Source organism: Camellia sinensis, unplaced genomic scaffold (assembly GCF_055761805.1).
Source record: "Camellia sinensis isolate YWXY unplaced genomic scaffold, ASM5576180v1 Unanchor13, whole genome shotgun sequence".
NCBI classification, from domain to species: Eukaryota; Viridiplantae; Streptophyta; class Magnoliopsida; order Ericales; family Theaceae; genus Camellia; species Camellia sinensis.
The window spans coordinates 1,315,265-1,459,443 of record NW_028129009.1 but is presented as its reverse complement, the minus strand read 5'-3'; the positions used below and the strand labels follow the sequence as shown (position 1 = coordinate 1,459,443).

Genomic DNA, 144,179 nt, shown 5'->3' with positions numbered 1-144,179 from the left:
TATGGAGAGGTTTGGTTAAGAGTGTATAGGCAAAGGTTGAAGATTTGTAAGCAAAAGTGTAGGAATTTGCTAGAGAGAGAGAATTGTAGAGAGAGGAAAAATTTTGCTCTAAAAATTTTCTAACCTTAAAACATGAGAGGGAGGCCTCCTAGATATAGAAAACATGAATTCTCCTCAAGAACATCCAGCCCTGCACGTGGGGGTAGATGTATGCATCTGTACAAACAGTTGGCACAGCTGTCACAAAATATTTGCAAAAGAAACTAGTGGCCGGCCGACCATCATTGGTGGCTGGCAACTAAAAAGTGATGGCCGGTAGCCCAAAAACGTGGCTGGTAGGCCACCAGAAGCTGCAGGCTTGAAGAACCAAGGCTTGGTCCAAGAATGAGGCAACAGGGGTATAGGGTTTGAAAGGCTCAAAGTTGTGGCATTCCGCTGAAGACTTTGAGCACTTAACGAGCATATAAACTTATCATTGGGTGTGCATGCGATAACGTCTAAGTCGTGAGGGCCGTCAAAAATGGGGTGTCTACAGTTGCCCCTCTTTGACAGAACTCGGAGTCATAAAATGATGTGAGTGAATGTCAAAGACCGAAGACGACCCATTTTGACAAGGTTGTAAGACTTGGACAAACAATCAAGACGGTAACAAATGGTTGCGCCCGTAGGCTGCCTACATATCCCTTCGTAAGAAATCAAACAAGCGTAGTTCTAGGGCAAAATGCAAAATGATATGCACAAAAAAAAACTTGTAAAGCTGGACTTACACACTACGCGAAGCTAGCTATTTTGGACACTTATGATCATACGAGATGATGCAATAAGCAAGATAACGAGATAATAGCATATAAATGAGCAGTATCAAGCTAAACCAACACAGGTTCCATGCGAAAAGATAAAACCATATTCTAACCACGCCAAAACAAGAGACGAGGAAAGAAAACACCGCCCATGATTGCGTTTCATGCATCCTGAGAAACTGAGAAAATCGCTCGGGGTCGTGTTTCACACATCCTAAGAAACTGAAGAACGAAAATCGCTCAGAATCGAGTTTCACGTGACCTAAGAAAAAAAGAAATAAAAACGCTCGGGGTCGTATTTCACACATCCAAAGAAACAAGAAAAATCGCTCAGGCTCACGTTTCATGGGTCCCAAGATGAAACACACCCAGGGTCGTGCGTCACGTGTCCTAAAATACTAAAAAACTGCTCGGGGTTGCGCTTCACGTGTCCCGAGATACAATACGCTCAGGGTCACACTTTACGCGTCTTGAGATACAAGAGAAGCTCGCACTTCACGCATCCCGAGATACAATACGCCCAGGGCCACGTTTCACTCGTTTTGAGATACAAGAGAACCGCTCGGGCTCACACTTCACGTGTCTCGAGATACAACACGCCCAGGGCCGCGCTTCACGCGTTCTGAGATACAAAGGAACCGATTGGGTTCACGTTTTATGCATCCCGAGATATAACACGTCCAGGGCCGTGCTTCACGCATTCTGAGATATAAGAGAACCGCTTGGGCTCGGGCTTCACATGTTCCGAGATACAACACACCCAGGGCCATGGTTTACGCGTCCTAAGATACAAGAGAACTGCTCGGGCTCGTGCTTCATGTGTCCCGAGATACAACACACTTAGGGCCGCGCTTCACGCGTCCTGAGATACAAGAGAACTATTTGGGCTCACACTTCACGCGTCCCGATATGAAACAGAGGGGTGTGCGACAGATGCACAAAGTGAAAGAGTGCGATAGTTGCACAAAGAGAACTAGTGCGAAAGATGCACAAAATGAACGAGTGCGATAGATGCACAAAGTATATTCCATGTCAGATAGACAACCGACATAACATGTTAATTGAAAGCATGTTCTATACAAGAAATATGAGCATATTCTATACGCGAATCATAACTGATGCAAGATGCGCATGCAACATACGTATATGTGAGATGCATATTCTATGCAACAATATTTGTGCAATGCATATTCTGTGCAACAAGAGAGGACGAAAAAAGAACGAAGGCATAAAACGAATAAAAGCGACATTCGATAGCACCTTCTGATTTACCTCACAGAGGAATTGCAATATGTTTAAAAATGATACGCCTCATCCATGTTGACAAGTGATGAACATCGCCTGTCAAAACACAGTTTTGAGCTCCCTTAGAAACAATTTGAGCACAACAATGAACCTTCCTCACACTTCTTGGGAAATAAGGACACAAAACATCATTAGGACACAGAGAGAGGCCACTGGCCACCTGCCGGCCATCGATGGCAGTTCGAGGCCAAGACTTCTCATTTCCTCACTTCTCTAGGTCTGAAATTCTTTTTTCTCTCTTTCTAGACACTTTTCCTCTCTAGATCCGAGCTATTGATGTGTTTTCCAACGCCCCACGCACGTTTTCTTCACTAAACCCTCTTGATTTTCTTTCTTTTGAACCGATCAAAATTTGATTTCGACACTTTTTCTTGGATTTCCACCACTTTAGGCTTGTTTCCCTCGAGTTTCTCTCGAGTTCCGTGAATTTTTCCCTGCTTTGACTTTTTCTCACATTTTCTCTCTCCTAGGGTTGACTTTTTCAAAGTTTACCTTCTTTTCTCCATTTTTCTGCACTTTTCACATACTTTTCATCCATTTTTCCAAATGGCAAATGATATACCCATGACAGGGCTCCTCTAGAGATTTCCTTGTATTTCCACTTGTTGCCGAAGCAGAGGAGCCGGCCGTCGCTGAGGCTAGCGAGATGGCTCAGGGCATTAAGGCCGACCTCGAGGCAGAGTTTGAGCCTAAGCTTTATCCGGAGCTGCTATCATTGAGGGTACAACCTTTCGATCCAGTGAGGTATCATCCCTGTACACATATCTTGCCAACCAGTGGCATTAGGCGCTTTAGTGACTTCTATCGCAGTATTTCGGAGGACCTCCTGCTGAAGGAGCTGGCTTCCCACCTTTCATCTAGCGCCACTGAGGTACGGACTCTGTTTTCATGCATTCCTGCCTTTTTTTAAACTGCATTTCTTGCACTGTCTTTCATCTGACTGTACTTTTATCACTGCCTTATTTGATTAATCTATTCTTGACTATAGGGAGAGTCTCGTGCCTACAGGGGGTACGGAGCTATAACGGCAAAAGACCGGTATGACGAGCCCCCTGCAGGAGTTCGTGACATTGTTGATGAGACTGTCTTTGGTCTTTTCTGCTCTGGCCTAACATGGATCATTACGAGTTGTCCTCTTCTAGGAGTGCTCGTGAAGAGATGGTGTGACACCACTAACTCCTTTCACTTCTCCACTGCCGGGGAGATGACGATGACTCCTTACGACTTTGCCATGATCACCAGCTTAGGAGTAGGGGGTAATCTGATCCCTTTCGATACCGACATAGGAGAGTGAGAGGCCACCAGGATCGAGCTGTTGGGAGCGCATCAGATATTAGAGGAGATGGAGCAGTACGCCAGGGGTTTTCTGATGTTTGTCCTTGGTACCACCTTGTTTTCAAACAGGTGGAACACCATGGGGTTATATCTATTGAGTGCCCTGGTGACCCGTCCCCGGGTACTCTTCTATGACTGGGGCAAAGCCGGCTTCGCCACCCTATACGGATATATGAGCTCCACCTCCTGCCTCAGGGGAGAGCTGATCGGGAGCTACTAACGAGCTTGGAAGGTATGCATTTCAGTTCCCTCTTTGTACTTTACATTTTCTGCTTTACATTTTTTGCTTTATATCTGTTCAACACCTGTGTTTTTTGCTTCGCACTTTCTGCATCTGTTCATACATTGTTGATCACATAACCCTGTATTTTCCTTGCAGCTGTGGGTTTATGCTTATTTTCTAGCTCTTTTGCCCCAGAGCCCATGGAGGAGCTCTCCCCAATGATCCCTTACTCGAGGCGGTATGATGGCAAGTGTCAGCGCATGAACTGCGGGTCCTGCGCCTTCTTCCGTCATTATTTTGACACAGTGGCTGCCCACGAGGTAACCCAAAACCAATGTTTTCAAAACTGGACCGGTGAGCGAACTGGAAAAGGGACCGGGTGAACGGGTCACCGGTTCAACCGTCGGGTCAAAGCGGTCGAACCGTAATGTCATAATTAATATTATATAATTAAAAAATATAATTATAAATTATAAATAAATGAATATATATATAAATAATCAAATAAAAATAAAAATTGTTGCATAGTATTTATTTATAATATTTAATAAAGTCATAATTGATAAAAAAAAAGTCACTTATTTTAAAGAAATTAAATTTTTTAAACATTTCCTCCAAAAAATTGATTGAATGCTAGATTTAATTTTGGAGGGAAATGAAATTTTCAACTCTCCCTCCGATCAATATGTTTCAAATAATTTGATTGAATCCCACATAGAATTTTGTAGGTTCTCTTTGAAAAATCTTTTCCTATAAATAGGAATAGACTTTCATAATCTTCTCAAGCTTTTAATGAGACTTTTCCTTATGAGAGGAGACTCTTAAAATAATAATTTTTAGTCAAAATTTTGAAATATATTTGTATATATATATATATAAATATATAGGAAAGAAAGAAAAGAAAGAAAGAAAATAAAAAAAAAAGGAAAATCGAAAAAAAGGATTAAAAAAAAACCGGTCTGACCCTCCCGACCCCGTCTGGGTCATCGGTTTTGCCGGTTCGACCACTGGGTCACCGGGTTTTCCCGGTTTTGTCCCCACTCCGGGTTTAGGGGCTTGACCGGACCGAAACAAGGCCCGATTCCTGGTCCAACCGATTCCATCGGCCGGTCCGGTCCGAGTTTGAAAACAATGCCCAAAACACAGTCATTTTTACTTTACAACAGTTTTGATTCACACATTAGCAACTGACAACAACTAACAATCTGTACACTTTCTATTTGCAGATCGTGTGGCAGCCCTGGGCCATGATGCTGGCTGGGTGTGAGCCCAGTACGCAGGGGCCTCGGCCTGTCACAACCCAAACCCGCCCCTATGGGTTTAGCACCGTAACCAGCCAGTAATCCGAGATTACCAAAGGTCTGCTTAACAGTAAGACAGTAATACAGAGTACAGGGGCTGGCGGAAGCCAAAACAGTAATTAAAAGATGTCCAATGAGCTGTGACAGTCTATATGCAAAAAGACTTTTTAAACATATATACATTCAAACCATAACAGTATATACATACGTCATATACAATCATTCAGGTTAGGGACCAAGTCCCTACCATAACAGTACAGTAACGGTCTATACAGTCTATACAAAACAGATAAAGAAAGGGGGAAATCTAAAACACCCTGAAGCAGCCTTAGCTTGGCCGCACTTGGAACCTTAAGGTGAGGCACGATGGTTGGCTTGACAAAACAAGAGCTAATCCGACGCTCCAAACTCCGGTCCAATGCCTGAACACCTATATATATATATATAAACAGTAAGCTAAAGCCCAGTAAATAACATATGCGTAAAGAGGTTAAGAATGAATGTCCTTTCAGTATTGAAAACAGTCGTTTATCAGTATATCAGTCAATCGGTTTGTGGCTCATAATTCATGCCATAACAGTCATTCAGAAACTATAATAGTCATATGTGGTACATCCAATAGCAAAACAGTACAGTAGGTCTTAACAGACCGAGCAGTCAATAATGGCCATCATATCAGTAAACAATAGTGGTTCCAAGCATGGAAACCAACAGAGATCTCTATAACAGTAGCAGTAACAGTTCAGTAACAGTAAATTGCTATGGATGCCACGAATACAGTTCACAAATAGGACAAACATTCATTTAGTAAACAATGTCATTTCATAAAGCAGTACAGTCATTTGTTCAGGAAATAATCTCAATTGAACATATCTTTACAACATTGTTACTCACAGAGTTCTGGGTTACAAATAAACTAGTACGCGTCCGCGGATGCCAACCCTACACAGTTACAGAACGATCACACACTAAGCTACACAATTGGAAAATAATAACTTAATCCCTAATTTGCCTTGGTGTGGTTCTACATCAATATCCTCATTAAGATACCTTAAACTAGACCTAGGAGTGCCTAGGATGGAACGAGGATGCAAAGATGCACTTTAAAACACTTTTCAGAATTTTCAGAAAACAAGGGTCTCACTCGAGCGTGGCTTTCTACGCTCGAGCGGACATACAGACAAAAGAGCTCCGCTCAAGCGTGACTTCCGTCGCTCGAGCGGACTGTAAGCTATAGTAAAAATACTGGATGCACAGAAATCACGCTTGACGAGCGCTCGATCCACGCTCGAGCGTGAGACACAAGTCTTCGCTCGAGCGGACTGTAAACACATGAAAAGTACTGGATACACGCATTTCACGCTCGAGCGCCACTTTCCTCGCTCGAGCAGACTGCATGAACACAAGGCGTACGCTCGAGCGTGGAGTTCCTCGCTCGAGCGTGAGTCCAAAATCTGGAATTTCCAGATTTGAACCTCAAGCTCAAAACTCAACTTTAATGCATCAAAACTCAACCTCTTAGGCTAACTTTCTGGAAAACTCTTGTAAACTCATAGTATAACATGTTTTGAAGATCAATTTAAGAAATCAAAGCCCAAAGGTAGTTTCAATTAAACACAATTTCATCAAAACTTCAAGAATATGATGAACATGTAACATGCATGAATTTAATCAACCTCAAAGCTCCCAATGCATGATCAAATGAGTCAATTCACTCCACAACATGATGAATTCATAGATTATAACATTAATATGGACATGCATACAAGAATTTCTATGAAAACAACCTCAAACTTCATGATATGCACATGCATGCATGATTTAAGCTTCAATTCAACTCATTAAGCCAATTCTAGACTCAACTCACTAAACTTCCATGAACCATGTAATATATGACTTAATTTAACAATTAAGAGGATAAATTCCATACCTAGGTTCCTCAATTACAAGAATGAGAGCTCAATTATGCAATCAACCTTCAATTTCTTCAACTCTCCAAGTTAAGTTTGATGAATACAAGCCTATCCTCCTACTTTCTCTCTCTCAATCGGTTTGGACTCAAAAAATGGGCTGATGAAGTGTTGTAATGCTAGCATATAGAGATCAAATAAAAGGCTCATGAAAGTCCACTAAGTGGCATTTTGGTGAATAAGTCCAACTCTTGTAAATTAGCATTATTTAATCCAATTTAATCATACCAAATCATATTTCAATTAAATATACCATAAAATCACATAAATTCGAATTAGCATAAAACATTAATCAATTTTAGATTCGGTCGTCGATAAGGCCTTCAATTTGCAGTTTAAAACATAACATATGAACAGATCATTTAACAGTCAAACAGATAGACATGCATTTAAACTAATACACTTAATCAATTCGCTCAGAATTTCAATCAATTCAATTACTTATCATGATTAGTTTCAGTTTAGCAGTAATCAGTGGTGTTATCAGTAAACAGTAGTGAGAGTTGTCACAAGGCCACTTCTCGTTTCCGGATCCTAATTAAGGGTCCAGTCTTTCTGGCCTTATTCTTGAGTGAGCGGTTCGTTCGACAGACCGTGGGGTTGCCGGACCTGATTGTTTTGATGCCACCACCAGAGTCTATGAGATCAGTAGACAACCTATCCATTGATGTAGTTATTCAGTTCATGGTGGGCTTAGATGTTGATTACTTCAGGGCAGATGACGACTATGCAACCTTTATTCAAACCCACCTCATGCCACCTCTGACAAGCGCTCGAGGAGGCGAGGGGGCGAGGGCTCCTGCGGCGAGAGAGGTGACTAGGGCAACCAGGGCCCGTGCTAGAGGGGCTCCCCCTGCGAAGCAGAGGACTCGTTGGCTAGAGTTTTCCACCACGCTTATATGTTGGAGGCATACTAGGGTTGCTTAACAAATCCCTTTCGAGCCGACCGAGGCTGGACACGAGTTTGTCGAGGCCTGGGCATCGTCTCAGCTATGGACCATACTTTACCATTTGCACCCCACACTTCATTTCAGATATGTTTATTGTAAACACTGATCATCTAAATGCATTTGTAGGCATCCATAAAGTACATGGGGAGCCCTCTCGAGTTAATAGTCTCATTGATGGGCATGATACAAATGAGGAAAACGTTGCTCAGTCTCCACGGCATCCCGGTAATTTATTTAGTTTGCGCTTCATGTTCTCAAATTTCTACTGATACACTGGCATTTTCAACTATAGTCTTTTCCAAATTACACTAATACACTGCATTGGCACACTGCATTCTCACACTATACTTACACACTATATCTGACTTCTGCATACACTCATTCCGCATAATACGCTTACATCTGATACACATACTATAGCTGATATTTTGACAACTGTCTTTTCAGATCCCAACTATGCCGATTGCACCGGCGACAGCAACAATACCAGCACCGACAGTACCTCATCCAATAGTAAGGGGGAGAGGTAGAGATAAGGGTACCCGGGGCCAGAGCAGTCCACTAGAGCCCATCTTGAGCGATGATAATGTTGAGACCAGTGACTCTGAGAATGCAGTGAGTTAGTATTCTGAGTCGTTCGAGAGTGGAGACGGTGGTGCTAGCTCGGGATCCGAGAGCGGAGGTGACGATGCTGCGGACTCTAAGGCAGAGAGTAGAGACGATACTGGCTCTGGTTCTGGCTCAGAGACTGATTCAAACAACGGCGCTGATGGAGATAGCGCCCCAGAGTCCTTTCCTCCAAGGAAGAGGACGAAGAGGGCCTCTCGGGCCTGAGGCGACTGATGCTGATTTTTTATATTTTTGCTTAGTTTCTTTTTGTTTGGTAGCATTAGCAGATGTATAGCTTCAGATATGTTTTATTTTTCTTTGAAACTTGTACTTCTCTTTTGTAAAAACCATGATCGGAATAAAAACTCGCAGTTTTTATAAAAAGTGTTGTTATTTTTGCATCATGAGCATCATATTTGCATGAGAATGGACATGGAATCGAATTTGGCCAAAAGCACTTGATTGAAACAATGTTCTTAATCGGGTAATAAACTGACTAACAAACAAAATACAAAATACAACATACAACTCGATAAACAAAGCAAAAACAACTCAAGTACAAATAAACAAACTTGCAAAAACTAAAAAGACTCAAAATAAGACCTTGAAACACTCAAAGAACAAAACAAAACACATGTTTCCAGCACTGCTCAGTACACAGGTGGACGGCAGGCCTGAAAAAAAGGCTGCTGACCAGAGATAGAGCTTGTTGCCCATAGAGAGTGGCCTGCCGGCCACCAATGTAGTTTACCGGCCACTTTCCGGCCATCAAATATGAGAATGGCCAGATTGTTGACAGCTGGCTTCCATTCACAGCCTTATCTTCTATAAAAGGTCCAGCTTCTTGAATTCTTTCCCAAAACTTCATTTCAACTGCAATTTCTTCCACAAATAGAGCCATTTTTCGCTAAAAAGCTCTCAGATTAGATATCGACTTTAGATTGCTCGGAAAAGGTAAATTTTTAGGGTTTCAGCATAAATGCACTTTTTTCGTTGACCCGAACTCCACTTTGTTTTCCATTCCTTCATGACATGGCACGATGTTGGGACCCGATTACACATGTCTTTAGCTTCAGAGGACAAGAGATATACTCGACAATTGAAAAACTTTAGGCATTATTGGAATCCTGGTGCGATGAGAAAATCATACCTCAGCCCCGTTTTGGCCACGCCCAAGCTTTGGGACGAATGTGTGGGCTTACTCTACACGAAGTTTGATCTTTGGCCCACAACGGAGAGCTAGACATTCTCGGCTTGATTCATCGATTTTTTGACATTGGTGACCTTTTCTGGTGAGGTTTTCGACAACATGCCCTCTACTTGTGTATGCTTGCTCATTTCCTTCTTGCCCCTAGTTTCGACGGGTCCAGCATTCGATTAGTCGAAGTGGCCCAAGGCTTGAAAGAAGGCAAGGGTTATATTGGCTTGGTGTTGGCTGAGACTTTGATGGGCTTAGACGTCTTTCATCAGCGAAAGACTACCAGATTCGCGAGGAGTCCACTACTTCTTCAGGTATTTGTAGACACCCCATTTTTGACCGTCCTTAAGACTTGGGCGTTACTGATGGTTTACTTGGTGGTAAAAGGTGTGCAGGGCAAAGGTTCAAATTCGTCAGCAATGAGAGAGTCAAATCCCAACTTCACACCCCTTTTGGACCAAAACAATCTTGATCAAAAGATTTTAGATCTTAAAATCCTCTCTTTCAAAATGTTTTGAAAATAAAATTCCTACGATGTTCCGACGCTCACATTTCGGTAAATGTTGCGCTTTTCGGTAAACCGAGCAAGGACAAGTTGGAGATGAATGAAAGAGAGATGAAATCTTTGAAAAATCTTTCAAAACATTTTGTTTAGGGGTTTGGAGTTGAAGAAAAGAGGAAATGAGAGGAGAAAACTAGTTTGGGAGAAGTTCAGCATGAATCCGGGGAAGAGAGAGTTGAGCAGCCCTCGCCGAATCGGGCTTATTCATTTGAATACTTGGATTTTAGCTATGAGGCCACCACCGTTGGAAAGCTTACTTCTGGGGCTTCATTTTTCACTCAAGAATCTCCTAGAGCCAAGTCCGGGTGCAGGAGATATGATTGGTTGAAGTTGGGTATCATCCCGGTTGGATCGAATCTGCGCGGCTTCACCAAAATAGGCATAACTTTTTCCACAGGAGGAATTTTAATGCAAGGTTTGCGCCATTGGAAAGATAACTTCTGGGGCTTCAATCTGGACACCAACCGGCCACTTTTTGACCTTGGAAGCCACCTATCGGCCATCAATTTATCCGACCGGCCAGAACAAATAGCAGGCCGGCCATTTTTTGTACTGACCGACCATTTATTTGGCCGATGACCTCCTTTCATGGCCGATATGACCCTTTTGCATCCCTCAAGCATGGTGCATGCCATCTGTGCCAGCTGGGATGCACAAACTTGTCCCCCCATACACATAGGTGGTTGTTTTGAGCCTTTGACCCCTTTTTTTTTGCACCCTTTGCTCAAGGCTTCTTGAGGAAGCCTTGACCCCTTATCTTGGCTTCCTCAAGAAGCTTACCAGCTGTCCTAGCTTCCTCAAGAAGCCTTGACTCCTTTGCCCCTTTCACTTAGCTTCCTTGAGAAGCTTAGAGCCATTTCCATTGCCTATTTAAGGGCCTCTCCTCCTCCATTGTTAAAGGTTGATGAGTTGAACAAAAAAACCAGACCTATACATATATATCTGATATATATCCCCCTCTCTCTCTATATCTCCCTCTCTCTCCTCATTTGGGTGTGTTAGAGGGCTCTAAAGTGTGAGGTTCTTGGCCCTTTACACTACACCTCCAAGCCTACTACCTCCACCATCCATTCAAACACTTTGAGGCTGATTTTCAAAGGCTAGGAGCTCATTTTCTGGACTAAAGAGCTGCTGTCACCTTTTGGCTACAAGGGTAACACACTTTTCCCTCTTTGTTCCCCATTTTTGCACACACTTTTAGCCTGTCTTGCTTTCTGTTTTGAGCTTAGTGTATAACTGAAAAAAGTCTTGTTTTCAGCTCCTTTTCAAGTTTGTTTAAGAATACTTTTGTGTTTGGGGTTGTCTACCCCCTCTTAGGCCTTGTTTGGCCTCATTTTTATGCATTTTTTGTGAGCTCCGGGACCACCTTGTTTAGGCCTCCTCACCACTGAAATTTTAAGGGATTTCAGTGGTGAGGAGGGTGTCTTAAGGTCCTAAGAAGGAGAGGTCCATCCCCTCTCCTTATTGTCTTCATTACTTGCATTTTTGGCCTTACAAAGGGGCCTATGTTTGAACACATCTTGAGCTCGGTTCAGGCATTTTTCAGTGGGTTTTAGGACCCTCAGAACTCATTTTCAGAGTTGGTTTGGTCTTGCTAAATGTCTATCTTACATGTTCTTAATAACTCCTTGCATGGCCCTCTAAAGTAACTCATCATTTTTGCATGCCATGGTTGCATATCAGTGGTTATTTGGGCCTATTTTCACATGTTTTATTCACTGATTTTTGATGGTTTGGTGAGATTCCATGTGCATCATATACTTGCCATACAACCCATGTTTGCTAGTCAAAGTTGCATGCTATTTTAGTCCATTTTGCTAGCATCTTTTGGCCATGCTTTAAACTGAAAATATGCATGTTTTGGGACTGCCTTGACTCTGTCTTCATGCTTCATGATCAATATAATGCACGCTTTGTATAGCTGTAAGCCATCACATGTGTCTAGTTTTGAGTTTCGGGGCTCATCTCATGCATCGGGTGCCATATTTCTATGATTCGGGACTATTTTGTATCATATTTCAGTGCTGAAATTTGCATGTTTACATACCATATTTCATGCCTTGCCATGCTTTGGTAGAGTGGCATTTGATGCCTTAGGTTCGGACCTCGATTTGCGTGCATGCGTGCACGCATTTCGAGTGTCTGATTTTCATCTAATGGCCACTGATTTTGGCATGCTTGCGAGCTATCCATGTTAGTTTAAGTCCATCATCGCATGTTGTTGCATGCCATGTTTGCTTACATGTTTAGGTTACGCGCCTAGTATACATTGCTCATTTGCATGTTCATGTTGCATACTTAGCCTCCATGCCTAGGTTGCATTTCATTGAGCATGCATCCCTTGCCTCTTGATCAATCATGATAGGGGTTGGGGCCCTTTGATGTGTTTTGTGCTTGCATTTCATTTGATATCGAAGTTGCAAAACTTGGCCTTTTAGGCCATCATGCATAATTTATGGCCCGAGGGTCGAGGGTCATGCTCCCTTGAGTCCCTTGCATGATAGGGAGTGTGCCCGCGCATACATTTGCTTGAAATTTCATGCCATACACTGTCTATCCTTGTTGCTGTCAAAAACCAGTTTCTGCAGGGAGTTTTTGCCGACCGGCACTGTAGAGTGCCGACCGGCCATGGATTGGTGGCCGATAATATGAAACCCCAGCCGATGGATAAGTCCCATGGCCGGTGGGTACTCCCTTCAGCTGATGGTGTCCTACAGGGTTCAGGGAACCTGTCCTAAGATTTTGGCAGTTTTCAGAGAAGCAGGGCAGTGTAAACAAAGGTAACAGTGGTATGGTACGGGCTTTCGGGGGAAGATAAATCCGAGCATGCATCATTCACGCATCCCGAGGCGGGGGCTGCGGCTATCTTCTCTTTGCATTTAATTTGTTAATTAGATTAGAAATTTTGTAATAAGTAATTTAGTATTATTTATTCGGACTGTAATATTTATTCGGACCCTCCGAGCGAGGGCAATTGTGTAATAAGTGTGCGTGAGTGTGTGCATGTCTTCCAACCCCACGTCTTTCTTCCCTTTTATTTACCTGCTTATGATGGTAGACTAGGACATATTTAAATTAGCATACCTTATGCTATGCATGCGTGCATCCACACATTTGTCTTACATGCATCGGGCTCGGCGCATCACTCTAACTACTTTTGTATTTCAATACGTGATTAGTTGTAGCATTTCACATGTCATTATAGATTAGCCGAGCCTATCTTAATCGCATTTTGCGTGTGTTGCATTAGCCATCTTAACATGAACTAGGATCATGCATATAATTACTAACTAGTTTTTGTTTTGGCTCGGAGTACTAGGTAAGCATTTATGCTTTAGCATACCACATGCGTGTGAGTGTTGCCATAACAACATGATTACCATGAGGCTAGCTGCTTATGTGATATAACTACTTGAATGCCTGTGGATGGAGGTTGAATTATCTAAATTGGAATAATGCATTAAAACTGTGAGTTTTAAGCCCACTAGATAGTGGCAAAACCATCTTTTCTAAAAGCCCACTTAAGGGTGGCAAAACCTGCATTTTAGCCTATTTGCGAGTAGCAAACCATTTTCAAAACAAACATGAAATGTTTTGTTCCAATTCAGGCGATTTGGTCTATACTTGTTTTCTGTGCACATAACATAGTAATTCTAGGCTAATAACTGGAATAAGAACACATAATGCTTTCAAAACAAGATATCACGGTTAGTAGAGGCCGATCTTTGATCGGGCGAGAGGGGGTGCTCATAGCTGACCTTCCCCAATCGTACCCAAGTTCCCGAGCCGAGACAATTTTGGTGATGACGGACACGTGGCCTTTGGCACCGAGTCAGGGTTTCCTAAATTCCCCAAAATAAAATATTTAGGTGGCGACTCTGTATCTGGCAAAACAGTCCATGTTTGGCACTTCTTTTTCTAAAAATCTGTTTTCTCAAAACGATTTGCCAGATTTGGACTCTTTGGTTCAGATTAAGAACCGTTACAATTTGAGTCCGAACTGTAGTAGACCCGCAAAACGAACAGAACTGGACCTCACCTTCCCGAGGCGTTCGGGGACGTCTACAGTATTGTTTCCCACCCTTTCTCATATGTGTTTCTCACATCGCTCGACACTCATGCTCTATTTTTCTCTCAAAGCCCTTTTTTCACTCTTCTCTCAACATACATCTCTATATTCTTTAATCTCTTTTTTCTTTCATCCCTCTCCAGGTGTGGCTTATGGATAAGTTGAAGGCAGTGGACTCTTGCCCTGAGTACTCAGCTCGGGGCAATTTCTTCTGCCATCGACTAGTGGATTTCCTGAATGAGGAATGGTGGTGCAACTGGATGTGCAACAGGTCTACTGCTGACATAGCTTGGCATTGCCCCGAGCTTAATCTGACCGAGAGTTATAGCATGAGTCGGCAGCCTGGTATTCAGTCGATCGCCCTCACATAATGTGTGTTCTACTTCCCTTTCCAGTTCAAACGTCAGTTTGGGCAAGATTAGACTCGCCTAGAGGAAGGGGTAGAGTACTCAGTTTCATTCCCCATCTGTGGTTCACATTTGGCTAGGTACCTCACTGCTTGGAGAACGAGAGAGCTTTTGGCCCCTGCCCCTAGTTTCAGTTGCGCCCTTTCTGGAGAATGCTTGGCTTGGCTCGAGAATGATGCACAAACCGGGCCCACTTTGGCTTCAAAAGCTTCCACAAGCACAAGCAGGGGACGCAGGAGTACTTAACCCACCTATGGCCCTAATTTATTGCTTTGACCTTTTTTTTCAAGTTTTTTCAATGTAATAAAAACAACTTTGATTTGTATCAGAGATTTGGATAACTTTCATGTTGAAATCAATGAGATTAAAGTTGTGAGCACTGAAAATTTTCCTTTCGGACAAAAAATGGTCTAAGTTGTAAAAGGCAAAATTTGAACAAAATCAACTTTTATTAAAATTTTCCAAAACCATTTTCGAAAAGGATCACCACTTGATACGCACAGAATCAATCCTCGAGATGTACAACCCTGAATCCAAATATCACAAATTGCCTCTTGATTGAACATTGATGCTCAGCATTGTAACCAGCTCTTCTTTCAGAGTAAAGATCACAACTGAACCCTCAGGTAAAGAACAGACAAAGATGACCTTATCAGACACATGGACATGAAGTTGATTTAGAGGTAATTACGACCGAACTTCAGGATGAAGTTACCTACATATCCCGAAGATGGGAATCAGGCCTTACATAGTTCGATTCAGGTTCACTCGAGTATTAACTTTCTCCTTTTGCACTCTAACTTTTGCCAAAGTCGCCCATTAGGGTTTTCAACCTTACGAGCTCAGTTTTTCTTTATTTCAAAATTTTCATGCTTTAACTTTTGCCTAGGTCACCCTTTTGGGTTTTCGACCTAGCGAGCCTCTCAGGGATGATATTTCTTCAACTTGTCCATGTAGCTCCACCCGACCAGATAGTTTTGATGATGTAAGGACCAGTCTAATTGGGTCTGAACTTGCCTCTAGGGTCATGAATGAGAGCTCGGTTGTCTTTCAGCACCAGATCTCCCTCTTTGAGATTTCGGGACTTAACCTTCTTGTTAAAAACCCTAGCAATTCTACGTTGATAGCCCTAAATATGATACAATGCTTTCAGCCTTCTCTCGTCAAACAACATCAGCTCTTCAAATCTGCTCTGTTGACAGTCCGCCTTCGCTATCTGACACTCAATTATAACTCACAGTGACGCGACTTCTATCTCAATCGGTAGAACAGCTTCCATCCCGTAGACAATAAAATAAGGAGTTGCTCCTGTAGACGTCCGAATTGAAGTTCTATAGCCCCAAAGTGCGAATGGTAATTTATCTGGCCAGTCCCTGGAGGTTTCAACCATTTTCTGCATGATATTCTTGATGTTCTTGTTGGCAGCTTCGACAACTCTGTTAGTTTGCGGCCGGTATGTAGATGACTTATGAAAGCCACATTATATTTCTTCAACAGGTCTATCACCTCTTTCTTGAAGTGGGAGCCATTATCTGATATGATCTCGTTTAGGACTTCGTATCAGCAAATGATGTTGTTTCTGATGAACTCGGCCACATGCGATGCTTTCAACACTACATGGGACTGAGCTTTCACCCACTTTGTAAAGTAATCAATTGTTACCAAAATGTATTCATGCCCATTTGACCCGTTTGGTGACAGCCCCGATAACATCGATTCTCCAGACTGAAAAAGGCCATGGCGAAGTCATGTTGTACAGTTTTGACAGAGAGATATTCATGCGATTAGCATAAATTTGGCATTTGTGACATCGCCGAACCAATACAATCCTTCTCCATAGTGGACTAGTAGTAACCTTGCCTGAGAATCTTCCGAGCTAGCATCACTCCGTTCATGTACGCTCTGCACTCTCCCCTATGGATGTCCTCCATCATGTGCTTTGATTCCTCTTTTTCGACACACAACTTCTGCATTTTCAGATGACCTCTTTTGTACAGTTTACCTCCGCAGATGATAAATTGGACGACTATTCGCCGTATTTCCGTTTTGTCCTTGGCATTTGCCCTTGGTGGATAAATCTCATTTTCCAAGAAGTTCCAAATATCATAGTGCCAAGGTTTTTGTCTTGCGCTTTATCTATTGCGACGATAGTTTCATAGGCCAGCGTGTATCTCTGCTCAATGATAATCGGACGCATCCAGACTCCAAGTGGGATGTCTACCATGTATGATAGAGTTGCTAAAGCGTCAGCGAACCCGTTGTTCTCTCTCAGTAGATGCGTGAAAGTCAACGTTTCAAACTTAGGAATCAGAATGTCCAGGGTCTGGTGATAAACTTTCATCTTTTCTTCTTTGACTTTCCAGTCTCCATTCGCTTGAGAAACAACCAAGTTCGAGTCCTTGACGACGTCCAACCTTTTTGCCCCTAGTTCTAGGACAGCTTCCAAACCAGCGATACACGCCTCATATTCTACTTCGTTATTGGACACCTTAAAGCGGAGTTTAAAGGCTAAAGGTATATGGGAGTCATCGGGTGTTATCAACAACACACCTATCCCATAATCGTATTGATTGAGCGCTCCGTCAAAGTGCATTGCCCAAGTCTCTTCCTCAACTTGCAGAATGACTTCGTCAAGGAACAGATATTCTATCGCTTCATCCTTCTCTACTGGGTGATCTGCCAAAACTCCGCTACAGCTCTTCTCTTGACCGACTTGTGAGTAACATACTTGAGATCAAATTCGGAAAAGAGAAGCAACCAACGGGCTAGCCTACCTGTAAGCACTAGTTTCTCAAAAAGATATTTGATGGGATCTAATCTCGAAACCAAAATTACGGAGTGAGCTAACAAGTAGTGCCTCAACTTCCTAGTAGCCCATACCAAGGCTAGGTAAGCTTTCTCCAACGGAGTATAGCGGGTTTCATAATCCAGCATTTTCTTACTTAAATAGTAGATGGCTTTCTCCACCTATCTTCAGATTCCTAAGCAAGCATGCATCCCATAGTCGTGTCTGTCACTGACAGGTACAGAATCAAAGGTTTCCCCGGCTCTAGTGGTGATAACACAGGTAGATTCTAGAGGTACTGCTTAATCTGCTCAAAGGCGAATTGACATCGATCATCCCATCGAAATTTCTTCCCTTTCTTCAAGAGACCAAAAAGTTGTTCACAAGTCAAGGTTAATTTAGAAATAAACCGTCTTATGAATTGCACTTTACCCAGAAAGCCTTGCACCTCTTTTTTAGTCTTTGGTGGTGGTATTTCTAGGACGGCCTTGATTTTGGAAGGATCTACTTTGATGCCCCTCTGTGTGATTAAAAAGCCCAGGATTTTCCCTGCTGTCATACCGAAAGTACATTTCTGCAGATTCAGCCTCAGTTTGTATTTTCTGATCCGTTGAAAGAATTTCTTCAAGGCGGTGTAGTGGCCCTCTCTTTCTTTGGACTTGACAATCATGTCGTCCACGTACACTTCAGCCTCTTTATGGATCATATCATGCAGCCCTTTGATAGGTAGCCCCTACATTTTTCAGCCCAAACGGCATAACCCGATAGCAGTAGGTACCCCACGGCGTAGTAAATGCAGTTTTCTCTCTATCATTGGGTCAGAATCTGGTTATACCCGGAAAACCCATCCATGAAGGATAGCAATGCATGACCCGTAATGAAATCCACTAATTCATCAATGTGCGATAGAGGGAAGTTGTCCTTTGGACTGGCTCTATTCAAATCCCAGAAGTCCACACACACTCAGATTCTACCATCCTTTTTCAGCACTGGGACGATATTGGCTAACCAAGTCGGATATTTAGATACTAACAAAAAACTTACCTCGATTTACTTGGTCACCTCTTCCTTGATCTTCAACGCCCAAATCTGGACGGATTCTTCGCAGCTTCTGCTTGACGGGTTGGATCTCGGGGTCAAAGAGGGATCCAATGCTGTACAATTTCAGGATTGATTCCAGGCATGTCTTCATAAGACCACGCGAAAACATCTTTGAAATCTTTTAATAAAGAGACTAAGCGCTCGCGCTCCTCCGAAGACAACGTAAACCCGATCTGGACCAAACGCGGATCCTTCTCAATACCTACATTAATAGCAATGATTTCATCAGCACAGGGTTTTGCAAACCTTTTCTCCTCTTGATTAATCAAGTTTTCAAAACAAGAGGAATTCCTTCCTCTTCATTTTCATTAAAATTTTGAAAATCTTGGTCAATGCAATAAACAAGCAGCATAGAGAAATACTCAGAATCAGCGGCGTTCTCATTCAAAAGGTCCAGCTCTTCCGTTACAACTGACTCAAAAGAAAAAGAAAAAGAGGACCTGGACAAAATATTGGCACTCGGGTTATCACCCCTAGGAATACTGGACTTGGACTCAAAAGAATCAGAATCTGATTCCGACTCCACAGACTATGTGGAATCAGATTCTAGCTCATTACTCGACTCAGAACTAGACATGTAGGCCTCCTCCAGCTGCTAGATAAGAGATGGTGCTTTAGATGCATCCAAAATGTTGTTGGATGGGTTCACACCCGGTTGATCCCCGATCATGGAGATGGTAAGGTTATCCCCCAAGTTCTCCTGAGTCAGCCGGAGAATCTGAAAGGAGACACGCCAGTGCTGCCCCTACTCCAATCTCGCTATTGTCCGAGTTACTTTCTATGCTCCGTTCAGCTTCAGAACTTGGCTCAGCCATTTTCTTGGTATCATTATCTTACAACTACAAGTCGAAGAAGATTTCGAACCCAGAAACACACTGCTTCACAGAATTCATCCAGGGATCTGGAAAGCCACAAAAGGGGAAGTCTTTTATCTCCTGAACAAAGTGGTCATTCAACGTTCCCCGGATTGGCCTATGGATAAGCTCATAGTGTTTCTTGGCTTGGTTCACTCTGGCTCTGCTTGCCATCTCTTCTTTTTTCCTGACCCAATCCTCTTTGGTGGATACATATCCTAGACCAAAGACATGCGGATTATGTGGCACATCGGCCAATGCTATGACAAATTTTCGACCACTTTTTCCAAGCCCCATTCCTGGCACATGTTGTGGTTTGTTCATGACATAGATTGATTGGGCGCTGACATACATGCCCTCATTTGCTGCCAAGATGGTCTACACTATTCGGGCCTCAGCCAGAGTGAACCCTGAGTGGAATACATCCTCCTCGCTATGAACGATCTCCAACACCAGTGTAGTTACCTCTGGCAGCAGGTGAATGAATGAATTTTTGAAAAGAATTGCCACTCCTTTCCTGTGAGGGTATTTCAGCATTTGGTAGAGGGTAGAGGAGACTGCTTTCAGCAAATGCAACCAGGGTCTCCTAAGCAATAAGTTGAAGGTAACCGAGACATCCAGGACATATAACTCGATATCCTACTGAGTTGGGCCTACTTGGACTCTAATTTGTACCGTGCCCATAACCTCTCTGCTCGTATTATCATATGCCCAAATTACTTGGGCTGCAGGCACGAAGTCTGTCGGTCTAAGGCCGATAGCATAAGTTGTGTAAAAAGGACAGACGTTGATAGCTGAATCGGTGTCTTTCAACACCACCAGTACCCATTTTTCCTTACACTCAACTAATATGTACAGGGGTTTGTTGTGAGCTGAGCCTTCTGACGGCAGTTCGTTGTCGGAAAAGGTTAGGGTTGGCTTGGCACTACCTGGGAAGACCAGTCCCACAAGCTGTTCAGAGGTAGTGTCAATGGATAATTTAGCTTTGTCTATCACTGACAATACAACTTGTCGATGCACCCGGGAGGCCATGAGAAGACCCCAAATTGAGATGTCAGCTTGGATTTTCTTCAGCTGCTTCAACACTGCCTCTTCTTCTAACTACTTCTCTTTCTGTTTTTCAACCTCTCTATCTTTCCCAGAGGCCTTAGCTTGGTCTAAGTGTGGTGGCTTGAAATACCATCCACTTCTTGTCATGTGATCTATCTCTTCAGCGTACCATGTGTTGTCTGGAAGGCACTTATCCTAGTCTTTATCGGTGTGAGCCAGATGCAGATCGTCATCCTTCTACCATATACCTCCGGCAGCCGACAAATAGTTGTCCAACTCTATTTGGATCATTTTCACCTTACAAGTATCTTTTACTTAGTATTGGGCCATTACAGCTTCCTGGTTGTCTTCAACCCTTTCTTATTCAAATTGCTTCAACACAACTTCCTGTTCTGTGTCCATAATGCTCACATTGCCCAGTTCTTGAGCTGAATTGTTCACACCGGTGTTCTCCGGCAGCTTCCCTTTTCCATCGGCCATTCCGGCCACTACAGCAGTTCCTACTTCATTTTCTTCCAGTTTCATTTTAATTCCTTCCTCTCTGTCCAGTTCATCACTCAACCACCAAGAGTTGTCTGCTGATCCATTCAAATCGAACCAGTCAATCTGCACATCCCCTTAATCTTGTTCGTTGAAGAACTGCAGGTTGTCTAAGTCCTCCTCTAGCTCCGCTAGATCATCCAAACCTTGGCTCGGGCTATCCTCCTTAACCACATTGACCTCCACTACAGTTGGCAATACCACTTTTGGCTTGGCTTGATCAATAGGCACATTGTAGCAACTTGGATCATATACCCCCTCAGAGCACTCAAGCAACAAACTCGTATTTTTCTCTAAGGCTAACCTCCCTTGTACCACCACAGGTTTAGGTTGAAGTGTGGATGTGTCCATCATGTACAAATTTATGCTTTCAGGAATGAACATCGTCGGTCTAGGTAGGTGGGAAAGGGTAATATATACGCTGGCGTCATAGGGGATGACCAGTGTATGGATTAGGTTTAGATTGTGAGGTGGGGGAACTTGATTGTGGGCCAGGAGAGGGTTTGTGGTCACATTTGCTTTTTGGGGTGGTGCAATTATCTTATTGTCAATGAAGTCTTGAATCTCATGACGTAGTTTGAAGTATTGGTTGGTGTCGTGACCATGCTGCTAGTGGAAAGCATAGTACTTGGCTGGGTTGTGTTTAGGTGAGAGAGGATCAGGTAGTAGGCGAGGCTCTAAGGGCTTGGGGTGTCTCTTTTTGATTAACACCTTCATGACTTGAGATAAAGGCACATAGAGTTGGGTAAAGGTCTTCTGGGATCGAGCCGAATTGTTTGAAGTTTATGGAGCTGTATTAGCAAAGGGATTGGCAGTCTTGGTTGTGGTGGTGACAATGCTCACATCCGACGGCCGCGCAACTGTGCTACCACTGGTGGTTGCATGGGAACTATGCACAAAAGGCCTCTTGGCCTATTCTTTCTCATTAGTAATCAGCCCTTGTTTCATGGCGTTTTTAATCTGAACCCCCATCTCATGGAGCTCGGTGAATGTGAACAGAGGTAGAACGATCATTTTCTGCAACAATTTCCCGTGCAGATTGCAGACTACCATCCTTATCTGATCTTTCTCAGAAGGTCGTGTGGTCATCATTGAAGCTTTGGTCCTCCACCTTGTCATGAATTCTGAGAAGCCCTTTTTTGGCTCCTGGCGCATTGCCTCAAGATCACGAGTTGTGACCTTAATTTGTGTATTATGCGAGTGCTGTGTAACAAAGGCCTCAGCCATTTCCTCCCAACTTTGCTTCACAGAATCCTCTAGCTTCGCATACCATATAGCTGTTATTCCCGACATGGTCCGGCCAAAAAGAGAGAGCTTCTACAATCTGGTCAGGCCCATCGGCCGTAGAATGTCTGAAAACAGTCGAAGATGAACCATGAGATCTACAGAACCATCGAATCGATCGATGTGTGGCATTTTGAACCAATCTGGCAATGTCACTGTAGAGTCGGTATACCCTTCTTTTATGTTGGGAATAGAGTTAACACCCTGCGCTCTCTTGAAGAGCTTCTCCAGTTTATTGACCTTAAGCATAGTCAGGTTAAACTCAAATTCAAATGGAGCCTCAGTTTGATACATAGGTGCTTTGGAGGCTTGTGGTGGGATCAACTCTACCGGGATTACCCTGATTCTCATCATGGGCAGTGGCTCCGGGTGTTGGGATACCTGTAGCAGGTGAATGAGATGCAGAAGCTGCTATCGGCTGTGGTTATTGTTGTTGCAGCCTATTTATTACCTCAGCCTAACGTGCTGTGACCTTGGACTGACGAGCAGCATCTTGCTGTATGGTTTTAACTATTTGCTAAAGATGGTGAATCAAGTCCTCCATACTAACGTAGGGATACTGTGCCATCAGAATGGGCAAATGATCTCGTACTGAACTAGATGCAGAAGACTGAGCCTAACTAGATGCAGGTGAAATGATGGGTGATTGCTGTAGAAACTGGACTGGTGAACTCTGCCTGACTCTTCTCCGTCTAGTAACCAGTGGGAGCGAAGTAAACACAGGCTGTCCCTTAACACCCTTCTGCACGGACAACACCCTTCTGTGTGTGTGGCTTTGGCCCGTGTGTTATGAAGATTTCAAGATCTTCGAGAAATCCGGGTCGTGTGGACTACCAATACCATCGTGCAGTGGTGAGCATTCAACAGTTGTGCATTTATATGTTTTCGAACTACACCAATACATGTGTTTATTCAGCTCTGTCGTTTTTGGATTGGCTGGTGTAACGACCATGGCCAAACATCCGTGCATGACACTCACAACTCAGTGTTAGACATGGTCTTCCAGTTGAAGGCTGACATCCCCAACCTGTAGCACGCTTTGCGTCTCCTGCAATTTGTGACGTTCATCTTGTCTGTTGTTGTTGTTGTTGCGTAGTCGATGTGCTTTGGTTGTTAGGTTGTATGTACTATCCACCTGCATATTTGTTTTTCATTTCCGTACAATGTCTCCAATGCGCATTTCAAATGGTTAAGCAATATGCTATTTTCAGTTATTTGTTATATTCTTGTCCATTATGTTGCCATGTTATGAATGCCCATTTTACATTTGTGAAATACTTGTTTTTCCACGTATACCACAATTATTGCTGCAATGTAGTAGCCAATTGGAGCACTCTCAAACGCAGTTGACACCTTCCAAAAATTTGCGTAAGCGGGGTAGTAAACAGACTCAACCGTAGTCCGCATATGTGCACAAAGTAGCTTGGGACTCCGGCACAGTGCAAATTTTCTTATAACTTGTTATCAAAGAGTTGGACTCTGGTTTCAAAGGCAGCTTCCGTACCATGACAACGCACGGATATAGGGCTGTCTACAAGACCTTCTAGGAGTGTACAAATAAGGTCCATAATGCGAAGCAACTGCAAAACAAGTACACGTTGCTAAAAAAGGATTGGCAGTCGTGGTCGCGCCTTATGGACAGCAGGCATGGGCCAACCAGCATAAGTTATAACGAGGCGACTGGTTTGATACAAGCATCTGACAAATGGTGGCCGAATTATGAAAATGTAACAATTCCATGTTTTTTACTTACGTAAAAGGTGATACTCATGCATATATTACAATCTTTATTTGCTTAGATCACAAAAAAAAAAAAAAAAACAAATCAGTTTGTAAATAGCCAAAATAAATTAATTGAAAGCACCCTAATTCTACATGGTGCCTGTTTTTGTATATTTGTTAAAAATTCTTGTGGGTAAACTAATAATGTTCTCGGGTTGTCCTTTTCCTCAATGACAAGTATGAAATCTTTGTTTTGTATTGCCTTGCCTCAAACAATTGAGAACTTGATGTTTACAAATTAGTTGCCCAACTGATTATAAATCAGATAGTGACATCAGAATCTCAATGATGCTTTTTCTTTGGGAATCTCTATGATGGACAAATGGTGTAACACTTGGACAATGATTTTTGCATTATCTATGTTAGGTGTCCATTTTTTTGTAGTCAAATTTGTTTTTGCCCATTTTTTAACCAATCTTGTATGATTATCAGCTTATTTGTTAACTACAAAATGAATTTGATTGTTATGGTGCCAATAACTTATGTAATTTATAGATTCTGTCACATGTTAAGAAGCTTAAAAAGACCCTTACATTATTTAAGTGTGCTTTTGGTCATATGTTACCCAGGTTGTTTATTTTATGGAGATGATTTAAACCTGAATTGCCTCTCCTTCCTGTTTCTACCTTTTGGTTTTTCTATTGTATTTTCTGGTTTTGTTGTGTTTATTATTTATATATATTGGTTTTGCCTTTTTAACCAAAAAACAATCATGGAGTAGGAGAGGGTTTTTTTATTTGCATTTGTTTACCATAGATACACTACATTGTCAATCTTATTTTTGCGTTGGTCACATAAACATACCATCTTCATCACTGCAACAGTAACCTCTTCCTCACTGCAACAATAACCTCTTCCTTTGTTGGCTTATGCTATTGTCAAAACCTTTTAAACATTGTTGAACTATTCATGAAATTGGAAGGGACTTATTTCAATTATGAGTCTGTCAAACTATTTCCTTGCACCGATAAGGTCTTTTCGTCTTGTCGTACACGTCTGATTTGATATTGTTGTTTATGGCTGTGGTGTTTGCTGTTTTCCTTGTTTTTTATTATTTATTTTTATGTTTTTTTTCCAGATTCACAAGAATGCAATAAAGTTCAAAATGAAATCGTTGTAAAGTGTACATTTTATTCATGTATATTATTCCATACAATGAATAACATTTCAAAATTGCTAACACACAAAAAAATTGTAATTGTTGAGAGTAATTTTGTTATACAATTTGTTGAGTGCAGTGACGAAAGTGCAATGTAACTTTTTTTCCCTCAAATAGTTGCCTTTACTAATGGCCACATATATTACTTGCATGTACCGAACATATTTGTGTCAAAATTTCATCATCATTATATTGGAAGTAACAACAGTGAATATGTCAAAATTTCGATCCATAGATTTGTGTTATTGGTAGCGTTTGATAATGTTTACATTTTTTTTTATGTTTAAAAAAATTGTATAAACTGATTTTTGTTTATTTTTTCCTAAACATAAACTACAAACGCGTTTGGTTTGAACAAACTATTCTACAAAATTTTAAAAACATAAACTCCAGGGATATGTTTGTTCAAGTCTAAAATATTATTTGTTTTAAATTATTTTTGATAATGGGATCATAGACATTATCATTGAAAAAATAAAATTAACTAAAAAATAATAATAATTGACAAAAAAATTAATTGGAAAAAAGTTTATTTGGAAAAAAAAATGTAATTGAAAAGAAAATTATTTGACAAAAAAATTAATTGAAAAATAAGATAATTGAGTAACAAAATAATTGAAAAAATAAATTATTTGGAAAAAAAACTAATTGCGAAATCATTATTTGAAAATCAAAATTAATTGAAAAAAAAATTATTTGAAACAAAAAATTAACTGAAAAAACAAAATTTGTTGGTCAAAATTTTAAATTTCTGTTTAAAAACTAACGTAAACTCATTTTTTGAGTTTACGTTTTTTCTTCAAATTTACAAACTGACAATCATTTATAAATCAAAAAAAAAAAAAAAATTCCAAACAAGTTTTTATGCCAGTTTTTAATTTTTTTGTAAATATAAACTGCAAACTGAAAATGAAATGGTTACCAAATAAGCCACAGTAAAATATTTTTGTATTTATTGCAGGAAAATACTATTTGGTGGATAGCGGCTATAACAACAAGATAGGGTACCTGGCCCTCTACAAGGGGGTATAGATATCACCAAAATGTCCATTGGAATCGAACACAACAGAATGAGTTCGAACGGTTCAACAAGGCACATTTGTCATTGCGTAGTTGTATCAAGCGGACATTCGGTGCCTGGGAGTCGAGGTGGGGGGCATTGCGGAATATGCATAAGTTGAGTTTTTTCTAATCAGGTGACCTTTGTATGTGCGTCAATGGCATTACATAACTTCATACACTGGCACAGTGAAATTGATGAGGTCACGTTGGCTATCCCAGATAGCGATGATTACATGGTCCCGAAAATGCTCGACCACAATGAATACACACGGGTTGCCGATGTAATGGAGAAAGGGGACTCAGACCCGGCAATGGCCGTTGTAAAAGCGAACATTACGTACCAACTCGGACGACAAGCACACCGGTAGGGGCAAATATTTTAAACAATATTGTTGGTTAATTTTTGAATATGTGTAACTGAGATTTAGATTTATATTATCATACATTTCTAAACACGTGAGTTTTTTTAATATTTTGATGTCTTTCGTAAAATAGAATTTGAATTTTTTTTATTTTTTAAGGAAGTATGTCCAATAATTAACATATAAAATACCTGAAGGAAGTATGCCCAATAATTTTTTAATTTTAAGCAATTTTTTTTTAGATGCACCTTCTACAAACAAAAATATGTGTCAAAAATATTTTAAAAAATTAATAACACAAAAATAATGCAAAATATATTCAATATATATTTTTTGTTTGGTATTTTTGATAATTAGTGAATTTTTAGCAAATTTTCTTCACGAACTTTATACTTTTTTTTATATCTTTTTATGTTAGTTATGTCTACAAATGAAAAAATATTGTTCAAAAAAATAAAAAATAAAAATTATGAATTTTTTTTTTTTGTTTAACGAGCACGCAGTTTTTTTTTTTTTTTTTTTTTTTTTGCATGTTTATTGGCTTCTAATTTTTAAAATATATATATCTTATCAATAATTGTGCCGTCGTTCAATAACAGCACCAGCTAAGGAAAAAAAAAAAAAAAAATTCTAACAAAACACAACACTGTTCATCACTGTTTCACTCCATTTTCTATTGTCCAATTACGCGGAACAATGGGAGTCACGAAAACCCATGCATGGTAACCAACATGCACGGTTTTGTCTCTTCCTGCTGCTGTGTCAGTTTGGAGGGGTAAAAGGGTAATTTCAGTAGTTCGTATAGTATTGTATTACATATTTTTTTATAAAAAAGTCAAAAAGTTATTTCAAATACACATTTTTTTGTCTACTTTTTTCACCAAAAATTTAAAAAATTTACTTATTTAGAACACTCCAAACCACCCCTTAAGGGTGGATTTGATTTGTGTTTTGAGATAAATTTAAAAAAAAAAATTAGAGAGAGAATTTAGAATTTTTTTTGATTTGTTTAGTTGTATATTTTAAAAATAGTTTTGGAGTTTGGGAGTATTAGATTATTTGATATTTTGTTCTAGTTGAGTAGATATGTGTAAAAGAAAAAGTCATTGAGAATGAGAGAGAAGAGAAAAAAAGTGATTGATTGATGTGTAGTAAAGAGATAAGTAATTTTGAATTTTTTTTTAGAAAATTTATAACTAAATATATTTTTGAAAATTTTCTTCTAAAAACATGTTTCAAAACACAAACCAAACAAACTTTAAGATTTTAGTTAAAAAGTCAAAAATTTATTATAAGTTATCATATCACTTTTTTATTTTTTTTACATATTCTTTTATAAAAAATTAAAAAATCAATTAAAATAACTGATTGCCATTATTGAAGTTGATTGATTTTGCGGTGTTTGGAACTAAGTTTTTGGGATTTTTTTTTTTTTCATTACAAGACAAATGTTTTACAAAATTAAAAAAAAATCAATCCAAACAAAATATTGCATAAAACCCCATAATCATATTATTTTTTCTCTCAAAAATATCATATCCAACCACAAAAAACTCAACTATCTTTCAAAACATAAATTTTTTTTTCTCCAATAATATCCTATAACTAAAAAAATCTATAAAAAAATTCATTTCCCAAACACTCACCCTGTAGCTGTCTATTCTTGGATTCGTTGTTGGCAACTTTTTAAATTATGAAATTTTCAAATAGTCAAATATTCATGTAATAGAAATACAACTCTTGTTGATGTCGGTTTATTTTGACAAATAGATTGAAACCAATTCATTTCTTTTGGGAAACTTTTTTGATAAATTCATTTTCTAAGAGTTTTATTCCATTCAACTCATATTCTTTTTTACTATTTCATTAGGTTCAATTTGAGATAAGAAGACCAAAATACCCTTTTCATCTACTTATGTTCTATTTAGTTCACATTATTTTCTTATGTTTCAATGGGTGATATAATTACCAAAATACCCTTAATGTGAATGTTCACATCGTCAATATAAATGTTTATATCGTTAATGTGTAGGGGCCCGGCTCATGTCGATCCTCGTGGGTGCCCGGAAAAATTCGAGTCGGGCCGGGCCGGCCCACAAGCCAAAAAAATAGGCCAGACTCGGCTCGTTGATAATATGAATATTTACATTTACAAGTTAACATTCACATTGATAAGAGTGTAAAATTAGCCTGCGGCTCGTGGGCGGCCCGAAACCAGCCCGTCGCCCGGGGCGGGCCCGTTCACAATATGAATATTCACATTGACATATTAACATTAACATTAACATTGACAAGAGTATAAAATTAGCCCATGACTCGTGGGCAGCTCGAAGCCCGGGCCCGGGTCGGGGCGGGCCCGGCTCGGCCCGTTGACAATGTGAATATTCACATTGACATGTTAACATTCACATTGATAGGAGTGTAAAATTAGCCCGCGGCCTGTGGCCGGCCCGAAACCCGCCTGCGGCTCGTGGGCTGCCCTGGGCGGGCCCGGCCCGTCCTGTTGATAATGCAAATATTCACATTGACATGTTAACATTCACATTGATAAGAGTATAAAATTAGCCTGCGCCTCATGGCTGCCCGAAACTAGCCCACGACCTGTCGGCGGCCCAGGGCGGGCCCGACCCGGCTTGTTGACAATGTGAATATTTACATTGACATATTAACATTCACATTTATAAGAGTGTAAAATTGACTCACGTCCCACGGGCGGCCCGGGGCGAGCCCGGTCCGGCCCGTTGACAATGTGAATATTCACATTGACATATTAACATTCACATTGATAAGAGTGTAAAATTGGCCCGTGGCCCGTGGGCGGCCCGAATCCCGTCCGCTGCCCAGGGCGGGCCCGGCCCGGCTCGTTGACAATGTGAATATTTACATTGACATATTAACATTAACATTGATAAGAGTGTAAAATTAGCCTGTGACCCGTGGGCAGCCCGAAGCCCGGCCTCGGGCCGACGCGAGCCCGGCCCGTTGACAACGTGAATATTCACATTAACATGTTAACATTTACATTGATAAGAGTGTAACATTAGCCTGTGCCCCGTGGCTGCTCGAAACACGCCCACGGCGGGCCCGGCCCGGCCTATTGACAATGTGAATATTCACATTGACATGTTAACATTCACATTGATAAGAGAGTAAAATTAACTCGCGTCCCATGGGCGGCCCGGGGTGGCCCAGGTTTGGGTCCGGGCCTACCCCGGGCCGCAGGCGAGCTTCGGGCAGCGGACAAGTTTACACTCCTATCAATGTTAATGTTAACATCTCAATGTGAATATTCACATTGTCACGGGTCAGGCCAAGCCCGCCTCGGGCTGCGATCGGGCTTCGGGCCGCCCACGGGCTGCGGGCCAATTTTACACTCCTATCAATGTGAATGTTAACATGTTAATGTGAATATTCACATTGCCAACGGGCTGGGCCAGCCCTGGCCCGAGGTTGGGCTTCGGGCTGTCCACGAGTCACGGGCCAATTGTACACTCTTATCAATGTGAATGTTAACATGTCAATGTGAATATTCACATTGTCAACAGGCCGGGTCGCCCACAGGCCGTGGACGGGTTTCGGGCAGCCACAGGGCGCGGGCTAATTTTACACTTCTATCAATGTGCATGTTAACATGTCAATGTGAATATTCACATTGTCAACAGGCCGGGCCGCCCACAGGCCGTGGACGGGTTTCGGGCAGCCACAGGGCGCGGGCTAATTTTACACTTCTATCAATGTGCATGTTAACATGTCAATGTGAATATTCACATTGTCACGGGTCAGGCCAAGCCCGCCTCTGGCTGCGGTCGGGCTTCGGGCCTCCCACGGGCTACGGGCCAATTTTACACTCTTATCAATGTGAATGTTAACATGTCAATGTGAATATTCACATTGTCAACGGGCCAGGTCGGGCCTGCCCCGGGCCGTGGGCGGGCTTTTGGCCATCCATAGGCCGCGGGCCAATTTTATACTATTATCAATGTGAATGTTAACATGTCAATGTAAATATTCACATTGTCAACGGGCCGGACCAGGCCCGCCCCGGGCCGCCCATGGGCCGCGGGCGGGTTTCGCGCCGCCACGGGACGGGGGCCAATTTTACATTTCTATTAATGTGAATGTTAACATGTCAATGTGAATATTCACATTGTCAACGGGCGGGGCCGAGCTGAGTCGGGTTCGCCCTAGGCTGCTATCTAGTTTTATACTCTTATCAATGTGAATGTTAACATGTCAATGTGAACATTCACATTGTCAACAGGTCGGGCCGGGCCCGCCCACGGACCGTGGGCGGGTTTCGGGCAGCTATGAGGCGCGGGTTAATTTTACACTCCTATCAATGTGAATGTTAATATGTCAATGCGAATATTCACATTGTCAACGGGCCGGGCCGGGCCGGCCTCGGGCTACGGGCGGGCTTTTGGCTGCCCATGGGCCGCGACTCAATTTTATACTCTTATCAATGTGAATGTTAACATGTCAATATGAATATTCACATTGTCAACGGGCCGGACCGGGCCCGCCCCGGGCCGCGCCATGGACCGCGGGCGGGTTTCGCGCCGCCACGGGACGGAGGCTAATTTTACACTCCTATTAATGTGAATTTTAACATGTCAATGTGAATATTCGCATTGTCAACGGGCCGGGCCCGCCCTGGCTCGCGGGCGGGTTTCGGGCCGCCCACGGGCCAATTTACATTCCTACAAATGTGAATTTTAAAATATGAATGTTCACATCATTAAATTGCTAATCGTTGAAAAAGTATTTATAAGGGTATCAAAATTAAATATAAGGGCATAAGTGTCCAAGAAAATAGTGTAAATCAAGAAAATGGACTTTATGGAATAAAACTATACATACATGGGACTAAATGGGTTAAAAAATTCCTTCATGGACTTCTTGGGTTAAAACACTTCTAAATTGGACTTATCAATAAAAATCTTAAGTTATTTTGGGCTGCATTACTTTTTTTTTTTTATATATATATTTTAAAAATAAAATAAAATAAAATCAAAAATTAATTTTTAATTTATTTCTCAAAATAAGCCATTATGATTAACTTCCTCTTAAATAATATAATCCAATACTTAAAATATATGACGATAATTAAGCAAATTATTTACAGTCTAAAATAAAAAAAATCTCCTAAAAATATATCAGTAAGTTAAGCAAATGAAACTTACCACATCACTACTGTCGTGGTAGCCACCACCCATACTCCACCACATCATCACTACACTACCACTATCTCTGTGTAGGTAAAAGAAAAATAAAAAAATATTAATTTTTCCTTACATATTAAAAAACTTGATTAAATTAAACTTAAATTTCAATAAATATCAAACAAAATGGATAAACTTAAATTTCAATAAATATCAAACAAAATGGATTGGAAAATTTATCTAATAATTTTCAAGGTTATCCAACAAAATCTAATATGTAATTATTATAAAACTTGGGAAAATTATAGAATTATTTGACACTAATGGAACTTGGCTTCAATTTCATATTATATAGGGGAGGATCATAGTAGTAGCTAGAGTTATAAGTGGGTTGAGTCGAGACGAAATTTAGTATATTTAGACTTATTTATTAAGATTTTAACGAGTTTAAACTTGAATTCAAAAAAAATTTAATGAATCGAACTTAAACCGAGTTAGTTTATGCTTGACTCCAATTCAAGCCTGTTCACGAGTCTTAACGAACTAAAAAAATTATAAATTTATATTTGCTTATGAAACTAGAGTTACAATTAAAATTTTAATTATATAATTATATATACAATATATGAACATACTAAAAAAAGTTAATATTTTTCCAAAATAATAATATTTACCACTACTATTATATAAATGTACTATTTATAGTTAACTATTATTTATATTTATATTTTTAAAATATATAAATAACATATTTATCTTGTTTTTTATACATATTTTTATATTATTTAATATATAAATAATGAATATTAAACACGTTGAGATTACGAGCTGAGTTTTAGTATGTTTGGACTTATTTATTAAAAATTTAACAAGTTCGAGTTTGAGTTCGAGTTCAAGTTCGAACGCAAAAAAAATTTAACGAACCGAATTCAAATGAGTTCTTATCGAGTTGAGCCCGAACTTATTCATAAACGGCTCTATTCATTTTCAGCCTTATCGTAATTTTTATTAAATTATTTGTAGGGAAATGCTTTTATTTATTTATTTGGGTAAATTATACTGACACCTTTGAGATTTGGTCCAATTACATTCCTCCTCTTGATGTTCTAAAAATTACATTCTAATTCCTATAATTAATAGTCTCATTTCACAAAATCTTTTACTTATATAAAAAGCAAAAACTCCTAGTAAAAAAAACAGATAAAATTACATTAAAAAAAATAAAGCAAAGGAAAGGAAAAAAAAAAAAAAAGTAAAGTAAAGCAAGAAAAATTGAGAGTACATGAATTTAATATTTTTATTCTGTTTAAATAATTACAATGATAAGCAGTTAGTGTATTCCAAATGTTAAGGGTGATATGTGGGTCATTCTATTTACACACCACTTTTCCTCGTAAACCATTAATTAGTTTTTTTTTTATTACAATTTTAACTTTAAGTGAAATGACTATAAATGACAAGTTATGATACATCCCATTTGTTTATTTTCTATAAAGGACAATAATCAATATAATATAAATCATCAATTTCAAACTTGTCCCTCACGTATCTTCTCTGTCAAGAATCCAAAAATCCTAAAACCAAAATAAAAAACCCTTCAACAAATAATCAAAAATATAGTATTATTGAAGATTTTGATTGGATTCAATAAAGAATGCATATGACAATTCTCATTCGGAACAATAGAGCAATGAAAATGTTATTTTTTTTTTGTTGTTTTCGTATTCGTTTTCGTTTATGAGTGGTAAATCGTTGTTCGATTTAACCAGAGGTGAATGATATATCATTGTTCGACAAATTACATATGTTCAACAGACTATAATTGAACAACTTATATCTGTTCAACAGACTACAATCGAACAAATTACATCTGTTTAACAGAGTACAATCGAACAACTTATATATGTCCAACAGACTACAATCGAACAAGTGGAATTTGTTCGGATTACTACGGTCAAACTTTTTCATTTAATTCAACTTTGTACTGCCGAACAATTATAAATTTTATTTATTTATTTATTATTTTTCAGAACTGTGTTAAGCAATACCACCGACGACGTTTTGATGAGTATTTTCAGCAATGGTGTTCACCGGTGTGAATAGAGAATGGAGGGAGAGATGAATATCGTGGGCGCGGGGTGTGTGAGGATAAAGATGAAACTTTGTGCGTATATTATTGTGGGTGGATGTGTGAGTAAGAATAAATATATAAATTTGTAGTGTCTGATGAAAAAAATATTTAATTTTATAAATTATTTTTGATGTGACTACAGAAATAGTTTGTCTTCAGAGAGAAAGTGCTGTGTAAATGGAGCCTCCCGTGATATGTGTGCAAGCACCAAGGATCCTCTAGAGTGAAATTTTCCTAAAGTTTCCTAGAGTGCTATATTGTGTGGTTGAGATTTACTGACAAGTCACATCAGAAAAATTGATGTGACTTGCCAGTAAATCTCAACCACACAATGTAACACTCTAGGAAACTTTAGAAAAAAATTACTCTGGAGGATCCTTGCTCGTGTGCAAGTGTAATTTACCCTATTTATTCTATTTCTTTCCTCTTGTTAAAAAAGAAAAAGAAAGAAGAAGAAAAGAAAGAAAAAGGAAAGAATATTCTTGTTCTTGGGTCTTCTCGTATTCATTCTCCCTCTGTTTCTACCATCAGAATTCAGAAACATCGTATCGGCTTTGATGCGAATTTGAAATGCAAAAATCATAATTAGGGTAGATATAGATATAGATATAGTGATATTCATTCATTCATTCGTATTCATTCATTTTAGAATTTGAGGCGATTCGATGTTCGTGTTTACACTGGTTGTGGGGTTCATAATTGGGGCTCTGACGATTATAGCCGTTGAAGCATTGGTAGTGGTTGTTGTGTTGGGCCGATTAAATAAACGAGTCAAGAATGAAGAATCAAAGGCCGTATCACACTCTCCTCAAGGACTCTCTGAACCCCACTCTTCTTATTACAAAAAGCAGGTTCACTTTTCTTCTTCTTGTGATCTGCTATTTGAATTTATTACAATTTCTGAGTCGGTTAAGATTTATTTATTCATTTTTTGAAGATGGGTGAGGGGTTAGCGAGAGTGCAGTCAGAAATTCAGAAAACAGTTTTGGAATTTGGGTATTGCTTGCTTACAAGTTAGTTCTATGGAAATGAAATGGACACATGTTGTCTTTTTATAGATTATAGAATTTTTGGCACTACAACATACATACATCAGCAAGGATGAGAACATTTTCAGTTTGTCACAATTAATATTACTGTGATGAACTGAAACACTAACATAATGAAATTTCACCAATAATGGTATATGCATACTGATGTAACTTATCTTAGTTTGGCTATATTCTATGCCAAGTGTCACAGAATGGCTTTGTTTCGGGCTTGTCAATTTCAGTGTTATATTTCAACTTATTTCTTTTTTTGGTGAGAATCATCAAATTCAATTTGTGAATAATCTTATGTGATATATAGGCTGTGGCAGAGTTCAAATTTTGCTCAATTGGTAATAGGTGAGGTGGCAGAGACAAACCTACCCTTCCCCTCTTCTCATGTGGGTTTCTCATATCCTTTGGCCTTTGATTTAATATCAAAACCTAAAATTTGGCTCCTGTCTAGACTTGTAGAACTTAAGTTTTCAGAAAATTCTGCTAGCTGAAAGTTCGAAACCCAAGCCTGTTTTGCCTCCACAACTGTCCAACATCACTAGTTGTTCTTGTTGAATTATTGAGTCTTCTGACTCTTCTCAAAGGAAATAATAGCCAGCATGAAATAGAAATTAACTTGGGTTAATTTTTTTGAATATTGATTCAGTTTTTGGTTAGTAAATTAAACTTACCTAATCTTATAAAGCATAATACTCATTGTACTTATTAATTTTTCAAAATATATATATATATATATATATATATATTCGTTGTATGTATTAGTAATGGTTGATATGTTATGATGCACATAGTAGCAGTGTTATTAAAGGCGCGCCTAGGCGTGCACCTAGGCTCAAGGTCCATCCAGGCCCAAGGTTCGCACCTTGTAGTGTTCCAGGCTAGGCGATTTCGATAAGGCTCACCTCGGCGTGTGCCTAGGCCCAAGTCCCGTCCAGACTCAAGGTTTGCGCCTTGTTGTGTTCCAGGCTAGGCTACTGTGATAAGGCATTTGACTGGCCCAAGGCTTGCGTCTTGAGGGCTTTTTTTTATTGTTGCTTTGGTTTTGTTTAAAATCTGACCATTGATTTAATATGGTGCAGCTACAGAAGATTCTTACTTTTATTACAGATGCCAATACGTTGGGCATTCAACCCCAAATCAATGATGGAAGAAAAATTAACCCTAATTCCTAATCTCCAAAAAACACTAAATATTTAACATTTCATTTTGTTTATGTTGAACCCTAAATTATTTAATTATATTAAATTATATATATTTTTTCCGTACAAGGTGCGTCTCACATCAGTGAAGCCTACGCCTCACCTTGCGCTTTGAGCCTAGGCCCTAGGAGGCCTTGGTGCCTTGGTGCGCTTGTCACCTTTAATAACACTGCATAGTAGTGTAAAAGAAAATTTCATGCAAGTATATGTTTTAACTAGGGTAAGCAGCCTTCTCAAGATAATTTGATCCACAATTTTTGTACGTAATCTTCAATAATATATGAATTAATTGCAAATCTAATATTGACATGTTAGTTTACCTTATAACATTAGTATACATTATGTCAATATTAGATTTCCAAATCTTCATTTTTATGTAATAATTAAAACTTTCTTCCTTATTTTTGACAAAAGTTGAAATCTTAGAATTACAATTTTTTGGTAGTATTGATTTAACTATTGGATGCTAAATTCATATATCAATTGGCATGCCAAAAGAAAAACAAATTATGATCCCCTTGAAAATCATAAAATTGGTTGCTGATACTTTCACATAATGGCATGAAGTATCCGTATCACAATTACTTTGAATACCATTTTAAGCTTAAAAAAAGAAAAAGAAAAAGATTTTTGATGTACGGACCAGTTAGAAGCTAGTCAATTTTTGTTTGCAGTTACTGCTACTTAGTGGTATTTAAATTTTCTTCATGCTTTTTCATGCTATTCATAGAACATTTTTACTTTTTTTGTTTATGTTCTTTTCTTTTTATTTTAATATTATTTTGGAAGCAGTATGCCTATGTTCATGCTTGCATGCTAGTGAAATAAAAGCTGTGATGTAAAAATTGCTCAACTTTCTTTCCTATACTTCAATTGCCAAGCTATTCTTTTCATGGACTAATTCCCTTGGTGTGTCTCAGGGTGTAGTTTGGGTTTTAGAACCAGAAAAGGTTCCAAAGTCAGGGCTTGTAGACAAAGCACCAAGAGAGAAAAAGCGGAAGAAAGAGATCTTCGAGGTTTCCCCTGTCCAAAAATATGCAAAAGTCAAGGGTCAGTCACTCATTCTAACAAATTCAGATGGTTCTCACACAGAAATTCAGCTCAAGGGTTGCACAATAGCAGCTGTTTCTGCTACAACCTTGTTTTCAAAAAAATGGTGAGGTCCCGAGCAAGTAGTCTGAAACCACTACCACAGTTATATTATTTTGGTTTCTCTTTTGAAGTTTCTTTGGGATCATGTGATGCAACTTTAACCTTAAGTTCAAATCTACTGGAACATAGGTGTTTCAGTCTTTAAACCTCAAAATCAGATTTGTTTTGCCATCCCTCTTGTACCAAAAGACCATACTATACAATCGCTAAGCCCCTTTTCCTTCAAACCTTCTTACACACTTGACTAACTCAAAACAACCTAAAATGGCAAAAGCACTATTGTTAGGTACTATTTCAGCGCCTCGAATAGTCCAAAATCCTCCCATTCTCTTTATCAAAGTAAGCCCAAACCCTTTATTCCCTGAATACACCATTATCCATAAAACCCCCATTTTTTTTTACCAATCTTTCTGCTTCATAACCCAGCTTCAATTAGACCTAAATAGAGCTTTTTGCAGCTTAAGTACATTAATTTTGGGCTCATGCAGTTGTCCTACTTCACCCTAGGTGTGATTGCCTGAGTTTTCGCCCTTCTTTATCCTATTCCACTTCATTCTCTTATTTTCTCTGTCCAACAAAATCATGCATCAAACTAAACTAGTTGAGGCTTTGATACCAACTGACTTAGCTGGAGGCAAGAATAGAAAGAAGACACCGTCTTCAATATGGGGAAATCCCTCTTTTATTTGGAAGGCTGTCTTCCATTCATTGCCAAGCCTAATCCGAATTTTGTGATATTTGCTCTACTTGCTTTGGAAACATTTTTGAACTGCTGGGCATATCAACGTGTCATCCAGCTATGAGATTGGAAACTGCACTTGATTGTTTTTGTGTCAGTGTGGTATGCTTATGGACATACATTTGCTAACATTCATTCTCCTTTGGCGTTAATAAGGTTGGAATTAGACAAGAACTCTTTCGTCAATTGATCCCTTTTGAATCAACTATTCCACCATAAGTTCTCTTTATATAATTCATAAAATGTTAAAAAAGTAATAGCCTTCTGAAATTTTCTAACCACTCCAGTAACATTTATGGGCCCAAATTTAACTCTTACAGTTTCCAAATTATTAAAAATAAGAAAGAAAACCTTAAACACTTGGGTGCCGTTTGGTAAAGTTTACAACTTACTGTTTTTTGTTTATAGAAAATATTAAACATGTTTATATTTAATTTTGACATGTTTGGTTCACAAATGTTTTGAACACATGAAAAGGGTGGTCCACAGGTGGTGGTCGTGGTGGTTGGAAGAGGTGTGAGAAAGAGGAAGAAATTAAAAAAAAAAAAAAAAAAGGTTAAACAAGTGAAACCAACTTTTTTGTGGTTAAAAAAATTGAGTAAATTTTATAAACTATTTACAATTGTTTGAAAAATAAAACAGATACCAAACTAGTTTTATTTACAATTTTCAAAAATTTTGTAAATTGAAATGGAAATCTGTAAACATAAACATTACCAAATAGGCCCTTAAAAATATAATGGAGTTACAAAAAAAAGAAAAAGAAAAGACAAACATTGTGGTCGGTCATGTGACATTTACTGCATGCAGCTCAATGCCTTGTGTTTGTAAAGAATGTGGAAGACAGTTAATTTTGTTCTACTGCTCCCAGTTACTGTCATAGGGTTAAAGGCACCTATGAAGAATTTTGCCTTTCTTCCTGCCCTGAATAATTATATTGCTGTTCTAAAAAAAAAAAGAAGAGAAGAGTTTTTGTGGTTCTAAATATTTTATTTTATTTTTTTAAATATTGCAGGGCCAAAAAATATCCAATTAAAGTGGAGAGCAAGACAGTTTTATACAGTGGAAATAAAACTGTTTACATATATCTTGAGACATCTTGGGAGAAGGAGTCATGGTGTAAAGCCCTCCGTCTTGCTTCCTCTAATGACAAAGGAAAACTTAAGTGGTTTTCAAAGTTGAATGTAGAGTTTCAGAGTTATCTGACTACCTTAAATACAGGATATCCTTCATTTATGAAACCCTCTGTGGGTATCAATGCTGAGCCTATAGACAGGCCAATTAAGGTTGATGGTTCTTCATCGAAGGTTCGCCACTTTCTGAAAAAACTTGCAAAGAAGGCGTCTAAGAGTGGTGTAGAAAATAAATCGACGTCAGGCCTTGAAGAGAGAAAGATCTGTGAGAAATCTTATTCATTCCAAGATTCAGTTTCGGGCACTGGTGTGGTAAAGACTACTCCTATAGGCAAGACAACTAACCTTTCTGTGGAGGACAAAACGATTCCATCATCATCATCAACCTTAGCTCACACAGGCTCAAGCGCCAGAAGTCATATCTCTGTGTTCTCTGATGTAGATTCCGATGACAAGATTGGTAGTGATGAAGGAACACTTTGTTGGAATTTGTTAATATCACGTTTGTTTTTTGATGCCAAAAGCAATACAGATATAAAAAACTTTATGCAAGCGAGGATTCAGGTTCGTAATGTTTCATGACTTCCTATTATAAGATTTAATTTTATGTATCTATAAGGCATGGTTGCTTGTTGTGTATTGCGATGGGTGAAACCTGCTTTGGTTTCTTACTTCTGCAATAGTTAACCCCACACATTTTTGTTGTTTTCATGCATGCATCTCTTGTTGGAAAATCCAAGTGGATAATTTTCACATTTAAGCCATAATGCTAGGATTGTCCCCATTCAGCCTGCTTAATTTGGGCTTTTAGTGTAATATTTGAAGATGTATATAAGATGTGAAGACTTGTATGCTCTAGTCCTTGTTAACAAAGAGCTTTGATATCTGAGACCAATGTATATATTTGGTTTGAGTGTTAAAGTTGTACTTTCTATATGTATAAATTAGTACTTTTGTAGGAAGAGCCTGGGTTGGCAATGTAACTAGAAGTATTGAAGTTTCATGTAATTAATTTATGCACATGCTCTAAATGGATGTATGTGGATAGAAGAGGTGGTGAAAGGCAAAGTTTCAATGTAACACCATAAGCTTCCTTTAGTTTTTGCAACCTAAACATTGATCCCTACCTACTAAATAACTCTTATTCATATTCACCTTTAGTCCTGATGTCACAACCTCAAACCACCCCAAACTTGAATCGGGGAGTGACCGGTGAGTAGTCATAGACTGCCAAAGGTCTAACTAAACAAAACTAGTAGTACTTCTATTAATGATTTTGAAGCTAATGAGTTACCGTTTTTGTTATATATTTTTGATGATGTGTCTTTGAGAGGGCTTGTGTGTGATAAAAGAGTGGTCCATTCATTCCTTAGGTGTTTTTCTTGCAAGTCTTTTTTGTAAGATTGTTGATGATCCAGATGTTTCACCTTTTCATGCTTGCAAAATGATTTGAAATGCATATGTGCCTCTCAAGGTTAAACTGTTTGTTAATGTAATATTAGTGTGCCATATCTAGCTGTCCAGCTGTCCCATTAATGATAATGTTTTTGCTTTCGGTGTTAGTTAGTTAGTATCCTATGTGTACCACCTTTTCTCTCTATAAATGAGAGTGTTGTAAATCACTGAAATATCAATCAATTGAATACATACAATTCTCTCTGTATTTCTCTCTTTATACATTGAATTTAACACTATTTGCATGGTATATGGCTCATAAAAAGCTCAAAGCTAATAATATGATTCAAAAGAGGAGACCTAGTTGTATATTGTTGCCTTAATGGTGTTATTATGGCCTTGTTTGGCAAAGGCTATTTTTTCTTGCTTTTTGGGCTAAAATTCACAAAAAAGACAAAATAGGTCACATCAAACCCATAATCATTTCACTTTTTTTTTCACAAACATCATATCAAACTACAAAAAAATCTAACTATCTTCCTAAACACAAATATTTTAGCCTACTAAAATAGCCAAAAACTAAAATAGCCTACTAAAATAGCAACTTTCCAAATACCCACTATGTGTTGAGTGGATTTGGAGAGTATGAACCGTTTGTTTATAAATTGTCCAGTGGCTTTGTTTTTGTGGCATAACTTTAATCATCTTGCTGGTGTCGATTGGGTCAGGGGTTTTTGCTCCAATTTGAAGGCCTAAGCTCTGTGAAATTGTGTGAACTGAATAATTTTTTAGGTGTTTTGGTCGGAGTGCAATGCAGGAATATTTGATGACTTGAGGGGGTTATGGGATAGAGTGTGTTATTTATCTTCTTGGGTGTTTGCATCTCCTGCTTTTAAGGAGATTCCATTGTTTTTTATTTGTACAGATTGGAGGGTACTGCATGATATGTAATTTTAGGTTGGTTCTTGTTGGTGGACCTCTGGTTCTCCCTTTATTGTAACTTTTTGGTTGGGAAAGGGGGATTGCCATCGTAAGAGAACATAAAAATGCGAGTTTCTAGTAATAGTAGGGATGAAAAAGAGGAAAAAAGAGAATACCAATGCCAATCTATATAAAAGAAGTTACGTACTGTAACAAAGAAAGGGAATAAGTGACGTAAACATGCTTGTTTTATCCTCTTTTCTCTATATTTTCTCCTTTTCTACTTTCTCGGAGTCTTTTATAAAAAAAAAGTTTTTTCACAAAAAGACCCAAATTGAACATATCCGTTTCCTAGGAAATGATGTTTTGGCTGTTTTGTTTTGGTAGAAATTTAATGAAATTTTGTTCCTGACCTTATTTGTGGGAAAGTGTGATGAATAAAAAGTTGGCCTACAGTGCCTAAATTTTGATTATACAGGATTGAAATAGTATATAGTTATTTTGTAATTTTATAAAACTATTTTTGTTGGTAGATAAACTACATAATTGGGCATACTTAATGATTTGTTGAATGTGATATATGGGCATGCTTTTGTGTTTTTGGAATGCATTTATTACCCTGACTCTGATTTTTCTTGTGTAATAGAGAACACTGTCCAATATGAGGATCCCCAGTTACATGGGTGACCTTACCTGCACTGGCATAGATCTTGGGAGTCTCCCTCCATATATCAATTGCATGAGGGTTCTTCCCTCAGACATGAATGAAGTATGGGCCTTGGAAATTGATATTCGATATTCTGGTGGTGTGGTGATAAATATTGAAACAAGGCTTGAAGTTCAGGAACTAGGTTCCGAGGAAGGCATGATGGATACAAACTTAGAATCAAGCTCTGTGGGGGAGGTCACATCAGATCTTCTAGAAGGTTTTGAGTACTTTGGAAAGCAATTGGAGCTTTCTGAAGGTACACTTGATGCAACTGAGCAAAAGGATGAACCAGATTTAAAACGAGGTATGTGCTCAAACCTTCTTTTCTGGATCTTGTCTGTGCATATAACATGCAATTTGAGCATGCTTGCAGAATGCAACTATAGATGAAATTGTTGAGATTGCTGCGTGGTAGTGCTGATTATATTTGTTAAGTACTTAATGCTATGATGCATGGACACGGACACGGACATGGACACGGGACATGACGTGGACATGCGGACACACAAATTTTCAAAAAATGGGAGACACAACACATTGGGGACACGCTTAATATATATAATTTTATTTATTTATTATATGTAAAATTAAAAAATATAAATATTATTTATTTATTTATTTTAATACCAAATATCATTCACAAATTAAAACTTTCCTATAAATAAAAATAATTTATTTAAGCAAATAATAATACCCAAAAAATCGAAAAAAGGAAAAGAGGGGGAAAAAAAAGGTTTTTGTTCAAATATATATATTAGTATATAAAATATGGGACACTCCAGAGACAGAAAAAAAAAAAAAAATAGAATAGAATAGAGATAGCGAGACAGTCAAACGCTAGGGGGGAGAGAGAGAGAGAGAGAGAGGGACAGAAGAAAGAAGAAAGAAGAAGAAAAATGAAGAAAGAAGAAGAAAAATGAAGAAAAAAAAGAAGAAAAGAAGAAGAAGATCGAAGAACAAATTTGAAGAAATGAACATATCTGATCTAGGGCTTCAATTCAATAGGTTCTTCTTCACCCTCTCTCTCTCTCTCTCTTCAACAGGTTAGGGTTTCTTTCCCTCTCTGTCCATAACGTGTCCAAGAGAGTGTCCCAAGCGTGTCCGGTTGGAAAAATTCAAAAAAAAAGAAGGGACACCTTAGGTAGAGTGTTGGACACGTGTCCACCGCATGTCCAACGCGTGTCCGTGTCTGACACCCATACGTTGCCTCCGGAGAGGTGTCCGTGCTTCATAGACTTAATGCAACCCAAGAGTTGTACCATAAAAAGAAAGTAGTACTCATACAGCTATATAGCTGAACACACATATGTATTAGCAAAGAGTGCAACTTTGTACTGCCGTATAAAATGCTTCCAATTTTGGTTTTCTAAATTCTCTGATATGTCCACATTCTTGTCACATGATTTAGAAATATTTGATCACAACTAAAAACTGCAATCATGGTGGTTGGGAGCATTAGAAGTTAGAACTTCTTCAATGATTTTGAAGGCTTGTCCCTCTTCTCTAGAAAAGGTGTTTTTATTATATTATATTATATATATATATTTAAAATCTTTTCATGTGGGGGGGGGGGGGGGGGGGGCAGCACACTTGAGGAGATGCATGTTGAATTCGTAACGGCTTTTGCTGGAAGACCACCTAAGGCTAGTAACGTGTTCATTGTTGCCATGTCAACATAATTCTAGGCCTTGTTCTCTTCATCCTGGGAGCACATGAATCTAGTTATGTTACTGTAGCCATCAGATCAGATTGTCCTCATTTGGTAAGAGGAATTTTGATGCAGAGATTGTTAGTAACAAAGTCAGAAAAGCTGGATTTTGGAATGGAGTGTGTTTAGGGCATCATATAATGAAGTTTAGAGTTAATTTGAGTCTTTTTATTTTTTAATTTTTTTTTATTGATTACGTTTTCGAGCTGTTTGTGTGACGTAATTTCTGTTTTCCTTGGTTTAGTAGTGAGGGATATTTAGGTAATTTTTAGATTTGCTGGATTGGTTGTAGTTTGAATCCACGGGTTGTAATACGGGTCTGTTGTGATATTTTATGTGGCCCTACCTTAGAGGGTGATCCCTAATGAAGTTTATGTGGAATTCTCACAATTTCTTCTATTCTAGGAGTTCTCCTTATGCAAACATTGTTCTTGGGTTACTGTTTGTAGCAATAGAAGACTCCCAGTTTCAACCCCAAACCCTTTTTAATAAGAATCAACCCTGAGCCCTTCCCCAAATCTTCTGCCTTTAATTCCACACCATAATTGATAATGCTTTGAAATAGCTACTATTTCGAAATTTTCAGCACATAATTTCTGAAGTCTAGCAAGCTGTCTAGATACCAAATATAATTCATTCCCTTTTTTGCACAAACCTTACTACTCTCTGATGCACAATATAAGAAGGTCAAGGAAAGTTAAATTCAAAGAAGCGATGATATTTGGACATTGGCATGCTGTCAAAGAGAAACTAATTAGAATCTTATATAATTATTTTTTGGAAAATTTGGCTATAAACCCCTTTTATGTTCTTTTTATTGTTAAAAGGATTAAGAAAAAAATTATACTTTTAAAACCCCCTCATAATTATAAAATTTTGTATAAAGGACAAAATTTATTATTTAAATATTTTATTAGACTATTATACCCTCAACTAAATCTTCCCTAATCACTATCTCAATCTCTCAAGACTCCATGGCTAGGGTTTCAAGATCTGGTATCAAAACCAACGCCGATGACCTCGCATGCCTCTCCGCCACCCCGTTGCCTTCGCCTTCCACCTTCCACGGCATCTACTTCGTAGTCGACGAAAACCGCCGCCGCCGCCACAGATGGCCACCTCTAACCACTCAGCGACTTGCTCTGCTCCGCTTTAGATCGGAGTTCGATCTCCTTCTTCGGTTGATTTCTTCGCTACTCAATCACCGCCGTTGCCATTTGATCAAATATCCTCACCTGAGATCCATGAGTTGGTTGATTCGCTGAGCCACCGCGATGACCTTGCAGGCCGAATTGAAGAGTAGATACCAGATTATTTTGATATCATTTTTGGAAAGAGCTATTGTGATCCCAACCACATTTTCCTTCATAAACAGTGCTATTGGTGCCATGTATAGCAGAAGGTTCATAGAATTCAAGAGATTTTCAAGATGATATTGATGATGATGAATGATTATATGAGTTGTGTGAGTTCTGATCTGTTTGAGGTGGAGGACATTGATGTGATTAGGGTTGGAGCGTAAATGCATATCAATTGGCTTTTATTATTATTATTATTTTTAGATCTAAAAGTAAAATTTGACATTCATTTATGTATTTTATTTTTTTATAACAGTAAAATTTTACTCTGATTAAAAACATGTTGATTTGCCTAACAATATAAAATTTTACTTCGAATCATTGTAAACTTTACTCTGAATTAGAGTAAAGTTTACTATGATTCAAAGTAAAATTTTACTCTGATTAAAAACATGTTGATTTGCTTAATGATATAAAATTTTACTTTGAAACACACTGTGAGGATGGCTTAATAGGAGAGCTGATAGATATGAGGGTAATATAGTAAAAGAAAAAAGTTTTAAAATATTAGGGGGTTTTGAAAGTACCTATATAATTCTTGTTCTTTTGAAAGACAAATTAGACAGTGAGGGGTCTATCACCAATTCCCTCTTATTTTTTTAGTATTATAGTAGTCTTATTTTATGATTTTTTTTTTAATGTTTTCTAGGAATTTTAGGTCAGGTATATTGGTAATTTTCATATTTGTTGACATGGGCTATAGAGGTTGCCCATAGGTTGTCTTATTGGTCAAGTTATTTAATTGATTTTTATTTATGTTTCTTATTTGGTCTTGAATTGGTTTTGGAAGTCAAAGGAGTTTTATTTGTTTCGTTTTTTTGTTCTAGTTGGTTTAGGAAGTCTCCTAGTTCTATATAAACCCAAGTAACGCTTATAATTTAATAGAGTTGGTATTTTATAGAATTTTAAGAGTTTTAAAGCCTCTTTTGGGTTTGGTGATGCAACCATAACCCTAGAATTTTCTAGATCTATTTTCTTATTTTCTTTTCTTTTCTTTTCTTTTCTTTCTTTCTTGAATGTCAGCACTTTCACAAGTACTGTTCACAGCACCCTAAAACCTCCCTTAAACAGTGTCAAATCAGCCCCCAAAGCCCATTGTTGTGGCATTCTTTAATCATCCTACATCACCTTCCTTGTAGCCTATATAATCCAGAAGCTAACAACCTTTTATTGCTGTAAACCTCCACAAGCCTGAACATAGACGGCTTAATCTTAGTTTTCCTAAGCTGTCTTGCACAAAAATAAGGACAGGTTTTGTTAAGATTGTGAGATGCTAGAAAAAACTTCACCTTCACAATTTTTATTATTAACTCAGACAATTTTTGTGAGCTGCATGGGTTGACAGTTTAGTTTGATGAATCCTGCTCAAAGCTTTTAGATATCAAACATGATTTAGGGTTTGATTCTTAGGTGAAAACACTGCATGGACTTGCCCTAGGAGGACATTGATTTTGTGAGTGTAGGCATGTGCCCATACCTAATACGTGCATTGCACATCATCTCTGTGTAAGAATATCTAAAGAGCGTGGTGCTATGTGTCAGCCTTGTGAGCCAGTAAGGACTCTCCATGTGATCCCCTCTGGGGCTGAGGTGGTCGGTAGGGGATGTGTATGTATTCTTTGCTGTGTTGTACATAAATAATTTTCTGTTCTTTGTGGAGACTTTTTGTTGAGGAAGAAGGGTGGGAGCCCACTCTGGTTGCTGGATAGGTTCCTTAGATGGGTGAGGTTCATTCAGGAACTAGATAGGTTTGCTTCCTCAAGTTTCTATTTTTTTGGGGGTTCAGATTATCGTCTAAAGGATTAGGGGTGTTCACCTGTTTGAAAGCCATGTTTTGGCTGGATTATGGCCATGCCTATGTAGGCCAAGAGTATATAACTTGGGATGTTGCAGCCTAAATTTGATACATAGTGGGTGAGGTTTTGAAAAGCTTGTATTTTAGATGGAGAAGAGGTGGAAATAACTTAATGCAAGAAATGGTGGTTTACCCGAATGAGTTTTTTCTCTTTCAAAGCCTCTGTCTATATTTTGTGACACATAAATCAAATCCTATAAATGAAGAAGAACAGCCATTTTGACAGATTAGCATTATCTAAATGGGTCTAGACCAAAGAAAACAATCCTACACTCTTCCTCTATTATGGATATGCATATTTTGTGTACCACTTTGGGTAATGAAAATCACCATCATGTTTCATATACTCCATGTATTTTTGCTGCTTCATGGTTCTAGTGCCATTTCCCCCTGGACTTAGTTATGATGAAATCACAACAAAAAATTTTTCATCTCTGAGATGAGGCCATTGGATTTGCCTGAATGTAGAAGGGTCGAGCCATGGTGGAGAGCTCAATCTGCATAGGTACGAGCACGTCTTGCCTGAGAAACTCGAAGCAAATGTGATGTGGTAGAGGATAGGGAGTTGAGGAGAGAGATAATGTAACCTCATGTCCATGGAATCAATAGGGAGAAAGTATGGAAGATTAGCCTCTCCTAGTTGTCAGAGAGGATGAACCAGAGAAATAATTGAAGAAAAAGGGAAATAGAGAGAGAGAGAGAATCTGATAGAGAGTGGTGGGGGAATATCCTCTTGGTGGATTTTGTTATGAGCAAGAAATAGGTGTATATATAGACATGGTCACATGTGGAACCCATACACATGTGAGGGGCAGCTAATAAGAAAAGGGCACGTGTCTCTATGAGAGGGGGACACATGTCGTTGACGTTTTTCCAATTCTCTCAACAGGATAATTCCCTACATAGCTAGAAGGGAATGCTCATGGGCACAGCCAGGGCCCTGCGACAAAAACCCTTAACTAGTACTCCCTTGTGACCCAACAAACCATAATCTCCACGGAGTCCCCTAGGAGATGTGTGGCGTGCGGCTACCCTCTGCAAGGTTGGCACTTAGATTTACCCTTCTAAAGTACCTGTGATATATATAATTTGTGCGTCTTCACTGGATGTTTGGAACTAGATGCCTTGTTTCGTTTTAAGTTGATTCAAGGAAAAAAAAAAAAAAACTCTTGATAAGTGTTGCTATGATTTCAATTTGTTTGCAGATGGGATGCAAAGATGTAAGAGCACAAATAGAGGATCATCTTCTACGTCCAGATGGAAATCTATTCTAAATTCTATTGCCAAACAGGTTTCACAGGTTTGTAAAGATATATCCCCTTTTATATGTGTATTCTGTTGCATATGCTGTTTGGTATTTGTTAAAAAGCTTTCATGTAATTTTAATTATGTAGTTAGAAAACATGCTTGAAGAAGAAAAATCAATATGACGCATTTACAATGCATGTGGTAAGCTAGATCAATGCACTTTAGATTTGAAGATTTATTTTTTTCCAAAAAGACCAATATTTAGATTCTTCTTTTTTCATGTGGTGATAAACACAATCTCTAGTGGAGAAATGTATTAGTCATTGTCTTGAAAAGGTACTTTAAAAGAACACGAAACTGCCTTTAAATTGAAGGCTATGTTTAACATGGCCTTTGTAAGTTTGAACTTGGAACCTAAAGGCATCATATTTAATCTCATATGATGCGAGTGCATTGGAATTTTTGTTGTTGTTGTTGCTAAAATACCAATATTTAACTTTTTCCTTGGGGAGGATTGATGTTAAAGAGGGGGGAGGACTTGAAAATGGAGTTGAGGAATGTCTCTTTTTACATGGAATTCAGTCCTGCTCACTTTCACAAGAAATTGGATTCAGTCATTCCCCAAATGTAACAGTCATGCATGGGGAATGCATTACTAATTTCTTTAATTGGACTACGTTTTAGTACTCTACACTTTGGAGACTTGACTAGCACATAATGCACACATGAAGCGATATAGCTTCTAATACTTGACTAGCATATCCCAATTGACTTGTACATTTGTGCATGTGATTGAATCCCATTTTCTGGAAAAGTAGCGTGATTGAATAGCAGTTTAAAAAAAAACACATTACTGAATTCCATTTTCAAGCCTTCCCCTTTCCTAAATATTATATTCTTTTCCCATTCGAGTCATTTTGTTGAAAAGGTTCTATAGAATTGAATGACAGTTGGAAACTCTCTTTATTTCCTTTTCCATGTGTAAGGAAGGTTAGACAGCTATTCTTTTTTCATTCGTATAAAATTTTACCGAACTATGCTTCTTTAGTTGAATTTGAAATCTGAATGCATTTTTTGGATGAACGCAGTAGTTATTTTGGTTTTATTGTATTCTAGTTAGTTATGGATGCAGCAGATGACGTCTCCTCAAAAGTAGAGCTGTCTAAAATGAAATAACAATATGGAGACTTGAAACGGACTTTTTATTCTTACTGTTTCGACATTATTTATCATTTTAATTTGATGTTATGTGTGGACATTCATTCCCTGTCAGGTTGAATTTGCATGTAAGTAAAGACAAATTCTCTTGGTACTTGCACTTTAATTGACATTAATTCTTCTTCTTCTTCTTCTTCTTCTTCTTCTTCTTTTTTTTTTTTTTAAAAAATTTTTTTTATTAAAGGTGCCTCTCTCATTGTCAATAAGGGTGGCATCCCTTAAAGGAACTTTACGGCTGCATATAAAACCTCCTCCTTCTGATCAACTATGGTTTGGGTTCTCATCAATGCCTGATATTGATTTCAACTTGGAGTCTTCTGTTGGAGATCATAAGATTAACAGTGGACATATTGCTTTGTTTCTGGTCAATCGGTTCAAGGTGAGATTATGTGTCCTTGTAGCATTCATATTTCTCCAAGCATGTTTAGTTTATTATATTTATGGGTGTTTTAAGTCATTGGTTCAGTGGTATTTACAAAGGGGGCCACAGGTTTAGTGGTTCGAGGTTGTAGGTTCGAACTTGAAGGTCTGTACCCAATTTATCCCTTCCAAATCCCAATTTAATGGGACTAAACTGGGCATACTTCATTTACAAAGTCAACCTAAACTTTAGAAATGATCTGGGTTTTATGGTGAAATTCTGAAGAAGGTTCTCTCTTGGGTATGAACATAATGAATATATAATTATACACCAAAATAGAATGTATATAATGGTGCAGTGTTTTGACACTGTGCAAAGCATAAATGTACAAATTCTGAGTACTGCTAGGGTGTGTTTGTGTAACCATGCATGCCTATGCCATGCTTGTCTGTCAGATGTGGGTTTGATGTAGAAGAATCTGTGTTACTTTCTTTTGGATATTTTAAATTAATACATTCTTTTGCTGGGAATCAAGTAAAACATTGAACAAAACATATAAAAATTGCTCAGCAGCTACGGCTGATGGTTATTAGTTTCATCTGTACAGACAGCCATTCGGGAAGCTCTAGTACTTCCAAATTGTGAAAGCATATGCATTCCATGGATGTTAGCAGAAAAGGATGATTGGGTCCCACGGAATGTTGCTCCATTCCTATGGGTAAAGCAAGAAGCTGTTGTCGATCATCCCCCTGTTGCTGTGGCTGTTGCACGTGAAATTCCCAGCTCCCAACCTGCTGAAGCAACTCCCATACCCGATGCTACTAGGGAAACCACCAGTGATATCCCAAAAGTCAAGCATGATAAAAGAGAGAATGTTGATTGTTTTCAGCCATCAGTCAGTGAATCCTCTGTTGCACGTGCCAGTCTTTCAGATCCAGCTAATCAGTCTACTTGGAGCATCAAGTCTCAGCAAGAATTGAGTGTCCCTTTGTTAAATGAACTACAATCAACTTGTGTGGGTAGTGAAGAGGAGAACCCAGGGTATCAATCACCATCTCAGTCATTGACAAGGGAGCAGATTCAAGCCATGGAAGGAGATGATGCCAGGCTAAAGAGATCGGGAACAAGAAGAGCAAAGATGCTTGGTTTGGGGAAGAAGATGGGGGAGAAGCTTGAAGAGAAGAGGCGTCACATTGAAGAAAAGGGAAGACACATTGTTGAGAGGATGAGGGGACCTTAAAGATCAGCTTTTTTTGGGAGTATTCATTCATTGATGACGTGTGTAGAATAATATGAAGCCTGAGTGCATTTGCAGGGTTTACGATGTAATTTTCGAGGGTCCTGAAAAATTCCCTCTATGTAAGGTTGTTGCACAGATCTGTCAGGAGTTGAGCCTGTAAATGATTCCAGTCAACTAATGTAGTATTCATTCATAGTACAGAGTCAACTAGAAACTTATTTTCCATCTGCCTGTTCAAAATCACTTCCAATATTGCAAGAATTAGTTCTCTGTTTCTGCAAAATATAGCTCCCTGCTACTTCTAGAACTAGAAACTTAGAGCATGTAACTGCTTTATCTTTGCATAGATATCAGATGATCGATGGTGGGAGCGATCCCCAGCTGTAAAAACATGCAAGGAGCCATTGATCTCAATCTGGCTCCGACCAGGTTCTTTCACTGATCTTCCTTCTCCTTGATCATCTTTGTCAATTAAACGTCGAACAATAGCTGCCTCCTTCCACTTTCCCACAGATGTGTAGAAATTAGATATGGCTACATAATTGCTGTTGCTTCCACTTCCATTGTTCAAATCTAACAGCTTCTTTGCTGCAAACTCTCCTATCTCAATGTTGTGATGCTTCCTACACGCACTTAGCAGCGGTGCCCAAACTTGATCCTGCACTTGCACTGGCATTTCTTGGATTGATTTCAGAGCCAAGTCTAGGTAACCAGCTCGGCCTAGAAGATCCACAATGCACCAATAATGTTCGATGCTGGGTTCTACTTTGAGATTCCGCTTCATGCTTTTGAAATACTCTAGTCCGTCTTCCACCAGTCCTGAATGACTGCAAGCCATTAATATGCTCGTGTATACAACAGCATCAGGTTCAATTCCTTCCTCGGATTGCATCTTATGAAAAAGGCTCAGAGCCTCTTCTCCCATTCCATGGATGGCATAACCATTTATCATTGAACTCCAAGCTGCCAAGTCTTTCTTGGACACCCTCTCAAACACTTGTTTTGCCTTCTCTACGTTTCCACATTTGCAGTACATCTGTATTAATGACGCTAGAACGTGTAAATTTGATGCTAAACAACCACCGGAGTGCTGCTGATGCTGCAAAATGTACTCTTCAATCTCAACTCCCATACTTGGTGACCCTAAATCAGCACAAGCTGAAAGTACAGTAGCTATGGTGATTTCATTAGGTCTGGTGCTTGTCCTCAACAATTCCTTGAAGAGATTCACTGCTTCTTCAGGATTACCAAAATGGGTATACCCGCTAATCATTGACGTCCAAAGGAACACACTTTTTTCCCGAACCCTATCAAATACATTTCGAGCAGACACAAGGTCACTACATTTTGCATACATGCTGACCAGCAAGTTGTCGATTGGATGATTGTGATCATCATGAACAATATCACAACCGCACCCACTCTTGAGCACGAGAGAGTGGACAGAGGAAGCTAACTGCAGGTCCCCTGCTTGCGCACAGCCAGAAATGATATTTACAAGAGCAATACAGTCCGGTTTTACACTTTGTCTTCGCATTTGGTTAAAAATATGGAATGCTGGAGCAACATAGCCAGCGGTTGTGTATCCGCCAAGTAGTGTCGTCCAAGAGACAATCGATCTCTCACTCTCAAATGAAGAATAAAAAATGCGTTGAGCGTCATCAAGTTGACCGAAACGGACATACATACTCATAACAGAATTAGAAATGGGTAACTCAGAATGGAGGAGTCCAAGTTTGATAATGTAACAGTGAAGTGACAAGCCTTGTCCGAGTCCAAGCCCTAGTCCACTGGAGAGAATGGTAAGGAATGTGGCCGAGGTCGGCTCCAAACCAAGAAACAGCATGTTTTTGAAGAGGGAAAAAGTGTGGTTGATGTGGGGATGGAGGGAGTAGGCGGAGATGATGGAGTTCCAGGAGACGAGGTTTCGGTGGGGCATTTCGTCGAACACTCGGCGGGAAGAAGGCAAGTCGGAGCATTTAGAGTACATATCGATGAGAGAGGTCTGGACGAAGACGTCGGAGTGAAGGCCGCCGCCGATGAGAAAGGTGAGAGAATGGAGGATGGTGCCGTCTCGGATGGAACGGAGGTTGGAACAAGCCTTCAACACCAGTGGGAAGGTGAAATTGTTGCCGAAGTAGGCATTGGAGGAGTGACGAAGCATTGAAGAGTAGATTTGCAGAGTCTCTGTGAAGAAGCCATCTTCGTTGGATTTTCGCAGCTTCAGGTTCCATAGGTAGATCATGCTTCTTTTCACCTTCATTCAATTCAATTCAATTCAATTCATGCCATTGCCATGATGCTTTTACTTTTGTTTTTCCATACCAATATGCATTTTCGATCAATTTTACTCCCTCCTCATCAGTAACGGTTTATAATTACATCAATGATACACATTATTTTACCTTTAAATATTTTAAAAATAATTTTCAATTTAAATTTGCTATCCGTTTAAATTTGATAATCATAAGGAAAAAACACAAAGAGTAGAAAATATAAGGGAGGAAAAAAATTATTTATGGATGCGGCAGGAGGCCTAATCACTCAGTCTTTGGGCAGTTTACTGGTAATGTCAATTTATTATTGTCAGCAAGTGATCATTTCTAAAAAAATTTTAAAAAAAAAATATTTAAAAATATTTACTAAAAATAAAAAAAAAATCGAAAAACTGTTTGGTTCCAGTTTTTAGAAAACAGTTTTCAGAAAATTTTATTTTTTCATTTTTCGTATTTTAATGTTTTCAATGAATTTTTTTAATAATTTAAGTAGTTTTTTTTTTTTTTTTAAATTTTAGACACTCCTAATATAAATACACTTAAATAGTATAATATTTGTGAAAAAAATCTTTAAAAAATACACTAAATATAAAAAAATATAAAAATTAAGTACATTTTTCGTATTTTGTGTATTTATTTATTTTTTAAAATATTTTTTCACAAATATTTTACTATTTAGATCCATCTAAGTAAGATGCATCAAAAAAAAGTAAAAAAATTACTTAAAATTTAAAAAATATTCACTAAAAACAAAAAAATACGAAAAACAAAACTCAATTTTCAGAAAACTGAAACTAAACACACTGAGTAGAACTCCAATATAAGTTTTAATGATGTAACAAAGTCAAAAAAAGAAGAAAAAAATACAAAAACACAAATCAAAATATCACATCACATGGTGAGACCTATCATTAAATCTCTCTCTAAAGCTCTTTTTTTAGAACTCCTAAACATTTTCCTTTATAATTAAATAAGAATTACTTACCTAGTATTAAAATTTCTTTTTATTTTTTAAATTCTCTCTAAAATATCAATTACTTACACCCTTAAATATATACTAAAATAATTTAATTTAATTTAATTTAAATATTTAATAATCATTTTCATACAAATATATAACAATAAGAATTTTATCATAATCACATTTGTGTATATATAAAAACATTCAGTGGTGTTACATGCACTAATTAGTGTACACATTAGTATATCAACTAGTGTTATATCATTATTATTGACCTGACTTATTATACAAATTATAAATATTCAAAACTTCTAAAATTATGCCACATCATCTGTTAATACATTAATTGGTACATATAGTATTATTAAAAAGCATTCTAGTTTATTGCTCATTAAAAGAATCATTAGTTGTTCATTAATCTTTTCCAAAATAGTTAATTTTTTTTAGAGTAATTCTTTTCAAATTAATCATCAACTAACCGATCACTTTCATGTTATATTTATCTCTCTCTCTCTCATCTATTTTTAATAATTAATCAATTATTTCACTTACACATCAATAGATTTAGAATGTAAATCTACCAAGTAAATTTATATATCATTTTTTTATATTATTTATACCTCATATATTTAAGCTTAATCTATTTTTTTGGTCATCATAGGTACATTGAATTCTTTTATCTTTTAAAATTGTTATTTTAACAGAATTTTTATTCAAAATTTTTTACTAGAATAATACGGTGATTCTATCTGTATAATTATATTATAATGAATAGTTGTTTTAAAATTATAAATTTTAATGTAACCACATTATTTAATATACACATTTTGATATATAATACACATTTCAAAATAAAGTGTGCATTATAAAAATAAAAAATGATATATAAGTTTATTTTTTAGACTTAGTGATGTGTAAGTGAGATAATTAGTTAATGATTAGACAATATATGAAAGAATGTTATTTTAGATATTCTAATTGATTGTCACATCATTAAATTTAAAAAGAGAATTTAATTTTTAAGCTTAAATAGTAATGTCCTATAAAAAATCCTAATTAGTTAGGCTATGTTTGGCATGTGATTTTGGGGTTATTTTAGCTATAAAAATGCAAAATAGACAAAAAAATCAATAAAACAAAATATCATATCCAAATCATAATCATTTTATTTTTTCTCTCACAAAAATTAAAAAATTATTCCAAATGAAACTTTTTAATTTCAAACTAAAATAATCAAAAAATTTAAATGAAGGCTTAATCTTCTTACTGTATATGGAGAAACAGGTTGTCATGTGGGGGATGTGCCATGATTAATTGCACATAATTCCAGAAACATCTTAAACGTACACTTAGAACGTGATAATCTCACGAGCTAGTGTATATCGAGTAGTTTTTAACAGCTCGATATCTACCCAAATTTCCAGTAGCCAAACAAGTAACAGCAAATTCAAGTGTCCACAGCGCCCCCACCCCCCCCAACACACACACACTCTCTTATATTTTTCATCCATGCATTCTAGGTGAGTCTCCAAATCCAAATTCGAGGAATCTCTTTCTTCTCTGTCTCTCACATATATATAGTCTATACTTCACACAAGAACAAAGGGCAACAACACACACACACATATATATATATCGGGTCCATGGCGAAATCCTATAGCCTAGATGTTATTGTTTCCATATTGCTATTCTATCATTCCACTACTTCATGTATGTAATGTATATTCATTCTACCTAGTACTACTACTACTACTACTACTACTTAATTAAATGTATGCTTATATATAATTTGTATGTATGAACTATGTTGCAGATTCAAAAGGCATTGGAGGAGGATATATAGATCCAGAAACAGATGGAGTTATTAGAAGGTGTTGGGCAAGCGATATTCGGATATATCAATGGCAATCTGGGTATACAGCTCTTAACATACCTCAATATACAGTCCAAATAGTGAATGAGGCATGGGGTGGTGGTGATGTGTTTGATGTTCACATTTCATGTGCTGAATTTGCATCCTTCAGTCTAGTGAATCCAATGGTGTTCCGTCGTATCGGATTCACTCATGATTGCCTTCTTTTAAATGGCGGCATACTTCTTCTTGGTGAAGTCATTACTTTCCAGTATGCCAATATTCTTCCCTACACTTTCAATGTTGTACGACTTAGATGCTAAAATTCACACACAACTTCATGAATTTGTGTGTCTTAGAAATCTTGAAGATTCGTTTGTTAGCATTATTGATCACTTTTTATATTCCAAGTGCAATAAATAGTGTGTGGATGGATCGAGTATGAACTTTCTTTGCAGTTGTTATCTGGCTCATTTATGCAATGTTTTCAGCTTGTCGATGAATACTTGATGATTTAAGAATTGAATTTTAAAAAGGAGAGAGAAGATAAAATATCCTCCTGCTATTTAATAATTCGTGTTCTGTTCTATTATTTTTCTTTTCTTTTCTTTTCTTTTCTATTCTATTTTATTATTTTTTGGGTTAAAATGTTACCTTTTCTTGAATTTAGCGTTTGATAATATGATTTCATACTTAAAATTGAATTGATTAAATGATAATCAATTAAATCTGTTTAATAACCACAATTGATACTGCTTACAAATTTTAGTGTCTTTTAAAATATAAGTTAAAATTTAGGGCAAATTATGTAAATAGTTGATGTAGTTTACACGTTGTATCATTTTGGTCCCTCTAATTTCAATTTACTCGATTTGGATCTTAAATTTTGAATTCTGTATCATTTTGGTCCAATTAAAAATAGAAGTTAAGAAATTGGACGGAAAATTTGCACATGGATAACATGTGTAGAGTTTTTAAGGGCAAAAAAGTCAATTTGCTCTCACTATCAATTAACTTAGGGAGCTTCTAGGGAGCTTCTATTTACACATACCCATTCCCCTCTTTACACATCTTTTTTAATAAATAATTAGTTCGGAAGTAGATTTATGAAAATAAGCAATTGGTTCGGAAGTAGCTTTCTGAAAATAAACAATTGGTTCGGAAGTAGACTTCTGAATTTTTATTATTTTTTCGATATTCAACTTCCGAATGTGTTTATTTGATGTCTATAATAATAATTTCACTTGAAAAAAAATTTATAATAAAAATAATTTTTATGAAGTGTGTGCAAAGAGGGGAAGGTGGATGTGTAAATAGAAGCTCCCGAGCTTCTATTTACACACACCAAATACCCTCTTTGCACACATTTAATGATATTTAATCTTATTACAATTTTATCCCTAAATGAAATTACTATTTTAGACATCTACCCAATTCAAAAGTCTCAATGCACACATCCATTACGTTGAAGCTCCAAGTTTAGCACTCATTCATTAAGCTAAAGTCAGTCATCCATCACGTTGGACTCACCTTCACAGAGCATCACTTATTCTTCATTCATCATTGTTCTTGAGGATTTGCCTTCTGAAAATCAACAAATAAGTGTTTATGAGAAACATAGCGAAGGAAATGAGAGTGTTTTTTTTTTTTTTTTCCAGCGTTGTTCGGATAACCAGAGTTGAATTGTATTATTTGGTTCAGAAATCTACTACCGAAATAATTATTTACTTTCGGAAGTTGTTGTCCGAACAAAGTTATTAATTTCGGAACTTATTGTCCGAACAAAGTATTTAAATTCGGAAGTTGTTGTCCGAACAAAGTTAACTTTTACAACATTCAACTTCCGAAATTTTAAAAAAAATTCGGACAACTACTTCCGAATGAAGTAATTTTTTTTTTTCCCATTTTATATTCCAAATTTGCAAACTGCAAACTAAATTTACAGTTTCGAATTGCAAATTTATGTTTATAATGCCATTAAAAATTTGTAATGTTATACAAAACATGTAGGAATATGTGTCAACTGAAGGAAGTTAGGTTTGCGTGGATTTTGTGTTGGATCACACTACTCAATTCACAACTGAACAGGTTCACTCTACGAAATTATAATGATTATGTTTCAAATTGCTCACCAAATGTAAATGTTTGATAATAAGAAAATATCACTTACAAAATCAACGACCATTGTTACCATTTCATTCTAAAAATAAAATGTCATTACAATGTCATTACAATACCATTGTTGCCATTCCATTGTAATAAGAAAAATGTTAACTACTGTTACCATTACAACAATATCATCTTACAAAAATCACCAAAAAAATTTTATCAACACGCAAATAACATGTCACGAATCAGCTGTATTCGTACGCCTTAGCCTACGACTGTATGTCAATGTCGAAGATGGAAAGTGACCTCCAGTATGACTAGGTCCAGCAGAACTAGGTCTAGCTTCGTCAATGTGCTGACCTTCAAGGACATGCGTCATACTCTCGATAGCTTGGTAAAGTCGATAAGGATGTCGAATCCTCTCCTCATAACCAGCGTCAATAATAGGATGTGAAATCTGCAGTGCATGTGCAATACACTGCATTTGAAAAGAATATCACATTTTAGGGAACATATCAAAAAATAAAAAGTAAGTTACATATGCATATGAGAGGATAATAGATTACATCGGCATGTTCGCTGAAATCCGGATGGTCATGGACACGTGGTTCATTAGTGTGCTCAACATATAGGTGCGTGATACTCTTATACCAATCCATGTAACCCGGCACACATTCCCAAGGTTGACGAACTGGTGTGCTCCTCCGTTGCTCAAATAACACGTGGTTATCCCAAGCATCCCAGATCCTATCCAAGTATCTATACATGACTGTATATCGTGCAGATATGTTTCCTCACGCACCACGACTGGGAGCTAGCGGTGCATCTGGGATGGTTTGAACCCTGCCAAACTGCCTTAGAACTCTATCTGGATGATAGGGTTCGACAACGTCTAAGCACTTTAAGCATCCATGGTAGAACGTAACCGGGTTACATGGATACCGGTCTCTGTAGCTGTGGTATGGATCCCAAATAACCTGTAAACGTAAAATGTTTTTGAATTAAAGTATATAAAGGGTAAGATAAATGGAAAGTATTAAAATTATCTCAGGATGAGTAAACTTACATCAGTAGGTACCAAACTGTCAAGCTCGGCTCGAAAAGATTTCAAATGCTTAATGGAGGAACCCGCCTCTCTCCTAGATGCCCAATGGTACACGTGTGGCATGTCTTCATTGTAGCCCATGTTCTGATGAGGTCGGAATGCTCAGAAGTGCTCATAAATCCACGCCTCCAAAAGAGTCATATAACTACCCATCTGCTTAACCTCAGACCGGCTAGCATACCCCAACTTTCTGTATAAAAATGCTAATGCAGCAGCACCCCAGGCGTGTGTGTAATGAGTGTGTGTGTAAGTAAAGAGAGTGTGTATAAAATTAATGAGAGTGTGTGTAAAATTATAATAAGTGTGTGTAATGAGTGTGTGTAATGACAGTGTGTGTAAAATTATAATAAGTATGTGTAAATAAAGAATGCCCATGCAAACAACAATATACATGCCCATGGTGGGGAAATTATAATAAGTGTTTAGTCAAGTGAAATTACTAATAAGTGTTTAACAAAATTATAATAAGTGTGTGTAAATTATAATAAGTGTTTTAATATACAGCAGAAGGAAAAAAAAAAAAAAAAAAAAAAACTTGTTCGGAAGTTCACAACCGAAAATACATATTCTGTTCGGAAGTTGACATCCGAAACAAAAATATAATTTCGAAAGTTGAGTGTTGTCCAAATTCAATTTTTTCGGAAGTTGACTATCGAAACAATGTAACATTTTTGGAAATCTACTGATGAAATTATTGATTACTTTCGGATTCCTACGTCCGAACACATTGTTATATTTCAGTTAACCAGTTCCGAACGACGGTTCCAAATCAAAAACTCTACATTCCAAGTGAAAAACTCTACAATGAGGATTGAAAATGAGGATTGAATAGGAATGATGATTCAAAAGTAAACTCACCTAATGAGGATTGAAAATCTGATGGAATGCTTCAATGGGATGCAGCTTCGTGGATGAAAATGCTTCAATGTATTTGCACACCTGGGTTGCTCACGGTAAGCTTCTATGTGATGGAATGCTTCAATGTATTTGCACACGGTAAGCTTCAATCCTCAAGGTTGAAGATGTAGCTTCAGTTTCAATAGGTGTGTGTATTTGCACTGTTAGGAGAGCTGGGTTTGGGGTCGGGGGTGTATGTGTGTGTATGAGGGTAGATTTGGAACTCATCGTGTGTGTAGTGAGTAAACTGATTAGAAATTAATTTTTTTGGTGTGTGTAGTGGGAAGGATGTGCAAAGAGGGGATTAGGTGTGTATATAGAAGCTCCCATTAACTTAATGATTAATCCATCTAACTCAAAGTGAGTTAACTCACTCCCATTTAACTCAATGATATATATATATATATATATAAATATATGTATATATATCTCTGTACACAGAAGAGAGAGAGAGAGAGAGAGAGAGAGAGAGAGAGAATAGGGGAATACCATTGATGGAGTCAACCTAATTCATGACCAAGCACTGAACCCAAACCAGCACACCACCAGTGCAAAACGTAACCTCACAACGCTGGGAAAACCAGTAAGGCAACCATAAATTTGAACCAAAACATAGCCCAAGCTAGAGTAGAACCAAATTAGTATTGGATTATTTTACTATCACTACTATCATTACCACCACCACTACTATGCCATCGCCACCGCCATCTCTACCACCACCACCATCATCACAATATAAAAATTAAAATGTTCAATTTGAAAATAATAAATAATAAATTTGATTTTGTTCATATCAAACAACTTATTTTTAATTCAGCACTTAAATTTTTATCAAAAAGCTTTTTAGCTTAACAAATTTCGCATTTAAATTTTTATCAAAAAGTTTTTTAGCTTAACAAATTCAGCATTCAGATACTTAATTTTCAATTTTTAACTTTTAGTTTTATCAAACACCATCTTTGTCTTTTTGTTAATCGATTTTGATTAGTCACTGCTTTAGTCATTTTTCAATTCAAAAATGTTAGATATTTCAAATGAACTAACAAATATTCTATTAAATCTTTAATATAGATCCAATATGGTGTGGTCCCACGCCACACATAAGTATTTGAAAGTAGAATATTTGATATACTTATTTGGGATTTCTAGTATTGCTAAGTTTAATTTGCTCTACTTGAATTGGCAGATAAGGTCTTATTATTAATACAATTCTTTTTCTCTTTATGAAAATAAAAACAAAAATAAATAAATATGCAATTTGAAATCTAAGCATTTATGCTGTAAGAAATCATAAATAAGAGAGAGGATAAGCATGAAAACTTAAAAATAGAATTAACAAACAACAAAATTTCATTTTTTTAAAAAATAAAAATTAATAATAAAGCAATAAAAGTAATACACCTTTAAATACAAATTAAAAGAAAAATTAGTCTAAGGTCCCTCTCCCATTTTTAGTAATGGAAGAGATCCACAATATTATTTTATAATGTCTAAAGTTCCTCAACCCTACACCTATATATCACAGAAAAATTTGACTTTTTCAAATCAAATCAAATCAAATCTCATTTTTCTCTCTCTCTCTCTCTCTCTCTCTCTCTCTGTTTCTTCCCTCAAAATCTCACTTGATCGAATCCCTAAATCTCTTCCGAAAACGAATCGGAATCCAAACCCAACTTCGAATCCAAATCCAAATTCAGAGTCGAAATTGCATTTGAGTTCATCAACATCACGTAATTTCCTCTCTGAATTTGCAAATTCATCAATCCAAATCTGGTGACGTAATTTGATTATACTGCCCTAGATTGTTAAGCTCAGGTTGGTTTCGTAGGAGAAGAAGCAACTTTTTCGACAAGTAATCGATGAATTCAACCCCACTACCTCCACCCTATTTTTGCTTCAGCTTCAGCCTCCTTCCTTCTCGTGCGCTTCAACATAGCGAGGAAGAAATTTCTAGTGATGAGATTTTGGGCCAGATAGGAAAAGTCCTTGCATATTGTATTGCAATTTCTGGTGATGAGATTTGAGTAACAAGTTATAAGCCTGTGGACCATCCCCGAGTTTTTTAAGGGCTTGAACAGCTGAACGAAGCTTAACCCAACGAATAGAAGGCTGGCAAGCAGCCTTTGCAAGTTGATCGGCTAATTTTTGTCTTTGTTATGTGATAATAGTCTTCAATGATATGAGTGTAGGCGGAGTCAATGTTTTAGTAGTGAATTCTGGGGTAACATTAATGTTCTAGACCCAGTTACAGTTAGAATCAAGAAAGGTATCTGGTTGGTTAAAATTTCTCTGGCAGGTGTTTGGTTTGTTCAAATTTCTCTGGTAGGTCTTTGGTTCAAATTTCTCTGGTATTGGATTTTCTCTACATTAGCGATTTTTTCAACAAAATCAAAATTTCTCTAGAGAGAAACAAAGAATTTCTCTAGGTTTGATTTCTATTTTTCAACTCCAAATAGATTGTTCTTATTGCATTTATGGTTCTGACTTTGAATTTTCTCTACATTAGCGATTTTTTCAACAAAATCAAAATTTCTCTCTCTAGAGCTAATGTGTGAACCATGGAACATATTTTGCTTGAGGTTTATAATCTTTAACCAGAAAAGATTGTGAGGGAGAATTTCTCTGGGTTGGAAAGAGGGATTTTCTCTGATTTGAGTGATTTTCTCTGGATTGGAAGGGGATTTTCTTTGAATTTAAGTGAATTTCTCTAGGTTGGAGGGGGATTTTCTCTAGGTTTGGGTGAATTTATCTGGAGTGGAGGGGAGATTTTCTCTGGTTTTGAAGAATTTCTTTGGATTGATGTGAATTTCTTTGGGTTTGAGTTCTGAAATTTTCTTTCATTGCAACAAGGGTTTTGCTCTCATCTTCTAAAGGATCAATTTTAAGGGATTTCCATGAAAGACGCACTCTCAAGGTATTGTGATTATCCAACTGACTCCTACTTACCCAATTCAAAAGTCCCAATGCACACATCCAGACTTCACGTTGAAGCTCCAACTTCAGCTTCTTCCATTGAGGTAGAAGTGAATGCACTCATTCATTAAGCTCCAAGTTCAGCTTTTTCCATTGAGCAGAAATGCTCATTCATTAAGCTCAAAGTTCAGCTTCTTCCATTAAGGTCCAAGTTCGTAGCTTCTCAACTTTCCTCATTTGTAGCTTTAACCTTCCTCATTCGTAGCTTCTTCCTCATTCATCATTGTTATGGAAGATTTGCCATCTGAAAATCAGCAAATAAGTGTTTATGTGAAACAGAGCGAAGGAAATGTGAGTTTTATTTTATTTATTTTTTCCCAGCGTCGTTCGGATAACCAGAGTCGAATTTTGTTATTTGGTTTGGAAATCTAGTACCGAAATAATTATTTATTTTCAGAAGTTGTTGTCCGAACAAAGTAATAAATTTCGGAAGTTGTTGTCCGAACAAGGTATTTAAATTCGAAAGTTGTTGTCCGAACAAAGTTAACTTTTACAACATTCAACTTCCGAAATTTGAAAATAAATTCGGACAACTACTTCCGAATGAAGTAATTTTTTTTTCCCCATTTTATATTCCAAATTTGCAAACTGCATACCAAATTTACAGTTTCAAATTGCAAATTAATCTTTATAATGCCATTAAAAATTTGTAATGTTATACAAAACATGCAGGAATATGTGTCAACGCGCGGATTTTGTGTTAGATTACACCACTCAATTCATAACTGAACAGGTTCACTCTACGAAATTATAACGATTATGTTTCGAATTGCTCATCAAATATAAATGTTTGATAATATTTATTTAACTTTGTAGGCATTCAAAAGTAATGATGAATTGCTCAACTGGGTACGTGAAGTTGGAAAGAGAAATGGTTTGGTCATTGTAATCAAAACATCACACTATGGTGGAGGGAAAAAAAGACCCAGGATGTATCTTGCTTGTAATAAGAAAATATCATTTACAAAATCAACGACCATTGTTAGCATTCCATTCTAATAATAAAATGTCATTACAATGTCATTACAATACCATTGTTGCCATTCCATTGTAATAAGAAAATGTTAACCACTGTTACCATTACAACAATATCATCTTACAAAAATCACCAAAAAAAAATTCATCAACTAACAAATAACATGTCACGAATCAGCTGTATGCCTATGTCTAGGCCTATGACTGTATGTCAATGTCAAATATGGAAAGCGACCTCCAGTATAAGTAGGTCCAGCAGAACTAGGTCCAGTTTCGTCAATGTGCTGACCTTCAAGGACATGCGTCATACTCTCGATAGCCTGGTAAAGTCGATAAGGATGTCGAATCCCCTCCTCATAACCAGCGTCAATAATAGGATGTGAAATCTGCAGTGCATGTCCAATACGCTGCATTTGAAAAGAATATCACATTTTAGGGAACATATCAAAAAATAAAAAGTAAGTTACATATGCATAAGAGAGGATAACAGATTACATCCGCATGTTCGCTGAAATCCTAATAGTCATGGACACGCGGTTCATTAGTGTGTTCAACATATAGGTGCGTGATATTCTTATTCCAATCCATGTAACCCGGTACACATTCCCAAGGCTGACGAACTGGTGTGCTCCTCCGTTGCTCAGATAACACGTGGTTATCCCAAGCCTCCCAGATCCTATCCAAGTATCTATACATGACTGTATATCGTGCGGATATGTTGCCTCGCGCACCACGTCTGGGAGCTAGTGGTGCATCTGGGATGGTTTGAACCCTGCCAAACTACCTCAGAACTCTATCTGGATGATAGGGTTCGACAATGTCTAAGCACTTTAAGCATCCATGGTAGAACGTAACCGGGTTACATGGATGCCGATTTTTGCAGCTGTGTTATGGATCCCAAATAACCTGTAAACGTAAAGTGTTTTTGAATTAAAGTATATAAAGGGTAAGATAAATGGAAAGTGATAAAATTATCTCAGGATAAATAAACTTACATCAGTAGCTACCAAACTGTCAAGCTTGGCTCGAAAAGATTTCAAATGATCAATAGAGGAACCCGCCTCTCTTCTAGATGCCCAATGGTACACGTGTGGCATGTCTTCATTGTAGCCCATGTTCTGGTGAGGTCGGAATGCTCGGAAGTGCTCATAAATTCACGCCTCCAAAAGAGTCATATAACCACCCATCTGCTTAACCCCAGACCAGCTAGCATACCCCAACTGTCTATATAAAAATGCTAATGCAGCAGCACCCTAGGCGTAAGTATGAATGGATCCCAAATCCATCAATAAGCCAAGGTAAACAACAGGAACCCTGCCGCCACTCTTGTCACTGAAGAGTGTACATCCCAACAGAAACAACAAATAAGCTCTAGTAGTGCACTGTATAGCCTCCTTGGGGTCTAAATCTGTGACACTAGCAAATTGACTTCGCAACCACTCAAGCCTGACTGAATTGCCACCAGCAGAAGAAACCTCTTCATGTGCTGCACGTTCAATAATCCCTAAGCCATAAACGAGTAATGTAACTCCATGATGATCTGTCACATCTGGTACGCTAACTTATTTGCCTAAAATGGGAAGGCCAAGAATAGTGCCAACATCATCCAGGGTCAAGGTCATCTCACAAACTGTCATGTGAAATGTGTTCGTCTTAGGTTGCCATATCTCAACAAAGCTGGAGATTAGAAGCTTGTTGACGAACCGATAAGTGCAACGAGCTAACTGTGACAGCCCAGATTGCTCAATAATGGCTTTGAATCTGGTGTTGTTCTCTACTGACCACCATGGCCATGCAAGGATCTTGGAAGAGTGATTATGACACTTTAGGGGCCCTCGTTCCTATAACACAAATGATATCTCATTAGAAACTACCATACAACACAAAAAAAAAAAAAAAAACTCATATACAAATGAATTTCACTTTTACTGAGGAATGTTTACCTTCCCGTACCAAATAGCTGCAGCCACATGACTATTGAAACTTCGCAATATTGATGGATCAGTTGGTCCACCTGGAAAAGCATGAGTAAGGTACTCTTCCTGGACAGTAGGAGAATCGGGTAAAGAGGCGTCCTCCACAGCAATGTCAGGCATATCATCACTTTCAACTCGTCTTTGGCTTCGGCTTCTACTTTGACTGGCACTGGGGATATCATATTCTACTGAAACTGGATCACGACCTCGACCACGACCTCGACCTCAACCTCGTCCTCGCCCACGCCCTTGTCCCCGTTCATGGTTAACATCCAATTCACGACGTCGTCTATTTGAAGCAGTAAGTGGGACACGTTGTTGATATTCAAAATCCATATTCTCTGCAAAAATTAATATACCCAAACAAAATAAAATTAAAAAAAAAATAATCGATCCTAGTGCATTACTAATGCTCTTATTCCCTAATTCTATCCCCAAACAAAGCTATACCATTTTTCAATTCCATGTTAGTACCCATTGAAGCTCAATATGAGATTACCACAAATGTAAAAATAATACACAAAAGAAAGGAGAGAGAGAGAAAAAAAAAAAAAAACCCACTGTTCGGAAGTTGAAAACCAAAAGTATATATACTATTCGGAAGTTGAAATTTGAAACAAAAAATTAATTTCGGAAGTTGATTGTTGTTTGAATTTAATGTATTCGGAAGTTGACTGCCGAAATAATCAAAAAGTTTCGGATACCTACTTCCGAACAAATTCCTTAATTTCGGAAACCCAATTCCGAACGGTTTGTTTACAATCTGTGGGCCTTCGTTCGTTTTCAAAATGAAAAAAACAAAACTCTACGTTGCAAATTAAATAGGAATGATGATTCAAAAGTAAACTCACCTAATGAGGATTGAAAATGTGATGGAATGCTTCAATGGGATGCAGCTTCGTGGATGAAATGCTTCAATGTATTTGCACACTTGGGTTGCACACGGTAAGCTTCTATGTGATGGAATGCTTCAATGTATTTGCACACGGTAAGCTTCAATGGGTGTGTATATCCTCAAGGTTGAAGATGTAGCTCAGCTTCAATGGGTGTGTGTATTTGCACCGTTGGGAGAGCTGGGTTTGGGGTCGGGAGTGTGTGTGTGTGTGTGTGTATGAGGGTAGATGTGGAATGAACCGTGTGTGTAGTGAGTAAACTAATTAGGAATTAATTTTTTTGGTGTGTGTAATGAGAAGGATGTGCAAAGAGAGTATTTGGTGTGTGTAAATAGATGCTCCCGATAACTTCCACCTTATTGCAAATTTTTTATTCTTTTTTATTCCCCACTATTTTGCATTTATTTCTTCTACTTTCAATTTTTCAATAATTCTCCCAAAAACATTATATGCTTGTTTATAATGTAAATTGTGTTTGAAATTTTGATTTTCTTTCGAGTTGTTATATATATGATTGTTTCCTGATATATATATATATATATATATATATATATATATATTTTGCAGATAGATCAAATCGGAGAGTGGAGTTCTATGATTTTCCCCAAGTAAATACCGAGTCAAATGTAAGTCAACTAAGGGAGGAGAATGCTAATAGAAGCGATGAGAATGAGGAAGCGGAAGTGGAACAGCAGCAGCACGAACCAACCATAGCCATTATTACCAAAGAGCAGCAGAGCAAAGTGGTTGTTGGCAATGGCATCCCATTCATAGATTTTTTCTCAGTTGGCAGCTCTTCTTGGCATTGGTCTTGACACTCCTCTACAAATTTTAAATGATTTTTTTCATTACACAAATATTAATCACTAATTATCTTCCAATTATATTTGCTTGTCTCCATTTTTTTTTTTTTTTTTTAAAAATTAATTGATTGTCCCCTCTATATTAATGTATATCCAAGCTTTGTTGACCAATGCATAGTCAAATATGTTTTTAATTATAATTTGATTTTACTTGAAGGGCCTTGAATACAATAGAGGTATGTACATGATGAGTAGTTCAATCCAAAGCTAAAAATTAAACACTTTAAAACTAATCAATTTTATTTATTATTTTTTTTCTTTCACATAAACAACGAAGCAAATAAGCAATTGATAGCGTTCTTTGCCTTATTTACAGTTATTGTGCCTATATAAGTTGTAAGACTATTTCAATAGTGTTCACCTTATTTACAGTAATTATACCTGTATAAGTTGTAAAACTATTTTGCTTAGGGATGCAAAACAACCAAATTACACCAGTTCAACTCATTAAAACTACAAACTACATCATAAACATCTCAGACCAACAATACTCCAATATTTCAAGTAGAATATGCAGCTAGCATAGGGTTTAACGGTTTTCAACAAGGGTTTCGTTTGATAATTATCATAGTCTTCCCTGGGTTTAGCTTTAAAACATATATATATATATATATATATATATAAAGCTTCAGTTTCAAGTGGGCAACAAGTTAATTTTTGTTTTATTTTCATTTGTTTTCAAAAGATTCGTGTACATTTTTTCTTACAAAAGAAAATAAAAATTTGTTTTCTATTTTACATAAATAGAAAACAAAAGACTGACTACATTATCAAACGACACCTTAGTTTTTCTGTTGAGGATGTCTCCCTACTAAACTCTTGCTCTCCATGCTGCTGCTGGAGATCATGCAGAGGAGTGGTTGGTTATGTAGAAAAGCTGCTGCTTAGAGCTCTGGTCATTCTCAAATCTCCCACATGACAGTACTGGCCGCTAAATTTGGATCTCATCTTGGAGTAGGATCTCATATACATCTGTCCTCAGATTTAGTTCCTTACCCTGCATTACTTCTTGAAGATCTGATAGCTCCTTTGCACTAAGGACACCGTGTAATTTGAGAAAACCATCAAGCCATAGCTTTTTCGACCTGGGACAAATTGAATATAATAATAAATAAACTTAACTTGGATGTAATTAAGCAAATATAGAAAGCATTCCTCATCAAGAGAGTACAATCATTACCATGGGCATGCATGGATAGCTCGGAAGAAAATTCTTCTAGCTGCAGAAGGGTTGCATTCCACATTAATCTCATACGCAATGTAGCAACGCCAAAGCAGTACTGAGTTGCACAACTTCTCATTTCCCAATGCCCTTTCAAACAGTCCACGTATTCTATGCTGTGAACCTCCTCTACTCATCTCATATGATAATGCAAAGAGCCAGACAATCACAGATGGATTCCTGAGAAGGTATATTATAATTTAGTAATAGTCATAAACCAAATACTCGACAGGGAAGGAAATTTAAAATAACTTCAAGATGCAAGATGTGAAAGAATCGGTAAAGCAGCATCCAATTTATAGAGAGATGACAGAGAACTTGGTCAATGATTGTAAAGCAATTATTTCATTTTCATCAAAAAAATATTGGATAGTAAATGAAATGCTTTACAATTTCTGACTTTAAAACATTAATTGTGTTGGAGACTAGATCAAGGAGTCCATCATAAGCCTGAATTCCCCAACCCAGATATGCTATTTCCACTTAAAATAAGCAAATCCCTGGAAGCATACCTCCACAACATTTACTTCTAATGTAATTGAAAATCCTATATACAGTTCAACATAAATAGTTACTCCCCAAAAATTGATCTAAACTATTGCAGTCATTCACTATTATTTTTTCATTCAGTAGTTAATTAATTTAATTCTATGATTCATTAAAGCCACTGAGACAAAAGATAAAGATCGTCCTCACGACAGTGTCATCAAAGATTTCACAAGAGTTAATTGAGTGTATTTTATGATATTGGATACCAAGGAACAAGATATCTTCTTACTTTTGACAGTAGGTATCAAACATCCACCGCAGTTTATTTGACGCAGTATGAAGGTGGCTGATTTCAACTAAAGCATCATAAAGTTCCGGACTGTAAGGGTATATTTGCAAGCCTTGTACAACAGACTCCCATACTTCTGATAGTCTCAATTCTACATGATGTCGCCGAAGCATCCTCACGTAATAGTTGAACAAAAATTCAAGTTGATAGCTTTGGCTTCTTCTTTCTGCAGTTGAATATATTGCATTATTCACAATCAAGAACCACTTTACATCTCCGTTTGTTTGAACCAAACTTTGGTAAGTTATTTTACGAATGAGTGTTCAGGATGGTACTTAGTGTTGTCGCGTGTGGAGGTCATGTGAGCTGGGTTGGGGCGGCTGAGGGATTCATATTGGGGTGTTCAATAAGTGTGGTATGGAGTGTGTTTCATATCAAATGTCAGGCTAGTACAAATTTCAGCCACAAGTTTAACTATTTTTGAAAAAATATTTACATTTCCAACCAGACACCGAAAAAAAGATAAAAAGTACAAAAAAGTCTTGTACAACGTTTGACATGGAAAATATTTTTAAAAGGTAAAATCTTTTACGGTGAACATTGAAATTACAGAAAATAAAGGGGGGAAAAGTTTTCAAAAAAAAATCTTGTAAAAAGTTTTACATGGTAAAAATATTTTATGGCGAAACAAATGGAGTCCAGTGAAATTATAGAAGATAAAAGGGAGGGGGGAATCATTGACAGAAAGTCTTGATTACCAGGAAGCACCATGGAGAAAGCCTGCTTTAGAACGTCAATACCAGCAACACATCCAGCAGTCAACTCCTCAAATAAAGCGGCTGAACAAATGAGAGCAATAGAATGATCATCTATTACGCCACGTGCCCATGTTGATCTTTGAATTCTAATCCGTTCCTTAAACCCTTGGCGAGCTCTCAGCTGTTGCAGATTTGATGGTTGACATTTAAATGCAGTGTACTTTACCCCACTCCCAAAACAACAGAGAATGTGTATTGCACGCAATAACGACTCTGAAACACTTCCGGAACTATTATCCATTTCCATTTCAGCATACCAGAAATACAAAAGAGATGTGTTTGACCGAAGATCCTGCTAAATCCAATCAAACAAATTAATTATCATTTCACTTGGCAGAAGCACTACGGGCTAGAAGACCAAGACAGTGACATTTAAGTATAAAAGATTTACTGGTATGAACTATCATTATAACAAGAATGGATGAACTAAAATTCAAAATGTTCAATCATACTCTTTGATAGTCCAAGTCCCTAGAAAAAAATTGAGGGATAGGAAACTCCTTGCAGCTCAGCAAGGAAGTTTTTCGTTTCACCGGCGGGCGGCAACCTCGCCTTGGCCGCCCGCCGGACCTCAACCTAGTCTGCTAAGATTTTTTTTTTTTTACACATACCTCGCCAGAGCAAAAACTCCAAACGCCCTACCCTTCGCCGCCCACCGCCGCCGTTGACGGCCACTCCTCCACCGGCTGTTCCTCCACCTGCACCGCTTGCTGCTCCACCTGCTCAGGTTCCGGCCCCAGCTCCGAGCAAGACATTGTCCGGGTCATTCACAGCCCTCCTTGCCTTAAAGAAACAGAGTAGACTTCTCTCTCTCTCTGTTCTAGTATCTGGACAAAGCTTAACTCTTGAGTGGCTAAACTCTTTTAAGTTTTTCAACTGCAACTTTTCAAAGGTTTTTCGAAATGGAGATCTGGACTTTGTTACATCTTTTTGTTCTTCTTCTACTAGTATCATCATCACCATCTACTTCAAATCAAGAGGGTGATGCTCTGTATGCATTGAGGAGAGCTGTGAATCAAGAAGCCAAAATCTCCGTCGCCGTCGCCGTTGGCAGTGAGTCCTCCGGCACCGCCGACGGAAGCACCAGCAGCGCCGTAGCCAAACCCATGCTCCCAATCTCCTACTCTCTCTCCTCACTTTGCATCTATACAGCTTATTGGTGCACCCTTTATTCTCCACTTTCATTATTTTATATATATATATATATATATATTTTTACACGGAAAAAAGGCCAGAGACTCTGAAACCAAAACGTAGCAGAGAACAAAAAAGTAAGCAAGAACAGAGTATGACTAGAATGAGAAGTTCGTGTTAATGCTCATATACCACCCAGTGTTTTTTTTTTCTGAAACAAAGACTGGTTATCAATCAAAGAATCCGAAAAAGTAACGGAAACAGATAACAATCATTGACTGCAAAATGGCAGGGACGATGACGATGAGGATTTTTCTTGTTAGAGTGAGTTTAATGGGGGGGTTTATGGTAAGGTGTACGTAAAGCTCTGAAATTGGAATTCCAACAGACCGACCTTTTCCAATACTCTCTCTCCTCACTTTGCATCTATACAGCTTATTGGTGCACCCTTTATTCTCCACTTTCATTATTTTATATATATATATATATATATATTTTTATTATATTATATTAAAAAAAAAAAAAAAAAAAAAAACCAACACGGCACATGCATACACATGCACACACGGCAGCCCACTCAAACACACATGCACTGGCTCTCTCTCTCTCTCTACTCAAGGACAAAACCCATTCTTCTTTTCTTTATTTCATCAAACCCACTAAGATTGTCTTCACCTTTCTTTTATTTATACATAATTATCATCTTTTCTTTATTTAATCAAACCCACTCAGATTGTCTTCACCTTTCTTTTCTTTATACATAATTATCATGTTTTTTTCTATTCCACCCCTGTGGGCTTGTCTCCCATTATTATTATTATTATTATTATTATTATTATTATTATTAAAAAAAAAAAAGAAAAAAAAAAAAAGAAAGGCAGACGACGAACTTGCACAATACACTCATTTTATTCATCTCGGGATCAACCCCGATCACCATTTTCCAACATAAAAAAAAAAAAAAAAAACAAAACAAAACAAAAAACAAAAAAAAAAACAAAAACAACCACATCCACAGTGGGATTTTTTCCTTCTCTACTCTGCAGCCGGTCTTTTCTTCTTGCCCCCGTCCTGGGCAGCCCTTGCCGGTGTTGCCTCCGTGTTTCCCACTCCACTGGGCACGATCACTCCCCCATACTCCTCCACTGCAGCATATGGCGGACCTCCAAATCGGAACATCACGGTGGCCTTCCGCTTCAGCTCCTTGTTTTCTGCCCTTAGCACGCTTATCTCTGCTCGCGCATCCTTATACATTCGTTGGAGCAGAGACAGCTGGGAGTTTAAATGCTGCACTTCATTTGTCCTACTCTGCAGCCGGTTCGACAAATTTGTGACCGCCGTCATGCTTTCCACACATGCCTTCAAAGTATACTGATTAGCCTCAATATCAGTTTGCATCGCCATTTTTTGCTCCACCGACCGCATCGGAAAGTTCAATGGAGCAAAACCAGAGGTGTTTGGTTGCGGTTCACTGGCCACCGCACCAGTTATTTCTCTTGTGGGCTCGTTCAGTTCTGGAAAGAGCGTGAGCAGGTTCTGGGTAACTGGACGGGAAGAAGAGGCCATGTTTTTGAGTTGCTAAGTGTTTCAAAGAAGGGTTGGTTTCCGGGTGTTTCAAGATTTGCAGAGACAAGCTCTCCGAGCGTTCAGAGGTTTCAGACTCGTATGCACAGCCTTCGCCTCAACCTTGTTTTAAATAGCCAGGGCCAGCCACGCGCATCGCGCGCCTCTTGCCGCCCGACAAACTGGCACGCCTTTTTCATGGCACATCTTTTGATGAATTGGGCACGCCTTTTTATGGCACGCCTTTTGACAAATTGGGCACACCTTTTGAGGGTGCAACTTTTATGGGTCCGACAAGACTCTGTAAACTGTCCCGACATTGATTCCGGTTAGCTCCTTTATGGGTCCGACAAGACTCTGTAAACTGTCCCGACATTGATTCCGGTTAGCTCCTTTATGGGTCCGACAAGACTCTGTAAACTGTCCCGACATAGATTCCGGTTAGTTTCTACAAGGGTCCGACAGGACTCTGTAAACTGTCCCGACATTGATTCCGGTTAGTTTCTACAAGGGTCCAGCAAGACTCCGTAAACTGTCACAACATTGTCTTCTACAACGGTCCGACATGACCCCATAAACTGTCTTCTACAACGGTCCGACATGACCCCATAAACTGTCTTCTACATCGGTCTGACACCACCATACAGTGTCCTCTACAACGTTATGACACCCCATACAGTGTCTTCACCAACGGTCTGACACGACCATACAGTGTCTCCTATCCTTTTTTATTTTTATGTATTTTCTTGTTTTGTTACTCTCTCCAAACTCAAGTTGGTTAGTTTCTATCCTCCTTGAGTTTACGGGGGGCTGTTAGAATTTACCATAATTCACATCCACCTACTACCTCCACTACCACCTTCACCTACTCCCAAATCATATCCTATATAAACAGCATCTCAACATTTGTAAATCACACAATAACACATGAATCAAGATATCAATCAATTCATCAATTAATAATACATATATTTTTACAGAAGGTTACCAACAAATCATGTCTACGTGAGGAACTAAGGGTAGTGCAAAAAGACAATGAACCACAATTTAAGACAAGAAACCTACATACTTGGAAAGTATCGGACACCTATCCCATAGCATTCGGGTGTCCAACATGGGTATTTGATTTATTTTGATAAGTCCATGTAATATAGACAACAATTGATATTATTAGCCAATCAGCTTATTTCTGCAATCGGATAAATTTGGAATATAACTCCATGAAGGCTTACCCACTCGGCAATTGGCAATTGGTTTTATGAGCCCATGGCCCATTTAGCTCTACAATGATCATTATGATCCAATTTAGTTGGGCTCAATCCCCTCTGAAAGCTCAAGATCTTTTATGGCTTGTTTCAGTTATTTAGCTCTAAGTGGCTCATTTCGGCTATTTAGCCCAATGGGTTCAGCAAATTAGATATCCAGATTTATTATAGCCCATAAATTGCACAAAGCCCAAGATCCTTAAAAGTGGTTCAACACCAACATTTGGCCCATTAGAGGTTATAATCTCTTAGCCCAACCCATTCCTGGGGCATTCACTCAAAAATCAACAACAAATGGCCCATGGTAATGATGCATGGGCTCAACAATCTTGAGAAATCCCAAGGCCCTCAATGGCTTGGCACATCATATTTGGTTCAAACAAGGCCCAACTGAACAGCACCAACATAAACTATTATTTTTCTGCTCAAAATTCTAGCTTGTTAGCATTTCCTAAGCCAATTTAGCGATGGGCAACCTTCCAGAGCTAGGACCTCTTTTGGACTGGCCGAGCACGCCTAAGCCTTGGGAGATCAATCTGGCAGCCATCCAGCCCAGAATGGCGTGCATTTTTTGTCTGTTTTTCAGTCCTCAACAAGGGCTCAGATCACAAGCTAATGATCTACAGAGAGTTTGACAAATGATCAGCTCACTCAATAGGTAATTCCTTGAGATAAGTGGTCTGGAAGACAAGAATGAGCAGGGACTTTGGCATGTATCCTTCAGCAGCAGAGTACAAAGGAAATGAGTTGGTTCTCATTTGAACCTTGTAAGATCATTTAGATATGTACCATATACATGTCTGGCACCCTCCATGTCATCTTCCTATTGATTGATGTCATTTCAGTCCTTTCCATCCTTTTCAGCAAGTACAAGTCACTTGAAACTAACAAAAAACGATAAGTTCTGATCTTTTCCACTTCTTTCATATCCTCCTAGGCATTAAGGTCATGTTTGATTCACAATACTAATAGTGAGGTATTAATAATCCTATTAAATTAGTGTGGTATTAACTATCCCACCCCTACCCCATTACTAATAATCCTACAAATTTGTTGGATTAATTATCTATTGGATTAATAGTCCTAAACCAAAATGTCAAAACAAACATAGGATGATTGGGCCCACGGATTAATAATCCTAATCCCATGCTTTAATCCTTCTAATCAAACATGCCGTAAATGCCCACAACACCTGTCTCAACTACAATACACCCCTTTTTCTATATATGAAAATCTTTTTTCCTCTATTAATGCAACAAGATTGAGAGATTCTAAATCTAGCTACCATTACTGGGAATCTTCTCTTCGATTTTGATAACAAAGTGCGCGTCCCTTTCATTTTCATATCTTCTTCTTTTTGCACTTCATTATTTTCCACCATTTCACCCACATACTTTCAATTTTCTTTACCTACGGAAAATTTGACAAGTGGATGCAATTTTAAGCACCAGGAGAAAAGAGTCCAAGGAGACCAAAAGAAGTCATGGCTGCATATAATGGAAAGATGAGAAGAAACAAGAATATTGGTGGATAAAAAGAGGTTTATCCATACTCTATAAACCATAGCCTTGGACACAAGCTAATAGAAGTGTGATCTCATAAATCAAGTTTCATGCAATACACTAATGAATTAATTAATTAACTATCGCAATAAGGTCCAATTCACTTTGTATCACACGCAATGCTCAACATGTTGGGAGAAGTAAGGAGATTCCTTTACTTTGATTCATAGATAATGGAGAGCAGTGTGTGACATATCTCCTTTCTCTTCTTCTTTTTCCTTTTTGGAGGACTTGTTCTCCTAATCTTATACTTTGTTTCTTTATTAATAAAATTTTGTTGATAAAAAAAAATGTTGGGAGAAGTGTGATAAAAGAAACAAAGAGATCTTACCGATGGAAGCCCTTCAATGGATGCCAAGGCCATGTCGAACACCTTTCTCGCATGATCAATATTCCCATAGGCAGCCTCTCTTCGTGCATAAACTCCGCACAACAATACATCCTATAACAACAAATTACAAAAAAAGACAAAAGAAGGAATCCAACAACGCTATGTAAGGCTGAAGTGCCAATCAAAGAATAATGGAGTTTCACTTCAATCAATCTCATGCTGTAATTTAACAAGGATGACATCATAAACAAACAAGATCCCAGATGAAACATACACATTAATGGCAAATCGTTACGCAATTAAGAGGTGGCTTTGGTTACAAGCATTAATCAAGAAGCACGGACACTTCTAAGGAAGTGGCATGTTGTGTCGGACATCAAATCGAACACTGACACAACATGACATTCATCGGACACTTCTCGACACCAATCGGACACGCGTTCAACATGTCCTATTTTTTTTAAAAAAAAATCTAGACTCGGACACATTTCAGACACTTGGGAAACACATGTCTATCATTTAGACACACATGAAACACATTACAAGTTTGAATAAAATAATGGAATCCAATGATAAAAGAAAAACAATGAAACCTATTTTCCTCCTTTAGACTTTAAAAAAGCAAAGATTGATTACATAAAAGTCAAACATCTCAATTACCAACCCACGATTCACAATCCAATAATGTCAAAACCATGTCACTGAACTATGTTGAGCTCATGGAATATAATTTAAAGTCCTAAAGTCATATCAATATGAAAGAACAATGTGCATGTTTCGCATAAGAAATAAAATCACCTGACGATTACTTTTCACGAGGCGCTTTGCTAAAGCACGACAAGGGGTGACTGAACAGCTACAAGAATTCATTTTTGTATTCCATAGCTCTTCAGCAACAAGAACTGCTTCTTCTAAAATGTAGTTACGTGGGAATGCAGTCAAACAAAGTAGGGTAGCATTGCAGAGAAATTTCATCATGTCAGTCCTCATAGAGATGTCATTTGAGCTGCCCAAAAGGAACTCAAAACTAAAATTACTTGGACTCCTTTCTGTTTTACTTATAACATCATGGACCCTTCTCAAATGATCTAATATAGAATCTGGCAGTGACTCTAAGCTTAGAGTTTTTGCGGACCAACTTGAACTGTTTGTGCAAGTCCTGTGCAAAAAACAAATAAATATAAATATATACATAACAACAAAACATTTGTACAGTTACAGTTAATTCAGTAATGTATTGCAAGAGTGTCATCATCCAATCACTCATAGACATACTACTAACCACTTAGATATCCTCCCACCATAGAAATCAATGAATTGGAACACAAGAGATAAACGAGCTTCCTCTGAACTTATAGAGAATAGGTACTCGCTGACATCTTCAAATAATATAACTCTCAAAAGTTGCTCATCGCCCTCTCTATCAGCTGTTCCATCACTGTGAGAAATCCCAGCTGTTTTGGAGTCATAATTAATTTATTATCATCAGAAATAGTTAAATTTGATTTATTAGAAAGAAAGAAAAAACAAACTAATCAAAAATGATTTATTAGGGAAAAAAGGTTGTATGTAACATTTGCTTCTTTTTTTTTGGGTAGGTAAACAATTGCTTTGAATGAACATGGAAACATACAATCCAAACATGTTTATATGCAAACCAAAGGAAACTTTGAAGCATTTTTTTTTTTTTTGGATAAGTAAGCAAATATTATTAAGAAAGCATCAAGATGATGCAACCATAGTTGTCAAATCGAGATTCGTATCGTGAATCGAAATGACTTTGTACCAAATCGCGAATTGAATCGAATCGAATCGTGAATCGTAAAGATTTGGTCACTTTCTTAAAATTACGTAAAAATATATATTTACACATTTAGATGTTAAATATATCTTATGAATATGAAATATTTAGACTTAAATCAATGAAAATGTTATTTTGAGTGATAATCATGCAGTTTAATAGGTAAGAAGTTAACAAAGATTCTTGTGTAAGATCTGTTGGCAAATAAATTTCAACTAAATTTATGACACGTATAGAGCCTATGATAAGAAGGTTGTAAGTAATCACTTCCTAAAAAAAGATCAACATGATAATAAAACGGCATTGTATCTCAACGACGTTATTCAAGATACTCAAATGACACGTGGAGCCTACGAAAGATGACACATGTAGAGCCTACATCAAGGACACCACACAGGATGAAACCCCAAAGATCAATCGGGTTAATCAGATATACGATTAATCAGATAGCGCTATTATTTAAAATTCAAATGGCGCTATCAATATTTGCTTAACAAGATCACTATCTTACTTTTTTTTCTTTTTAGATATTTCTTATCAACCATTCTTAATAAAGATAATAACCAAATAGACAAATTATCAATTTCCAAAATAACAATAATTAATAACGATATTGATATTTGGACAATAAGCATACGTACTTTTCTAAGTAACAGTGAGCAAATAATAAGAAAGAATTATTTAGAATATTTTATTTTAAAGCCTAAAACATTTTCAAAGTTATAACAGACCTCACATATGTAATATTCAATTTAATAAAATAGCAATAGATAATTCATAGTGTAACTGTAACTTTAATCTTAAACATCTTTAGAAGATATATTATGATTTTTTAAAGGGAAAAAAAATGAGAAGAAAGGTTAAAAATATGTTGGGTCTGACTGAATCTGATTGAATTCTATTAAAAATTTCATGATCACTAAAATAACAACAAATTATGTATATATGTTGGTTATTTTGGTATTAAACGCTATTAAAAGTTGTAATATGTCATTCATTCTCACTAAAAACATGAAGAAAAAAATAGTCGAAAATATGCCAGACACAATAATTTAAAAAATGACATAAATTATAAAAAGTGAATTGAATCGTAAATCGATTGTGAATCGTGCGATTCACTAGAGATTTACTTCCAAAATAGATTCACCCATAGATTCGTATCAATTTTGCAAAAAATTTGAATTGAATCATGAATCGAATCGCGAATCGTAAGATTTTGATAAAAGAGAGATTCACCTATAGATTCGTATCGATTTTACAAAAATTGTGAATCGAATCGTGAATCGAATCGCGAATCGTAAGATTCTGATAACAGATGATGCAACCAATTCAAGAAAACCACCCCAGAAAGGGGAACCAATAAAACAAGGGCTAACCAATCATCTCATCTAAAAAATCTAAAAACACAAATAAATCCAGATCTACCCTACCCTCCAACCAACTATACAAAACTAGAATAAGACGATTTTGTAACTAAGAAACACTATAAGAAACCTGTAAGAAGGTACGTCTATTCCGCTCCAACCAAAGCAACCACATCAAACAGAACAGAGCCAATAACCAAGCTCGTCGCCGCCGCCGCCGCCGGCAAGGAAGTTAAGGAGGTGGGGTCTGTGGCCTATCAGTCTAGCCCACAAGCAGGTGGCTTTTCAAGCCCAACAGGGGATGGTGATTTGGGCCTTTCTGGGCAGCCCAATAGTCTTGCAGATTCTTTTGTGGGTCGGTTTGAGAGTTGGATGGGTTGTAGGGCTTCATGTAACCTACATCCAGGTGGGTCAGATCGAGTGGCTTCGATAGGGGTAGGTGCTCACCGGTGAGGATTTGAGTTGCCGTCCGAACTGGAGTTGGTGGTCCACTGTGGCCTATCTGCTGATGAACAAGGGTCATGACTGGTAGTGGCGTCGGAGAGTGGCAGTTCACAGTCGGCGGCCTCAGAGTCGGATGAGCTGGAGATAGAGATGCCTTGCGATGCGCCATCTGCTGATGAACAAGGGTCGTGACTGGTAGTGGAGTCGGAAAGAGGTACTTCACAGTCGGCGACCTCAGAGTCGGTTAAGCGACAGTCCTAGTTGGTGATAGAGATGCCTCGCGATGCGTCTTGGGATGACCGAGGTGGGATGGGGCACGATAGTGATGGACAGTCACAGGTCTTGGAGTTGTAGCCCTTAGCAGTGCGGGATAGTGAATTGGTCACTTGTTTGAAACAAAAACAGAGGTTTGAGGATACAGGTGGATTATCGGGGGAGGAAATCCCTTCGGCTGAGGCTGTGTCCCAGTGGGTGTTGGATCGGATTAGTGAAGTTAGTCGTTGCTTGGGCCTGTCATTTGAAGGTCATGAAGAAGAGACAATGTGACTTTTTGCGGCAGTGGAGGCTTCATGGCGGTAAAGGACTCCTAGTTCAGGGGTGTCTCGGTCATTGGTGACCCCTTCTAAAGGTAATCGGGAGCTCAACAATTTGAAATGTACTGTGAATTATGATCATGGTGTGAGGAATGTAGGACGGGGTGAAAGGAGAGATCAGAGGGGCCCATTGTTGTTGAAATAAAGCTAAAAATTGTATCGTGGAATGTGCGGGGTTTGAACGATAAGGACAAGACGGTGGCGATGAAGGCAGTGTTGTGGAGTACCAAAGCGGATGTTGTATGTTTACAAGAGATGAAGATGGAGGTGGTGGGGGTGGAGTTGATTCGCGAGGTGTGGGGGGGGGGGGGAGGTTTGTGGAGTGGACCTTTTTGCCCTCTTTAGGCACGGCAGGTGGGGTTCTTCTCTGTTGGGATAAGAGGGTAGTGGTGAGGGAGGAGGAGGAGGTAGGAGGATTTTCTGTATCATGTTTGTTCCGTTGAGTGGAGGATAATTTCCGGTGGGGTTTTACTGGGGTTTATGGACCTGTGCAGAATTCAAAGTGGGGTCTGTTCTTGGAGGAGATGGAGAACATAGCCTTTCGCACATTTTTAATGAGATTACAATCAAAGGAAACTTTGAAGCATCAAACGCAGATGAGTGCTGCAATTGCTTTAGATAATAAATATGATTTAAAAAAAAAAAAAAAATCCAGGGTGCCATTTATGAAAAAGAAACAAAATAAACTTTAAAGCTAGAAACAAGTGAAAGAGAAAGACCACATTTTGCACGAGCAGGCATCCACTGATCAGAATCTCTTGATAATTCTTCTTCTGACCATCTAGTCCACGTTGCAGTGTCTTTGACCTCACTATTAGGATCAGTATCAGCATCAATGCCCAACATTTTCAGCAAAGCCTCAGTATCATCTTGCTGCTCAACAGTTCTTGTCTCAAGTTCCTCATCAAACTCCTCCAGTGCCACATCATCATCCACAATATTTTCTGGATTAGCACTTACATCTTTACTTTTAGATAATGGTTGTGACCAACCCGTCCAACCACCATCTTCATTTTCATTCGAGGACTCCTCGCTGATAACCTTTTGCCTTTCTTCCTCTTCTTTACCCAGCCATGTTGTCCAGCCAAGAGCCCCATCTTCCCCAATTCTTGCACCATTACTGTTCCAGAAGTGCTCAAACAGTCTATGTTTGCTTTGCCCAGTGAGAAGTAAAGAAGGACAGAACAAACTATATTCTAGCTCAGCCTGAAACAAAGCAGTAGCCAACTCTTGGTAGCCAGCCTGCCACTCAAATCTGCAAAGGCTAAGAAATATATCAACCAGACCAAGTTCTTGTTGGACAATAGCAGGATCCAAAGAAGGTGCATTAGCAGTTTGGTGAACCTGCATCCAACACACAAGTGAAGTCATACTCGAAATATAACGGGTTAGCTAATAAAAGAAATTGGTCAAACTCTCAAAGTCTATCAAAATAAAGTTTAAAAAAAAATAATCCAAATTAACATACAAACTCAGTTAAATCTCACACCACTCGGTTCAATTTCAAAAACAATAAACTATAATTAGTAGGGTACAAACAGTTCATCGCTCATATAATAGGTTAATTGATTCGCATCCAATATTCAGGATAACTAAGGAATCTGCAGGCACTGATTTGTAGATCAAGTCCCCTTTGCTTTGGAGATTCTTCTTTCTTTTTCTTTTTTTAAATAATTCACCAACTTGAAGCGCACTTAGTAGAATAGACAGCCAACAAATCAAAGCCAAACACTCATCAACAACATCACAACACAAGTCAATAGTAGCAGGCTAATCTAATCTATGCACAGCTTTAAGAAACTAAGATTTATTTTATTTTTTATTTTTTATTTTTTATTTTTTTTGAGATTGGAAACAAAGCAATATAATAATATTAAAATAGATTTTCAAAAGGAAGAATTACAAAAACCCCACCCAGCTGAAATGCCTCCAAATGCCATCGTGCACTACCCTATCAAACATCCTACTCAAAGCTGCCTCAACCAAAATAAATAAGAGGGGCAAGAAGAAACCCCTAGCCAGAACCCCCCCCCCAAAAAAAAAAAAAAAAAACCTACTTGGAGAACCACTAACCAACACTGCAAGCCACAACATTGAAATATATAACTTTATCCACTTCCTCCATCAATTACAAGCTTATAGGTTGCTAGGTTTCTTAATTCTTCTAGGAATATGACCTCGAACTACTTAGAATATTCTACAGACCTAATGTTTACCTAGTAAAAGGACCCAAAAGTATAACCCATAATATGACCCATAGACCCAAACTACTACCCATTTCTAGAGAATTTAGAAATCTAAGAGGCATAGACACGGACACGTGACAAGGAATTTCATAATATTGTAAGAAAACTTGCATGAACTGCAATGTTCTACTACATCTGGCAAGAGGGGAATAACAGAGTTTCAAGAGGTCGTTATTAGACCCTTGTTGAATGAGACTAAACATGATGTGAGAGAAGAAGCTACTCATTTTAGATTTGTCAAAGCCATTGACCTCAACCTCTCAATTTGTAAAAATTGGTCAAGCCCAAATTATATTTTTGAATCACCCTGTGTTTATAGGTTTATTTCTCTGTAGTCGTAGAGATTGCATGTACTTTCCTAGCTTTCGTTAATACATACCAAAAAAAGATTGGTCTATGTGACCAAAGTGACAAGGATCTTGATATTTCTGTTTCTGGAAAAGCACGAATGGATGAATATTCTAGCTGGTTAGATATGATCATTCAAATTATACAAATAATTGTAATGGGCTTCATTAATAAAATTCTTTGTTGCTGACATAAAAAATAAAAATGCTACTGGATCCAAGCCCCCTAATATATGCACAAAGGATTGCATCAATGTATAGCAGAGAAACACAGCTATGCAAAAGCATATACAAAATATTTTTAACTGAATTAAAACCTCTAACATATATACAGAGGATTGCATCAATGTATAACAAAGAACATAAAAAGAAAAGCAACTATGCAAAAGCATTTTCTACCAAGGTGATGAAGGTACAGAAACTAAAAGGTTTTTCTGCCTGGTGACATCCCCGGCATATACATATAATTTCACAGGAAGTATGGAAGTCCTCTAGTGGAAGGTAAATAAGACAAGATATTGGGTTTTCTTAGAAGAAAAACAACAAATAGTAATCCTCTGCTTGAATCATAAAAAGAATGTAGCGAAAGAAAGAACGCTTAAATATGGGATTATCTATACTTTTTTTAGATGTGCCAAAACCCAACCATTGTAACATCAATTGACCAGCCTTCTAATCAGTGCCTCACTAGTGCTCAGTGTCAGTGTCAATAAATACAAAACACAAACTTGGAATTTTATATATGAATGTGTACTAGGCAATTTACTAAGAAATGCTGACAGCAATGTACATAGAGTTGTGTGTGTGCACGTGCATGTTTATGTTCTTTTTGTTATTTCAATTGCATAAGATGATAAAAGATCAGAAAGATTATGAGTAGTTCTTACAAAACCAAACCATTCAACAACATTAACAAGAGCAAAAGAACAATTCAATTGAACTTTCCAAAACAGAAACTTCAAATGAAATTAATGGTAATGACATTCAATATATCATTTGCATCAGGAGTATGGGAAGGTAAGCACAGAACACATTAAATTAAGAACCTGCCTATACTGCCTGCTGCATGCAGCAGACAAAGCTTGGAGCGCATTTGCATAAAATTTTCTCATTTCAGAAACTTTGAACATAGAGAACTCCCCTTGAGCAACGTGCAAGAACTCTTTCCATAGCTTGTAACTCCCAGAATGCTGCATGAGAATCTTCTCCCATCTACCAATAAAGACATCAGCGCTGTCTCTTCTTTGGTAAGCATTCAAAAGACAAAGCAGCAGTTCTTCATTGTACGGATTCAGCTCAGTCGCTTTCTCTAGTATACTAATCTTCTTTTCAAGAGTCTGTAAACGAGCTCCTTTCTGTGGTTGCATGCTTGCAACCTTGTCTTGGAACTCTGCAAAAGCTATCCAAACTTTCTCATCTTGGGGATGCTCCCTTGACATCTTGTTGAACTCCCTTGTTTTGTTTAACACCTCATCTTCCCAAGACTCTTCAACAACTGAAGTTCTTGAAAGTGAGCCACCATCAACTCCCTTGCCAGAAGTTTGATCGTCCAATAAAGGAATGAAATCAGAAGGAACAGTTATTGAGGACTTTTTAGGCACGATAACTCGAATTCGCTTCAAGTTCTTATGGCGTTCAACTGCAGAGTACTTTGCAGACCAGTAGCGACCACTGGATTTAAGTTTAGTGTCCAATGCATCAATATCAGCATCTCCATCAAAGACCAAACTCCTCCGATTCCACCGATATAAAGCTTCGGAATTGAGCTTGTATGACTTTAAAGAATTTTGAAGTTTGTAGCGAGCAACATCCATTCTGCAGCACAGTCAGCCAGATTTAAATTTATATATATATATATATATATATTAAAAAGGGCATGTTTACAATGACCTCCCCTAACAATTGCCAATATTACAACTGACTGATCCCATCAAAATTAAATGTCCCAACACTGAGAATTAATATAAAATTATGCGCCAATCATCATTTGGTTACTAGATGTAAGAACCTCTTCGTTTGGTAAATTAGCAATGTAAATATTATGAAAAAAAAACTATTCAGCAGCTTTCGTTGTCACCAAATTTCATTAATTTTGGTGTGAGAAATAGAACATGAGTTATAAGAGACTACTCTGCCTCTTTCATTGCTCTCCCTTCCACACCATTTCTCACCTTCTCAAATAGTAATTCAAACAATAAATAAAAGACATCTCTCTACTACATTTCATTTCTTTTCTTCTCTCACCAAAGCCCTCAATGGGTGGTTAGAAATTTAAAATAAACACCGTTAACACTATGTTTGGTAACCTAGGGTTTTCCATTTCTTCCAGAAAAACCAAAGCACAACAAATTGATGCATAAATACATGTGTGTGTATATGTATATATAAACATCCATGTACAAAAGAAAAAAATTAGTGAACAAAGAAGGGGAAGGGGAGGGTAAAGGTTCTGAAATACGTGAAATGTATTAATCATATCATGAATTGGACAAGTAGAAATGAAGAAGTAAAGAAGAAAGTAGGTACCTGTAAAGGCATCCAAAGGCCAGATTGTCGCGATCGCCGCGGGATTCGAAGTAATAGTCTTTGGAGGTGGGTTTTGCGCCAGAAGAAGAGGAAGAAGGAACCCAAGATGAAACGTTTGGCTTCCTGGAGGTGGCATCGTAATCGCGTGAGGTTTTGGACCTGGCCGCATCACCCGAAGAAGAAGATATCTTCCTCTTTCTCTTCTTCTTCTTCTTCGTCTGTTTGTCGGTGTCCCTATTTTCATTGGAATCTAAATCAGAAGAAGAGGACTCCAGTAATTGGTATGTTGGAGGAGGCCTAGTAGTATCATTGATTTCTGTTTCTTTTTCTTTATCTTCTGATTCTGATTCTGATTCTGATTCTGAATCTGAATCTAAAAGGCGGAGGGGGTAGTGTGGAGAAGAAGCGGCGACACTGATGGCGGAGAGGTCAGCGGCGAAGCTACGGTTGCTCAGCCAATGAGCAGGAGGATGGGAGCTGTTGTTGATGTCGGCGTCGGAAGCGGGTGGGACGACGACTGGAAACAGTGAGTCTGTAGTAGTAGTAGTAGTAGTAGTAACGCCGGTGGGTTCTTCCGCTTCCTTAGCGATTTCTGTCCGTGCTGGCTCCATTGCAATCTCCCTCTGCAACACAGAAATGCGTTTTCGAAGAACAGTACTGCTCCGGTTCGTCAAAGAAAAAAATACACGCACCACCCTTAAATTGGTTTATATCAAGGGGTGTCTGTTGTTCGGTTTGTGACTATATGTGGTTTGGTTTGGACCCGTTTGTATGTATGTGATTTGAGGAAAAATTAACTCGTAATTGCCTGTAATGTGATTTGTAGTTTGCGTGGATAGGGTCTGCGATTGCGTGGGCGATTGTGGACAGTTTATGGATTGAATTTTTTTTTAAATTTTTTTTGTTAAATCCTTTTTTTCTCCATTTTTTATTAATATTTTTTTTAGACTATTTTTTTTTCATTTTTTAAAATGCTCTAACATTAATAATTAATGATTTAAAACTTATAAAATAAAAAACATAACAAAATCAATTCGTAACCTAAACAAATCATTCAAAATCTACCTTCATCATTAACTTGCATTCATCCTACATTCATCATTCCTAACCCAAATTAAAAAATCCTACATTTATCATTCCTAACCCAAATACAAAAAAAAAAAAGAGTAATTCTTCATTAACTTAACATTCATCCAAAATGCAAAAAAATAAAATAAAAATTAAATTAAAAATAAAAATTCATTAACTTACATTCATCCAAAACCAAAATGCAATTAAAAAAAAATTTGTTGCCAAACTTCATTCAATTCAAGCCTATGAAATAAAATAAAAATATTTCTAAGATATCAAATTTCATCGTGAATCATCCAATTCAACTTTCATGAACCCTACACAAAAAAATATAAACTTTAATATTCAATCTTCATAATTCTTTTGAGAAAAAAAGTGTATAAAAAAGTGTATATCATATTCATTACCCACCTTGGTAATCACTTGTAAAACCAGCCACTAGTAAGTGGATAATATACAAGGAGGAGCCACATTTAACTAGCTTCAACAAATTAACATAAATATTATGGCCTTGACAATGCAAATATTTTTCTTCGCAACTCTTCTTTTTAAATATAAAAATGACCCACTATTAAACAGCAAGAGTTTTCATCTACTTTTTTTTTTTTTTTTTGAACAAGGAGTTTTCATCTACTTCATTTACTAATTTTTGATAATTTCAAAACTATAGCTAGCAAACTAATGTCACAGACCTCAAAAAAAAGAAGAAAAAGAAAAAGGAAGAAGGAACTCCACATGTTAAACTAAGCACATGGGTGGAAAACATAACTTGATTTTGAACGGTTAGATTTAAAAAAAAAAAAAAAGTTTTATGCGGGCGGTTTGGGCGGGTGAGGGTTAAACCTGCAACCTGCCCGCAACCCAAAAATTAAATAAAATCTAAATCACACCCTACCCTAATGTGTTTGTGAAACCGCCCATACATGCGCAGTTCAGATCGGGTAGGGCGGTTTGGACGGGTCAGATGACCCTATGCCCAGCCCTAGTTTATATATGGCTTTTTTTTATTGATAAATCTGATGTAAAGGTGTTCTAACTCAATAAGTCCACCAATAAAGCTTATTAGGGGTGAGTAGCGGATATATCGATCTGTCAAAACCGACCAAATCGAATTGATCCGTTGCATTTTGGACGGATGTGTGATGACGAGCGGACGGTTGCCGATTGATTTTCTCTAATTCGCCAATTTGGCGGACGGATGGCAGATTTGAGGTTCCTTTGGCCGCAACCGAACCGCCAAACCGCGAATACTTTTAGTAATTTATAAGACTTTGTATTTTTAATTTGTTTAAATATTTTGTTTGTATTTTCAATTGAAAAAAAATTTAAATATTCTGTTGAAAAAAAGTTTTCAACTTGAATATATTTTTTAAATTGAAAAAAATAAACGTATTATTTATCTATATTTTTTGGTTTTTAAATCTAACTCTAAAAGTAATAAATAGAAAATATGATATATGCTGATTGGTTTTTATTTTCAAAAACATATATAAATGTAACAATACAGAGACATACAATCTCTACTATTACTCTGTTCATGATTTTGGTGGTTTGAATTATTTTTATATTTTAAGAACCACAGATTGTAATATTTTATGTGGATGAGGCATGCTATGATTGTAATATGTGGATGAGGCATGCTATGATTGTAATATGTGGATGAGACATGAAATGACTGTGATATTCTAAAGTTTCAAACTTTCTTTCTTTGGATAAGGCATGCGGTAATTGTAATACTTCTTTAAGTCATTGACTGTAATATATATATATATATATATTTTTTGGAGGAAGTGCACAAGTTGAACTATGTTAAAAATTTATAAAATTTCAAACCGCCAAACCGATTCGCATCCATCCGCCAAACCGCCAATCCGCTCAATCTATATTCGCCAGATTGGCAGACGGATGTGGATTGATTTTCTCCAATCCGCCAATCTGGCGGACGGATGGCGGATTGAAAATTCCGTGGCCACAACCGAACCGCGCCTACCCCTAAAGATTATAACCTAATTAGTCCTATATATTTATATTTTTATTTTATGAAATCCTTTTTTTATAATTTATATTATTTGTTGAACTATTATACCCTTTTGTCTATTGTTGATATATATTATATAGAAAAAGAAAAACACATTTCATACATATATATATATATATATTGTTGGACAATCTTCACTGTAATTAATTAATTTAGTTTGTGTACTTAACAACAAACAGAATATAAAAGAAATAAAGGAAATAAGAGAATTTGTTTGATTACAAAAATCAAACTTGAAATAAAAATAAATAAATAAAAACAGATTTTATTTTGTTACAAAAATAAAATTAAAATCTGATTTAAATAAATAACAAAACACTAAAAATAAATTAAATAACTTACTTGATTTAATTTGTTCGAATTATAATCTAATCAAGTCCAGTGTTTGACACTATGTCTTTAAGACAGATTCATCATCTCCACGGTACTTTCAGAATTTGGACGTCTATCTCCCAGGATGAAATGATCTACTACAAACAATAGCGGCACTACAAATTGTTTGCCTTACGAACACACTAAGTATTTACACTCTTTCTTTTAGAAATTAAATGCAGCAAAATGCAGAGATTTATAGCAGAGGATGGAGTACGAAAATTGGAGTAAAATCCAAATGGGAGGCTAGTCTATTTATAGATGTAAAGGTGACTGCTGGTTTTGAATTGAACAGGTATGAAATCTGTTAGTTTTGAATTCAAACAGATTGAATCTATTGGGTTCATAATTTAAACAGATACAAAAACGGGAAGGGCCCTGTTTGGATGTACGTTAAAAACCAGACTAGTTTATTTCGGGAAGGGTCCTGTTTGGATGTATAGTAAAACCAAACCAGTTTATTTTCGGTTTAATCTGAATTCTGGATTTTATTTTATACAAAATTAAATTAAATTCAAATGTTTTTTGACCCAAAAAGATTAGTATTGGGCCGAACAAGCCCAACCCAACCTCACACCATGCACCCGCGCCCAAGCCTAGCCCGCTCGACCGGACGGACGGCGGCGCACACGCGCGCGTGTGGTGATTTTTGAGTCCAATGGGTCTAGCCCATTTTGCCCATAACCTCTCACTCTAAAACACTTGGGTACCCCTTGGGGCACACCCCAAGTACCAAACCCAAGCCTTATAAACCCATTCAAAACTTCCCACCAAATCAATATGGGACAAGCCATTTTATAACCTTAAGGAATTTCCACCAAAACTCAATTTCCATGGAGCACACTTTGGTTTCAATTTCCCATTCACTCGGTAATGGTTTTGAGCAACCAAATATACCACGTGAATCACAACGCAGCATAGAACGCGTTACCACTTTGACCCATGAAAATTAACGTACAGGGCCCACCTAAAAATAGACCAAACTTAGGAAAAAAATTATGGTTTTATCCAGAATTTTATAACCATTTCCAACAATCCCCTACATGAATGGAATTTGATGACAACAGAAATACAATAATATGCAGACTTTATCGAAAGAGTATAAGTTGAAAATATCTTGCATCAGGATAGGTAGCTTTCGGCCTTGAACCTTCCCTAGTGATAACCTATCGGACTTACTGGCTAACCAATGGACGCAATGCCTTGAATTGTTCAGTCGTTTGTGCAAGCCACGACAATAGATTTCACACAAAATATCTTCTAACACATCGTGGTTCTCACTGTTATGTTCATTTTAGCTTTGAACGCGCCTGGTTTTCATAAGTGTTTCTAGAGAATTTAGCCTCTTCATTCTCATAGAACCGGCCCCAGTTCAACACTCATATAGGTGATTCTTATTGTGAGTATCTCCTTATACTCGTCTTGATTTATGCCTTAATCAAGATATAAGTAATTGTACGGGGAGCAAATATTCCAACAAGCCCGTACTCCTTTCTTCCGAGCTCCGTCGATGTCCGATCACCTGCGAGCAAATAACGGTGAGCTACCCGGCGGTGTGTGGCCGGAAAAACCCTCCGACGATCAAGTTAGCACACACCTTAGGATGGATAGAGAGAAGGGAGAGAGTGTTTGAGTGCAAGAATCCCTTACAGAGATGTTCGTGTGTCGCGTATGGGGGGCGCAGACATGCTTATATACCTTCTGAGCCCCATATCCACTCCCAGTCATCTCCTGACACGTGGCTCTGCTATCCCATCTGTCAGCGTAAACCTTGCCGATCATCACCTAATCTCAACTGCCTGACTTCACAGCTGGAGCTCGGCAGCCAAGCTGCTCTACCACGGCCATGCCATGCTTCATACCCAAGCGCCTAACCGGATAAACACATGGAGGACCGGGCTAGGCGGCATCCCGGCAGAACCTAGCCCGGGTACCTCCTTTGGTCGGCCTTCCTGCCGGTCAAACAGTCTCCTCGGTTGACCACGCCTTTCCGGGCGCCGGTCACTCAGCTTGTCTGGCTTCAGCCATTCCCTGATCAGGCAGCTTGGTCCAACCAAGCGTTATCTAGCCGAGCTCCTTCTTGGGCCGGGGCGGCTCACACTTGGCCCAAGTTCTGCCCGGCCCAAGTTCTGGCAGCCCACATCTTGGCGGATGGTCAATCATCTCGGCCCCATGCACCGTTGGGCTCTCAATCTGCTCGGCCGTTACCTCGGCCCAACTCCTGATCATAAATCACCCTCTCAATTGCCCCTTAATTCCGTCCACGAAGGCGTGACTGGGATTATTCACTTCGACCGAGATAACATTTCTCCGGTCTCCAAGAGGCCAGAAGGCAACCGGACTGGTTAACAACTGTCTGCAAACTTGACCGGTTGTCCGCCACGGCTGACGTCCTCTTCTTCAGAAGTAGCTCGGTTGGCTCTTCGACTCTTTAACTCGTCGCTTCAGTACTGACATTGCCATAAATAGGGACACGTGGCGGGCTGCCATTGGTTATCGAGCAGCCAACCCGCCGTCCGTGCCAGAATTTTGAATTTGGGCGGCCTTTCGTGCTTACATATACACGACCCTCCTAATGCCATTTCTTCCTACTGCCTCTCTTCTACCTGACGATCCAAAGCTCAAGCCATCTCTTCTCATACTCGACTGCCATTCTTCGTGCTTGGAAGGATAACTCCAGCCCTTCACAGGTAAGACCTTCAACCCATCTATAGTTACTGTTTTCTTTCATATTATACACATTAGGGCACAAAAACGTAGCTCCTAGGGCATAGGCCATAGAAAACGTCCCAAACCTCCCACTGTTCTTGGTGTTCTTCGTCTTCCTGAAGAACACTGAAGAACTGGGGCGAACCGGGCTCTTGGCCTTCTTTCGATCCAAAAAACCAATCAAACCGGGCAAACAACATGTTTGTCTCAGCCACAGCAAAAACCGAGATAACAAAAGGACTTGGTCGCTCAACCGGGCTAACATCTGGTCTGCTTGGGCGACCGAGCTCCTTAGATAGAGTAGACAGCCGAGGTGGTTTGGCACTCTTAATGACCGAGCTAAAATCCAGCTCCTTTTGCGCAACCGCGCTCACACTTAACACTTGCCATCCTTTTACTGTAGAGTCCAAGGGGACCACTGTCATTCCTGAGGCTCTCAGGACCGAGCAGCATCCAATAACCAGTGCCAAACCCCTCAGCCGGGGTCCACTAAGCCGGCCAGAAATAGGGAAATTCCGCTTTCTAGTGGATACTCCGGCCGCGCTAGCTGCTTTCAGAGAGGATTACGGCGTCCCCGCCGATGTTCATCTCGAATTGGCAGAAGAGGAGACCACACCCTGGGGCAGACTTGACCAATGCCCCTTCACCGTGCTCTCAATATTCGAAGGGGGCCTCCGTTTCCCGCTCAACCCTCTTATAACCGAGTTCCTTCGCCGCACCGGGCTGGCTCCCACACAAGTGTCCACCAACACCTATAGGATTATCAACGGTGTTCACGAGTTGAACAATCAGTTAGGCACCAACTTAGGTCTAGCCGAGATATTAAGGCAATATACAATGGGCCACACCGGCGATGGCCTTGCATATTACTTGAAGATAAGACCGGGCAAGGAAAAAATTGTAACCGGCACCCCGGATAAAGATCTGCACGACGACGATTTTTTCTAGGTGTCGGGCAATTACGAAACGGCCGAGGTGCCGGGCTGGTTTATAAACAAGGGCTTCGGTTCTTCATGTAAGCTACTCAATTTTGCTCGGTTAGCTTAACTCTTTATTTCGTAACTAACCGTTTTTCCTATTTCTGTTGCAGCAATCCAAGCCTTGCAAGCCAACTATCAATTTCCCAACATCGAAGTAATTCGGACCGTGCTTCGGTACCCTCACCGAGATTGCAACGATCTACTTGGCTACACACCGACCTACAGGTATTCTGCTCCGCGCCGGAGTAGAGTAACTGACTTCCTCCGCGCTCCTTCGCCGCCTCCAGATCCTTCCCTCCCTGACGTTCCCCTCATTCGCCTGACCGAGGAACAAGAAATGGCCAAGCGCAGCAGAATCAAAAACCTGCTCACCGCCACATCCGCCGATATGCCGAGCGTCGTAACTCGCTCGCCAGCCGCCGGTCAATCCAGTGGCGCTGTGGTCGCCCTTGCCTCGCAATCCGCCGGGCAATCCAGCCGAGAACCCTCTGCACGTCGTGCCGGTAAAAGAGCTCGGGCAGACCCGTCCGCCGAGCTAGTTGCCGAGCTTACCACCGAGCATCCAGCTGACGCCCCCGCCCCAGTGCCGGCCTGGCGTCCACATTTGAAGCACTGTGGTCAAGATATCCCGGCAACGGCTTCGATCAAGGCTGACAAAGAGCATCTGCTCGCCTTCGATCTATCCAAAGCCCTACTACTACCGAGCGATGTGGTCGGCAGCGACCACGTCCCCGACACCCGGTTGGTCAAATCTTCAGTGAAGTCTATGGCCAGGGTAAGTCGATGTTCCTTTCAAAATTTCACAAGTGTTTGCGCGGTTCCCTTTCTGCTCGGTCCCCTTTCTAATCAACTTTGCTTTTTTGCAGGCCATTCAAAAACAACATCTCATCTTGGAGCGCATCCACAGGCTTCGGCAAAAGGCTAACGATACAGCCAACCAGGTCGAGAGCCTTCAAGCCGAGCTCGGCCGGGCTAAGGCTTCCCTTGAGATGGCCAACACTGATAATAACCGGCTGCTCGGTCAGCTGAATGCAGCCGAGAAAAAACAAAGTGAGCTCCAGACCGAGATGGACACCCTGAAGAAGACGAAGAAGAAAGCTTGCCGGGCTGCCAACAATGCGGGTTTCAACGAGGCCGAGCAGAGCTACAAGAAGCAAGTCTTTGCGACACAAGACATATACTTCAAGGCTGGTTGGAAATCCGCTTGCGAACACCTCGGCCAGGGTTCTGACACCGACGTATTTGCCAACCCTCCTCCAGCTTCGCTACCGGTCTACCTCGTGCCTTATGCGAACGACGTCTTCAGCGCTTTACAGGCTGAGGCCGAGGAAGGACTTGAAGAAGGAGACGGGGAGACAGATTCTGGGGAAGAAGAGGCCGAGGTGCAAGAGCAGCCCGGCAATGAGGAGCCCAGTGCCCAAGATACCAGTCCAACCATTGACCTTGAAGCCGGCGAGGACGAATTCACCTATCTATCCCCCTTAGTTTAGTTTCCTTTTTCCTTTTTTTGTATTTTTGCCTTCAACACTTCTGATGTAACCGGGCTCTGTCCCCACCTTTGTATTGAATTTCTTATCAATGAAAAATTCAAATTTTGCCAAGTGTTTGCACGGTATTCCATCTTCAGCAAAATATCGCGGTATAAATCATTATTTTGAACAGAACACCTCGTCAACCGGAGAGCATAACTCGGTTGAAGTACTTAAGCAGAACAAAACAAATTTACAAAATGAGATAATAACAAAGTTGAACAAATCATCAACACTTCCAACCGGATTAGATTAGCCCGGTTGGTAATAACAAAGTTGGACAAAACACCAACATTTCTAACCGGGGTACATCATCACGGTTGGGAATCCGAAGTTGGACAAAACACCAACTCTTCCAATCGGAGTACATCATCTCGGTTGGGAATTCTAAGTTGGACAAAACACCAACTCTTCCAACCGGAGTACATCATCTCGGTTGGGGAATCCGAAGTTGGACAAAACACCAACTCTTCCAACCGGAGTACATCATCTCGGTTGGGAATTCTAAGTTGGAAAAAACACCAACTCTTCCAACCGGAGTACATCATCTCGGTTGGGGAATTCTAAGTTGGACAAAACACCAACTCTTCCAACCGAAGTACATCATCTCGGTTGGGGAATCCGAAGTTGGACAAAACGCCAACTCTTCCAACCGGAGTACATCATCTCGGTTGGGAATTCTAAGTTGGACAAAACACCAACTCTTCCAACCGGAGTACATCATCTCGGTTGGGGAATTCTAAGTTGGACAAAACACCAACTCTTCCAACCGGAGTACATCATCTCGGTTGGGGAATTCTAAGTTGGACAAAACACCAACTCTTCCAACCGGAGTACATCATCTCGGTCTTTAACATTAAAACAACAGTCCAAGTGCTTAAAGAAAAATTACTTCTATAAATTGATAAAAAGAATTACATGCTGTGGTGTAAGCCAAAAAATTTCTTTGCACAAGAAAAGAAAGCAAAAGCTTAAAAATAATACAGTTTCAAGTTGGCCGCATTCCATGGCCGGGGTATTGCTCTTCCCTCTAAATCCTCCAGGTGGTAAGCCCCCTTGCCCGCCAGACCAGTGATCTTGTAGGGTCCTTCCCAATTTGCCCCTAGTTTGCCTTCTCCTAGCACCAGGGTGTTGCCCATAATCTTCCTTAAAACCCAATCACCAACTTTGAACGGTCTGGGGTGCACCGTCTTGTTATACTTCTTTGAGAGTTCCTGTTGGTAGGCGGCCACATGGATGAGGGCCTTCTCTCGACGCTCTTCCACTAGGTCCAGCTCCAAGGCAATAGCCTCAGCGTTCAGCTCGGGCTCAAAACTCTCGCTTCTAAGGGTGGGCATTCCAACTTCCAAAGGTATGACCGCCTCCATGCCGTAAGCCAAAGCAAATGGAGTTTCCCCGGTAGAACGTCGCGGGGTTGTTCGGTATGCCCAAAGGACGCTGGGTAATTCCTCAGCCCATTTGCCCTTGGCCTTTTCCAGCCGTTTCTTCAACCCATCCAGTATAGTCTTGTTCGATGCTTCGGCTTGACCATTGGACTGCGGGTAAGCCGGGGTGGAGTTGTAGAATTCTATCTTCAAATCTTCACAAAATCCTCTGAATAGGCGACCGTCAAACTGGGTGCCGTTGTCAGAGATCAAAATCTTGGGGACGCCAAACCGTGTGACCATGTTTTGCCAGACAAACCGCTTCACGTCTTTCTCTTTAATGGTTGCCAAGGGCTCAGCTTCAACCCACTTTGTGAAGTAATCTGTGGCCGCGATGAAGAATTTCCGGTTGCCCGTTGCTGTTGGTAGTGGTCCCACTATATCTAGCCCCCACATGGCGAAGGGCCAAGGACTGGTGAGGGGAAGAAGTTCCCTGGCAGGCTGGTGGATCTGATGGGCGAATTTCTGGCATTTTTCACACTTGCGGACATATTTTTGTGCGTCGGCCTGCATGCACGGCCACCAGTATCCCTGCGAAATAGCACGGTAGGCCAGGGACCTGCCTCCTATGTGGCTGCCACAAATGCCTTCATGAATTTCGTACAAGAAGGTCTCCACACTATTCGGGTGCACGCACTTTAAATAAGGACCAGTGAAGGACTTCTTATATAACGCGCCAGATGAAGAGAGCCAAAACCGCGCTGACTTCACCCGGATTTTGTGTGTTTTTTCTTGTCAGTTGGAAGAGTCCGGTCTCTGAGGAACAAGATCAAGGGGTCCATCTAGGAGGGACCGAGCGCGGCGCAGAGTACATCTGTCTGCCCGGCGTGTTCAATGCTTGGCCGCGGAAGAAAGTCAATCAAAAGAGGGTTTGGAAAAGTATTATCCACCATAGAAGCGAGACCGGCCAGTTCATCAGCTCGGCTGTTTTCTTTCCGGCCAATCTGTTAGACTCTAATTGCCTCAAACTGCTTGATATGTTCCCTGACCAGAGCATGGTACTTCGCCATCCTTTCGTCATTTGCTTCATAAATCCCAGAAACTTGGTTAACCACAAGCTGGGAATCACTGTACATCAGGAGCTCGGCAGCCTTCATTTGAATTGCGCTCTTGAGCCCGGCGAGAAGTGCCTCGTACTCAGCCTCGTTGTCAGATGCCGGGAAGCCAAGCGTGATAGAATGTTCAATGGTGAGGCCATCCGGGGAGATAAGAACAATACCTAGGCCGGCACCATGGCGGTTGGACGCTCCATCAACAAAAAGCTTCCACATGTCCCCCACAAAAAGCTTCCAGCAGTCGGATGGGTCCTGAGAGTTGCGAAGGGCAATGGGATCACAACTGCTCGGCTGTGCGGTGTCAAGTTCGGTGTTGACCGGTTCAAATTCAGTGCCCCTTGGTGATTCGACACCGGACTCAGCAAGTTGTTCAGCAATGCTCAAGTCCGTGGGCGAATCATCAGGTTACGGTGTGAAGCCGGCCGCAGGTTCTGAGCTGTGTGGATCCATTCTTTCCCCCCTTGATGATTCGGCATCGGACTCAGCAAGTTGATCCGTAATGCTCAAGTCCGTAGGCGAATCATCAGGTTCTGAGCGGTGTGGTTCAATTTCTTCCCCCCTTGGTGATGCGGGACCGGACAGAGTGGATGGGTCGGTGATACACAACTCCGTCATCGCAGCACCGGGTGGTATGACCGTGCAAACTGAGGGAACTTCGATGGTGCGCGCAAACTCCGCGGCGCTACCTCCTCCAACTGGTTGTACCTCGGTTGGCATTGCGTGCATCTCATCATTTGCCGCGGTAATGTCGACCGGGCATACCGGATGAGTGCCAGGTGAGAACTCGGCGATAAAATCTGCCAAGGTCTGGGCTTTGATAGCGGTGCGCGGCTGGAACTTCACATCAAACTGTTCCAACTCGACTGCCCACTTAAGAATTCGGCCCGAAAAGTCCGCGCGTTCAAACAAAGCCTTGAGGGGAAACTCGGTCAGCACGACGATGGTATGGGCGTGGAAATAGTGCGCCAATTTTCTTGAAGCCATCATCAAGGCCAAAGCAAGCTTCTCCAACGGCAAGTATCTCGACTCTGCCGGTAACAAAGTTTTGCTGACATAAAAAATTGGGAGGTGCTTGATTCCTTCAGCCCGGACTAGCACCGCACTGACTGCGTGCTGGGAGATGGCAAGGTAAAGGTAGAGTTCCTCACCCGGCTCTGGTGTAACTAACAGCGGCGGAGAAGACAAATAGTCCTTCAGCTCGGCCAAAGCTCGGTCACACTCGTCGTCCCATGAGAACTTTGACTTCAATGCTTGAAAGAAAGGGCAGCAGCGATCTGATGACCGGCTTATAAATCGATTAAGCGCGGCGGCCATACCGGCCAGATGCTGCATGTCCTTAGCTGAGCTGGGCTGCTTCAACTCTTGCACGGCTCTGATCTGAGTAGGGTCTGCTTCGATGCCTCGGTTCGTGACTAGGAATCCCAAAAATTTTCCGGATCCCACGCCAAAGGCACACTTTGAGGCGTTCAAGCGCAGCTTGTGCTTCTTTAGAATGGCAAACATCTCGGCTAAGTCGGACAAATGGTTTGCCTCATGTCGGCTTTTTACCACCATATCATCGATATAAGCCTCCATTGTCTGGCCAAGCAAAGGAGCAAACATTTTGGTCACCATCCTCTGAAAGGTTGCCCTGGCGTTTTTCAAACCAAAAGGCATGACTCGGTAGCAGAAGAGTCCCCTTGGAGTCGTGAAAGAGGTGATCTCTCGGTCAGGCCCATGCATGGCAATCTGGTGATAGCCGCGGTACGCATCCAAGAAACTGAGCCTATTGTGTCCAGCCGTCAAATCCACTAGCTGGTCAATGCGCGGCAAAGGGAAGCTGTCTTTGGGACAAGCTCGGTTGACTGTCTTGTAGTCGACACAAACTCGCCACTTCCCATTCTTTTTAGGCACCACTACTGTGTTGGAAATCCACCGAGGATAATGCACTTCCTGAGCAACTACCTCGGCGTGATGCAACGCCGATCGCCTTGTTCGCTGGATGACTGGCTTCGCTCCAGGGAAGACATTGAGGTGATGGCAGATAAAACTTGGGTCGAGGCCAGGCATGTCGTAAGGCGACCATGCAAAGACTTCGATATTCGCCATCAAAAACTCAATCATCTCGGTCCTCTCTATGGCCGTGAGGCTTGAACCGAGCAAGAAGAACTTGTCTGGCTGCTCGGTATCAATCCGCACCTCAACCAATTCTTGGCCTTGGTGCCCACATCATCCAAGACACCCTGGTCCTCCGGTCCCTCGATCATTTGAACGAATCCTTTGGCAACCCGGCTTCCGTTGACCGCCACGAAGCACTGCTTGGACATGACTTGATCGCCCCAAATCTCCTCGATTACCCCCATGGTCGAGGGGAATCTCATCACCTGGTGATAATTCGATGCTACAGCTTGCATGGCGTGTAGCCATCCCCTTCCAAGGATGAGGTTGTACGTCTAAGGCACTTGCAGCACCCAAAACTCAACTTGTTTGACCACGGATCTCGCTTTGACCGGCAGGATAATCTTTCCCAAAGGCCACTCCGGTTGAGAGCTGAATCCAACCAGTGGCGAAGTTGCCGGAGCCAAGTCTGTCTCCCGGAGCTTAAGCTGCTTGAACGCATCATAGTACATGATCTCGACCGAGCTTCCCTGATCGATCAAGATTCACTTAACATCGAAGTCCTTGACGCGTAGTGTTACTACTAGGGCATCGTTGTGCGGCGTCTGAATACGTTCTAGATCCCTTGAGGTGAAACTAATCACGTCTTTTTCTTCTGTCTTCCCCCTTTTGATGGCAGGCTGTACCGACAAAACTTCCCGCATATGCTCTGCCTTTTTTATCATGCCCCGGAGTTCGCAGACACGCTCCGGTTCCACGATGCCGTGGATGACATTAATAACTCCTTGCGGCGGTGCGTCTCGGTCATCCTGTCCCCGGGGATCGACCGGATCCTGATTCGGCTTCACGCCGCCATCAATGTAAAGGTCTAGATGCCCGGCTGCGACCAACTCTTCTAAGTGTTGCCTCAAAGGCAAACAGTCCTCAGTCCGGTGGCCTCTCTCTCGGTGGAACGTACAACGATACCGCGGATTATAGCCGTTTTGTCCATCGCCCAACTTAGCAGGAAACCGGACATACTCCTCGTCTCGGATTTCACTAAGTATACGATAGATTGGAATCTTGAAGACCGTGGTTATGCCAGTCCTCGCCTTCATCCTTCTGTTTGCGTCCTCAACGTCATCTCGGAGGTAGTTATCCCGGTCATTCCGACGTCCTCTACCCCGGTTTTTACGATTTGAACCACAGTCTGATTCCTTTGCTCAGTCACTTGAGCGGCTGGACTCTTGCCCAACTGCGTGCACTTTGCCTGCTGTCTTCTTGTCTGTTACTACCGGACTGGCCTTCACGGTAAAAGCTGACGCGTCATCCTCAACACGGATGTGCTCATTGATGCGCTGCATGAGCTGGCCCATAGAGGTCGGCTGGTGCATGGTAAGCGAGTCCCGCAGTCTATGTCCGACCGGGAGACCGCGCTTATACTGCGTGATTGCAAGGTTGACCGGGCAATCCAAGATCTCGTTGAAGGTTTCCCAGTACCTTGAGTTGTATACCTTCAGTGTGTCGCTCGGTTCCATTTTAACACTTAGCAAATGATCAACTTCCTTTGGTGTCTTTGTGTTGGTTTTGAAGCGTGTAACAAATGCCTCGGCCAACTGATGCCACCGTTGTATGCTCCCTTCCGGCAACCTCTCGAACCACTTTAAGCCCAGCTCGCCTAAACTTGACGGGAAGATTAGGCACATAAGTCCGTCATTGCGTCTATGTCTGGCCATGACCTGTCGGAAGTGGCTCACATGCATATACGGATCGGTCTTTCCGTCGTAAATTGTGAACTTAGGCTGGTGGAAGCCTGCCGGAAGTGGTGTTGTTTCTATTTCCAGGGAAAAAGGGGTGGCACTCAGCCTAGCCAAGTCCGTATCTTCAAAAAGTGGCACTGCTTGGCGGGTCGGAGGCATTCTGACCTCCTCGCTGGCGTGAACCCCGTAGGATAGTCGCTGGAAAGCAGGTATTCTCTGAGCTTCGCGCCGGCGAGCCCACTCCTTTAAGACTGCCCGCAAATCCTCTGACTGAGCAGAGTAAGAGTACCTCGACGTCGTCGCTGGACGTGAGGGTTTGTAGGTGCTGTCTTGCGCGCTAGACTTTTCTGCATGCACGTCGGAATCACCAACCTGGTAACTTCTGGTAATAGATATGGACTGAGTATGTCGTTGACTCTGACCGCCTGAACGGCGGGATGGGGTGCGCTCACTGTGGTCTCCCACTCCAACTACACCCTTCCTTTTGACATGCCGCTTGAGATCTTCCATCTCCGCCGCCATTCGCCGGATGACAGCATCTTGATCCCTCAACTTGCTTTCCAGTCGCCTGGCGTGCGAGTCTCTCCTCCGCCGATGACCGTCTGGACTCCGTGAATGTCCATGACTTCGTCCGCGCTTGTCCCGTACATCTCCTGACTGTCCGCCTGTGGGCATTCCCAAGTCAGCCATTGGGTGGACAGCAGGAGGTCCCTCTCTCCTTCGGGTATACTCCGGGGTGGCTCCGTCGATGGCGGACAACGGAAACTCATAGTTGTTCACCATGGACGGCGATCAGATGAACCTGGAAGACAAGGTTTTGTCTGTTAAGCTTCCCACAGACGGCGCCAATTGTACGGGGAGCAAATATTCCGACAAGCCCGTACTCCTTTCTTCCGAGCTCCGTCGATGTCCGATCACCTGCGAGCAAGTAACGGTGAGCTACCCGGCGGTGTGTGGACGGAAAAACCCTCCGACGATCAAGTTAGCACACACCTTAGGATGGATAGAGAGAAGGGAGAGAGTGTTTGAGTGCAAGAATCCCTTACAGAGATGTTCGTGTGTCGCGTATGGGGGGCGCAGACATGCTTATATACCTTCTGAGCCCCATATCCACTCCCAGTCATCTCCTGACACGTGGCTCTGCTATCCCATCTGTCAGCGTAAACCTTGCCGATCATCACCTAATCTCAACTGCCTGACTTCACAGCTGGAGCTCGGCAGCCGAGCTGCTCTACCACGGCCATGCCATGCTTCATACCCAAGCGCCTAACCGGATAAACACATGGAGGACCGGGCTAGGCGGCATCCCGGCAGAACCTAGCCCGGGTACCTCCTTTGGTCGGCCTTCCTGCCGGTCAAACAGTCTCCTCGGTTGACCACGCCTTTCCGGGCGCCGGTCACTCAGCTTGTCTGGCTTCAGCCATCCCCTGATCAGGCAGCTCGGTCCAACCAAGCGCTATCTAGCCGAGCTCCTTCTTGGGCCGGGGCGGCTCACACTTGGCCCAAGTTCTGCCCGGCCCAAGTTCTGGCAGCCCACTTCTTGGCGGATGGTCAATCATCTCGGCCCTATGCACCATTGGGCTCTCAATCTGCTCGGCCGTTACCTCGGCCCAACTCCTGATCATAAATCACCCTCTCAGTAATCATTAAAAGCAAAGCTTATCCTTATGCCCCTGCATACAACATATGTTGCAGATATCACTCTCACCATAGGAGTGGGTAGGGAATTTTTTTAATCCCTTGGTGATTTCTGGCGAGCCATACATAACTTAGTTGTCCCTTTGAACTTAGTTCTTGGGATCTCCAGTCATATAAGTAGGGTTACCATTGTGACGACTCTTATGTAATAGGCTTTAATCTCATCCCCTTCGATGAACTATACACTAGCTCTTTTGTCAAACCTTTTGTTAACGGATCCACAATATTCTCTTTAGATTTTATATAATCTATAGAGATTATTCCATTTGACAACAACTATCTAACGGTATTATGTCGACGACGAATATGTCATGACTTACCGTTATACATATGATTATGTGCCCTGCCTATTGCAGATTAACTATCACAATGAATGCAAATAGCTGGCACAGGTTTTGGCCACATTGGAATGTCTTCTAAGAAGTGACGAAGCCATTCGACTTCTTCCCCTGCTTTGTCTAAAGCAATGAACTCGGATTCCATTGTGGATCGTGCGATACATGTTTGTTTCGTGGATTTCCAAGAAACAGCAGCGCCTCCCAGAATAAAGACATATCCACTTGTGGATTTTGAATCTTTAGTATCCGATATCCAATTTATATCACAATAACCTTCCAGTACTGCTGGATATCGAGTAAAGTTCAAACCATGATCACGGGTGAATCTCAGATATCTAAGAACCCGAATGATCGCTTTCTAATGGTCTTCTCCAGGATTACTAGTGTACTTACTCAATTTACTGATAGCATAAGCTATATCAGGACGAGTACAATTCATTAGGTACATTAGGCTTCCAATAATTTGGGAGTATTTTAACTGAGACACTACATCACCTTTATTTTTTGATAAATAAAGATTGACGTCTACAGGTGTTCTAGCTAAATTCATATCATCCTTGATAAATTTATCAAGAATTTTCTCAATATAATGTGATTGAGATAATGCATATCCGTCAGATGTTTTAGTAATTTTCATTCCTAATATAACATCTGCGACCCCCATATCTGTCAAATCAAATCTTTTGTTAAGCATCTGCTTAGTTGATTTGATCATGCTTTGACTGCTTCTAATGATAAGCATGTCATCCACATAAAGACAAACTATGACATATCCTTGGTCAGTGTTTTTAACATAGACGCATTTGTTACATTCGTTTATCTTAAACCCATTAGTAAGCATTGCATGATCAAATTTTTCATTCCATTGCTTAGGTGCTTGTTTTAATCCATAAAGGGATTTTACAAGTCGACAAACTTTCTTTTCTTGCCCTGATACTACAAACCCTTCGGGTTGCTCCATATAGATCTCTTCATTTAGATCACCATTTAAGAAAGCTGTCTTAACATCCATTTGATGTATTTCTAAATTAAACAACGCTGCTATAGAAATAAGCATGCGAATGGATGTTATTCTTGTCACAAGGGAATATGTGTCAAAATAGTCCAGACCTTCCTTTTGTCTGTAACCTTTAACTACAAGTCTTGCTTTATACTTGTCAATTGAACCATTTGCTTTCATTTTTCTCTTGAATATCCATTTATATCTAAGAGGTTTAGAACCTGGTGGAAGATCCACCAATTCCCAAGTATGATTTTGCATAATGGATTCAATTTCATTATTAACAGCCTCTTTCCACAAAGGTGCTTCAGGACCTGTCATTGCTGCCTTAAAGCTTTGAGGTTCATTTTCTAACAGGTATGTCAGAAAATCTGGACCAAAGGATTTTGATGTTCTCGCTCTCTTACTTCGTCAATTAAATCCTGTTGGTCGAGACTATTACTAGTCTCTTGTGTTTGATTGTCATTAGTCTCTTGACTTTGTGTACAATCATAAGTTCTTTTCTGTGAACTTAATTCCTGTCCTTTCTTGTAAGGAAAGACATGTTCAAAAAACACAGCATTCCTTGACTCTATAATAGTGTTCACATTTATATCAGGTATTTCTGATTTATAAGTCAGAAACCGATATGCACTACTATTCTGAGCATAACCAATAAACACACAGTCTACTGTTTTTGGTGCAATCTTAGTCTTTTTAGGAACAGGAACTTCAACTTTTGCCAAACACCCCCACACTTTTAAGTATTTGTAGGAAGGTGGTCGACTTTTCCACAATTCATAAGGAATGCTTTTGGTTTTCTTGTGGGGTATTCTATTAAGAACATAATTAGCAGACAATATTGTTTTCCCCCCACAAGTTCTGTGGTAAGCCTGAACTTAGTAACATGACATTCATCATTTCTTTTAGGGTTCTATTCTTCCTTTCAGCAATTCCATTTTGCCGTGGAGAATAAAGTGCTGTAGTTTGGTGAATAATGCTATGTTGTGCACAAAATTCATTTAATGGTGCATCATATTCACCACCCCTATCACTTCTAACCATTTTAATGGTTTTACCAAGTTGATTTTCAACTTCTGTTTTGTAGAGTTTAAACATTTCTAAGGCTTCATCTTTACTTCTAAGTAAATAAACGTAACAATATCTTGTGCAGTCATCGATAAAAGTTATGAAATACTTTTTGCCTCCTCTAGTTTGAATAAATTTTAAATCACATACATCAATATGAATTAATTCTAGAGGTTTGGTTTTCATTTCAACCGATTTAAATAGAGCCTTAGTTAGTTTCGCTTTTACACAAACTTCACATTTATGATTAGGATTAATTTCAAACTTTGGTATATAATCCAAACCAATTAATCTACGCAAAGCATCATAATTTACATGTCCTAATCTACCATGCCATAAATTTGACTCAAGAATATAAGCAAAAGATGTGTTATTCTTATTCATAGCAACTTTTGGTACAACTGTCATTACATTCAACTTAAAGAGACCATCACTCATGTATCCCTTACCAACATACATACCACTCTTTGTTAATACAAATTTATCAGACTCAAATACAACCCTAAAACCATTTTTACTTAACAAAGACCCAGAAACTAAATTCTTTCGGATGTTAGGTACATGCAGTACGTTGTTGAGGGTCAGTTCTTTCCTTGATGTCATCTTCGAGCCACAGTAGAAGTAGAAGAATTTCTCATGTAAAGTTGTTCACCATTTGCAGCCTCATTGTAGATAATGAACATTTTCTTGTCCACACATATGCGACGAGTTGCTCCAGTGTCAACCCACCACTCTTTGGGATTTCTAACCAAGTTAGCCTCAGACACCACAGCAGAGAGGTTGATGTCATTCACTCCGTCAGAGATATAATCTAATTCAGTTACATTGGCTTGATTGGTGCTCTTCTTGCTTGTACTTCCATGATCCTTCTTAGGGCGACGGCAATCAGAAGCTCAATGTCCAGTCTTGCCACAGTTATAGCATTTTCCTTTGAACTTCTTGCTGCTATCGCCTTGTTTAGGACCATCTCCAGTAAACTTCCTCTTTTTGTTATGTGGTTTATGAACTTGTTCAACCACATTAGCCTTGGACTCAATGAGATTTTTCCCATTCCTCTTTTCAATCTTTCGATTAGCTTCCTCAATTCTTAATCTTACAATCAATTCATCCATAGTCATCTCTTTGCGTTTATGTTTTAAATAATTTTTGAAATCTTCCCAAGCTGGTGGTAACTTTTCTACTAAAGCAGCGACTTGGAATGACTCGCTAAGAGACATACCTTCTGAATGAATATCATGCAAAATTATTTGAAAACTTTGAACTTGAGAAATTACCGTTTGGGAGTCTACCATAACAAAGTCCAGAAATTTACCGACGACAAATTTCTTCATGCTGGCATCTTCTGTCTTGTATTTCTTCTCCAAAGAATCCCATAATTCTTTTGCTGACTTCAAAGGACTGTATACATTATACAGCATGTTGTCAAGGCCATTGAGGATGTAGTTTCTGCACAGGAAATCTGAATGTTTCCAAGCATTTACAGCGACAACAACTTGCCGATCACTTTCACCCTCTTTAAGTGATGGAGCCTCTTCATGGAGAAACCGGGCCAAATTAAGAGTTGTAAGATAGAACAACATCTTCTACTGCCATCTCTTAAACTTGGCACCCTTAAATTTTTTTGATTTTTCTCCATGATTGATTGGTACATGAACATGGTTCTGGATCGGTGTTAGTGTAACAATAGGAGTACCACTACCAGATGCAGTTTCAGTTGCAGTAGCCATAATCTCTGATTACAAAAATCAGAAAAAATTAAAACACAAATTAATTTTCTAGTTACTAAAACCAGAAAATAAATTATAATACAAAATAATTTTATTTTCCTTGTTACTAAAACTAGAAAAATAAAATATCACAATAATTTTCTGTAACACAAATTAATATTCTGCAATTGTTAATGACATCAGTATATTACTACTAGTTGTCAAAGAAAAGAGACAGTATATTACTACTATCTGTCAAATAGCATAAACCACTATTTGTTTTTCCAACCAGAATATGTCTTATGAAATCACAGAAAATTAAATACAATGAAGATATCAAAAAAAAAAATTCTGTCTTAAGATTGTTGGACAATCTTCACTATAATTAATTAATTCAGTTTGTGTACTTAACAACAAACAGAATATAAAAGAAATAAAGGAAATGAGAGAATTTGTTTGATTACAAAAATCAAACTTGAAATAAAAATAAATAAATAAAAACAGATTTTATTTTGTTACAAAAATAAAATTAAAATCTGATTTAAATAAATAACAAAACATTGAAAATAAATTAAATAACTTACTTGATTTAATTTGTTCGAATTATAATCTGATCAAGTCCAGTGTTTGACACTGTGTCCTTAAGACAAATTCCTCCTCTCCACAATGCTTTCAGAATTTGGACGTCTATCTCCCAGGATGAAATGATCTACTACAAACAATAGTAGCACTACAAATTGTTTGCCTTACGAACACACTACGTGTTTACACTCTTTCTTTTAGAAATTAAATGCAGCAAAATGCAGAGATTTATAGCAGAGGATGGAGTACAAAAATTGGAGTAAAATCTAAATGGGAGGCTAGTCTATTTATAGATGTAAAGGTGACTGCTGGTTTTGAATTGAACAGGTATGAAACCTGTTGGTTTTGAATTCAAACAGATTTGAATCTGTTGGGTTCATAATTTAAACAGATACAAAAATGGGAAGGACCCTGTTTGGATATACGTTAAAAATCAGACTAGTTTATTTCGGGAAGGGCCCTGTTTGGATGTATAGTAAAACCAAACCAGTTTATTTCCGGTTTAATTTGAATTCTGGATTTTATTTTATACAAAATTAAATTAAATTCAAATATTTTTGGCCCAAAAAGATTAGTATTGGGCCGAACAAGCCCAACCCAACCTCACACCACGCACCCATGCCCAAGCCCAGCCCGCTCGACTGGACGGAGGACGACGCGCGCGCGCGCGTGTGGTGATTTTTGAGTCCAATGGGTCTAGCCCATTTTGCCCATAACCTCTTCCTCTAAAACACTTGGGTACCCCTTGGGGCATACCCTAAGTACCAAACCCAAGCCTTATAAACCCATTCAAAACTTCCTACCATATCAATGTGGGACAAGCCATTTTACAACCTTAAGGAATTTCCACCAAAACTCCATTTCTATGGAGCACACTTTGGCTTCAATTTCCCATTCACTCGGTAATGGTTTTGAGCAACCAAATATACCATGTGAATCACAACGCGGCATAGAACGCGTTACCACTTTGACCCGTGAAAATCGACGCATGGGGCCCACCTAAAAATAGACCAAACTTAGGAAAAAAAAATTATAGTTTTATCCAGAATTTTATAACCATTTCCAATATATATATATATATATATAAAATTTCACAGCATAGCACACACCAACTCTATCGTCTCAAATTGCTTCAGAGAACTTCACAACATACCAACTCCATAAATGGAGAATAACTTCGTGCCAAATTCGAGTAAATTCTCAACCAACCCATAACCTCCTCCATTTCTTTGCAAGCTCTATCTCTCGCTCGATCTCTCTACCTAAACCCTTCCACCTCTGACTCCACCATCTCTTTTCTCCTCCAAACCCTATCTCTCTTTCTCTGCAACCAGACAGTGACCCCCTTTCTCTTCGCGACACTCTCTTTTTCTCCTCTCCGACCTCGCTGTCCACAGCTGCCACCTCTCTTATGCCATCTTCCACACTATCCGCTCGTTCTCTCTCCCCTGGAACCCCACCTCAACTCGCACCCTCACCGAAATCATGATAATATATAGATAGCGTATATATTTTCACTGTGTTCATTATCACTATGCAATTGTGATGTTAAACTTCATATTAGACTGTTGTATTTCAATCATCCACAATGTTTATTTGGACACAAAAATGATGTGGTATTCACAATGTAACAAATAGATGTGAAGATTCACATTAATTCTAGTATATTTGTAGATGGATCATACACCTTATTTATGTACAATGTGAATATTTACATCTGTAATCAATTATAATAAACATAAGACATAATGTGATTGAAAATGGGCCTTAACATAATTACGATGTGAGCATTGACACCAACTTCAACATAAGAGACCAGATATGTATATCCACATTTCATATTGTTTAGAACATTGTTCGGTCAACTGCCATTGTGTATAGTCAATATTCTTTTTTGATATATTTGTAGATAAATCATACACCCTACATATGTAAAATGTGAATATTAACATCTATAGTCGATCACAGTAAACATAAGACATATTTTAAACATTCACATTAATTGAAAATGGGCATCAACATACATTACAATCTCATTCACACCAATTTCTGATATGTTTGTTCATGGGTTATACACCTAATTAATGTATAATGTGAATATTAACATCTGTAGTCAACCACAGTATGATGTGAATATTCACAATGTAATAAATAGATGCGAAGATTCACATTAATTCTAATATATTTGTGCATAGATCATACACGTAATTAATGTATAATGTGAATATTAATATCTGTAGTCAACCACAGTAAACATAGGACATGATTTGAACATTCATATTGAACATAAATTATGATGTGAACATTCACACAAATTTCAACATGAGAAAACATATACGAATGTTCACAGTTTATATTGTTTAGCACAAGCAACACATCAACACCAAATATACCATCAAAACAAATAGGTCTGTGAGAAGTATATTATTGATTTATATATATGTTGTCAAGTGTTTTCAACTACAAGTTATCAAAATTATCAAAAAAATAAAATAAAATAAAATAACACGGTATTTTGGTATAGCTAGTGTATGGTGGACAACCCCAACCATCGAACAATGGAGTTTGCCTCAAATAATCCAGCTGAGGATCCCATAACTTGGTGTTTGTTATCAATTTTACAAAGCCTGTAATGTTTGATTGATAATTTCCATGCCGCATGTCGATGTGGGTGTTGCTCTCTAGAGGCATGCTCTCTTCTTTGACATGATACTTCTCCCTCTTCCTTTTTATGCAAAATTTAGATGCAACATCTGTTACATAGGCATGCACAAATAGTAAGTGTTTATATGAATATTAAATTTGATTTCAATAGAATTGACAGGGTAGGCATACACATTGACATCAACACATCATTAGTCAGTGTGAATGTTCATATTCAACGATATTCATATAAGCAAAAACAACAAAGTACTATTTAGGTAACAAACATAATAATGTGAACATTCACATCATTAGAGATATGAATATTCACATTATTGCTAGGATCCCAATAGGAGTAGTCACACTGAATATTAGTATTTATACATCCATCTAATATTAAGTATGTAGAAGGAAATATTAAAGTTTACATCAATATTTGGCTACGACAATTCATAGTAAGACAATGATTTTATGTGCACATTTATAAGCAAATAGCACCAATGTGAATATTCATAGTGGCTATAAACAACCAAACAACATGACAACAATCCATTCATTAACCATAAACTACATATTTTTAGTGTACACATGTGATGTGAATATTAAGTGGACAAATATAAACAACATTCGTGTTCACAATGTCAAGGTTTACATCAAAATTGAACTACAACTAGAAAAAATGTTTTTATTTAGGGATTTGCTTGACTCAATGTTCACAATCATATAACAAATTTATTCAGGACATGGTCTCCATGTGAATGTTGACATCATGTGAACAACAATAACAATATCTGAAACAACGACAATTTTCTATTTTCTAGGAAAAGCAACAAATTTGGGAGTTCACATTGTTTCAACAATATCAACAACAACAAAAAGAGGGAAAATAATAGCAGCAAGATGAACAAAAAGGATCAAAAATAACAATGGCAACATGTGAGAAAGTTTACATTCGGACAAAAAAAAATATAATTTGATTACACAAAAAGGGGGAAAAAATCCATATAATATTAGGGATGTCCATGTGTATAGAAGGGAATATTAAAGTTCACATCAACATTTGGTTACAACAATTCACAGTAAAACAATGATTATATGTACACATTTATAAGCAAATAGCACCAATGTGAATATCCATAGTGGCTATAAACAACCAAACAACATGACAACATCACCCATTCATTAACCACAAACCACATATTTTCAGTGTACACATGTGATGTGAATATTAAGTAGACAAATATGAACAACATTTGTTGTTCACAATGTCAAGGTTCACATCAAAATCTAACTATAACCAGAAGAAACGTATTTATTTGGGGATTTGCTTGACTCAGTGTTCACAATCATATAACAAATTTATTCAGGACATGGTCCGCATGTGAATGTTGACATCATGTGAACAACAACAACAATAACATCTGAAACAAAGACAATTTTCTATTTTTAGAAAAAGTAACAAATTTGGGAGTTCACATCATTTCAACAATACCAATAACAACAAAAAGATGAAAAATAACAGTAGCAACATGAACAAAAAAAGACAAAAAATAACAATGGCAACATGTGAGAAAGTTTGCATTGGGACAAAAAAAAATGTAATTTGATTACACAAGAAAGAGGAAAAAATTCATATAATATTAGGTATGTCCATGTGTATAGAAGGGAATGTTAAAGTTTACATTAACATTTGATTACAACAATTCACTGTAAGACAATGATTATATATTCATATTTATAAGTAAATAGCACCAATGTGAATATTCATAGTGGCTATAAACAACTAAACAACATGTCTACATCATCCATTCATTAACCACAAACCACATATTTTCAGTGTACACATGTGATGTGAATATTAAGTGGACAAATATGAACAACATGCGTGTTCACAATGTCAAGGTTCACATCAAAATCGAACTATAACTAGAAGAAATGCTTTTATTTGGGGATTTGCTTGACACAATGTTCACAATTATTTAACAAATTTATTGAGGACATGGTCTCCATGTGAATGGTAACATCATGTGAATAATAACAACAATATCTGGAACAACGACAATTTTCTGTTTTCTAGAAAAAATAGCAAATTTGGGAGTTCACATCATTTCAACAATACCAACAACAGTAAAAAGAGAGAAAATAATAGCAACAATATAAACAACAAGGACAAAAAATAACAATGGCAACATGTGAGAAAGTTTGCATTGGGACAGAAAAAGTGTAATTTGATTACACAAAAAAAAAGGAGGGGGGAAATGTGCTTACATTTGGTCCCCATATCGAGTTGATACACTCAGATAGATGCAAATGTTCCTAAAGTAAAATATAGTTTTAAATATGGAATAACAAAAGTGATAAACACAGTAGTGAATGTTCACAAAGTGACTAATCAATTTACACATGTTATGAATGTTCACAATACAATTATATATACCAACATCATCTGACACAAGCAATTTGGACCATGATTCTTTGTTTTCATGTAAATGTTCACTACTGTTAACAACAATAATATTAAGGGCAATAACAGTAACAATATAAAATTACGCATATTATATGAATAGAAACAGAGAATATGTGTCGAAGTTCATATTGGTGCAATTTGAATAAGACATTCACATGATCAAACAATACAACAACAACAAGAACATCTGCAACAATTGGCTTGGCCCAACATATTAATTTCCCTGTGCATGTCCACTACTATTAACAACAATAATAGTAAGGGCAATAACAGTAATAATAGAAAGTTCACACATTGAATGAATAAAAACAGGAGCTATGTGGAAGTTCATATTGATGCAATTTCAATAAGACAATCGTATGATTAAAACATACAACAACAACAATATCTGAAATAATTGGCTTAGCCCAACTTATTGACTTCCCTGTGAATGTCCACCACTGTTAACAACAATAATAGTAGGGGCAATAACAGTTATAATATGAAGTTCACACATTGAATGAATAAAATCATATACTATGAAGTTCACTACTGTGGAAGTTCATATTGATGAAACGGGTATAGGAGATTCACATGATTAAAACATATAACAACAACAACAACAACAATAACAACAACATTTGAAATAATTGGCTTGGCCTAACACTTTTCATTCCTATGTGAATTGTTCACAACTTTTGATAACACAACGTAATTGCTACTACATTATTTTTGGGTGAACAAAACCATATACTTGGGGATTGGGATTGAGGTGTTCACATTCACGATTAGGGCATGAGCAATAAAAGTATGAAGTTCTACACATTGTATGAATAGAAACAAGGGATATTAAAAGTTCACAATGGTGTAATTTGAACAAGAGATTTAGGGTTTACGTACAAAATTGGTGAGATTACTTACTCGTTTTGTCCATATCGATAGTTGGGTTGTCACAAATGGTCGTCGATGGTGATTTTGACAAAGATGGAACTTTGGGATGTTCACCAATAGTGATTTCGATGTTTCTGTAGACGAATGGTGGAGGTATGACGAACGCTGCGATGATGGGACAATGAGAGGCATGTGGGTGTGAGACGATATGGACAATGAGAGGCATGTGGGTGTGAGGCATGTGGGTGGAGATACTGTGCATGATTTTTTGCAAAAAGAAAGGAGAAGAGGGACGGTTATTTGATTCAAAAAGAGAGGGGGAAGAGGGGAAGGATGTTTTGGTCTTCTAATATGAAATAGAACCTAATTGAATAGTAAAAAACACTATGGGGTTTATGGAATAGGATTCCTAGAGAGTGGATTTACTAAAAAAGCTCCCTTTTTAAAACTAATGAGAAATGTAGTAAAAAAAGAATTAGTATATTACATTGAGTTTATTTTGAAATTTTGAAAAAAATATAAGTGGTTACATAATTTTAATAAAAATATATGGAATTTTTTTAAATTTTAATTCACAATTTTATTTTATTTTTATTAATAATTTGTTAATTATATAAATTAAAAATTAATATTATTTTTATTTTTATTTATTTTTATATCTTTATAGTATTTGTATTTGTATTAGTTTTAATTTTATTTTTTTAGTGTTATTAAAAGGGAAGTTGGTATAATTATATTAAAATTGTGCGGATATATGCATTTTTTCACTCTCAATGTAATTTATTTAAAATTAAAGATTGACATACAAATAATATTAATTTGTATTATAAAGTGGGAAGTACATATTTTTATTGAGTCAGGTAAACAAGTGACATACTGAAAAAGGCAAAAAAAAAAAAAAAAAGAATTCAACATATATATATATATATTTTTATTAATTTTGTAATACTTTTCACTTATTTTATAATTTTTTTAATTTTTTTTTGTAATTATTTTTAAATAATGACTATAAAACACTTGTTAATATTTCTCTTTCATATAAATTTTTAGGAGCCAACTGCCATCAACCCTTTCAAAAATATCAAAACTGTTAGATGGGTTGGACCAGGTTTTGGGTCGGGGGTAGAGCCCTCTAGCTATGACTGTTAAATGAATCAAGTTATTTAAGTTTGACTTATATTTGATTTGTTAAAAATTTATTTAAAATTGACTTATTATGTCATTACATTAAGTTTGAACCAAATTTAAATTTAAGTTTTCAACTCATACTCAAACAATTTACTACTCGATTCGTTTGCAGTCTTATTTCTTGCCCAAATAATAAGACATGGTAATAAGATGACGTATTGATGATTATAAGGGGTGGACAAACATTCATCTGAGCTGTCAAAATGAAATGATCTCAAACTGAACAACCATAGAATGGGCAGTTTCAATGGTCCGAGTAAACATATACAAATACATTTTTTTTCAATCCACCAAAGTTTATATGGATGGCATTGTTTGGTAGAAATGTAGTGATAAATTTTTAATAAAGAAAATGAATGACAATGCATTGAAAATTATGTCTTTTTATTTATTTTAAAACATGACAATTTGTTTCTTCTTTTTTTTTTGTTACTATTTTAGAAAATGATCCTATATTTTATAATTTGTATATTAAAAAAAATACATTTTATTAACTAATAATTATACCTGTTTATGAAAGATGAAAGCTGTTCTTATTTTTATTATAAAAAAATAAGGAATAACAAATTTTGAATTCAAATAAGACCAGAAATAATATTAAAAACATTACTAAAAACTAGTTAAAAAATTACTCAACACAATATAGCTCAAATCACCGGGCCAACCCTCATCGACTTATCAATTTGCAGGATTTGTTTAATTTGTATCTACTAAATAAGTGGATAGATATTGATTGATTTTTTCAAATTTGGGGGTACTGTTGTGCCTCCAGGGCACAGTAGCATGCTTTGCCCTTTTGTAAAGGGTTATCTCGAGTCTCTTTCGATGATTTGAACCGTTCATATTGTAAGGTTCGTCAAGAAAATTATTGAAGCAAAAAATCAAGTTAATTGGATATTTGTAACCCCATGATTAGTCCTAATTGTTTTAAAAAATTATAAAAATTATGTTAACCGTTAATTTTTATAAAAATAAATGTGCGCTTGTTATAGAGCTACAAATAAATTTTCTATTCAGGCCCCCTCCAAAAAAAGAGCTGCAGCTATTCAATAAATTTAATTTTTTGTATGAATGATCTACTTGACAAATCTTACAATATAAATGGTTCAGATTATCGAAAAAAAGTTCAGGACAACCTTCTACAAGAGAGGATTCTCAAATCCAAGCTTCTACGAATGGCGACCACTTGATCCAATTCCATCCATGAGCACTTGTAATCATTGTCGTAAACCCAAGGGTACGTTTTTGCAATGAGATGGGCTTACTGTTAGGTTCGTGACTTCTATAACTCCCGTTTCGATAATCTAATCCGTTCAATATGTAGAGTCCGTTAAATACTTTATCTTTGTAAAAATTCACGTTAATTGAATATCGATAACCTCTTCATCCTTATTTTATCTTTTAATGAGTTAAATTAATCCTAACTTACTTTTCAAATGAGGCCTTAATTATACCTAATGTTATATTTAATTAGGATATTTTTTAGTTATGATTAAAAAAATTACCATTTTTTTATAGGGCAATGCACCAATAAATCCCAAAATAAGAACTTGTGAACCATTTAGTCCTGTGTTTAATCTTATGGACTGATAAGTCCCGTTGGAGATAAAATGACCTATTTGCACGTGATGTTAGCACGTGCCGTTTAGATTTTGTGGGTATTTTAGGGATTGAACAATATTAAAATTACATCTCTACCCAATAAAGCTTACTATAGGTTGTGTTTGTTTTCCCTGTGTAGCGATAATCACAGAAGAGATTGATATGGAAAAATAGTAGATTTGCAATGTTAATTCAGTGAAAATGGGATTCAATCATGTTGCTAGGTTTGGTAATGTTAAATCGTCATTCTGAGTTTTCGATTTGTTATTTGGGTCATTAAAACCCCAGAAATACGAATCGACGTTTCGTGTAATCGATTTGGTAGACTTTGATGACTAGTTTTCGGCGTGTGTAGTTCGTCGATGTGTCAAAGGCGACGTTGGATTTGTTTTACGATGGCGTCAGGTATGGGTTTCAGTTGATTTAGAAAGCAAAATATTCACAGAACTTGTATTCGTTTTGATCAAGATTCTCATATTTGAATATTTTCATGTTAATGGATTGAAACCCTATATGTGGTTGAGGGCTTTCCGAAGAGGGACTGCGCAAATTCCACATTTGTGTTTTCAGCTTGGAACCCTACTTAGAGGAATCTCATTCCAGACGGACCACCTTCACGTCGCACATCAATAACATCGGGGTAATCTGTTGGTGAGTGCTTCACGTCGTACTCTTTGGCTAGACGTTTTACAAAGACGAAGGACAATTTTCCCGGGGGTGTACATTAATAACGACAGTACTAGAGTTACATACGTAGTTGATGTCTTATGCAATGTTTTTTGTGTTGGGGGTTTGTTTTTGGTTTTGAATTTGGGGGTTTTAGGGGTTTTTTGTGTGATGTAATGTGAAATGTGAAGTTATGGTAAATTTCCCCATGTGAACATTACAGACAACGATCACACACCAAAAATTGTTTAACAGTTATGGTGTTGTGGGTTGAATGCTCAGTATGAATAAATATCAATTTTGGATTGAACACTAACTTCAGGTTAATGTGTCAAATGTACAGTGAGTAAGAACCCTTTTTGGGGATGTTAGGCCCCCTGTTCTATTGTGTTAATTTAGGTGAATGTTAATTAATTGTCGTTATCATTTTTTGGATGTAACATGGAAATTGATGTTAATGCGTCAATATAAATTGCATAAAATGGCCTGTTTGGGATAGCATATGCCATGTTTTGTTGACATAATTTTCACATCAGGGTTTTGGTGTTAAAACCAATTCTCTATGCGGGGGACGGATTATGCGTCACGGTAGTGGTTGTGTGTGATTTTAATGTCACATTTGCGGATATTGGTTAATATGTTTTGATTACACAGTACACGAATTACGTTGTGAAAAAGTGTGGTTGTGTCTTGCATAATGGTATTGCATCATGTAATTTTGTGTATTATGTTGGGGACATCGTTGTTAGCACTGCATGTTTCATAGGTAAGGATGTACTAATCGCCATTTTTCATGTTTGTCTAATTGTCACCCACAAAAATGTGATCAGTTATTTTGTTTTTACCATCGCGTTCGAAGTACAGAGAAAATAGTTTTACACATCTGCAATGTTGTTATTATGTTGTACGTTACCTGGCGTGTGGTTGATGAAAATGGCGTGGTGTTATGATTGGTGATTACCTATTTGACGTGACGTAATTGGCATTGTTTGATTGAAATGAAGGGGATAAAATGTAAAAAAAAATTGATGACCCAAAACGTCAGTGGTTTTGTTTTGTTGAGGACATGTGAACTGTTAGTTGTGGTGAAATGCACAATAACGTGTATGGAGTGCACGTGTCATTTGTGGCCAACATTTTAGCAACCACATATCTCGCAATTGCGTACATGTAAAATTCCAATGAGGATAAGGGAAATGTGATTGTGGTTTTTGTAGTTGCTGAAATGTTGGGCGTTGTTGTTAAGTTGAATATAAAACGTTAATACACGAATAAGGCATTACATGATTTTGGCTGCACGGCCGATGAAAAAACATCGGCCCATATGTGAGTTTTTGCACCATATCGTCATGAAGCATGTGTGTCGTTTGTGATGGTATGTCTTTTTTTGTGAATCCACGCATTGATCACGCGTTGAATATTACATGACCATATTTTTCAATTGATAAGTGTTGATGAACTGTTTCACTAGTGGTTTCTTTTTTAAAAAAGTAACAAGTGACATATTTGTGGTATGTGTAGGCATAATGGTTTGCACTGTTACGATTGTGGACCACAATTGGTTTTGTTACTTGATCAAACTGTCAAGCATTTCGGCGTTTGTGTTGGTGTGGCTGTTTCTTCCCGTATGTCATTCATTGATCATGCATTGTCCATTTCATTAATGTTAATGTTAATTTGCTTGTTATCATGTTTATTTGTGTTATTGCCCCACCTATTTAGTCATCACTTCTGGCCGTAATAATCTAATTCACATTGCCAAATCTTTGTTGCAGGTGATGCTCGACAGCTGACCCCTCGTAAAGTGTTTGCTGCAAGGACATGTGGCTCTAGTGTAAAGGTGTCCACGTCGACACATTTGGCTGTCAGAAAACAAGCAAAACTGTCGTTTAAGTCTAAGAAATCCACATCAACCATGAAGAAGATGCCTCATGTCGACCCAACGAGACTGATGTACCGTTCAAACATAGTCGTTACACAGCTCTAGGAATAGCAACGGGCAGGGGGGGTGGGGATCACTCTCCCTGTCCCCGATGGTAGAAATTTTCCCGTCCTTGAACCCGATCCCCGACGGGGAGCCTATCACCACCCCCACCCCCTAACGGGGATCGGGTTTTCCCGACCCCAAAAATTCCCCAGCCAAAATAAAAAAAATAACATAAACATTCAACAACAGATCTAAGCATATATATTCTATTCATCAACAACATCATTATCATCAATAAATCTGAGCAAGCATATATATTCATCAAATGTAAAAAAAAAAAAAATCTAACACATACACATTTAACACATTCAATAAAAATTTGAGCTTAGAAGCGTTGGTTAGGCGACACAACTCTAACGATGGAGGGACAATGGTGATCGACTGTGATGGAGAAGAGAAAAAGAGGAACAAGAGCCAGTGATGGAGATCAGAGGGAGGGAGGGAGATCAGAGCAAGGCAGTAATAGAGATCGACGTGAGGCAGTGAGATCGGAGGGAGGGAGATCGGCGTGAGACAGCGCAGCGATGGAGATCGGAAGGAGGGAGGAAGAAAGGGAGATCGGCATAAGGCAGTGTTGGAGATTCGAGAGAATGAGGGAGATCGGCATGAGGTAGTGATGGAGATCGGAGGGAATGAGGGAGATCAGAGCAAGATGAGGGTTTTAGAGAAAGAGAGAACGAAAGAGAAAGAGAGAGAGAGAAACTGAGTGAGAAATGAGGGCCCAAATTGACTCAAAATAATAGGGAACACACACACATATATATATATATAGGGAGGGGTAGACGGTAATTTTATATCAGGGTGAACGGGGACGGGCCGGGGCGGATCTAGGGTTGGGGAAGGTATCACCGTCCCCGGCCCGAAAATGATCGGGGATTTATTTTTGAATACCATTCCCGGCTTGTCGGGGGTATTTTTGGGGGACAAACCGTTCCATTCGGGGTCGGGGGGTCGGGTCCTCGTCGGGCCGGTTTCAAATTGCCATCCCTACACAGCTCTAATGTGAAGGTGTCCATGTCGGCGCTGGAAACCCACGACAAACCAACAGACTTCTAGGCTTTGCACAAAATCAATTACAATGTTACAAGAAAACCATACCAACAATCACGCGCAAAAAAAGGAAAATACAAAAAATGTAACCTCGTCAAAATCCACACACAATACATCAACAACAAAAAAAATCTAACCGAATCTCTCCAAGGGTAAATATCTAAACACAAACCAAACCATATCAAACGAAAATATACCTTACCAACTAAATAGGACCAAATGGAGCAATATTCTCCTATTTGGGATTTATCGGTAATTTTTCTTTTTTTACATTTTTTATTATATATATAAACGACAGCTTTTTTAGTAAATCCACTCTCTAAGAATCAAATTCCATAAACCCTATAGTGTTTTCTACAATTCTATTAGGTCCTATTTCATATTAGAAGACCAAAACACCTTTCCCCTCTTCCCCTTTTCTTTTTGAATCAAATAACCGCCCCTTTTCCCTTCTCTTTTTGTAGAAAATCACGCACAGTATCTCCACCATTCCGAAAACCCAAAATCGTATTCCATATCGTCTCACACCCACACGCCTCTCATTGTCTCATCATCGTAGCGTCTTATCATCGACTTCGTCATCCCTTCGCCGTCTGTCTATGGAAACGTGGAAATCACTATTGGTGAACATCCTGAAGTTCTATCTTCGTCAAAATCACCATCGACGACCATTTGTGACAACCCAACCATCGATACGGGCAAAAAAAGTAAGTAATCTCACCAATCTTGTATGTAAACCCTAAATCTCTTATTCAAATTACACCATTGTGAACTTCCAATATCCCCTGCTTCTATTCATACAATGTGTGGAACTTCATACTTTTATTGTTCATGTCCTAACTGTGAATGTGAAGCCCCCAAACCCAATCCACAAGTATATGGTTTTGTTCACCCAAAAATAATGCAGTGGCAATTACGTTGTGTTGTCAAAAGCTGTGAACATTCACATAGGAATGAAAAGTGTTGGGCCAAGCCAATTATTTCAGATGTTGTTTTTCTTCTTCTTGTTGTTGTATGTTTTAATCATGTGAATCTCCTATATCCATTTCATCAATATGAACTTCCACAGTAGTGAACTCCATAGTATATAATTTTATTCATTCAATGTGTGGACTTCATATTATAACTGTTATTGCCCCTACTATTATTGTTGTTAACAGTAGTGGACATTCACAGGGAAGTCAATATGTTGGGCTAAGCTAATTGTTTCAAATGTTGTTGTTGTTGTATGTTTTAATCATACGAATGTCTTATTGAAATTGCATTAATATGAACTTCCACAATAGCCCCTGTTTTTATTCATTCAATGTGTGAACTTCATATTATTACTGTTATTGCCCCTACTATTATTATTATTAACAGTAATGGAAATGCCAGGGAAGTTAATATGTTGGACCAAGCCAATTGTTGCAGATGTTCTTTTTGTTGTTGTATTGTTTGATCATGTGAATGTCCTATTCAAATTGCACCAATATGAACTTCCACACATATTCCCTGTTTCTATTAATACAATATGTGTAATTTCATATTGTTACTGTTCTTGCCCCTAATATTGTTGTTGTTAACAGTAGTGAACATTCACATAAAAACAAAGAATAATGGTCCAACTTGCTTGCGTCAAATGATGTGGGTATATATAATTATATTGTGAACATTCATAACATGTGTAAATTCATTAGTCACTTTGTGAACATTCACCACTGTGTTTATCACTTTTGTTATTCCATGTTTGAAACTATATTTCACTCTGTAAACATTCGCATCTATCTGAGTGTATCAACTCGATATGGGAACCAAATGTAAGCACATTTTTTCCCCTTTTTTTTGTGTAATCAAATTACATTTTTTTGGTCCCAATTCAAACTTTCTCACCTATTGCGATTGTTATTTTTGTTCCTTGTTGTTCATGTTGTTGCTATTTTCTCTCTTTTTGTTATTGTTGGTATTGTTGAAATGATGTGAACTCCCAAATTTGTTGCTTTTCCTAGAAAATAGAAAATTGTCGTTGTTTTGGATATTGTTGTTATTATTCACATGATGTCAACATTCACATGGAGACCATGTCCTTAATAAATTTGTTAACTGATTGTAAACATTGTGTCAAGCAAATCCCCAAATAAAAACGGTTCTTCTAGTTATAGTTCGATTTTAATGTGAACCTTGACATTGTAAACACGAATGTTGTTCATATTTGTCCACTTAATATTTACGTCACATGTGTACACTGAAAATATGTGGTTTGTGGTTAATGAATGGATGGTGTTGTCATGTTGTTTGGTTGTTTATAGCCACTATGAATATTCACATTGGTGCTATTTGCTTATAAATGTGTACATATAATCATTGTCTTACAGTGAATTGTTGTAACTAAATGTTGATGTGAACTTTAACATTCCTTTCTATACACACGGACATACCTAATATTATATGATTTTTTTTCCTTTTTTGTGTAATCAAATTATATATATATATATATATATTTTGTCCCAATGCAAACTTTCTCACATGTTGCCATTGTTATTTTTTGTGCTTTTTGTTCATGTTGCTGTTGTTATTTTCCTTTTTTTTTGTTGTTATTGGTATTGTTGAAATGATGTGAACTCCCAAATTTGTTGCTTTTCTTAGAAAACAAATAATTGTCTTTGTTTTGAATATTGTTGTTGTTGTTGTTCACATGATGTCAATATTCACATGGGGACCATGTCCTGAATAAATTTGTTATATGATTGTGAACATTGAGTCAAGCAAATTCCCAAATAAAAACGTTACTTCTAATTGTAGTTTGATTTTGATGTGAACCTTGACATTATGAATACAAATGTTGTTTATATTTGTCCACTTAATATTCACATCACATGTATACATTGATAATATGTGGTTTATGGTTAATGAATGGGTGATGTTGTCATATTGTTTGGTTGTTTATAGCCACTATGAATATTCATATTGGTGCTATTTGCTTATAAATGTGTACATATAATCATTATCTTACTGTGAATTGTTGTAACCAAATATTAATGTGAATTTTAACATTCCCTTCTATACACATTACTTAATATTATATGGATTTTTTTCCCTTTTTTATGTAATCAAATTATATTTTTTTTGGTCCCAATGCAAACTTTCTCATATGTTGCCATTATTATTTTTGGTCCTTTTTGTTCATGTTGTTGCTGTTATTTTTCCTATTTTTGTTGTTGTTGGTATTGTATTGTTGAAATGATGTGAACTCCCAAATTTGTTGCTTTTCCTAGAAAACAAAAAATTGTCTTTGTTTCAAATATTGTTGTTCTTGTTCACATGATGTCAACATTCACATGGGGACCATGTCCTGAATAAATTTGTTATATGATTGTGAATATTAAGTCAAGCAAATCACCAAATAAAAACGTTTCTTCTAGTTGTATTTCGATTTTGATGTGAACCTTGATATTGTGAAGACGAATGTTGTTCATATTTATCCACTAAATATTCACATCACATGTGTATACTGAAAATATGTGGTTTATGGTTAATGAATGGGTGATGTTGTCATGTTGTTTGATTGTTTATAGCCACTATGAATATTCAAATTGGTGTTATTTACTTATATATGTGCACATATAATTATTGTCTTACTGTGAATTGTTGTAACTAAATGTTGATGTAAACTTTAACATGTCCTTCTATACACATAGACATACCTAATATTATATAGATGTATAGATACTAATATTCGGTGTGACCACTCTTATTTGTACCCTAACAGTAATGTGAATATTCACATCTCTAATGATGTGAATGTTCACATTATTATGTTTGTCACCTAAACAGTATTTTGTTATTTTTGCTTATATGAATATCGTTGAATGTGAACATCTACACTGACTAATGATGTGTTGGTGTCAATGTGCATGCCTACCCTATCAATTCTATTGAAATCAAATTTAATGTTCATATAAACACTTACTATTTGTGCATGCCTATGTAACAGATGTTGCATCTAAATTTTTCATAAAGAGGAAGAGGAAGAAGTGTCATATCAAAGAAGATAGCATGCCTCTAGAGAACAACATCCATATCGACATATGGCATGTCAATTATCAATCAAACATTACAGGCTTTGTAAAATTGATAACAAACACCAAGTTCTAGGATCCTCAGCTGGATTATTTGAGGCAAACTCTGTTATTCGATGGTTGGAGTTGTCTACCATACACTAGCTATACCAAAATACCGTGCTATTTTTTATTTTATTTTTTTGTTGGTAATTTTGATAACTTGTAGTTGAAAACACTTGACAACATATATATAAATCAATAATATACTTCTCACAGACCTATGTGTTTTGATGGTATATTTGGTATTGATGTGTTGCGTGTGCTAAACAATATAAACTGTGAACATTCACATCTGTTTTCTTATGTTGAAATTTGTGTAAAGGTTCACATCATAATTTATATTCAATAAATGTGAATGTTCAAATCATGTCCTATGTTTACTATGGTTGACTACAGATGTTAATATTCACATTATACATTAATTACGTGTATGATCTATGCACAAATATATTAGAATTAATGTGAATCTTCATATCTATTTATTGCATTGTGAATATTCACATCATACTGTAGTTGACTACAGATGTTAATATTCACATTATACATTAATTAGATGTACGACCCATGAATAAACATATCAAAAATTGGTGTGAATGAGATCGTAATATATGTTAATGCCCATTTTCAATTAATGTGAATGCTTAAAATATGTCTTATGTTTACTGTGATTGACTATAGATGTTAATATTCACATTTTACACATGTAGGTTGTATGATTCAACCACAAATATATCAAAAAAGAATATTGACTACACATAATGACAGTTGACCAAACAATGTTCTAAACAATATGAAATGTGAACATCCATATCTGGTCTCTTATGTTGAAGTTGGTGTCAATGCTCACATCGTAATTATGTTAAGGCTCATTTTTAATCACATTATGTCTTATGTTTATTATAGTTAATTACAGATGTAAATATTTACATTGTACATAACTAAGGTGTATGATCCATCCACAAATATACTAGAATTATTGTGAATCTTCACATCTATTTGTTACATTGTGAATACCACATCATTTTTGTGTCCAAATAAACATTGTGGATGATTGAAATACAACAGTCTAATATGAAGTTTAACATCACAATTGCATAGCGATAATGAACACAGTGAAAATATATACGCTATCTATATATTATCATGATTTCGGCGAGGGTGCAAGTTGAGGTGGGGTTATAGAAGAGAGAGAACGAGCGAATAGTGTGGAAGATGGAATAAGAGAGGTGGCGGCTGTGGGCAGCGAGGTCGGAGAGGAGAAAGAGAGAGTGTGGCGAATAGAGAGGGGGTCACGGTCTGGTTAGAGAGAAAGAGAGATAAGGTTTGGAGGAGAGAAAAGATGGTGGAGTCAGAGGTGGAAGGGTTGAGGATGAGAGATCAAGCGAGAGATAGAGCTTGCAAAGAAATGAAGGCGGTTGTGGGTTGGTTGAGAATTTACTTGAATTTGGCACGAAGTTGTTGCTCCATTTATGGAGTAGGTATGCTATGAAGTTCTTTGAAGCAATTTGAGGCGATGGAGTTGGTGTGTGCTTGTAGACACCCCATTTTTGACCGTCCTCGGGACTTGGTTGTGCTTGTAGGTACACCCAACAGCTAGTTCGATTGCTCGCTGAGTACTCAACTGTCGTGGCGGAACGTCACCGGTTCGAGCTTCCCGGACCTTGTATCCTTTCTGCCCCTTTCTTGGACCTTGGCTAGGTCCTCTCTTAGTGACCTTCTTGGTGCACTGCCGGCCATGGCATGGAGTTGCCGGCTATTGCCTTGTTCCTGCCGGCCATTAGTGATGCCTTGCCGGCCATCAGTGAGCCACTGCCGGCCATTGATGATGGCCGGCACCCCCCCTGTCTCAGCTGGTTTTCCTCCAGATCTTTTGAGCCAACTGGTTTTTTGTTTGCTCCCTTCTATACACCTGTATGAAGGGATGAAGCCCTTGTAAAGCTTCTTGAAGAAACTTTGGCTTTGCATTCCTCTATATAAGCAAGAGACCTCCCTCTTTGCCAGGAGTTCTGCAACTTTGGAAGAAAAAAACTCCATTTCTCTCTATATTGTTTGTGTTTAATGCTTTGAAGTTGGATTTCCTTGTACTTTTACACTACAACACATAGATATACACCACCACCATTGAACCAAGCTTCTTGGGAGGTTTTCTTGAGGTCTGAAAGCAAGCTTCCACCCCCTGAAATTGCTGGTTTCGAAGAGGGTCTTCAAGGGTGAGCATTTCCCCAATTTTTGCACTTTCTTGCACCTTGCTTTAGCCCTCTTTGCATATTGATTTAGGCTTTGCTTATAACTGAAAAATTTCTTGTATTTAAGTGCTTTTTAAGTTTGGTTAAGGTCACTTTGCTGTTAAGGGTGTGTAACCCCCTTCCTTGCTTTGTTTGGCTTTGTTTTAAGCCATATCTTGGAGCCCCCGAGCTAGTCTTGGTTTGGCCTTCCTACCACTGAAATCTAGTGGATTTTCAGTGGTAAAGGTGTGGTTTTGAGGTCCTAAATCAGAGGGGGTAGTCCCCTATCTTTGTGTTCCTCTTTGCTTGTATTTTTGGCTTTCCAAAGGACCATCCCTCTATGCATTTTTGAGGCTTCGTTCAGGTCTATTTTTGTGACTTCTAGGACCTTCCTTGGCCCTGTCAAAGGCTGGTTTGGTCATGTCTTGCTTGCATCTAGCACGTGTAGTGTAACTCCATCCATAGCTCATCAAAGTAGCATGTGTGCTTGGCTTTTGTTGAGTCCATTTCAGTCCATTTTTGGTGATGTTTTACCATGCCATGAATCTGTTTTGGGTTGGTTTTGTTACTCCATGCTTGCATGATACACTTGTAGTGTAAATCCCCTAAACTAGCTTCATATGCTCCATGCCATGCCATGTCATTTTAGCTTGTTTGGTTTACATTTCAGTATATATTTGGTCATCATTTGGCATGTCATGACCCTATCCATAGTTGGTTTGATCATCCTTTGCATGCTCCATATAGGTGTAGAACAAATTTTGTTTACTAGCCTCTTGTGCATGATGTTTTGACTCATCATACTAGCATATTTTGGCTTTGCTCTAACATGATTTTATGCTTATTTTGGGCTGCTCTAGGACTGTTTTAGGCTGCCATGGCCATATCACTCGTGCTTTGTATAGCTATAGTGTAAATGCTTAGGCTAGTCTTGGGTTTTGAGGCCCCTACCATGCCATACATGTGATGTTTGCATGCTTTGCCCTCATTCCATATGCTATTTCAGTCCATGAAATGTTGTCATACACTTGCATTTGACATGCCTTGAATGCTTTATAGAGCTTGTGCTTTATGCCTCAAGAATGAGCTTTTGTGCATGCCATTAAGCCTAAGCCTTTGGCTCATCATTTCAGTGCATTTTGGGTCCTATTATACCATGATGTAACTCTTTTTTATGTTGCCCAAGTCATGCCATGTTTTGTTTTAATAGGTGTAGTGCATTGCCTCTTTAAAGCCTTGCATGCTCCATGTTTTTGGTTTTGTGTTCTAGCCTTTGTTGGCTAGCTTTGAGCTTAGTTTTGGTCTTGTTTGGACCTACCTTAGGACTGTTTTAGGTCCCCTCGGCCCCTTGGGGCTTGCCTTGTATGGCCGTGGCTTAAGTCCCTTTGCTTACCTTGAGCTTTGAGCATCATGACATGCTATGCTTGCATGGTTGATTTGATTTGGCATCACTTTACATGAAATTTCAGAGCTTACCTCATTGTCATACATCGGTGTTTATTGCTCCTTAAGTGTGCTTAAGAGTTGTCCTCTTTGCGCCTTAATACTTGAGCCACTTGGCATACATGTTTGCCTTGCCATTTCATGCTTTTTATGCCATCAATTCATCACTTATGGCTACTGATTTGGACCTATTTGAGAGCTGTCCATCTTTGGTGTAAGCCCATCTTACCATGTTGTCGCATGCTTGTTTCATCTTGTATGTTGTTGCATACTTGTCCACCTTTGCGTGCCTTGCATGTTTGCATATCCATGTTGCATTTTGCCATGTTGTTCAAGGTTGTCACCTCACATCATGCGTATGTGCTTGTTGCATGTCATTAGCCTTGTTAGGTTATTCACATTGCATGTTTGCCATCCTTATGCGTTACATTGTTTGGATTAAGTGTTAATCCGAACACGAGGAACGAGGGGCGTTTCATACTCCGAGTGATGGAACGTGTCTCAATTCTCGGTCACCGAAGCTCTTGATGATTCATGATAGAGTTCTAGGCTTTACTTGCTTTATTTGTGCATTCATTTTCATATTGATTTGCACAAGTTGGATCTTTGGCCATCATGCATCGGGATGCGTGATTGATGGTCGTGGATCCGACTAGGCCCCTCCCTTGATGTTTTGAGGTGATTTGGGGTGGCATAGTGCGTATATACCCTTGGGAGACCCTCTCATTCCTCTATTTTGTGCTTTGTTGCAGTTTGGTGTCACAACACACCAGTGGCCGGCAGTGCACCACTGATGGCCGGCAGTGTCACATCTTTGGCCGGCAGTGCCCTGTTGTTGGCCGGCAGCTCTCCTTTCATGGCCGGCAGGCCACTGGTGAACTCTCTAGCAGTGTTTTGGTAAGTCTCAGCAACAAACACTGGAAGACACCCTGCAAACAGAGCCTCTAAAGAGCAACCGGAAGGCGTTTCGAGGCAAGGAACCGAAGCAAGCATGCATACCCTCCTCTTATTCAAATAGAGCTGGAACAGCATCGTTTACTGCTTTCCCTATTTGTTTGTTGTCTTTCATTTGATAGTTAATTAACTTGTTAATTAATTAAGTTGTGTAATAATTAGTTGTAGCTAGTTATTCATTTGGTTTTGTAATAATTAATTAGCTCGTGAGTTAGTTAATTAGGTGGCTTGTATTATTTATTCGGACCCTCCGAGAGAGGGCCAATTGTGTAATAAGTGTGCGTGCGTGTGTGCATGTCTTCCAACCTCCATTTCTTTCTCCCTTTTACTTACCTGCTTTTGTTGGATAGTTTTAGGTCATTTTTCAATTAGCATACTTATGCTTCGCATGCGTGCATCCATTTCATTTGTCTTGCATGCACCGAGTTCGGCACATCATACTAACTGCATTGTATTTGAATTCCGAGTTAAATACTTGTTAGTTGTAGCATTTCACATACCATCCTTAGAATAGCCGAGCCTACTATAGTTGCATTTTGCATGTGTTACATTAAGCATTTCTGTATATCTAGGATCATGCATGTGATTACTAACTAGTTTCTGTTTTGGATCGGAGTACTTGGTAAGTGTTTATGCGTTAGCATCCTTACATGTGTGTGATTGATTGCCATGATAGCATGCTTACCATGAGGCTAATTGCTTATGTGATATACCTGCCTGAATGCCTGTGGGTGAAGGTTGGATCATCTGAGTTGGAATAATGCATTGACTGTGAGTTTTAAGCCCACTTGAGAGTGGCAAATCATCTTGTTTTCTAAGCCCACCCGAGGGTGGCAAATCCACGTCTTAGCCTACTTACGAGTAGCACTATCAAACCATTTTCAAATAAACAAACATGAGATGTTTTGTTCCAATTTAGGCAATCCGGTCTATATTTGTATGTTGTGCGCATCACATAGTAAATCTAGGCTAATAACCGGAATAAGAACGCATAATGTTTTCAAAACTAGATATCATGATTAGTAGAGGCTGATCTTTGATCGGGCGAGCGGGGGTGCTCATGAAGTGACCTTCCCCAATCGTACCTAAGTTCCCGAACCGAGGCAACTTTGATGATGACGGACACGTGGCCTTAGGCAACGAGTCAGGGTTTCCTAAATTTTCCAAAATAAAATATTTAGGTGGTGACTCTGTATCTGGCAAAGCAATCCATGTTTGGCACTTCTTTCAAAAAATCTATTTTCAAAAACGATTTGCCGGATTTGGACTCTTTGACGATTTCATCGGTCTTGCATTGCACTCTGCGAGATTAGATACAGGACCGTGACATTGAGTCCTGAACTGTAGTGAGCCCAAATGAACAAAATGGGGGGATTCCCCCCCGGGACGTTCGGGGACGTCTACAATTTCTGGCGACTCTACTGGGGACTTAGAGAACTTGACTCGAACTCATGATATCTGGTTTTGATTACACATATGTGTCTCTTTGCATTGCATTTGCATTGGTGCGCCTAGGACACCGTGTTTGCCGTATGCTATTCCTGAACGGTTGCCGGAGGCTCGCTTTAAGAAGCGTGCCATAAGGCTGACCGGTTGCGGGCTCTGCCACGACGGGAACACAAACCCCGGTTTTACCGGGGCTCCCTTTTTGACCATTCGACCTAGTGCATATTCAGAATCCATAGTGACCATTCCAAAGCTAGGAAAGGTTGCTTACCCGAGTTTAGGTTGTTTAAAACCGCTGCGTGCGTAGTGAAACCCTAGTTCCTGACAAAATAGGACAGGGAAACCCTACCCCAACATAGGAGTGTTTTGGCTCTCACTTGTTTGTTATGTGCTTTAGAGTTGGCCTCTATAGGGAATGCACGTATCAGTTTGCAAATCTGAGAACCAGGCCTGAGGGCACCACTATTAGTATCTGAGAATCAGTTATATCTGCGGATATCAGATTCAGTTTTGGGGTAGCGACTTTGCAGAACAGTGATCAGTAGTAGAGTACAGTGATTCAGCTATGCTTATGTCTGTTTTGCTTGGGCTGAAATGCTGTGTGTTTTCTCTTTCAGGGGGGGTTCAGAGAGTTAGTTCAGAATAGCTAATGTTCCCCCTTGCTGAGGTAAGACAGGTATCTGATCCGTCAGTCACCAGTTGCACCACCTCCGTTCAGTTCAGCGGATCTATGATGACGTAAAATTCAGAGGAAATCGTGGTTATGGCAGCCGCATTAGACCAAGGAATCATCCTGCAAAGCGAGACCAATGTTGATGTACCATATCCACCTAGGTCGCCTGTTGCGCGCCCGATCTGGGAGCCCCAGTTGTTTCAGGCCCATGAACCTACCACGTTTGAATTAATGGGAATGATTAGTGACCTTTAGAGGTCTGTGGCGGATCTCGCTTACGGAATGTCAGCTTCGCTACCGACTGCATCATATGCCAGAAATTTTGTACCGCAGGAGCCCCTGCTACTGGGGCAAATTGTGATCGAGCTCAGCCAACCTGAGGTTGTCCCGAGCTATTGCAATGACATGTCAATAGCAACCCAAACCCTTGATCAGGCTGAGGCCAGAGGTAAGAACAAAATGAAGGCAGACACCGATCCCATTGAACAACTGCTGTGGGCAGTCGAGGCTTTGAAAGCCGGTGGGATGAATAAGCAGCAGGTATTCGCAGTTGTGGCCAAGACTGTAGATGATGCTTTTCCCACTCCAACCGAGGGCAGTTTAAGCCAGACGAAAAACCGGGATAAGCCCCGTCATGCCAGAACAGTTCCTTACACTCATAACCCTGCACCTGGAAGAGATCAGAAAGCCAAGGCAGTGCCTGCCGACCCTTTCACTAGTGCATCTAGTAAGAATCCACAGACTTCGAAGTATCTGCCCCGAGGGCGCAGACTCTTTCACGCCCTCTACATGCCTCTGTCTAAGGTACTTCAAATCCTGGCTGAAAAGGGGCATCTTAAACCCCTCGAGCCTAGGCCTCTCCCTAGTCATCTTCCAACAGGCCATGACGCTACTCAGTACTACGTGTACCATCAGCAAACCGGTCACGCCACCGACAACTGCTTCCGTCTTCGCCATGAAGTACAGGACTTGATCGACAATGAGGTCATACTCCTACCTACCTCAACAAAGTCTGTCACCACTGAGCTTTTGGACTTCGGGGATAGTACGAGTATGTGATCAGGAGATGAACCACCTGCGGGCAGCACTCAGTTTATTCTAGATATGGCGTATGGCACGCACTGTTTTGAGCATTTGCGAATGCTAGTTTCTGACTGGGGTATTTAGGTTAGTTTTGTTGTGTTGTTTTGAGTCTGTCTCTTTGTTTTGAGTCAGTCTTTTTGTTTCGGATCTGTCTTGTTGTATCGAGTCAGTCCTGTTATGTTAGAGTCAGGTGATTCCGGGGGTGTTACCTCGGGCATCACTATTTTGTGTTTGTCTTTTTGCTTTCTTTTGAGTCTGTTTCTGTCAGGGAGCCAGTTGTGCCAACAGATTTTGAATGAAATAGCAGTGATTTTCACACTCTTGTGTTTGTTTCTGCCTTGCGCCAGTTGTGCCAGAAAGTTTGAATAAGCGGCAGTACTTTTCACCTGCTCTTCTGTGCCTTGAAATTGTTGCATTGACCTAAGTTTTTCAAAACCTTTTTGAACATTGTGATGAAAACGAAGAGGAAGAAATTCCTCGGGATTTGCAAAATTTGATCAATTGAGAGAAAGAGAGGTATGCTAAGCCCTTAATGTTTGAGATCATGCTTGTTAATATGAGTACTGAGAAGGACCCTGGCTTGATCCAGATTGGTTCCACACTATCTTCAGCGCGAGCGATTTGTCGCTTTCTTAAAAAATTTCAAAAACAAAATATTTTTGCGCGGTCCTGCGAAGACTTATGCGGAATCGCTCTTGAGATTGTGCAGCCTAGGATCGCTCTCAGCCTAAAGATTCAACCCCTTTGCTCTCAAAACCTTGAACTTGGGATCGGAATGATCAATGGTCAACCATCAATGTGAGGCCTGTGTGGCCAGATTTAAAGCAGCCCTCGAACAAGAGGCACCAAAGTCAGATCAAGAAGATCAGTTGTGATCAAAGGAAGCTTGCAAAGGTCAATCAAAAGCACCCCTCGAACTAGGGGCAAAAGAATTTCAAATGTGCTCGAAGAGTCAAAGATGAAGAACGGCAAGAATGCCAAATCCCAAAAGGGAGGAAAGAAGAAAGCATTGCTGAAGAACAACTGAGTTCCTATCCACAACACTAGGGGCAAATTCACCCCCTAGATGGACATCTACATCATCAGCGAACAGCGGCCACTCTCTCGGATACGGATGGCTTCAAAACCCTAAAACCATTTGGCATGGACTTGTTACACTTTTACCCTTTGAGAGGCTCGCTGGGCCGAAAACCCGAAAGGGCGACCCAGGCAAAAGTTAGAGCAAGAGAAAAATACAAAAAAAAAAGAGAAAAAATACAAAAGAAAAAAGAAAAGAAAAGATGAAAAGATTTGAAAAAGAAAAGACAAAAAAAAAATACAAAAAAGAAGAATTGAAAAGAAAAGAAAAACAAAGCTCGCAAGGTTGAAAACTCAGAAAGGGTGGCCTTGGCAAAAGTTAGAGCGTAAAAGGAGAGGTTAATACCCGAGTGTACCTTAACCCCGAACTACGTAAGGCTTGATTCCCATCTTCGGGATACGTAGGCAACTTCATTTTGAGGTCCAGCCACAAACACTTCCAAATCAATTGTGTCCATGTAATGGTTTTGACCATCTTTGCCTTCTCTATATCCGAGAATTTGGTTGTGTTCGTCACTCTGAGGACTGACTACAATGCGCTGCAGTGCCATTCAGACAAGGGGCAACTTTCCGTTGCCATTCAATGTGCCGCGGTGCCTTTTAAACAAGGGGCAACTTTTCGTTGGCATACAGCTCTTTTCATGCGAGGGGCAATTTTCCTTCGGATCTGAGGTTGTGCATCTCAAGAGTAGGTTTCGTGCTCGTTGAGCAGTGGCCGTTTGCAAAAATAATTTTTGAGAATTTTTACTGAGGTTAACTAATTTTCTCGAAAAATTATTCTATTTTTCCAAAACTGGACCATTTCTTAGACCCAAAAAGGAAAATTTTCAGTGCTCATAACCTAACTTGCATGATTTCAAATCAAAAAGTTGAACAAGCATGTTAATCTAACTCTCATGTTGGTCAAAATTGTTTTAGTGGAAAACCAAAACAAAAAATGGTCAAAATGATGAACTAGGGCACAGCTAAGTCAGGCTTCCTGTCTTTTCCTTGTTATCAATGCATTTGGCAAAATGGGCACCATACTTGCCCAGAAGGACACCTTGTTCGACAGAAAGGGCACCACTGAGGCTAACAGAAAATGGCTAAAAGCTCTCATATCCTCCGAGCAGCGAGGTATCAAGCCAAGTGCGAAGCACGAATTTGGAATGAAGCAAGGCATTCCACTCCCTCATCCGGACAGATCTGATCACGTCCAAACTCCCCAGCGGAGCATCGTCAACCGATGTCAATTGCAGATCTGCTGTGCGTCTGGTCACATTTCAACCCTTCTGTGGGAGAAACTCACTGTTATGAATAAGAAAAAGAATCTAGCAACAAGCTAGGGGCAAGAGCCCGCGACTTCCAGTTTATTCATCAACCACCCAGGGTAGGGATAAAAAAATGAGAGATTGAAGAATAGAAAGATGTGCGCTGAGACGAAAAATGAGGAAAAGGGCTTTTTCAGAAAAATAGAGCTTGAGGGCCGAGTGACGTGAGAATCACAAATGAGAAATGATGAGAAACAATATCCAGAGAAACAGGCTCCCTGTGAACGTCTGAGTGTCGTGTCTTTTTGTTTTATCTCGATTCTTGTTTTGAGTCGTTTCGAGTGTTATTCGATGTGTTTAGGTTGTTTTGCCTTTTGTTTTCCGTTGTTGAGTCGTAGTGCGCTGTGGTCAATTGTAGGCTCAATACTCGGTTGAGACCTTTTTTCTCAATTTCAAAAATAAATCGTTTTATGCTCAGAGTGCTGTGCCATTCTCCACATTTATGCAAAACAAAATTTGTTCTTTCATAAAGCCGCAGGGTTCAACCCAGGTCATGTGAAAACAGTAAAACCAGGACCTATCTGAAGCTGTATAGGTTCCAGACTGCAAAGCAAAAGAAAAGAGGGAAAATTTGGAGCATCTTAGCATGTTTCAACTTCAGCAATTCCGAAACTGCATTCCAGGTGCACTTTCTCAGGCCTCGTCGTTTCTCTAGAGTATGAGTGTATCTCAACCCCAAGTGTAAGCCTGCTTCAAGTCAGAATGGCAATTAAAGCAGCAACAGATGTTATCTCTCGCCAATATAGACATGGTGTCCCCTTTTGAGCTGAGCGTGTTGCCAAGTCCTCCGAGAGGTAAATCGGAGGCACCATAGTACATATTTGATGCTCCTTTATTGCATAGAATGTCAACTTTCATATATACTTATGTTGCATGCGTGCCGCACATCGTTATGATTCATGCATAGAATATGCTTGCTTTTAATTCCACATAGAATATGCTTGCTTTCAATATTGCATAGAATATGCTCCTGTTTCATACATGGAAAATGCCCCCATACTTGCATAGAAGATGCATTTTATCGCACTTTCTTGTGCATTTTATCTCACTCGCACTGTCTTGTGCACTTACACTTTGTATCTCACTTGCACTGTCTTGTGCATCTTGTGGTTGTATTTCGCTCGCACTATCTTGTGCATTGCATATCAATCGCGTTGTCTAGTGTATCGCACTGTTTTGTGCATTTCAAGTCAATCGCGCTGTTTAGCGTATCGCGCTGTTTTGTGCATTTCAAAACAATTGCACTGTTTAGCGTATCGCGCTATTTAGTGCATTTCAAATCAATCGCGCTGTTTAGCGTATTGCACTGTTTTGTGCATTTCAAATCAATCGCGCTGTTTAGCGTATCGCACTGTTTTGTGCATTTCAAATCAATCGCGCTGTTTAGCGTATCGCACTGTTTAGTGCATTTCAAATCAATCGCGCTGTTTAGCGTATCGCGCTGTTTTGTGCATTTCAAATCAATCGCGCTGTTTAGCGTATCGCACTGTTTTGTGCAAGTTCAGGTTCGCGCTATTTTGCGCATCGCACTGTCTTGTGCACTTTCGCATTTGTAATCACTCGCGCTATTTAGCATATCGCACTGTTTTGTGCAATTTACTTTTGCGCTTTCTTGCGCATCGCACTGTTTTGTGCATTACATTGTATCATTCGCGCTATCTTGTACATCCCACCTGCACTTGTTAGTGCATTACATTTCATTCGCGCTATTTTGCGCATCGCACTATTTTGTGCACTTTATTTGCATTGTGCATGCATTTTATCGCGCTATCTTGCGCACCTTATCTGCATCGCACTGTTTTGTGTTTTGTGCACCTTTAGTTCGCATTGTCTTGTGTACTCACCTGGTCTAGGAGACTTTAAATCCTGCATCTTTATTCGCACTGTCTTGTGCACCCTCTGGTCTAGGAGACCTTAAATCCTCTAAAGGTGCAAATCCTTTGGTGTTTGTCGTGCCCAAACGACTTCCAGTGGTCCAGTATAGCCACCTGCCTGTGTTAGCGGTGAGTTCCTAGGAGACCAACTGAGACGGTGGAAACTAGAGTTCGAATGGCTCGTGCCTAGAACGCAAAGGTTCGGAATTTTTGAGACTAAAGTCTGGTTTAAATACCCAGAGGTATATCCTCGGCTTGAAATCTGTATGGCAGCCCCATAGATTGAGATAGCATGTGTATGCACCTCAATTCTGGATACTGAACCAACCTAGTCTGTCACCCTGTTGGAGAATAGGGAAAGCTGCGACCACAGTCAGGGAGAAAAGTAGTACCTGTGGTTCAACCGAAAAGAAGGGGAAGATTCCCACATCAGCATGAGGTAAGACATTGCTGAGGTAGGTCATTGCCAATTGCCCTTGTAAGGTACCTTCACTTCCTATCTATTGCATCACATTATGTTTATTGCATTGCATATAGCATCCATCGCATGCATCATTTCCATGTTAAGCCTAGTCTGGCATGTACCCATACTTTTCACGTCAAAGCATAGTTATGTGATTATGTGTACGCGCCTATTCCACTGAGGGAATTGTGGTTTGAGGGTGACGACACCATTTCTGTGCTAGACGTGGTTTGTTTAGAGAGAAAGAGAGATAAGGTTTGGTTAGAGAGATAAGGTTTGGAGGAGAGAAAAGATGGCGAAGTCAGAGGTGGAAGGGTTGAGGATGAGAGATCGAGCGAGAGATAGAGCTTGCAAAGAAATGAAGGCGGTTGTGGGTTGGTTGAGAATTTACTTGAATTTGGCATGAAGTTGTTGCTCCATTTATGGAGTAGGTATGCTATGAAGTTCTTTGAAGCAATTTGAGATGATGGAGTTGGTGTGTGCTTGTAGACACCCAATTTTTGACCGTCCTCGGGACTTGGTTGTGCTTGTAGGTACACCCAACAACTAGTTCGATTGCTCGCTGAGTACTCGACTGTCGCGGCGGAACGTCACCGGTTCGAGCTTCCCGGACCTTGTATCCTTTCTGCCCCTTTCTTGGACCTTGGCTAGGTCCTCTCTTAGTGACCTTCTTGGTGCACTGCCGGCCATGGCATGGAACTGCCGGCCATTGGTGATGCCCTGCCAGTCATCAGTGAGCCACTGCCGGCCATTGATGATGGCCGGCACCTCCCTGTCTCAGCTGGTTTTCCTCTAGATCTTTTGATTCAGCTGGTTTTTTGTTTGCTCCCCTCCATACACGTGTATGGAGGAATGAAGCCCTTGTAAAGCTTCTTGAAGAAGCTTTGGCTTTGCATTCCTCTATATAAGCAAGAGACCTCCCTCTTTGCCATGGGTTCTGCAACTTTAGAAGAAAAAAACTCCCTTTCTCTCTATATTGTTTGTGTTTAATGCTTTGAAGTTGGATTTTCTTGCACTTTTACACTACAACACATAGATATACACCACCACCATTGAACCAAGCTTCTTGGGAGGTCTTCTTGAGGTCTGAAAGCAAGCTTCCACCCCCTGAAATTGCTGGTTTCGAAGAGGGTCTTCAAGGGTAAGCATTTCCCCCCTCTTTGCATATTGATTTAGGCTTTGCTTATAACTGAAAAAAGTCTTGTATTTAAGTGCTTTTTAAGTTTGGTTAAGGTCACTTTGCTGTTAAGGGTGTGTAACCCCCTTCCTTGCTTTGTTTGGCTTTGTTTTAAGCCATATCTTGGAGCCCCCGAGCTAGTCTTGGTTTGGCCTTCCTACCACTGAAATCCAGTGGATTTTCAGTGGTAAAGGTGTGGTTTTGAGGTCTTAAATCAGAGGGGATAGTTCCCTCTCTTTGTGTTCCTATTTGCTTGTATTTTTGGCCTTCCAAAGGACCATCCCTTTATGCATTTTTGAGGCTTGGTTCAGGCCTATTTTTGTGACTTCTAGGACCTGCCTTGGCCCTGTCCAAGGCTGGTTTGGTCATGTCTTGCTTACATCTAGCATGTGTAGTGTAACTCCATCCATAGCTCATCAAAGTAGCATGTGTGCTTGACTTTTGTTGAGTCCATTTCAGTCCATTTTTTGTGATGTTTTACCATGCCATGAATCTTTTTTGGGTTGGTTTTGTCACTCCATGCTTGCATGATACACTTGTAGTGTAAATCCCCTAAACTAGCTTCATATGCTCCATGCCATGCCATGTCATTTTAGCTTGTTTGGTTTACATTTCAGCATATATTTGGTCATCATTTGGCATGTCATGACCCTATCCATAGTTGGTTCGATCATCCTTTGCATGCTCCATATAAGTGTAGAACAAATCTTGTTTAATAGCCTCTTGTGCATGATGTTTTGACTCATCATACTAGCATATTTTGGCTTTGCTCTAACATGATTTTATGCTTATTTTGGGCTGCTCTAGGACTGTTTTAGGCTGCCATGGCCATATCACTCGTGCTTTGTATAGCTATAGTGTAAATGCTTAGGCTAGTCTTGGGTTTTGAGGCCCCTACCATGCCATACATGTGATGTTTGCATGCTTTGCCCTCATTCCATATGCTATTTCAGTCCATGAAATATTGTCACACACTTGCATTTGACATGCCTTGAATGCTTTATAGAGCTTGTGCTTTATGCCTAAAGAATGAGCTTTTGTGCATGCCATTAAGCCTAAGCCTTTGGCTCATCATTTCAGTGCATTTTGGGTCCTATTATACCATGATGTAACTTTGTTTTATGTCGCCCAAGTCATGCCATGTTTGGTTTCAATAGGTGTAGTGCATTGCCTCTTTAAAGCCTTGCATGCTCCATGTTTTTGGCTTTGTGTTCTAGCCTTTGTTGGCTAGCTTTGAGCTTAGTTTTGGTCTTGTTTGGACCTACCCTAGGACTGTTTTAGGTCCCCTCGGCCCCTTGGGGCTTGCCTTGTATAGCCGTGGCTTAAGTCCCTTTGCTTACCTTGAGCTTTGAGCATCATGACATGCTATGCTTGCATGGTTGATTTGATTTGGCATCACTTTACATGAAATTTCAGAGCTTACCTTATTGTCATACATCCGTGTTTGTTGCTCCTTAAGTGTGCTTAAGAGTTGTCCTCTTTGCGCCTTAATACTTGAGCCACTTGGCATACATGTTTGCCTTGCTATTTCATGCTTTTTATGCCATCAATTCATCACTTATGGCTACTGATTTGGACCTATTTGAGAGCTGTCCATCTTTGGTGTAAGCCCATCTTACCATGTTGTCGCATGCTTGTTTCATCTTATATGTTGTTGCATACTTGTCCACCTTTGCGTGCCTTGCATGTTTGCATATCCATGTTGCATTTTGCCATGTTGTTCAAGGTTGTCACCTCACATCATGCCTATGTGCTTGTTGCATGTCATTAGCCTTGTTAGGTTATTCACATTGCATGTTTGCCATCCTTACGCGTTGCATTGTTTGGATTAAGTGTTAATCCGAACACGAGGAACGAGAGGCATTTCATACTCCGAGCGATGGAACGTGTCTCAATTCCCGGTCGCCGAAGCTCTTGATGATTCATGATAGAGTTCTAGGCTTTACTTGCTTTACTTGTGCATTCATTTTCATATTGATTTGCACAAGTTGGATCTTTGGCCATCATGCATCGGGATGCGTGATTGATGGTCGTGGATCCAACTAGGCCCCTCCCTTGATGTTTTGAGGTGATTTGGGGTGGCATAGTGCGTATATACCCTTGGGAGACCCTCCCATTCCTCTATTTTGTGCTTTGTTGCAGTTTGGTGTCACAGCATACCAGTGGCCTGCAGTGCCCTGTTGTTGGCTGGCAGCTCTCCTTTCATGGCCGGCAGGCCACTGGTGAACTCTCCAGCAATGTTTTGGTAAGTCTCAGCAACAAACACTGGAAGACACCCTGCAAATAGAACCTCTAAAGAGCAACCGGAAGGCGTTTCGAGGCAAGGAACCGAAGCGAGCATGCATACCCTCATCTTCTTCAAACAGAGCTGGAACATTATCGTTTACTGCTTTCCCTATTTGTTTGTTGTCTTTCATTTGATAGTTAATTAACTTGTTAATTAATTAAGTTGTGTAATAATTAGTTGTAGGTAGTTATTCATTTGGTTTTGTAATAATTAATTAGCTCATGAGTTAGTTAATTAGGTGGCTTGTATTATTTATTCGGACCTTCCGAGAGAGGGCCAATTGTGTAATAAGTGTGCGTGCGTGTGTGCATGTCTTCCAACCTCCATTTCTTTCTCCATTTTACTTACCTGCTTTTGTTGGATAATTTTAGGTCATTTTTCAATTAGCATACTTATGCTTCGCATGCGTGCATCCATTTCATTTGTCTTGCATGCACCGGGCTCGGCGCATCATACTAACTGCATTGTATTTCAATTCCGAGTTGAATACTTGTTAGTTGTAACATTTCACATACCATCCTTAGAATAGCCGAGCCTACTATAGTTGCATTTTGCATGTGTTGCATTAAGCATTTCTGTATATCTAGGATCATGCATGTGATTACTAACTAGTTTCTATTTTGGATCGGAGTACTCGGTAAGTGTTTATGCTTTAGCATCCTTGCATGTGTGTGATTGATTGCCGTGATAGCATGCTTACCATGAGGCTAACTGCTTATGTGATATACCTGCCTGAATGCCTGTGGGTGAAAGTTGGATCATCTGAGTTGGAATAATGCATTGACTGTGAGTTTTAAGCCTACTTGAGAGTGGCAAATCATCTTGTTTTCTAAGCTCACCCGAGGGTGGCAAATCCACGTCTTAGCCTACTTACGAGTAGCACCATCAAACCATTTTCAAATAAACAAACATGAGATGTTTTGTTCCAATTCAGGCAATCCGGTCTATATTTGTATGCTGTGCGCATCACATAGTAAATCTAGGCTAATAACCGGAATAAGAACGCATAATGTTTTCAAAACTAGATATCATGGTTAGTAGAGGCCGATCTTTGATCGGGTGAGCGGAGGTGCTCACGAAGTGACCTTCCCCAATCGTACCCAAGTTCCCGAACCGAGGCAACTTTGGTGATGACGGACACGTGGCCTTAGGCAACGAGTCAGGATTTCCTAAATTTTCCAAAATAAAATATTTAGGTGGCGACTTTGTATCTGGCAAAGCAGTCCATGTTTGGCACTTCTTTCAAAAAATCTGTTTTCAAAAACGATTTGCCGGATTTGGACTCTTTGATGATTTCATCGGTCTTGCATTGCACTCTGCGAGATTAGATACAGGACCGTGACATTGAGTCCTGAACTATAGTGAGCCCAAATGAACAAAACAGGGGGATTCCCCCCGAGACGTTTGGGGACGTCTACAGTGCTGTGCTGTGAAATTATATATATATATGAAATGTGTTTTTCTTTTTTTATGTAATACAAATCAACAATAGACATAAAGGTATAATAGTTCAACAAATAATATAAATTTGAAAAAAAAAAGGATCTCATGGAATAAAAGTATAAATACATGGAACTAATTAGGTTATAATATTCCTTGTGGACTTATTGAGTTAGAATACCTTTAAATGAGATTTATCAATAAAAAATCCTTTTAAAAAATTAAAAATGCAAAGTGCAATTTATGCAAATCTATATTGCGCAAAGTGAATATTTTATTTCTCACACAAAGCCCACTCATAAATATTATATAAAATATTTAATAATACATTTAAAATCTCTAATCATATCAAATTAAATCTATGTAATACGCGTTGACAATTCATATCAAATTGTATCTTTGAATGTAACACGTGTTGACAATTGGGATGTATTGGCGGTGACATTGATTCAAAATGTAAGAGACAAATTGACAAAATAACAAATCTGATTTAAATTAATTGATACAGAAAGGCTATATAAAGTTGTTACATGAATATTCTATTTGTATGATATTTTCTCTTTCATATAAAGAAAAAAGCCCAAAATTAATAAAGTAAAAAGGATAGTTGAGAAGGAAAGTAGAAGGGGTCTCATTGTCAAATTATTATATGTGATTACAAATTTATTTATTTATTATTATTAAAGTCTACACATACACGTGACATGATACATGTATACTAGAGACAGGAAAGACAAAGCTCAAAACACTAGTACTGAAAACAAACACAGAAACTGAATTCACTCTCAAAACTAAACTTGAAAGAGCAAACCAAGACATCACAAGACTTTGTTTCTTTTATATATGATGGTTGGTGATCATGATGTTAGGTGCTTTGATCGATATCGGCCGACATATACCAACATGTATCTTGATACGTTATTTAAAACCAGACTCAATTAGTAATCTTCCGGAGCCAAGGGCTGGCGGTGATGGCTGTGGTGTGGGGCGATCTTGGACGGTATTATGGCGTATTCATAAATGACAAGCACACATTTATGAAAATTAAAGGTTAACATAATTTTTATAAATTTTTAAAAACAATGAGGACCTAATTGTAGAGTTATAAATATCCGATTAACTTGATTTTTTATATGGATAATATTTTTAACGAATCTTACAATATGAGCGATTCAGATCATCGAAAGAGATTTAGAACAACCCTCCACAAAAGGGCATAGCAGGCAATTGTGCCTTGAAAGCACAACAGCACCCCCAAATTAGAAAAAATCATTCAACATCTATCTATTTAGTTAATAGATATGAACTTGAGTAAATTGTGCAAATTGATAGGTCGATGAGGGTTGGCCAAACGATTTGAGCTATATTGTGTTGAGTAATTTTTTAACTATTTTTTATTAAATTCTTTTTTATTATTTTTGGTCTTATTTGAATTCAAAATTTGTTATTCTTTATTTTTTTATAATAAAAATAAAAACAACTTTCATCTTTCATAAACAGGTATAATTATTAGTTAATAAAATGTCTTTTTTTTAATATATAAAGATTAAAACATAGGACCATTTTCTAAAATGGTAACCAAAAAAAAAAAAAAGAATAAATTATCATGTTTTAAAATAAATAAAAAAGACACAATTTTCAATGCATTGTCATTCATTTTCTTTATTAAAAATTTATCACCTCATTTCTACCAAACAATGGACAATCGGGGATCAAATTAGATCGAATAATCTTTTATTCACCATCCATATAAATTTAGGCGAGTTGAAAAAAAATGCATTCGTATATGTTTACTTAGACCATTGAAACTGTCCATTTTATGAAAGATCATGTTGGAAAATCTTCACTGTATTCAAAGGATAAATTAAGAAATGAGAGATTATGTTTGATTACTAAAATCGGAACAAAATATAAACAAAACAAATTCTTACTTTTGTTACAAAAACAAAACAGATTCTGGGAGAAAATAAATAAATAAATAAATAAACAACCTACTTAAAGTATTACTTTATCGAAAATTCAAGTTCTCGGAAATTCAATCAAGTCCAATGTTCAATACTGTTTCCTTAAAACAGATTTGTCCTCTCTACGGTGCTTTCAAAATGTGGACGTCTATCTCTTAAGATAAAATGATTGAGGACAATTAGTAGCAGTACTACAAACTAAATGTCCAGCGAATACACTTTGTGTTTATAATCTTTCTTACAGGAAATTTATGCAACAAAATATAGGAAGCAAAAGCAGAAGGAAGAACAAAAATTCAATCAAAAACCAAATGGAGGATTTGTCTATTTGTAGGAGATTTGGTGGCTATTTAGGACAGACTTGAACAGGTAAAGAACCTATTTGGAACAGATTTGAACAGGTAAAGAAACTGTTCAGGTTGGACTTGAACAGGTAAAGAACCTATTTGGGTTGGAGGTAAAGATGCATTGGACTAAAATGCCAACGTTCAAAAACGTTGGGGTCATTTCGGAATTTATTTTGAATTTCAAACTAAAATTCAAATTCTAAATAGTAAGAATTTAATTTTAGAAAAATAAAATTCAAATGTTTTTTACTCAAAAAAGAAAAGCATTGGACTACACAAGCCC

At 38.7% G+C, this 144,179-nt stretch overlaps 3 protein-coding genes across 12 annotated transcripts; 1 reads left to right on the top strand and 2 right to left on the bottom strand.

The window, feature by feature from the left end:
• The first annotated feature begins 34,385 nt into the window (after window positions 1-34,385).
• LOC114316597 (uncharacterized) lies at window positions 34,386-56,942 on the top strand. 4 transcript variants are annotated; one of them, XM_028263291.2, is made up of 7 exons: window positions 34,386-34,852; window positions 37,164-37,399; window positions 39,150-39,831; window positions 42,230-42,596; window positions 48,419-48,513; window positions 49,864-50,058; window positions 50,648-51,563. In XM_028263291.2, exons 1-7 carry the CDS (start codon window positions 34,667-34,669, stop codon window positions 51,278-51,280), a joined length of 2,394 nt encoding a protein of 797 aa, XP_028119092.2. In that variant the 5' UTR covers window positions 34,386-34,666; the 3' UTR covers window positions 51,281-51,563. The 4 variants fall into 4 exon arrangements, with proteins under 4 accessions (XP_028119092.2, XP_028119095.2, XP_028119093.2 ...); XM_028263294.2 differs by lacking the exon at window positions 50,648-51,563 and adding an exon at window positions 56,331-56,942 and having other exon boundaries at window positions 34,397-34,852; XM_028263292.2 differs by lacking the exon at window positions 49,864-50,058 and having other exon boundaries at window positions 34,397-34,852.
• LOC145814831 (pentatricopeptide repeat-containing protein At5g16860-like) lies at window positions 51,038-53,742 on the bottom strand. Its single transcript, XM_082911815.1, has one exon. It carries the CDS (start codon window positions 53,541-53,543, stop codon window positions 51,588-51,590), a length of 1,956 nt encoding a protein of 651 aa, XP_082767941.1. The 5' UTR covers window positions 53,544-53,742; the 3' UTR covers window positions 51,038-51,587.
• Window positions 56,943-68,792: 11,850 nt separating the features above from the next.
• LOC114316598 (uncharacterized) lies at window positions 68,793-86,876 on the bottom strand. Of its 7 annotated transcripts, none has more exons than XM_082911811.1 (10): window positions 86,155-86,873; window positions 84,675-85,443; window positions 81,755-82,379; window positions 78,116-78,287; window positions 77,632-77,992; window positions 76,834-76,944; window positions 70,919-71,273; window positions 70,161-70,386; window positions 69,341-69,562; window positions 68,793-69,245 (listed from the first exon to the last, which is right to left on the bottom strand). In XM_082911811.1, the coding sequence occupies exons 1-10, from the start codon at window positions 86,763-86,765 to the stop codon at window positions 69,092-69,094; spliced, it is 3,606 nt and encodes a 1,201-aa protein (XP_082767937.1). In that variant the 5' UTR covers window positions 86,766-86,873; the 3' UTR covers window positions 68,793-69,091. The 7 variants fall into 7 exon arrangements, 4 of the variants coding, with proteins under 4 accessions (XP_082767937.1, XP_082767939.1, XP_082767938.1 ...); XM_082911813.1 differs by having other exon boundaries at window positions 81,758-82,379; XM_082911812.1 differs by having other exon boundaries at window positions 70,919-71,270; window positions 86,155-86,871.
• Between the last annotated feature and the right edge of the window lie 57,303 nt (window positions 86,877-144,179).

Coding starts and splice junctions, on each gene's coding strand:
- LOC114316597 (XM_028263291.2), top strand. CDS start 34,667: ATGTTCGTGTTTACACTGGTTGTGGGGTTCATAATTGGGGCTCTGACG. Junction 37,400..39,149: donor ACCTTGTTTTCAAAAAAATG/GTGAGGTCCCGA, acceptor TAAATATTGCAG/GGCCAAAAAATATCCAATTA. Junction 50,059..50,647: donor TTCTGGTCAATCGGTTCAAG/GTGAGATTATGT, acceptor TCATCTGTACAG/ACAGCCATTCGGGAAGCTCT.
- LOC114316598 (XM_082911811.1), bottom strand. CDS start 86,765: ATGGAGCCAGCACGGACAGAAATCGCTAAGGAAGCGGAAGAACCCACC. Junction 82,380..84,674: donor GCAGCAGGCAGTATAGGCAG/GTTCTTAATTTA, acceptor TGTTGGATGCAG/GTTCACCAAACTGCTAATGC. Junction 78,288..81,754: donor GCCTGCTCGTGCAAAATGTG/GTCTTTCTCTTT, acceptor ACTCCAAAACAG/CTGGGATTTCTCACAGTGAT.
- LOC145814831 (XM_082911815.1), bottom strand. CDS start 53,543: ATGAAGGTGAAAAGAAGCATGATCTACCTATGGAACCTGAAGCTGCGA.